Source organism: Pelodiscus sinensis, chromosome 3 (genome assembly GCF_052426305.1).
Source record: "Pelodiscus sinensis isolate ZL-2025 chromosome 3, ASM5242630v1, whole genome shotgun sequence".
Taxonomy (NCBI): Eukaryota; Metazoa; Chordata; order Testudines; family Trionychidae; genus Pelodiscus; species Pelodiscus sinensis.
The window spans coordinates 129,289,818-129,411,572 of NC_143054.1; the positions used below are offsets into that span (position 1 = coordinate 129,289,818).

At 43.4% G+C, this 121,755-nt stretch overlaps 2 protein-coding genes across 2 annotated transcripts; one reads left to right on the forward strand and one right to left on the reverse strand.

Moving 5' to 3' along the window:
• The first annotated feature begins 1,270 nt into the window (after positions 1–1,270).
• On the forward strand, positions 1,271–35,721 carry GPR137B (G protein-coupled receptor 137B). The gene is made up of 7 exons (XM_075924805.2): positions 1,271–1,760; positions 14,610–14,659; positions 21,360–21,582; positions 26,619–26,772; positions 29,642–29,766; positions 30,809–30,933; positions 34,950–35,721. The coding sequence occupies exons 1-7, from the start codon at positions 1,392–1,394 to the stop codon at positions 35,059–35,061; spliced, it is 1,158 nt and encodes a 385-aa protein (XP_075780920.1). The 5' UTR covers positions 1,271–1,391; the 3' UTR covers positions 35,062–35,721.
• A 15,930-nt stretch (positions 35,722–51,651) lies between these two features.
• On the reverse strand, positions 51,652–101,959 carry ERO1B (endoplasmic reticulum oxidoreductase 1 beta). The gene is made up of 16 exons (XM_075924806.2): positions 101,618–101,959; positions 96,554–96,673; positions 86,366–86,449; positions 81,574–81,615; positions 73,902–73,984; positions 71,389–71,462; positions 67,256–67,376; positions 67,117–67,163; positions 65,721–65,732; positions 62,996–63,022; positions 60,986–61,078; positions 60,549–60,795; positions 59,376–59,445; positions 56,741–56,827; positions 54,617–54,750; positions 51,652–53,924 (listed from the first exon to the last, which is right to left on the reverse strand). Exons 1-16 carry the CDS (start codon positions 101,717–101,719, stop codon positions 53,864–53,866), a joined length of 1,404 nt encoding a protein of 467 aa, XP_075780921.1. The 5' UTR covers positions 101,720–101,959; the 3' UTR covers positions 51,652–53,863.
• Between the last annotated feature and the right edge of the window lie 19,796 nt (positions 101,960–121,755).

Sequence of the window (121,755 nt, forward strand, 5' to 3'; positions counted from 1 at the left end):
CTCCTCTATTGCTTTCATTCTGAAAATCTGATAATAGCCATGAAGTAGGAGTATTCTGCTGAAAGCAGGTGCTCCCCCTGCTCACAGGAAATTTGGGAATCTTAACTGGAAACTATTCCGGTTTAGTAGGGGTGTTCTTTTCAAATCCATTTATTGAAGATTATAAAATAAAACAAATCCAGAAAGAATATTAATTCTCTACCAGCCTTAGCCAAAATGGTTTTATCCTAACTTTATTCATGACTTTGAGGTGTTAGAGAACTGTATCTCTTCACAGTGCAGATGTCAAAACCACTTAGCTTCACTTCCCAAACCTCATTACACTTGACAAACATTAACGATTTCAGAAATGCCCACAATAGAAAGTGTTATGTTATAAAGCTAATCCCAAGGGTGCATTTGCATGTTTACCCACAAGCATATCCAATCAATCATTGTCCAAGAGATGGCCAAGGCAGAAAATATTTGAGCAGGAAAATCCTGAAGTTACACTTATGTTTTAGCACATTTTGGCATTTAGTGTTTGTCTTTTGTTCCTGTTAAGAGACAGACACATTTAGGTAAAAAGTCTTATGCCAATTTTATGTAGAGTTGCCAATTTCAGGTTGGACATATTCCTGGAGCTTTCATCAAATGACATAATCTTTAAGAACAATATTTAATTCCTGGAGACTCCAAAACAATCCTGGAGGGTTGGCAATGCTAGGTCTTATATGTCCCCTGCTCCTGCCCCCCACCCTGAAATATCTGATATTTATCATTAATAGAAAAAGAGATAATATTAGATGGGTTGTCCGATCAGTTTGCTGTTCTAATTGTATGTTCCCTACCAAGCACTGCAGGATTCTGTAATAAAGATCCAGAGTCCAACAGTTTACCACAGAGTTTTGAATAAAAGTTCCTATAATTCTTTTTAGTTAAACAGAAGCAAATAAATTGTTTGTTAACTCCCCCCCTCCCCAACTCCTAAAACACAGAATCTGACCTGGATATTGCTAGTAAAAATCAATTAGTGACTTCCTACTTTAACACCCGTGTTACTGACTTCATTTTAAATCAAAATTAGCTTGTTTAGGAAAGGGTTTGGTTATAAACTGTTCAGGCTGGTGATGGGTCTTTTTATTTTCTGAACAATGAATAGGAGTTGTCCACAAACATCGGCAAAGAGCAGCCTTCAGAATAGTTCCATGTCAATTGCTGACACAGGCAGCTCTCATGAATCATTCTGAATTGTGATCATGTGCTACCAGCCTTCAGTGAGCTGCCAAAGAGGAAGTGCAGCTTGTTTTCTTTCTTTTTCTTGGTTCTTATGCTGCTTGTAGGAGGATGAAAGGAGGCAGGAGCAGAAGCAGCCAACCTTAATAAGGAACTCTGACAATTTCTGATCTCAAATGGAGGCTGCTGAGTGGGATTCACTGAAAAATGACACCCTGCCAGGGACCCTGACACCAGCTGTCCCTCCGTATGTAACGCTGGGCCTGACCATTGTATATACTGCTTTTTATTCCCTCCTCTTTGTGTTCATCTACATCCAACTTTGGCTGGTCCTCCACTACAGGCACAAGAGGTTCAGTTACCAAACTGTCTTTCTGTTTCTGTGCCTATTTTGGGCCTCACTTAGGACTGTGCTCTTTTCATTTTACTTCAAAGATTTTGTCACAGCCAACTCTCTCCGACCCTTCATCTTTTGGTTTCTCTACTGCTTCCCAGTTTGCCTCCAGTTTTTCACACTGACACTGATGAATCTTTACTTCACTCAGGTAAGGAATGGACATTTCTATGCCTTGGTTGGGTACCGACTACAGAATTGTAAAGCTTTACTTTTTAAAGGGTTGCAAGAGAAATGTGATTTCCTGATGTACTCAGGCAGGGGAAAAAAAGTACATGTAATGTACTTAATTTGGAACTTTGTGTTTTGGAAGGCAAATGACAAATGCTATAATGAAGCAGCCACACAGGGGAGAAGTAATAAATCTGTTGCCTGGGTAAAGGTAACATTTAACCTAGGTCTGAACAAATGTGTACTAGAAACCTTAGGGTTGTGTTTTACAGTGGCTGTCTAAAGTGCAGTTCTGCTCTTCTGCAAAATCTCCTGCCTCAGATGTTCATTAGGAAGCCTATCTCATGGCTTCACTGACCAAAAAAAAATGAGATTTTGTGGTTTACTTGCAGAAGGCTTTGCAAGGCCAGTATGAGTTATTGAGCTGGATTCTATTTCTCTTTGTGTACCAGTAATAGAATTGTTAACTAGATTCCTATTGCAGGCATAAATTATTAGTCTTATTTGTATTACAGTAGCACTGAGGGGGAGGGCCCTCTAATTGAGACTGGGGGGGGGGGTCCTAAAACTGAGATAAGAGCTCCACATGAGGTGCTGTACACACACACAATAAGAGTGTGCCTCAAAGAGCTTACAGTGTAAACAGATAAGACGGAATTGAGGAAAGACAGTATTATCCCTTTTTTACAAATGGAGAACTGATACAAAAAGTTTGCCTGAACAAGAAGCATGGGGGCAAGGCTGGGGTTAGAGCTTAGAGAGGAGTCCTAGTGCCTTAACCACAAAGCCAGCCTTCCTCTGAATCCTGCCCTTAGATTACCTGTATCTGCAGTGGGTCACCTTCCTGGCATAGCTGGACCTTATGGGTAATCTTCCTGCCAATTCAATCCTTGAATACGCCACTGAGACTACCTACTGAAGTGCTGGTTGTAATAAAGATTTAGTGATGTGGACTAGGACTATCTACTTAGGTCCTAAACTGGGACCGGACTGATTTCTTATACACACCTTCTAATTGGTTCCCTAGTATTGGTCTGCAAATTACAAATAATCTTACTAAAGACAAGAGCCTGACTTTTGAAACTGAGAGCCACCAAATAAGAACTGCCCTAACTGTGGTAAATGTGAAAGCAGACAGTGACAGTGATTCATGGATAATTGTGGAATCAATTGGGGGAGTGGTCCAGTTTCCAAGAAATAAGTGTCCAGCATCACACAAAAGCCATTGTCACTTTGAAATGGCATCCTCGGGCCAAATTCATACATGCATGCAACTCCCATTAAAGTCTTTTGAAAGGAGAATTTAGTAGGTTGGCCCCTGGCCAAGAAGCTAGGGATTAAGTGAGCACAGAGAATGCACTGGGGGCTTAGTAGCACAGGTAATTGTTTCCTTTTATCTCAGGGAAAATCCAGAAGAGTTTATATGTATGTACTCACATTTTCATTTTACTTGGATTATAACATTGCTGCTTAGTAGCCGTTGGAGCTGTATAATGAATATAGTCTAGTAGAAGCGGCGAGGAGTCCTGTGGCACCTTATAGACTAACTGAAGTGTTGCAGCATAAGCTTTCATGGGCAAAGACCCACTTCGTCAGATGCAACGGCTACCCCTCTGATAGTCTAGTAGTGCAGTTAAACCAGCATCCCAATCAGCCCAATCAGCACACAGCTGCAGTCCATGTGGCATCCTCAGGGCCATACAAGTAGGCTATGTCTAGACTGGCATGATTATCTGCAAATGCTTTTAACGGAAAGCACTTTTTGTGGAAAAGCGTCCATGCTAATCTAGACGCGGTTTTGCGCAAGAAAGCTCCAATCGCCATTTTCGCGATCGGGGCTTTTTTGCACAAAACAATACTGCGTTGTCTACACTGGCCCTCTTGCGCAAAAGCATTTGCGCAAGAGGGATTTTGCCCGAACGGGAGCAGCATAGTATTTCTGGAAGAACACTGACAATCTTACATGAGATCGTCAGTGTTCTTGTGGAAATTCAAGTGGTCAGTGTAGACAGCTGGCAAGTTTTTCCACAAAAGCAGCTGCTTTTGCGGAAAAACTTGCCAGTCTAGACGCAGCCGTAGAATATAGATAGATATTGTATAACCGGAGCCAACTTAATATATAAGACGCCTCATATGGATTCCACAGTGGTAAATTGATTGAGACCCACTACACTCTAGTGATTAAAGGAGGAAATGAAGTTAAGACTCATCAATTCCAGTCTTGACCCTGATTGTGCTGGGTCACCCCAAGTAAGTCACAACCTCTCTAAGCCTTACTTTGGCCCTCTTTAAAAAGATTGTAATACTGACATGGTGTTGTGAGGCTTTTACAATGAAATTTGCAAAGGCCTTTACAAATGATGACTGGAAGGTGCTACTCACAAGCACATGATTACTGTATTTATTGTTGTTTGCTTCCATGCTAGTTAATCCCATGGAAAGTCCCATCTGAAATCAGACTCCACCCTGCTAAAACAAGAAGTTAAGAAACACAAGCACAGCCAATGTGAGAATTAACGTAATACATGGAAAAAATGTATACATTTTTAGTTCACTTTTATTAGTTCACTTTTATTAGTTCCTTTCTTCCAACCAATTAGGAGATGGCTTGGTTTATAATTGAACATGTTCAGATTATCTTTTTTTTTTATGTGCACCTACATTTCCACAGAAGACAAGCAAGAACTAGTGTGAAAAAGAGTAGGGAGAAAGCATTTGTTTTTGATAATCATTTTAACCTCACAAACCTGTTCAGAGGCCACTTTCACCCTCTCCCCCCTTCAAAACCAGACTCATGCAGTGAGGCACAGCTGCAAAGTCAAGCTGGTTAACTGTTCTGAAGAAAAGAAAGTAACTAGCAGAAGCATATAGCAGAGGTAGTAAAGATGTGAAGCTGGCAAATGTTTTCCATTTAACGGTGGAGGTGGAAGGGAAAGGAGATCCTCAAATTCTCCTAGCTAAACAACAAAACTGGTTTAACTGGTAAATGCTCAAGGATAATTTGCAAAGTAAAAGCTGTCTGAACTTGATGGGGAGTTAGCCACTACTGCAGTCTTTTGGAATAAGAGAGATGGGGGCTATGTCTATACTGGCGGGTTCTTGCACAAGTACGGCCGTTCTTGTGCAAGCATCCGCAGAGTGTCCACACTGCCTGCCTGCTCTTGCGCAAGAAGATTTACAGTAGGACGTGGTAAGAGAGGGCTTCTTGCGCAAGAGCTACGCTCTTTTCTAACAGGTGTAAGCTCTCTTACACAGGAGCTCTTGTGCAAGAGGGTAGAGTGGACGCATGGCAGGGGTTTCTTGCGCAAGAAAGCCCTATGGCTAAAGTGGGCATCAGAGCTTTCTTGCACAGGAGAACGTCCACACTGCCATAAATGCTCTTGCGCAAAAGCACATCTCGCACATGGCAGTGTGGACGTGTTCTTGCACAAGAACTGTTGCGCAAGATGTTCTTGTGCAAGAAGCCGCCAGCGTAGACGTAGCCAAAGTGAGTAACATAATGCCTTTTATTGGAACAGCTTCTATTGGTCAGAGAGACAAGCTTTCAAGCTTACTCTGAGCTCCTCTTCAGGAATAAGCAAGGGCCCTTGCCTCAACTGTGCCTACAGCCGTCCTGACCACAGGATGATTCAGGGCTGTTGCCCAGGCTCATGCTTTGGATTTATGGACAGGAAGATCCCCCTATTAGCCTTGGGAACTCTAGCGTGGCCTCAGGGATTACAGGGGAACCTGGCATGGGGCAGCAGCAGGAGTCGGCCTCCCCTGCACTCATCACAGCGGCAGGATCCAGGGATATCTGACAACCTGCTCCGCTCCATCCTGCTGCCCATCTTTCAGCCTGCTGTGTTCTGCTTCACCACGGTGGTGGGAAGCGGTGCATCTTGACCCTGGCCTCAGCCTGCTCCCCTGAGCCCTGTATCACTTGTAGGAGGAGAAGGAGAAGGAGGTGGAGGAGGCGGCGTCGGCGGTGGCAACTGGGGCCAGGGCATCTGCTTCCCATCACCACAGTAAAGTGGAGTGCAGCAGGCCAAGAGAGGGCAGTGAGGGGGAGCAGGCTGCCAGGTAGTTCCAGATCCCACTGCTACAGTGACTGTAGGGGGCTGACCCATGCTGCTTCCAGTCCCCTTGGCAAGCGTGGGGAGAAGGTTTGGGGCAAGGGGGTGCAATGGAGGTGGGAGGGGGTGGATTGTGGCAGGAGGAGGCGGAGCATGGACAGGGCTGAGAGGAGGGTAGAATAGGGCAGGGCAGCAAAGAGGGATCATGGGGCAGGGCCTGCTGCAGGGGCATTGCCCTGAGCCCCACACCTCTAGGGATAGCCCTGGCTGTACGTAAGAGCTTGTCTGCTCTTACTGGGGAGATTGGCACTGTGGCCAAATGATTGATCATTTAGTTAGCATGTCTCTCGTTAATGCCACTACTCACCAGAATGAGAAGCGTAAGGGAAGTCAATGGGAGTTTCTCCTGTCGACTCCCCACAGTGGAGACCCCCTGGTAATGAGACCTAAGGTACGTCGACTCCAGCTACAGTATTCACTTACCTGAAGTTGCATAAAATAGGTCAACTTTGCCCCATAGTGTAGACCTGGCCTTAGCTGCAATGAGACGTAGTGGCACCAGCACAGCAAGAATTTCCCCAGTTTTGAGTGGCACCTGCAGAAATAAAAAAACCCATGGCTGTGTCTAGACCAGCATGATTTTCCGGAAATGCTTTTAACGGAAAAGTTTTCCGTTAAAAGCATTTTTGGAAGAGAGCGTCTAGATTGGCACGGACACGTTTCCGCAAAAGCACTTTTTGCGGAAAAGCGTCTGTGCCAATCTAAACGCGCTTTTCCGCAAAAAAGCCCCGATCGCCATTTTCGCGATTGGGGCTTTTTTGCGCAAAACAAATCTGAGCTGTTTACACTGGCCCTTTTGTGCAAAAGTTCGGCGCAAAAGGACTTTTGCCCGAACAGAAGCAGCACAGTATTTCCGCAAGAACACTGACAATCTTACATCAGTGCTTTTGCGGAAATTCAAGTGGCCAGTGTAGACAGCTGGCAAGTTTTTCTGGAAAAGTGGCTGATTTTCCAGAAAAACTGGCCAGTCTAAACACAGCCCATAGGAATTGTAATGCATGAGAAGAGGGTGTCAAACCTGTGGGACCAGTGAAAAAGCAATTACAGATAAACATGGCTTTGACTGATACTAAGGTTCTTTGGATTCAGTACTAGCTGCTGCTTTGGAGGAGATGGACCTTTACTGTGGGGCTTTTGATAATCTAAATGTGGCAGAGTAGTGAAGGATGCTAGAAAAAAGCATATGTCATAGTTAGTAACTATCACTTCTCCAAAACCAATTGCTGCAGGAAGTGTGCATGTTTTCACAAAGGGAGACAAACATCATTTATTAATCCTGCTTCTGTATCCATGCGTTAGTCACCTAAAGATAGGACATAATAGAACCCACTGCTTTGAGAGTAAAGTTCCTCTGCTTGGAAGCTATGAAATTACATGTCAGGTTAATGTAAGACCAAAACAAACAACAAGGATATTACTTGTGTAAAACAATAGCAGGATGCCTGCAAATAATTACACAATATGAGCTACAGCAACCCTCTGATACATCAGATAATATGTGGCAGAGTGCATGCCTGCCTACTAGGGGTGTCTGCAAAACCTGCATTTCTGCCTGCCTGACACCTGCCCCTCCCTGGACCCACAAGTTTATTTTAGCTGTTCAAAAACAACAACCATTGTGTAACTCAGCAACAGTTCTATTTCCTACTTTAAATGAAGTGAGAGGGAGGTTGGTCTGGAATTCAAGACCTTTTATTTGCAATCTCCCTGGTCAGGGTCCATTTCTCTTCTCCCTTTGCTTTACATTCATTATCACTGACAAGGTGGAACCAATACAAGTCTTGCTGTTTTGGAGGTAGTCACAAGAGCCTCAGCATTTACTCATTTAGATAGCACTTTAAATGTACCGGGTGCTTTCCAGGAGTAACGTTACATGCGGTAAAATGTAAGACAATATTCCTGATGTACAACTATACTAGAAACATTTATACCTGCACTGGTGCTAAGCTGCTGCCATAAATGGGGCTCAGGTGTTTTTACCGAGCAAATGTTAGTGACTTGATGGTAAACAGCCCTAGCCTATGGCATTGTACCCAGCAATGGCTGCTGTATTGCAAAAGCTGTGAGACAAGGCAGATAGGAGCGCGGGTTGCCAAGTGCTTTCAAGGTGTGAAGACAAACTTGCAGGGAACATGGAGGAGGAGGAGGAGGGAGGAGAGTGCAAACAGAACTGTCCCATCCATAGGAGGATTCAGGAGAGCCGCCCTAGGCCCCGTGCTTTGGGGGTCCCCTGTGGCAGCCACCTCAACTGTCTGATGGATGGGATCTGTGGGTCCAAGATAGCCTGGGGGATTACCTGCGGGGCTTGATGATGCAGGGCTTGGGGGAGTGGAACAGGCTGAGACCAGGCTGCTCCACTTCTAGCCACTACAGCGCAGCGGTCTGGGAGATGGGCGGGAGAACAGAGCAGGCTGCTGGGTTGCTCCAGCTCCCACCGCTGTGATGAGTGTGAGGTGGCTGACCCCTACTGCCACCCTACACAAGCTCCCTGTTAATTCCCCAGCACACATAGCTCGGGGGCTTCAGAGAAGGGTGTATTGGGCAAGGGAAGGGGCAGAGCAGGGGCAGGGCTTACAGGAAGGAGTGGGGACAGGGTGGAGGCAGAGCAAGGGCAAGAAGATGTAAGGCCTGGGGGGCGGTTTGCCCCTAGTTCAGCAGCTCCCCTCCCTCCCCCCCAAGTTGGCCCTGAGAGCAAAGATGGGCAAAAGACATGCTACTTCATAGGTCTCTGAAATGAGAACTGCATGCCTATGCAAAAGTCTTGCCCAAGGCCTATTTTGTACTTAAGTCCTGTTCCACTCCTTACTCTGAGGGTGAGTCTTGGATCCAGTTCAGTAAAAATGAGCTGGGTCACCTCAAAGCTGGGTCTATACTGTGCCTCTTGGCCATTGGTTTCAAATAACACGATGTTCAGTGTTAAAAATGGATAATTTCCCCACTGTAGTTAGGCTATAAGAATTAGATTCTTGGTTGCATCAGCTTGCAACCCAGAGAGTGGTCAGTGGCTATCACCACCTTTGCATTTCATACTTATGATTCTGGGACACTCCTGGTGCCAGAGAGGCCTGTGGTACAACTTAAACAGCTCTAGCTGGGGCTGTCTAAGGGTATGTCTAGACAGCACCCTTCTGTTGGAATAAGCTATGCAATTTGCGCTCCACAAATTGTGTAGCTTATTCCGAGTCTAGTTTGAAAAAGCTTATTTTGTGTGGACAGTGTCAAATTTCAAAATAAGGCACTATTCTGACAAATCCCTTAACCCTTGTGGAACGGGGGTTACAGGGATGCTGGAATAGCGCACTTGCCATTTCAGGAAATAGCAGGTGTGTTTAAAGACGCTGTGTTGCTATATCAGGATACTTCCAGTATCCCGAAATAGCACCATAGTCTAGACATACCCTAAGTTATGACAGGGGTAGTGTGGACAGTCAGAACCAAACCTGGGAAGTCTGGAGCTTAGTGCATAAGCCTGTACACAGCTTGAGCTATAAAACTGTCCGGTAAACTCTTTGGCTGCATCTAGACTGGCATGATTTTGTGCAAATACTTTTAACGGAAAAGTTTTTCCGTTAAAAGTATTTGCACAAGAGAGCATCTATACTGTCATGTTCCTTTGCGCAAAAAATTTGCTTTTGCGCAAAAGCATCCGTGCCAGTGTAGATGCTCTCTTGCGCAAGAAAGCTCCGATGGCCATTTTAGCCATTGGGCTTTCTTGCACAAGAAATTAACTTGTCTGTCTACACTGGCCCTTTTGCACAAGAATACTTGAGCAAGAGGGCTTATCCCTGAGTGGGAGCGTCGGAGTATTTGCGCAAGAATCACTGATTTTGTACAGTACAAAGTCAATGTTCTTGCACAAATACTCGCAGCCAGTCTAGACAGGCGGCAAGATTTTGCGCAAAAGCAAGCGCAAAATCTTGCCAGTCTAGATGCAGCCTTTTAGTTTTGTCTTTTGTTGATCAAGTGCAAGTATAGAGATAGCCTCTTCCTTTCAATGAAAAACTAAGGCTGTTGAATCTTTAAAAGCTAGTCTTTTCTTCAAACTTCTTATAGGGTCTTTGAGCTAAACAAGTGTTAAAAACAGAAAGATACAGCTCCATCGAGAAAATCTGTAAGGGCCAGATGCTGAAACTCTTTACCCATGCAGAAGAGTACCTTACTCTGCAACTAGATGCATTAATATCGATGCAGCTATTCATGGAGTAAGATACTGTCCAATGTGATTAAGCATGGCATAATCTGATTCTGTTTTTCTGCTTTGGTGACATGGTGGGAAGAATGCCTACTCCCTTACACTACACTTTTATTAGTAGCAATTTTTTTCTCTGCACTCGTGCAGAGAAATCTCTACACGCTTCCCAGGGTGCTACAGGTTATCCATTCCTTAACCAGAACTTCCTGGTCTGGCAGCATCCGTTGTCTGTCATGGACCATGGATGTTCCTGGACCACAGAGCCCAGAAACAGGGAGGTCTGGCGGCAGGGCAGAAGCGAGACAGGGGACACTGGTGACTCATCCGGGAGCGCAGTGTGTGGGGGGGAGGGAGAGGAAGATGGGCAGCATGGTGGGGAGTTCTGGCTCCAGCTGAGCTCCCTGGTCCCAGCGGCCGTGGAGCTCCGACTCCAGTGGCAGCCAGGGAGCTCTTGACCTGGCCCTGGCTGTGGAGCTCTGGCCCTGTTCTGGCTCCAGCGGCTGGGGAGCTCCGGCTCTGGCCCCAGCCACAGAACCAGGTGGCTGTGGAGCTCTGTTTCAGTTGCACAGCTCTGGCCATGGGCCTCCGGCACCAGCAGTAGTGGGGCCAGTGGCATCTAGAGAGCCCTGGGGGCGGTAGGGGAGCAGCATGGGAAGGCTAGAGCCCTAGCCCAGTGGCAGCATGGGCCATGAAGGGAAGGACATTCCCTGGTCTGGCAAATCCCCTCCTTCGGGACCAGTCAGGTCCCGGGGGTGCCAGACTAGCAAGGTCCAACCTGTACTAAAAATGCTAAATTCTTGGCTACAATTTGTTGTAATAATTGGGAGTACAAATTTACCCCCCATGTGTGAGCCTAACTGTGGGAAAGCAATTGAAAGTTCACGTCCCAATAACCTGGAACAATAAATGTTGCTGAGAAAAGGTAAAGACTAACTAAATTAGTCCAAATAGGCCAGCTGCTATTGCTCAAGGCCTGTGTTAAGATCACACCCGGTAAACAAGAGAAATATGCAATCGGAAATCAATGAACCAAAACTGGTGTGTTGGAAATTAGATCTAAGTGGAGCTAAAATTATGAGGGCTGGGCTCTTTCACCACTTAGGGATGCCACCCCTCCCAGATTGGCTGGGAGTCTACTGAAAGAGGCCTTGATCTCTAGGGGGCTATTGAAAGTTATCTAGACGATGTTAATACATCACTGAAAGTCTGGTTAGAAGCACCAAGGCTGAGGCAGGCTTCCAGCCTGCCCTGGCTCTGCACAGCTCCCAGGAGCGACTGGCACATCCCTCTGGCTCCTAGGTGCAAGAGTGGCCAGAGCATCTCTACAAGCTGCCCTCATTCTAGTGCTGATTCCACAACTCCCAGTGGCTGGGAACTGCGGCCGGGAACTGCGGCCGGGGGGCGGGGGCGGGACGGTATGGGATTGATACCTTCAGGCAGGGGAAGTGCACTCAGCCACCTGACTGCTGCTGAGCTGAGGCGACAAACATGCCAGTCACCTCCAGGGGCTGCCCAGCTGGTGCCTACACCCTTAACCCCCTAGAGCACCCCAAACCCCTGTTTTGAGCCCCCTCCCACTCCCAAAATGCCTCCTAGAGACCAAACCCCTTACCCCAACTTCCTGACTCAGCTCAGAGCCCTCTCCTGCAATGAGACTCCCACCCAGAGCCCATACCTCATATCCCCTCCTGCATCCCAACTCCTTGCCATAGCCCTGCACTTCCTCCCACACCCAAACTCTCTCCCAGATCCTGCACCTCCTCCTGCATCCCAACCCCTTGACACAGCTGGGAACCCCTCCTATACTCTGAACCCCACTGGGTCTATCTAAGAGCTATGTCCCCTCCCACACCCAAACCCCAGCCTGGTGAAAGTGAGTAAGGGTGGGACAGCGAGCGATGGAGGGAGGGGGGGAATAGAGTGAGCAGAGGGTGGGGCCTTAGAGAAGAAGCAAGGCCAGGATGTGGCTTCAGGGAAGAGGTGGGGCAAAGGTGTTTGATTGGCACCCCTACCATCACCCCCTCTAGGGGATTTTAAAAAGAAAAGTCATTCTGGCAAAAATTTACAGAAGAAGTCTCTTAAGAATCACTGCAGTGAAATCTACTATCATGGCTGCCACTTGCACCATCTCCTGAGACCCTGGGCTCTCCTGTAACATGGTTAGGCATTCGTCATCTGATCCCAAGAGATGTCCTGTGCAGTCCAGGCAAATAGATGCTTTGTCACTTCCACTGCCACCAGCTAATCCCACACTTCACTTGGATTAGGGATGTGAACGGGTGATGGTCACTGGGTAATGGTTAACTGTTATCCAGGAGTGGCCCACCATAGGCAGAGAGGCTTCCAGCAATGATCTCCAGCCTGATGTGTTTGCCAGTCTCTGAGTGGCTAACACAAGGACGTGCCATGCCTCTGCTTTCCCAGCTGTGCAGCTGCAAGTGAAAGTCTGACACCAGCGGCGGAAGCTGCATGGTTTAAAAACAAATCTTTGCTGCGCTTTCCTCTCCCCTCTTGCGTGTGCTTCTCTTTTTTTATCTTGTAGGAAATGGGCTCAGACTTTAAAGCAACAACAACCGCTTCAGTCAAGCTCAAGTAACTTTTTCTCTTTTCCTTCTCAAGGTAATAACTATTCTAGAGCCTGTCAAACAAGGGCTTGTTTTCCTTCTAAAGACTCTCTCCAGCTAAAAAAGCTTCAGGGGGTAGCCAAGTTAGTCTGTACAGACATGCTTTGTTAGTCTATAAAGTGCTACCAGACTATTTGTTGTTTTTCCAGCTAAAGAAAAAGGGAAACTGTTAAAATGAAATCCTATATAGCAAAGTTAAGTTGACTTAATTGATATCAACGATCACAAGTCTCTTTATTAACACTGGTTATGCATGTCCACACAGTGCTCCTTGTGTCAGTCAGTGCAGAGCATCTACAGACACTGCATCAACAGAGAGAGTGGATATCATTATGGGTAGCTCTCCCACGGTACTACTCACTACCTAGTGTCACTCTCTGCCACCTGAGAGCTCTGGGAACAGATTGTGGTACATCCAGGGGTTGTGCTTGCTTGCCATTCCAGGATGCAGTTCTTTCTGTCCCATCATTCTATAGACTTCCTACTTCGTTTTGCACCATTTTTCAGTTGCCCTTGCCAACTGTGCACCCGCTGTCTCTGCCTAACAGCACAGATCCTGAACTGCTGACCAATCTGGGGATGAGCTTTATGAACACAGTGTGGATGGTCCTGCCGTATTTCACAAGCTGCCAGAAAGCAACTCAGTGGTGCCGGCCCTGGTCTCTGCTATGGGAACAAATAATTTAAGATTGATGGTGGCGTTCACAGAGCAGTTTGCCATGGACTGTCAGTATTGGGCTAGGGAAACAAGCACTGAGTGGAGGGATGAGCCAGAATGGGCATTGTTTGATACCTCCTGTGTGCCAATTAGGATAACAAAACCAAGCACGGTTTCTGCACTGATGCTGTGTGTAGCTCTAACTACGTCACAAACAAATCTCTGCAGCTCATTGAGGTGGTTTTATCATATTGGCATAGCAGGTTATTACATTGGTAGGGGAGCATTTCAGCGTGTACTTCCTTGCCACTGTTTTGTTGGTGAAACCTGACTTTTGTCCACAAAACTGCGCAGTGTAGACAAAGCCTTATTTAATACTCAATATTTCAAATGCCTTAGCTGTTTTTTCCTTCTATTCTGTAACTTTAATAAAAGGATTAAATGATTATTGGTGTATCAAGGCATAAGCAGGCTGATCTGTGTATACCAAATGCTGAATCATGTTTAAAACCGTTTAATGCTGGATAGGTTCCAGGTCACATTAACACTTTTGATTATTGGGTTCATATATTTTATTGCAATGAATACAACAGATTTTACAGCAAGATAACTAATGCCTCCAAGTTCTCTCTCCATAAACACACCATTTCTTTTGGCAGTTAAGATAACTGAAGCAAGAACTGAATAAATTTCAGTAGCCTGGTTTGTATTTACACTGCTCTGGCAATGTAAAGGGGCCCTAAAGTGAATACAGATATTTTTATCCAATGGAAGGCCACGCTACATTGCCAGGGGAAAGGGCCATAATGTAAATGAGATTCAGGCCCAAGGTGTCATCAATGGCTGAGATGCACTAAAAAGTGGTACCAGTATAATTTTGTTGGTTGGGAGTATAGTCATTTATCATTATCAATGTAGTTAAACCAGTATATGTCCTATTGTGAATATAGTCATACCAGTATAAAAGTGTCTTACACTGATCTAGTTAGTTCAAATTCTTGAACTAGACTAAGTTATTCTGATATAACTGAATCTGTACAATGGTGGTTTGCCATTTGGTATAGTTTAAAGTGGCAATTTTTTTTAGTACAGATAATTCTGAAAATGCAAAAAATATGTTATGAATCCTGATAACCTGTGAGATGTATGATGGTGTTTCCCTGAAGATCATACTGTATTTGTTGATTTGTATTTCTTTTGTGAATGATGCCATTTCTCCCCCTCCCTCTTATTATTGCAGGTGATTTTCAAAGCTAAGTCAAAGTACTCTCCAGAACTACTTAAATACCGGTAAGAACTGTGCAAACATTTCATGTAGCAAATATTTTTAAATGGTTAATGATGCTTTTGATGCCCACTTCTGCCAGTAGTTTAGGAATGGGCCTAACTTTCCAACATTTAATATCTGATTTTTTTTAAAGTACTTAGGAAGTTTTAATACGTTTACAAATCCTTGCCATGTAAATATCAGAAACAAAGCAATCATTACAACCATTGGCTTTTGTTTATTCAAGAATAGAGTAATCAGATCTTTCTGTTTAACTGGCTTTCATTTTCATATTTATACAACTGGAGATTTGAAAGAATCACATTTGAGTAGAAAGCATTCAGAATGGCTACTCTCTGATCAGTGGCTATTCCCTGACTAGTTCACTTCGAAGCTTTTTATATCTGGTAAGTTCAGCTGAATGCTCATCAATAGTTAGGGGGAAAGAGCATTCAACAGTCTGGCAACAGTTGTGGGAGCAGGGAGAGGATTAAGTCAGATGTTTTAGTAGGAGAAGGAAGAACATTGAGAGGACAAGCAACCAGGGAGGATGGGTTCAATCTGGTGACTGAGTGGAGGGGGCAGATGGATGGGTTTCCAGCAATTTAGAGCAGCAAGGTGGTAAAGGCTGACTGATTATGTCAAGAGATATGGCTGGTGGTTGGTGGGCAGGAGGGGTGGTCATAGATTATAAAATGAAGGTGTATGTCAAAGAAGTTGAAAGAGAGCTTAATTGATTAATCTCCATTAAGGCAGAAGCCATAGGCCTCAATGAGGATTGCAGCCCACTGTTCTGACTTCTGTACAAGCAAAACAAGAGAGGCAGCCCCTGTCCTGAAGAGTTTAAAATGGCAATGCAGGCTGACTTGGCGGTACCTGGAACTAAAATCTCATAGATTGCAAAGCCAGAAGGGACGACTGGGATCATCTAGTCTGCCCTCCTGTATAACACAGACCATAGATGTCCCTGAATTAATTCCTCTTTAGACTAGAACTTGTTAGAATGGTACCAAATTTCAGAGCTAACTCTGTTGCTATATAGGTATTTCCCCATCATCTTGGTTACGTCTACATTGCAGGCTTCTTGCACAAAAGGTCTAGTACAAGAGCGTATTCACACTGCTATGTGTTTTTGCACTAGGGATGTGCTTTTGTGCAAGAGCATCCATGGCAGTGTGGACGCTCTCTTGCGCAAGAAAGCTCTGATGGCCATTTTAGCTATAGGGGTTTCTTGCACAAGAAACCCCTGTTGCCAGTCCACACTGCCTTCTTGCGCAAGAGCTCTTGTGCAAAAGGGCTTATTCCTCGTGGGGAGAGGAATAACTCTTGCACAAGAAGCCCTCTTTTCCAATGCTTTACTGTAAATTTACTTGTGCAAGAACGCGCGTGAAGTGTGTACACTCTACAAGATTTTTCCGCAAGAACACCCGTTCTTGCGCAAAAATCCTGGGCTGTGTCTAGACTGGCCAGTTTTTCTGGAAAATCAGCCGCTTTTCCAGAAAAACTTGCCAGCTGTCTACACTGGCCGCCTGAATTTCCGCAAGAACACTGACTTCCTACTGTAAGAAATCAGTGCTTCTTGCGGAAATACTATGCTGCTCCTGTTCAGGCAAAAGTCCATTTGCGCAAAACTTTTGTGCAAAAGGGCCAGTGTAGACAGCTCAGATTTGTTTTTCACAAAAAAGCCCCGATCGCAAAAATGGCGATCGGGGCTTTTTTGCGGAAAAGTGCGTCTAGATTGGCCGCGGATGGTTTTCTGAAAAAAGTGCTTTTGCGGAAACGTGTCCGTGCCAATCTAGACGCTCTGTTCCGAAAATGCTTTTAACAGAAAACTTTTCCGTTAAAAGCATTTCCGGAAAATCATGCCAGTCTAGACGTAACCCTGCCGTGTAGACGTAGCCCTTGTGTTTTAAACAAGAAGACAGTATTTTTGCAACTGCATAAACAAGGCAGCTGTGAGGGTAACTGTGTCCTCACAGCTTGTGTTGACATAAATCAAGAAATGATATGATTTCAAGATAGGAAAAAGATCAATAAAACTCACTTTCACAGAGCACACATATAAAGAAAACGTCCCCTCTGCTCTCCAATAGTATCAGACACTTGACAAAGGAGCTTATTGTTAAACCCATGCCAATCTATGCTTCTAATAAAGCTACCTAATGGTTCCTCTGGTTTGGGGCATTTGTTACAAACAGAACACTTAAGCCAAATTCACTTTTGAGTTCAGACTGTTACCAGCAGACTTCAGGCAATTTATAGTTTCTTGTGGAAAGCACATATGAAATTCGATAGTTTCACATGATTAAACCAGACAAAATTGGTGGTTTCAGTCAAAGTTTGCTATGAGTTTTTGGGTGCAAATGAACCCCAAAGCTCAAAGCAACACTCAAAGGACGTGCACAAATGGAAATAAAAATAACAGAAAACATTTGCATGGACCCTCCCCCAACAAAGCCACCAAATGTTACATAGCTCCAGTAATGTCCCATCCTCAAGATCAGGATTATGGACAATGGATTGATACTTAAGGACTACAAGTTAACAGGCTGGATCTTATAAATTCATAACATATGCATTGCAGGGTGGCTGGCCTTCTAAAGGGAGATAGGTCTCAGCTGTGATGGAGTTGATGTGCCTCCCCGGGGGAGAGAATGCATGTGAAGGGTGATTCTGTGACTAAACTAAACTGTGCCTTTGAGGCAGAAGAAAAGCTGAGGCTTTGGACAGCCAACAGGAGAGATTGTAGAGTGAAGCTACAGGGAAAGTGTGGTCCTGAGGAAGGAGTTGCTTGGAGCAGGGTAGAAAGAACCAGCTAGAAATTTAGTTTTTCCCTTTGGGGGAAAAGACAAAAGGGTAGCCTGGGCCTTGTGTCCTCCCCAGAGGACTAGGGAACGAAGAAGAGACAGTTCCTCCGGAAGGAGGGACTCTTCCCAGATTAAGGCTGGGTTTGAGGAGATTGTGTTGATTTTGTCACTGTTTTCTAAAAGCAGATACCAACAAGGGCTAGTTTTGGATTTATGAAAGCTTCTATGTGAGTTACTGAGAAATCAAGGGGGAAACTGAGGAAGGGCCCTGCAGCCATCATCCCTGGCCACAAGAGGGCCCATGAGAAGCAGCTGAGCTGTTACAGTACTGAAATCTTGCATCTGGAAATCCACAAGGGAAAAAGTCATGTTGTTTCTGGAATTTCTGGTTTATATTGCAGTCTACATAGATGATATGCCATGAAATTCAGAGCTTGGACTGGACCAGCATGGGTCAGTATAATATGGCAGCCCTCTTATTCATTGGCTTTTACTCACCAAAATTAAGGATCTAGCTGCTATGGTTGCTGAAATGCACTCAGTTCCTGTTTCTGAGGCTAACTGATGCAGCATGCCAGTCCACAGTTGCAGAGCCTGATACAGTACCTGTGAAAGGGGTAACCTGCCCCATTCATTTCAATAGTTGCTAATTTGCAGGCCCAGGGAGAATCCATTAATTGCTAGAACTGTTCAGCCTGCTGATGACTGAAATGCTTTGATTAGACTAAAGTTACTGGGCTCAGTACAGGGGTAATTGGGTGAAATGTAAAGATCCCTGGGGAGCAGGAGGTCAATCGAAATTATCAAAGAGTCCCTTCTGGACTTAAACGCCAAGAAATTATGTTATCCAATAACAATGCCACTTCTCAAATCATAAAAGAAAGGGGAGGGACGATCATTTTATAAAGGGCTGTACAAACTGTGAGTGACAGCTCATCTTATCTTCAGGATTGGATGGGTGTCGGGACAGTACCAATACTTTTGGCTGCCCCCAATCCAGTAGCCAAGTGCAGAAAGGCTAGCAGAGCTTGGAGCGTACCTCAGCCGCTCTGCCGGGGAGCCAGGTAAAAATGTCCAGCAGGGCATACAAACATCACTGCAGCACAAAAAGCCTCATACAGCACACAGGCATGGGAGTTTTCAGACCCAACTGAAAGGGAGCTAAGCCAAAGGAATATTCATGATCGCATTTGGAATGTCTGCACAATCTTTTGGGAATAGTATCTCGTGGGCAGAACTCAGAGCACTAGTCTCAAGGGAAATATTGTTCCTAATCTAAGATAGGAGAGCAAAGTACTTTGTGTTGGGGGTGAGGGAGTGTGTGTCATGCAGTAGGAAGTGGTAGGGGAAGAGAAGGAACAGGCATGCCCATCTCTTCAAAGCCTTTTGTGAGATGAATAAACTGTAAGCCATATAGCTGTAATCTCTGGAACAGAGAGCCTAATGCTTCAGACCAATTAATTTATGTGAAAAAGATAAAAGCTGCAGAACCAATGTGCCCCTGACATAATTTTGTGGGGCTACTCCAGAGCACTCTCCTTAGAAACATCTACAAGTTGGAAACCGATCTATAAATAGCATAAATGAAAATAGCCTATCCTTAAAGGTTCACAATGAGCACTATCTTTCTTTTGAGAAGTAATTTCCACTCCAGGCCACACAAAGACAGCATCGATGGAACTGTAACTGGAAACAATCCGATCGATTCATAAATATAAGTAGTGTCTTTAGGCTCTTTCAGTTCTCCCTAGTCTATATAAAAAGGCTCTCTGTGAAGCACCCTTTCTTTTCCAGTTACCAGCGCTGGCAAAATGGAGCAATAACTCATTTGGAAATGAGCTATCAGTGCTTTAGTTTTGTATCATGATCAGGGCTGCAGATTTGTCATGGTGGTTTTCTATGCAAAGTCACAGAGCAGGCAGGGTAAATTCAGCAAATGGTGCATGTTCAGGAGGAAGTGGTGGGTAAATTTGACAGGTATGAACTTTCAACTTCATTTCTTTCAATACAGGATATGTCACTTCTGCCCCCAGTGCCCTGCCAAAGGGTCACTGAACAGCCAGAGCAGCACCCTGGTCTCACAACCCCAATCCTGGCCTGGGGTGAAGGGAAGTTCCTGGTGTGGGGGGGTGTTGGAGAGCAATCCACATCCCACACTCACCTTGCAATAGCAACCACTGTCCCAAGAGGTGCAGCTTGGCTCTTGGTTCCTGCTTTGAGCATTGTGACTTGGCATGCGGGGCCACAGCCCTGCTCCAGTTTGGCCTACGGACTCCTTCCTCATGTCACAGGGTCAGGCAGCTGAGAGGCAGTGGCATAAGAATCCCATGCACCAGGTCATAATGCCAAGAGACAGTGAGTCGGGCAGGACAGGAAGAGCAAGCTTTGTGTGTTACTGCAGGCACTGACAAAGACACCTATGCAAAGTCACAGACAAACAGAAATATCATGGTACCTGTGACATTTCTAATACCATAGGGAACCTGCAGCCATGATTCATAAATTATGCACTATTAACTTTTTGGGGCAGTATTTTTCACTGCTTTGTAGGGGGGGGGGTAAAACTTTTATTTAAAGACTGAGTTTAGATTGCTCAAATGACAACCTAAGAGTATATCCCAACCCCACACCAAACCTCGAAGAAGATCCTGTGCAATGTTCCCTCTAATTTTTTTCCCATCCATATGTGGAATAAATTTTATTATGTGCACCAAGGCAGGTGTGGATGCGCACCACTAGGAGAAACACATGCTGCCAGCTGTGAATGGCTTTGGGGGCTCTGTTAATCAGCTGGGCAGCATTTGAATTTCTCCTGGGTGGCTGCCCAAGTGCTTGGCTTACAGGGAATACTGACCTTTTTGGCTGCAAACTTGACTTACTTGCTTTTTTGTTGTCTTAGGTTAGTAACTGTTCTGAGAAGCTGATAATGCTGAAATAAGTAACCAGTAACAACTGCAACACTTTTGATTATTTTTTTAATTATGAGACTAATTGGGATCTTGGCTCTGCTACTGCATAAGAGAATAAAGGAATGTAAGGAGCATCTTTATCCTTCTGCATGGACTTTGCATTGTAATATTGGTGTTGAGGAGGGGGAGAAAAGGGAGAGCAAAACACCCATTGCCAAGTTGCTACCCCCTCTCCTGATCAGATGGCTGAGAAGTGGTGCAGCTCTAAGTCACAGTTCAGGCTTGCTCTGCTCTTTGAGCAGTGAAGTTACGGGCTGCTGTTCACTTGAAGCAGATTGAAAGGTGCCTAGCCAGCCCCAAGGTTTCATACTTAGAATTCTGAATGTCCCCTCCAAGAAGCTGCATGTGATAAAAGTTATTTGGGGGAGGAGAAGAGGGATTGGATAGCCTGCTGCCTCATAGCCTTTAGACTTTAAAAAGGGCTTCTACCTCTGACGTAAAATATGACTTTAAAAATGGGTAATTAGTGGGTCTACTTATAGCACTGAGTGCATACAAGGCCCAGGCCTAGGCCTAAAGCACACACTTGGCCATTCCACCAACAGTGGCTTCCTCATGCATGCTGAGTCTGAATGGTCAGAGGGGTTCCTGTGATGTATGATGTACAGAGCCTAGCAAAGGAAAACACATCTGTTTAAAAGATATGTAAAGATCTGTGTAGATTACATTTGTTTTATACTTGCTTTATCCCTTACAAATAAGTAGACGGCTTGAATATCAGTTTATTCTGGATTTTTAAAAGCTGTGAAATCACTGGTAATCATCCTCCAGGCCACACAGAGCATTCTGAATCAGTTTGATAAGTTTGAAGTTTGGTAAGTGCTCTGTCTCAGCTGTGACAGCTTTGGCACAGGAACTGTATCTGCCCTTTGCTCTACGTGCAGCTTCAAGCACATTGCTGACACTTGCTAAACAGTAGTTCTAAAAGCCTGTTTTTCCCTCTCCAGGTTGCCTCTTTATCTGGTTTCTCTCTTCATCAGTCTCCTCTTCCTCTTGGTGAATTTAACCTGTGCAGTGTTGGGGAGAACAGAGAATTCAGAGAGGAAAGTCATTGTCTCTGTCCGGGTGGCAATTAATGACACATTATTTGTTCTGTGCGCCATCTCACTCTCCGTCTGTCTGTATAAGATTTCCAAGATGTCTTTAGCCAACATTTACTTGGAATCCAAGGTAAAGTACATTTTGGATATCATTTAAATCTCACTGAAGAATATTGTCAGCCAAAGGAGACAATTTAGTGGTATACAGCTCAGAGTTAAATTTCTTTGACTCTCTGCAACCAGAAAGCTATTAAACCCAAGAATTTCAACTCAGCCTTTCATCCTTCTAAAACATATCGATTGAATACCATGTAGTTTACCAATGTGCTTTCTGCTCTGCAGTGTTACTAAAGATGCCACAGCACTTTAAATAAAAGTAGGGGTTTGCAGAAGTTGTCATTAGCTAGACTTTATTACATGCCGCAGCTGTGTTTCAGTTGGCTGCTGCCCTTCACCCCAGACAGTTGCATTTCAGAGCTGCATGTAGTTGAAGAGCAGATTTGGGCTCCCTCAGCCTGTTAATTTACCAAAGTTTAAATCTTTAAGAAGGCAGGAATGGCCATAACAATAAATAGTAACACAAAGTAGGAACTGTCTTTCCTGAATGGTACATATCCTTCTGCCAGTGATAAGGCTGTATTTAAAAATACTTCATCTTTATAAAAATGGCTTAGTAGAAAAGGAGATACACTTTTAAGATCCTGCAGTAGGTATTCTTTAAAGATATAGTCTGTTATGCTGCTGCAAACAAATTTTGGCTATGCTAAATGGGCAGACTTACAGTGTAATGCTAGTGAAGCCAATACTGTACATATTTGGCATGAAGTCAAAATATGACATTCTGTAATGTTTATAAAAAGTGAAAGGGATTTACTTTCCCAAAGATCTCTTGACTTTTTGACTTGCACTAAGAGTTTAAGGCTGGAAGAAAGTGACTAGAGTTTAATATAAATATGCTAACATCTGCTTCATCATGAAGCAGCCAATACTGTAAATTTCAGTTACTATAAAGAAAATCTTGCAACAGAATTCTTGCCTGCTAGTTGGCCATCTAATTACTTTTCCTACTTAGTCAATCTGGATATAACATACAACTGAAAACCTATGACTGATTGGTAGATTTCAAACTGCAACTGTGCTTTTCAGGTTTTTCATTTGCTGCCCAAGTGGCATGGCCAGTGAATTTGTTTTGCTGTCAGGGAAGCTTGTCCATCTCATGCATCATTTAAGCATGAGTTTTTTGTAATAGAGAGTATAAGATGGGGTAAATCCCTTCACTCACTTACTCCTCCCACTGGAAATTCAGTCTCCTCATACGAAGAACAACACTGAAATTAAAGTTGAGGTGATGGAAACATATAACATGCACACTAAGGCTATGTCTACACTACAAGGTTTTTGCGCAAAAACTGGCAGCGTGTCCACACCTCAAGCACATTTTTGCGCCCAAAAAAAAACCCCCCCACAAAAAACCCCCAGTAAATTGACAGGACAAAGGACTTTTGCCGGTAGAGTTATTCCTCTCCCCACGCGGTCTTTAGAGAGTTGGCACCTTTCCATTTGACCCTCACATGTGCTAGCTCCCTCTGTTCAAACATCATCCCATACTAAAGAGAGTGAATGACTAGAGTCTTACCTCTTCACGGATCCTTAGGCCTCTCATGAGGGCATGTAAACCTCTTACAGCTGATAGGGATAAGTAAACTTTATGGTCTCTGAGAAAGGATTCTCCTTCCCTTACTCCCCCTGTGTATCTTCCTAGCACCTAGCTACTTATACTGGATACTGCTCTGAGGATTTGGCTGTAGTGAACAAAACATTTTTATCGTGCTTTTTTATTTTCTGAGCTAGAAGTGATTAAAGCTACAGCCTATTTAAATACACTAAACTGCATTAAGCCCTCCATTCTGGCAAAAAAAAAAAAATCAACGAAAAATGCCAGCTGCTTTCTTCTGTGCTGGGGTGCGTGCACTGTGGAGAACTGAGCTGTGATGTCTGAGTCAGCAGCTCCTATCAGCTTCCTCCTTCGTTTCCATAACAACATAGCTGAGTCTCCCACACAGAGGGAGAATAGAGAAGTGCGTAACAACTGTTTCCTCTTTATAGCATTTCCTGTCATTTGCTATGGTCTTACCACAGCTTTCACCACTACATACTGTATTTCTGGTTTCAATTCACTTTTAAATATCTGAGTGTCTAAACTCAGAACAAGTGTCATTGCAAATCAGGCCTGCCAATATATTATGCTCCTGTTCACAGGGGTACTTCTAGGAGTATTTGCAACATTGTTTTAATCAGATGGTCAGGCATGCAGCTCTACAAAGCTGTGCACTCACACCCAGGACATCAAACAGGCTGAGTAGCAGTAGCAATACGGAGTGTCGGATGAATCGATGCCGTTGGTCATTTTGCTGTGAAGGAAGTGCTAATAGTTTTTCATAAATGGTGATAAAATTCCCAATTGTAGGAACTTGGACCAGGCTTCTTGTGTTGGAAGAAATATGGCTTGTGAAGGGGGATGATCAATGATGGGATAACTGTATTCTGTCTCCAGGACAATTGTAAACTCTGCCATTGGCCAAGTTTATATATAGTATATTGAATTACCTCAGTTTAACCACATTATGAAATGGGGAAAAAAACAGCTAAAGCTTTCCTTTCTCTACTGATTCTTCCACCTCTCCCACTGCTCCCAGCTGCTCATGGTGTAGTTGCAGCAGAGAGGAAAATGAAAAGAGAACAGTGAGTCCAGTGACTGATATGAGATAAGCTTCTCCCCAAAAGAAAACAAACAAACAGCAATAACCAAGCAAGTCCACTGCTTAAAAAGACTCTACTGGTCAGAGTGCCAGGGGAAACTCTGACGCAGAGAGCACATTCAGACTGTCACTGTTCGGAACACAAATTCCACCAGTCTCACAGAAGGCAGAAAAAAGTCAGTACTACATTGACATGACATTTATAAAAGTGTATCATCAGCACAACCAGGCAATGGAATGGGACGTCTTGAGGGAAAGCACTCCCACAGAGTAGTAATTCTCTGTACTTTCTGAGCCTAGAGCCTTTTCTTACAGAGGAACAAACTGAAGCACTGAAAGGCTAAGTAACTTTCCCAACATCTTGCAGTTTATCAGTGGCTGAGCTGGGAATTGCTCCCAGCCCACCTGAGCTGTTGGTCCCTACGCTAACCACTGTACCATGCTGCATTCCTGTGCACAAAGAAAGCCTCCTTGTTCAGAGAGTCACAGTTATTTAGGGTCTCATGAAGTCATGCCCCTTCCATTTTGCTACAGCTGTATAGCTGAAGAGGCCCCTACAGAAATGTGGAGAATGAAATATTTCATGTGAAGGTTTGAAGCCCATTATAAGCTGGTGAAATGACATGATACATAAGTAATTGACTCTATTGTCCTATGCCTTTGATCCCACTGCTCACCTTTAGACTTTGTTACCCAGGCTAGAAATCTTGGAGTTATGCTTCTGAATGTGTGAACACTCCCGTTCCCCACACTATTGTAAAAAGGCCCATGATGAGGTGGACAGCTTCCAGCCCTGTCAGGCTCTGGACCCCATTTATATCACTACATGCCTCCACTGTGAGAGAGAGGGGGAGTCACATGAGATGGAAACAAGGTTTTTCCCTTCCCTAGAGAGGCTGAAAGCATTACGTCTGCTGATCCAGAGAGCTCAGGGCCTAACTTTGTTCTCTCTCATTTGGTTGTGTAAAAGGCTGCCCCTAGGCCATGCCCAAGAGTCCTGCTAGAGCATGGTAGGGCAAAAGGGCCTCCGCGGAACGAATCCAGCCTGCCAAGCGGGTGGTTCCGGCCCGCGGAGGCCCTGCTGCTCCCCTGCCCCCAGGCCAATCAGGGCCTTGGGGCGGGGGAGCGCAGGAAGCCTCTTCCAGCCCTGCCAGGAGCACATGGCACTTTGAAGCACTGCGTGCTGCTCGCAGGGTGGGGAGGGGGGAAGAGCAGAGGCGGCTTTGCGTGCTCCCCCGCCCCCAGTCCCTGATTGGCCTGGGGGTTGGGGCACATGCCAAGCCTCTTCCAGGGATGGATGCCTAGTGGGAAGGGGGGGCAAAGGGGCTCCCCCACCCCCAGACCAATCATGGTCTGGGAGTGGGGTAGCCCCTCTCCTTCCTGTTTAGGCCCTGCCCCTTCCAGGGTGGCCTGGGGCTTCTTCAAAAAATTTTAAAGTGGCCCCCAGGCAAAAATAATTCCCACCCCTGTGTTACAGCCTCTTCCCCTCCACCTATTCTCTTGTCTGTACATATGCCCGTCTCCAGGACAGAATTAACATTGATCCTTAGCTTAGTCCTGTCTGTGCCCAGGCCCTTATGAATTCTTAATCAGATCTTGTGTCAGTATCTGTGATGCCTATGGTTATAGTCTCTCTCACTCTCCACCCTCTGAATTTCTGAGTCTGCAGCATGCTGCAGTCAGGCTACTCTCAATTGTGTGTGTGGATCACACCATTCCCCTTCTTACTCGACCCATTTCCAAGTCCAGTTGAAGAGAGCTCTCCTGACTTCTGAAACTCTCCAGGGCCCCATTCCTATCTACATTCCCGGCCTCAAATGCACCTACTGTTGCACGCATTTATCCAATCCCTCAATCTTGGCTCACTGAGACACTTCTATTGATACTAAACTATAAATTGAGCAGCTCTGCAATGCGGGATGTGAATTTCTGTGTGCAATATATTTACCAATAATTATGACCAGATGTTTTGCACTTACTCAAGGAGGCTAATAAATGGGTAATCTATAGCTGTAAAATGTATAACATTGCATTATAGTCTCAGTTCGAGATCAGATATAGGAAGTTCTCAGTCTGGTGCAGTGTACTTGGAGGTTAATTTTTTGCAGGAGGATGGAAAGTGTCCAGTAGGTTTTATTCCCCACGTACAACTCTTTTGTTCTCATTTTAAGTACTTTAAGACCAGTACTTCCTGCAGTATTAGAGAGTCTTTGACTAGTAACTAATCATGCTGAGAGCTGGAACTGCCACTTCTTTCTGGGAAAAGATTCCCAGATTAAAACAAACAAACATTAAATTCTATCCAAGATTAATACACACTGAAGCAGAGATTACCAAGTCTGTGTAAAACAGTGTTTTTGCCATCATCAGACTTAAATACTAAAATATGTTTAACTCTCTTTTCTAGGGTTCATCTGTGTGTCAGGTGACAACTATTGGTGTGACTGTTATACTACTTTATACCTCAAGAGCCTGTTACAATTTATTCATCTTATCATTTTCCCAAACCAAGAAAGTAAATTCTTTTGATTATGATTGGTACAATGTATCAGATCAGGCAAGTATGAAGTTTACCGTGAACAAGGAAAACTGAGGTCCTGTATATTCAGAACCAGGGAGGCAGACAGAATTGCCAGGCCCTAGGGTTACCAGGTAGAGCCCACCAAAAAAACAGACACACTTGACCATGGGCGGGAGGGGAGAGGGACCAGCCGGAGCAGGGAAGGGGGGGGAGAATCAGAGCTGGTGGGGGGGGACGGACAACCGGGGGCTGCAGGGCTAGCTGGGAGGAAGGGAGATGGGAAGCAGAGCTGGAGGGGGCCACGGGGCTGGCCGGGAGGAAAAGGGGGGCGGCTGGGAGGAAGGGGGACCGGGAAGCAGAGCTGGGGAGGGTCGTGGGCTGCGCGGCTGGACGGTAGGAGGGGGGGCTGGAGGAAAGGGGGCAGGAAGCAGAGCTGGTGGCGGGGGTGCAGCCACTGGCTGCAGCCGGAGTCCAAGGGGCTGCGCCCCTGGCAGGCACTCCCTTGAGTTGCTAGTAGAAGCTGGGCCAGAGTCTCCCAGCTGAGAAGCGAGGCCGTGATTGGCGCTGGGAGCCTCTGGTCACGTGCAGAAGCCGAGGGGCGGGGGGAGTGGCTGGGAGTCCCAGCCCCTATCCCCTCCTCCCCCCGGCTTTTGCACGTGACCACAGGCTCCTAGCGCTAATCACGGCCCCGCCTCCCAATCACTCCCCTGCCTCCTCCAGGCTTCTGTCCGGTGCCCAGCCGGGAATTCAGAAAATACCGGACATTGCACATGTCTGGTATTTTCTGAATTTTTAACCGGACAGATGGTGCAAATACCGGACTGTCTGGTAGAAAACCAGACACCTGGCAACCCTACCAGGTCCCAGTGGGCAAGGTGGGGAGGGAGCAGGCTCCATGCTCCCGGAAGGGGCAGGGCCTCAGGGAGGAAGGGGTGGTGCAGCGGGGCGATGTCTCATCCAGGCCTCCTGCCCCAATTTAAAGGGCCCAGGGCTCTGGCCACTAACACAGCCACAGCAGCAGCAGTGGTGGCGGGGAGCCCCAGGTCCTTTTGAATTGCTGGGCCCTGCTCCCTCCCCCATCATCAGACCTGCTCAGAACTACTGTAATAAAACCTCGTTGATATTTTAAACTAAAAAAATGCACCAAGTTTGTTCTCCAAGAAGATGAATTTTTCAATAAATAAAATGGGTAGGGAAAAATAATCCAAGTTATAGAAGAGCAAGCAGTCACAAACCCAATAACATTAAAAAAAAAATCACACCTTACCTTCTGATTATTACACTCTATTTACATTTAGGTTTAAGGGCTAAAAAGGCAACTCCCCTCTATTAAAACTAGGTGTGGGGGGATTTGTTTTCTTCTTTCCTCATTACTGAAAGGGCTATACTGAATAATTTGAACCATATTTGGGTAGCAGAGAAATAGGTGATTCTATTTACAGTTTAATCACATGAGCAAAATCCTGGCTCCTCTGAAGTCAATGCCAAATTTCTCATTGACTTTAGTGGGGCCAACACCCCCCCTCAATAAAATACAAGTGTTTTTCTTGCTCTATCAATAAAAGTGAGAATAGCTGCGGGTTCCCTTCATGTAGTCCTAGTGTTAACGTACGATCAGTCACATTTTAATTAACCAAAATGATAGCTAAGATTGAACGGTAGGGTTTTCAAACAGTGGTTTATTCAATTCCTGTTGAATTTCAATGGGAGTTGAATGCCTCACTCCTTTAAGTTCTTTTGAAAATCCCAATCTTTGATCTCAGATGTTTATATCATTTAAAAGTAAACAGGCTAATGCTCAGGTCCCAATACACGCGAGTGCAATTATATAGGATGCGCCGTATCCTACCTACATTCCTGGTCCATGTGCTTCTCCAAATCTGCCATGAGGTTACATGAGACATGACAACCTATGATGATGCCCCTCTTACATCAACTCTTCTGCATACCGGGGTCTGAATCATGGCTGGCACAATTAAAGTCTCACAATTCAAATTGGCAAATGACTGATTTTTCATTTTGAATTTAGCAAAATCTGACTAGCAATGCTCGGTGCCTTCATTTTTGGGTGCTCAATGGCTAAATAACATTTTGGAGCCCGAGACTGAGTCTCCCAACCCTGGCCGACAGATTCAGGCTAACAGGGTGTGTGCTGAACTGAAAAGTTGTAATTTGTGTATTTCTTCACTCTTGAAATAGCTTAGAAAGCAAGATACAGGACTATGTAGCACTTTAAAGACTAACAAGATGGTTTATTAGATGATGAGCTTTCGTGGGCCAGACCCACTTCCTCAGATCAAATAGTGGAAGAAAATAGTCACAACCATATATACCAAAGGATACAATTAAAAAAAAATGTCAGTATAGTATGTTGATCTTAATGGATTGTTCACTTTCAGTCCTTTGGGTACGATGTCCATCTTCTTGCACTTGGATAGAAAGATGATGTCTGTCTGTATCTGTGCAAGTTTCTTCATATGGTTGATGGATTTCCATTCCAAACGGCTAAATGTAGTGCCTTGGATGTAGAATAGTGATAGAAATGTAGCCGTGTTAGTCTAGACTAACTATTCTACATGCAAGACACTACATTTAGCCGTTTGGAATGGAAATCCATCAACCATATGAAGAAACTTGCACAGATACAGACAGACATCATCTTTCTATCCAAGTGCAAGAAGATGGACAAAGTAAAATAGAATTTTATATCTTTCCAAAGGGATTTTTATTGTTAGGAACTTTGTATGGTTCCAGACAACTCTCTGTTTGTAATGCCTTTACACAGCTACTAGATGTGCCATCAGATTGCCTAATGCTTACATAAATTTACAAAGATTATTTTGTTTCTTAGACTTATTAAACTTACTTTCTCATTTCTGAACACGCTCCTCTGATGTTTCAACAGGCAGATCTGAAGTGTCAGTTGGGAGATGCTGGGTACATCGTATTTGGTGTGATCCTCTTTATTTGGGAGCTGCTGCCCACTTCTTTGGTTGTGTACTTCTTCCGTGTTCGAAACCCTACAAAAGACCTGGTAAATAAAATCTTTTCCAGCCACAACCTTCAGATAATCTGTAAAGCTCAATTTACTGTCCGTTTTTACTTCTCTACATTTTAACTTATTTTGAAACTGTTCTCAGTAAAAATAATATGCTTTTAATCATCCAGACAGGCCACTTGCCCCTACCTGGTTGTTACTGTAGAAAAACTTACAATTATTTTTAAAAAGTGTTTGATTGAAGCTTGTTGACTAGCAACGTGCTTTTATCATAACACTCAAACTTCAGGGACAATGACAAAGCCAAGATTTACAAGAATGTAACAGAAGTGGGGTGGATCGGGACACTGCTTTCTGCAGCTCCCTTTGGCTGGGAACAGTTACAGGCTGGGGACGAACTGGCTAAGCAGCAGTTTGGCAAAGGACCCGGGGATTACAATAGACGAGAAGCTGGATGAGAGTCAACAGTGTGCCCTTGTAGCCAAGAAGGCTAATGGCATTTTAGGGTCTCATGTCACCCTTTAATTGGGTATAGTTACACAGGAATAGATGTGTCAGTTGAGGGGCAGCTGATTGGAGAAGCTGTGCCAAAGATAGGAGAGTGAATTTCAGGACATTGGGAGGTTGAACCAGGACTGGTCATTTGTCCAAAGTTTCTGCAGCTCTCCAAACACTCTCCTGGGAATTCCTTGTTTTCCCAACCTTATTTTCCCATTGTGCACCCCTTCCTCTGCCTGCCAGTTCCAAACTGCTCTGTTATTGCGAGGGCTGGCTATGGTGAAGAGGAATTGATACTGAGCCTAGAGCAGACACACACAGGGCAGTAAGGCTGGCAGCATGAGCATCTCTACTCATTGGAAATAGAGGTTTGGTAGGTTTGATTGAAGGAATGGAGAAAGCAGAATGAAGTGAGAGATGGGGGGGAAAATACTTTAACAGACTTCTTTCATACCCATGGGCTGAGAGCTTTTGATGAGGATGTCTCTTCAGTGCTATGCTTTAAAAAATGAACAGGTGGCATCTCTGACATTCTGATACAAGTTGGTGAAATTTTCACTGATGGTTTCTCTCCCCATAGTCAAATCCAGGAATGGTACCAAGCCATGGATTCGGTCCAAGATCCTATTTCTTTGACAACCCTCGGAGATATGACAGTGATGATGATCTGGCCTGGAATATTTCACCACAAGGCATACAGGGCAGGTGAGGTATGGGTATAGTTATAGAAGGAAGAAATGCGCTGGGAACTGTAAAATGTTCTCCAAGAAAGGCTGGGTTATCCAGCACTTCCCCAATTCGAAAGCTCTTCAAAGTGGCATTTCTGATCTTCACTGAAAGCTCAGTTTATAGTCCAGTTTCTGAGGGGCCAGGCTCCAGGTGGTTCCTCAGAAGTGGCAACATGTCCCTGCTGCTTGTAGGCTGAGGAATGGCTAAGAACATCTATGCACTGGCCCTGCTCTGCCCTGAGGACTGGCTCTCCAGCTTCCATTGGCCAGGAATCACAGCCAATGGGAGCTGCGGGACAGCTACCTGCAGGCTGAGGTACCAAGTGGTGCCACCTCACTGTGCCTCTGCCTTAGAGCAGCAAGGATGTCACTGCTAGCAGGGAGCTGCCTCAGTTGAGTGCACCCCAAAACTTCTCTTGCCTCAAACGCCCATCTACACCCAAACTTCCTCCGTGTACTCGTACCCTCCATTTCTCCAACATGCCGATAAAGTTTTTAATGTATTTATTTTATCATGATTCTGTAATCAAATTCACATATGATACTTCGGGGTGGGGTAAAAAAACTCAGAGCTCAGTAGGGAGATGTGATAGGGAACAAACATGCATTTCTGTGTGAGTGTAAGGCTGGGGGACAACCACAACAGAATGATTTAATAGCTATAAAAGAAGGTGCTTGCCCTTTAAAAGGGCAGGACCAGGTCAGTCCTTTCAGTTTTAAGTTCAGCCCTTTCACAGACAAAAGTTCTCATAGTCCAGGTGCCATTAGGGCTCCAAACCTGAGGAGCAGACATGCTGGGAAAGGAAATGGTATAAAGGGAAATCCCTTTTGCATGAGCAGGGTATGGCTTCAGCATTTAGGGAGGCTGATCTGAGTGCTGGAAACGCCTCCAGCAGCTGGACTGCAGCCCCATTCCCTGTCCTGAGGCCTTCTCCTGCTCAGCCTCCTTTTTGGCTTGCTCTCCCAAACCTCCCTCTCCCCCCCACATCTGCTGCTTTCTGAGTCACTCCAGCCCCCCAAATCCCTCACTCCCTGCCAAGTCCCTTCTCTGTTCTATCGCTCCCCCCCTTACAACCTACTGCTTACCAGAAACACTCAGGACTAGGTGGGTGGGGAGTCCTGGCCACACCAGTTGGTATTGATTAGTGGCTGCCTAGCTTAGCTGCACCAGCCCATAGGCTATCACAGTGCCACTAACTGAGTGATTCAGCCCTGCAGCAGCTTGGATGGGAGAAATTGTCAGGGTAGGACCAGGAGTGAGGGGTTTGGGATGTAGGAGGGGGTACAAGCCTGGCACAGCACATTGGGGTACAGGTGAGGGTATGGGGTGCAGGCTCCAGAAGGGTGTTTGGATGCAGGAGGGGTTCCTGCTTAGGGCTGTGGTGCAGGAGGAGGCTTAGGGAGCAGGCTCTGCCCATGTGGTGCTTGCCTCAGGCAGTTCCCAGATGGCAGTGCAGATTTTCAGCAGCGCAGTCAGTGGTACTAATCAGAGCTGCCAGGGTCCTTTTCAACCAGATGTTTCAGTCGGCAACTGGACATCTGGCAACCCTAGACACACCAAGTGGCAAGCATCCTGGTGGAAGGGCAATGCAGAGATGGGAAGAGGCAGAACATGTATGGGCTCCTGGAGTAAAAGCAGGAAGGGATCTTCAGATGGAGTGCAGGTTGGGTCACTGCACTGATGCCCTTTTCCTAGTGTATGGAGAAACCTAAAGGGAGCAAGTGCTGCTTATGGGCATCTGACCTGAGGAGATCTGGAAAACTGAGGGGAAGACTCTTTAGCAAGGAGAGAAATGACCATGAGGCTTTATGAACTGAGTTGGTGAGATGAAGCTCCTAGATAAGCCCTATTTTGTATTTGTGAATGTATTAAATCAGGTGCAAGAGAGGGACTTTCCTATAAAACTTTAGTCAGGGCTGTCCCTAGGGGGTCACAGGGTCCAGAGCAAAACACCCTCATCCCAGTGCCCAGGTGCAGAGTCCCTCTGCCCTGTGACCCCACTCCACCCCTTCCCCAAACCCCACCCCTGCTTCACCCCCTCCTGCCCCATTGCACCCAATGCCCAAAGACCCCTCCCCAAGTGACAAGCCAGGGGATTATGGGGGGGAAGGCGTTTCAGCCCCCCCTCACCACAGCAGTGGGAGCCAGAGCAACCCAGCAGCCTACTCACCTCTACCCCATCACCCATTTCCTAGCCTGATGCACTTCGCTTTACTGGGGTGATGAGAAGCTGGGGTTGGGGCCACCGTGCTCCACTTTCTGCCACCAGGGTGAAACTGAGCACAGGTGCTCTGAGATGGCAAGAGAGTGGAGCAGGCTGCCAGGTGCCTCTGACTCCTGCCACTGCAATGAGTGTGAGGGGGTCTGATCTTTGCTGCTGCCCCACACCAAGCCCTGCAGGCAATCCCCCAGGGCTGACCTAGGTCCTGCGGATCCTTCCATAGAACAGTTGAGGTGCCCATCACAGGGGCTCCCAAAGTGTGGGGCCTGTGGCAGCTGCACCAAACCATCCTAGGGAAGGGCCGGCTCTGACTTCAGTCAGAACTAGATTTAGATCCAGGGAGTGTCCTTTCACACTGCTTGTGAAACACAGGAATTCTATACATTTGAGATCTACCACTAGTCAGCACCTTATTTTAAAAGATATTATCGGAGGAATAAGAACACCATGAAATACCCTTAAAAAGAAGGCTCCCAGTAACCTCTTCCCACCATCCAAAACCCAGTTCTTGTTTCTTGGCATAGAAAAACAAACTTGGTTGAATTGGGTGCAGCTTTCTCTTTAAGGTCAGGGGACTGGACTTGATGACCTCTCGAGATCCTGTCTAGTTCTAGTGTTCTATGATAGTTCAACAAAAACTTGCCTGTTGGCAGCTGCCACATTGAGTTGGTATCTTTGCATTTGGGGGAAGTCTACACAGCCTTCCGCAAACCATAGAGTGCTTGGAGATCACACCCATATTGCCACTGGTGGCAGAGTGGTCTGGGATCTCTGATTGCCCGGAGAACCAGGAGGAAAAAACTGATTCCAAAGGCTTGTTGGGGAATACCACCCAAAGAACATCTCAAGTGTTTGAAACTGCTTACAGACAGAACATATAGTATCCTAGCCAAGCTCACAGTCACTGACCATATTGTGTGTGGATACAAAATGGCTGTCTACACTGGCGCGATCTTACGCAAAAGTGGCCACTCTTGCGCAAAAACTTGCTGCCTGTCTACACTGGCCGCGTGTTCTTGCGCAAGTAAACTGATGTGCTAATGTATGAAATCAGGGCTTCTTGCACCAGAACTCTGATGCTCCCGCTCAGGAATAAGCCCTTTTGTGCAACTGTTCTTGCGCAAAAGGCCAGTGTAGACAGGCAACATGAATTTCTTGCGCAAGAAAGCCCGATGGTTAAAATGGCCATGACAGCTTTCTTGCGCAAGAGAGCACCCACACTAGCATGGATGCTCTTGCGCAAAAGCACATGCCAGTGTAGACGCTTTCTTGCACAACTACTTTAACACAAGAACTCTTGCACTAAAGAGCTTTTGCGCAAGATCACGCCAGTGTAGACGTAGCCAATATGTTTAGTTCTTACAATGCTACTAGCTGATTCCAAGGTGTTAGGAGACAGAAATTTAAGCAGGCTAGACATACTACTGTCCAATATCCTTGAATACCTCAAAACCTGGGGGAGGAGGGGAGGGTAAGTAAAGCCCTCCTGTGGTAAAATTCTTAAGTCATTAGTAAACTGGGCAGGAGTTCAACTGGTAGCCTAGAGGTGAAAGTCTCTAATTCAGGACTAATTCCTTGGGTCCACATTACTGCTGTACATGGATGCATACCTAAATAGCTGATTTAGATTTAAGCATAAAGTATCCTGTCTACTAACAGCTTCTTTAGAATGTATGTAAACTATATTTATGAAGTTATATTCTGTCCCATTTAAATAAATGAGGTGTACAGAGAATCACGGCATCATAAATTCTTGTATTTTGTTTTTTAGTTTCTCTCCAGAGTACTATGATTGGGGACATCAAAACAACAGTTTCATGGCTTACATAGGATCGCTGCAGCCAGAGTCAACAATGAACACAGAACGGCCAAGCCCTATATAGCTCCAATCAATGACAGTATTAAGACATTCTATATTCTGAAAAACATAAAAAACAAAAACATAAAAAATATTCTGAAAAACAAAGTTTAGCCATTTTCCTTCATTTGTTGGTTTTTAGGGGCACTGTTCTTGTGCAAGGAATAAGAGATCTTTGCCACAGGATTCTCGTAATTTGAGAAAAAGTCTAGATTAAATAATGGTTTAATGTCATGAAGCCACATTTTAATTACATTGTTTTAAAGACTTGGTATTTTAGACTGATCCTACATGTGCTTAATTTTATGCACTAAAATACATATATTGCAGAATAAGGGCCATAGTGGACATAATGTATTCACTGTATCTGTTATTTAAATCTCAGAAAGGTAGCTTTGTTAGTCTGTAACTTTAAAATCAATTAGTAGTCCTGTGGAACCTTAAAGACTAACAAATATATAGGATCATGAGCTTTTGTGGGTAAAACCCTCTTCATCAGATGAATTGTTCACGTTTTACCCATGAAAGCTCATGATCCTATACATTTGTTATTTGAGAGAGAGAGATTTACAGAAACTAAACAATGTTGTAACATACTGGAAATTCTTTGAGACTTTTAGTGTATATGACCAAGACTTTTTAAAATGCACATGTCACTTTATAAAATATACCATACCATTTATAATGTAATCTTCCCAGTTCCTTGTAATGTACGTTTCAATTTGTCTGAAGGTCTGCACGCGCCAGACAGCAATACAGATCAAGTTGAGCTCTTTGTTGGGTCTCCCCAGACTTTTGCCAAAGCAATCCCTCTATTTTCGGTTTCATCTCCACAGACGTTGGTGGATGGAGGACCCATAAAACAATTATTTTGGAGAAAGGCTGCATACTTTAAGACAATAATCTGGAATGCACAGTCTTCTGTCAACTTTCCAAACACATCATTTGCCATATTATGTAATGCACAGTGAAGAACAGTATTTGCTGCAATAACATAGCAACAATTTTCAAAAGTGCTGCCATGTAAAAGAACAGTTACTTACCTGTAACTGTTGTTCTTTGAGATGTGTTGCTTATGTCCATTTGAATCAGGTATGCGCACCGTATGTACCGCGTCTTCCGGAGCGTTTTCCCTAGCGGTACCCGTAGTGCCAGCAGGGTGCCCCTTGGAGTGGTGCCACCATGGCAGAACGTAAGTACCCCTGCCAGTGCTCCCCCACCTCAGTTCCTTCTTGCCGAATGCTCCGACGAAGGGGGGGGGGAAATCAAATGGACATGAGCAACACATCTTGAAGAACAACAGTTACAGGTAAGTAACCATTCTTTTCTTCTACAAGTGGTTGCTCATGTCCATTTGAATCAGGTGACTTCCAAGCCAACCCCACTTACGGAGAAGGGGTCGGAGCACCCAGAAAGAGAAGTCCACGAAAGCTGAACAACCCAAACATATTTATTCAAGTTACAGAACACAGAGAACTGTTGAATAAAAGTGCAATGTGGTATAGAGAAAAAAACTAACATTTACAACACAGAGTTGAGAACCGCAGAACCCAAACCTGCGTCCTCCCTGGACTACTGTGTCAGCAAAGTGCACTGCAAAGGTATGCACTGACAACCACGTGGCCGCCCTGCAGATTTCAGTAATTGGAACCTGCGCCCCAAAAGCTACAGCGGATGCCTGTGCCGTGGTGGAATGTGATGTAACCCGGGGCGGGACCTTCCCGGTCAGGACATAACACTCCCTGATACACCCTGCGACCCAATTGGACAACCTCTGGGTCAAGATAGGGAGCCCTTTCATTTTATCCAAGAAAGCAACAAAGAGTTGCGTGGGCTTACGAAAGGGTTTCGATCTAGCGACATAAAAGGCTAACGCTCACCTAGCATCTAGGGAGTGGAGCACTTGCTCCCTAGGAGAGGCATGGGGCTTTGGAAAGAAAACCAGGAGATAAATTTCTTGGGACAGATGGAACGGTGACACCACCTTGGGAAGAAAGGCTGGGTGAGGGCGGAGCCTCACATTATTTTCTGAGAACACTAGGTAGGGCCGGTTTACAGTTAGCGCCCTCAGCTCAGAGACCCTGCGAGCCGACGTAATGGCTACAATGAACACAACCTTCATAGAGAGGTGCTTCAAAGAGCATGTGGCCAGCGGCTTAAAGAGGGGTGACACAAGTCTAGACAACACAAGGTTAAGGTCCCATGTGGGGAGAGAGAGTCTAACGTAGGAGTACAACTTATCCAAACCCTTAAGGAACCTTTTGACCTCAGGGTCAGAGAATAGAAAGACTCCTGCCAATCCAACATGGAAGGCGGAGAGTGATGCCACATGGACTTTGATAGAAGAGGTAGAGAGGCCACTGGACCTGAGTTCACAAAGGTAGTCCAGAATGGACAGGACAGGTGCACAGGAGGGTGCACTCCTCTTCTGGATGCCCAAGATGAGAACCGCCTCCACTTGGCTGCGTAGGAGATGGTAGATTTCAGGATCCCGACCAAAGGAAGGAAAGAGAGTAGTATGATACACACCTTGAACTTCCAAAAAGCAGATTTTGACTCTCTCAGAGATCTGATGGGCAGAATCCCCTGGGATGCTAACATGAAGGGGAAAGGAGTCCAGGACAGCTGGCAGTATTTTAAAGAAGCCTTAATGAAGACATAGAAAGAAACCATCCCGACGTGTAGCAAGAGAGGCAAACATGGTAGGAGACTGGATTGGCTTACAGGGGAAATCCTTGGTGAACTTAAGCACAAAAAGGAAGCATAAAAAAAGTGGAAACTTGGACAAAAAACCAGGGAGGAGTTTAAATGTACAGCTCAGGAATGCCGGGGGATTATCAGGAAGGCGAAAGCGCAAATGGAATTGCGACTGGCTAAGCATGTGAATGATAACAAGAAAGGTTTCTACAGGCATGTTAACAAGAAGAAGGTGATCAGAGAGGGTGTGCAGCCCCTAATAGATAAAGGAGGTAACCTAGTGACAGATGATGTAGGGAAAGCTGAAGTACTCAATGCTTTCTTTGCCTCTGTATTCACGGACAAGGTCGGCTCCTGGACTTCTGAGCTAAGTGACACAAGATGGGATGAAGATGGACAGCCCGTGGTGGGTAAAGAACAGGTTAGGAACTATTTAGAAAAGCTAAACGTACACAAATCCATGGGTCCGGACTTAATGCATCCGAGGGTGCTGAGGGAGTTGGCAACTGTCATTGAGGAGCCTTTGGCTATTTTTGAAAAGTCGTGGAGATTGGGAGAAATCCCGGATGATTGGAAAAAGGCAAATGTAGTGCCCATCTTCAAAAAAGGGAAGAAGGACGATCCAAGGAACTATAGGCCGGTCAGTCTTACCTCGGTTCCTGGAAAAATCATGGAAGGGATCCTTAAGGAATCCATTTTGAGACACTTGGATAAGAGGAAAGTGATTAGGAATAGTCAGAATGGATTCACAAAGGGCAAGTCGTGCCTGACCAATCTGATTAGCTTCTATGATGAGGTAACTGGCTTGGTGGACATGGGAAAGTCAGTGGATGTTATATACCTTGACTTTAGCAAGGCTTTTGATACGGTCTCCCACAATATCCTTGCCAGCAAGTTAAGGGAATGTGGATTGGATAAATGGACGGTAAGATGGATAGAAAGATGACTAGAAGGCCGGGCCCAGCGGGTAGTGATCAATAGCTCGATGTCAGGATGGCGGTCAGTTTCTAGCGGAGTGCCCCAAGGTTCGGTTCTAGGACCAGTTTTGTTCAATATCTTTATTAATGACCTGGATGAGGGGATGGAGTGCACCCTCAGCAAGTTTGCGGATGACACTAAGCTAGGGGGAGAAGTAGATACGCTGGAGGGCAGAGATAGGGTCCAGAGTGACTTAGACAAATTGGAGGATTGGGCTGCAAGAAATCTGATGAGGTTCAACAAGGACAAATGTAGAGTCCTGCACTTGGGACGGAAGAATCCCAAGCATAGTTACAAGCTGGGGACCAACTAGTTAAGTAGTAGTTCTGCAGAAAACGACCTGGGGGTTACAGTGGATGAGAAGCTGGATATGAGTCAACAGTGCGCCCTTCTAGCCAAGAAGGCTAATGGCATATTAGGTTGCATTAAGAGGAGCATTGCCAGCAGATCCAGAGATGTCATTATTCCCCTTTATTCGGCGTTGGTAAGGACACATCTGGAGTATTGTGTCCAGTTCTGGGCCCCCCCCCCACTACAAAAAAGATGCGGACGCATTGGAGAGGATCCAGCGGAGGGCAACCAAAATGATTAGGGGGCTGGAGATTATGACTTATGAGGAGAGGCTGAGGGAGTTGGGTCTGTTTAGTCTGCAAAAGCGAAGAGTGAGGGGGGATTTGATAGCAGCCTTCAACTTCCTGAAGGGAGGTTCCAAAGAGGATGGAGAAAGACTGTTCTCAGTAGTGACAGATGGCAGAACAAGGAGCAATGGTCTCAAGTTGTGGTGGGAGAGGTCCAGGTTGGATATTAGGAAAAACTATTTCACTAGGAGGGTGGTGAAGCACTGGAATGGGTTATCTAGGGAAGTAGTGGAGTCTCCATCCCTAGAGGTGTTTAAGTCTCGGCTTGACAAAGCCCTGGCCGGGTTGATTTAGATGGGATTGGTCCTGCCTAGAGCAGGGGGCTGGACTTGATGACCTTCTGAGATCTCTTCCAGTTCTAGATTCTATGATAAGGGGATGGGTTGATGAGAGAATATGATCTTGGTAACTAATTGACCATTCATTTTCAGTGGGAAATATGTCAATGAAGGGATGATAGGAGTTACTATAGAGAATTTCTGGGTGTCTGGCTGGTGAGTCTTGCCCACATGCTCAGGGTTTAGCTGATCGCCATATTTAGGGTCGGGAAGGAATTTTTCTCCAGGGTAGATTGGCAGAGACCCTGGAGGTTTTTCGCCTTCCTCTGTAGCATGGGGCGCAGATCACAGCTGTAGGACTCTCTGCATCTTGGGACCTTCAAAGTATTTGAAGGCTTCAATATCGGAGATATAGGTGAGAGGATTATTCTAAGAGGGGTGGGTGAGATTCTGTGGCCTGCACTGTGCAGGGGGCCAGACTAGATGATCATAATGGTCCCTTCTGACCTTAAAGTCTATGAATGAATCTATGGATGAGTTATTTTCTACTGTGGATAAAACTGCAGAGGCCACCGTAGCATCCGAAGCCCACCTCCTACTTATGGCATAATAACACGCAAAAGTTACACTAGACACCCAGGTAGCCGCGCGACAGATGTCCGCAAGGGGAACTCCCCTTGCGAAAGCCGTGGAGGTTGCTACTGCTCGCGTAGAGTGAGCCCGAGGTAAAGAAGGAAGAGGTTTGTTCCGAATCGAATGGCAATTTGTAATACAAAGAGTAATCAGTTTGGCAATGCACTGAGTGGGAAGTGCCTTGCCCTTGGATATCTGTGCCGTTGATACAAACAGCCTGTCGGTGCACGGCCATTGGCGGGTTCTATCTATATAGAAAGAAAGTGCACGTCGGACATCGAGTGTGTGGAAAAGAGCGTCCTTACTTGAAGAGTGAGGCTTAGGGTAAAAAGCTGAGAGGACAATAGGCTCGTTAATGTGGAAGGGAGAGCAGACTTTGGGGATAAAGGCCAGGTGTAATTGTAGCCTTACCGTGTCTTTAGAAAAAAACCGTGAAAGGAGGGCTTGCCATTCAACACCCCCAGTTCACTCACCCTTCTCGCTGATGTAATTGCGAGTAGAAAGACCATTTTCATGGTTAGCATATGTAAGGAAACCGACGCTAAAGGCTCAAAGGGAGGGTACATAATGGTATCCAACACTAGGTCGAGATTCCAAGAAGGGGGAGGCGCCCTTCGTGGTGGGTATAAATTCATGAGCCCCTTTAAAAACCTCTTTGTAATTTGATGAGAGAAGAGCGAAAACCCTCTACTGGATGGTGGAAGGCACTAATAGCTGCTAAGTGCACCTTTAAAGATGATAGTGCAAGTCCCGAATTTCGTAGATGAAGGATGTAGTCAAAAACCTGATGCAGAGGAGATGAAAGAGGCTGTATGTTATTCTGAAGGTGCCACTTAGAAAATCTCTGCCATTTCGCAAGGTAAGTATTCCATGTAGATTCTTTCCTGCTATGTAGAAGTATCGCTTTGACCCGTTCAGAGCACAGGTTTTCGTCTCCTTTTAATCACTCAGGAGCCATGCCGTCAGATGTAACGCCTCAAGTCTGGGATGTAACAGCGAGCCTCGTTCCTGAGAAAGAAGATCTTGGTGGAGAGGAAGGGGATATGGTGGCTGTATCAACATTTTGTGTAAAAATGGATACCAGGCTTGTCTGGGCCAGGCTGGTGCTAGCAAAATGACAGTCGCCGCCTCTGCTCTGATTTTTTCCAGTGTTCTGGAGATGAGGGCCGTGGGGGGAAAGGCATACAGAAGTGCCTTCTTCCATCTGACCAGAAGCGCATTGCCGAGGGAGCCCTTGCCGAGCCCTGCTCTGGAGTAGTATAGGCGACACTTCTTGTTGTTGGTCGTTGCGAAGAGGTTTACTAGGGGCATACCCCATTTACGAAATATCGCATGAACTACATCTGCCCTTATTTCCCACTCGTGGTCCGTGGGAAAGCGTCTGCTGAGGGAATCCGCAATTACATTGGCGGTGCCAGGTGAGTATGATGCTATTATGGTTACGTTGTTCTGTATGCACCAATTCCAACACCGCACCGCCTCGGCGCATAGGGAGCGTGATTGTGCTCCTCCCTGCCTGTTCACATAATACATTGCTGCTACATTGTCCGTCAGTCTCCTTACTGTAAGACCTTTGATATGCGGGAGAAAATGTTTGCATAAATAGAAAATTGCCCGGAGCTCTAATCAATTGATGTGAAGGTGCCTCTCGTTGAGAGACCATTTGCCTTGGGTTCATTCGTTGCCCATGTGGGCACCCCAGCCGATGAGCGAGGCATCCGATGTTATCTGTACCGATGGTTGTTGTCGGTGGAATGGAACTCCCAACAAAAGATTTCGTGCTTTCGTCCACCAACGCAGAGATCTTTGAACATGTGAAGGTAGCCATACTGCCTTGTGAATGTTGTGCCTCACGGGAACATAAACCGTGGACAACCAGTGCTGGAGGTTTCTCAGATGAAGCCGCGCATGAGGAACTACAACGGTGGCAGCCGCCATGTGTCCCAGGAGACGGAGGTAATTGTGAACCGAGACACTCACATTCCCATTGAGTATGGTAACGAGATCTTTGATTGCCTGAAACCTTTCCTGTGGTAAGTATGCCCTTGCCATGCGAGAATCAAGGTTTGCCCCCTATAAACTTTATCGTTTGCGTCGGAGTAAGTGTTGACTTTTGCTTGTTCAGGAGAAGACCAAGGGATTCGAATGTTTGTTCGACCGTCGCCACCATCTGTGACGCCTCTTGCTCCATGGAACCTTTTATTAAGCAATCGTCCAGGTACGGGTATATTATCACCTGTAGCCGACGCAGATGAGCTGCTACGACAGCAAGGGTCTTCGAGAAAGCTCTGGGTGCTGAAGCGAGACCGAACGGCAGAATCCGATACTGAAAATGATTGTCGCTTATCACAAATCGTAGAAAACGTCTGTGAGCGGGATGTATTGCAATGTGAAAGTACGCGTTTTGTAAATCGAGAGCAGCGAACCAATCATTGTAATCGAGGGACGGGATTATTGAATTCAGGGTCACCATTTTGAAGCGCTGCCTGCGGAGATAATTTAGGTGGTGTAGATCGAGAATGGGTCCCCCCGTTTTCTTTTCCGTTAGGAAGTATCTCGAATAAAACCCTCTTCCCTTAAACTGATCTGGGACCCTCTCTATCGCTCCGATGGCAAGGAGACTATGAGCTTCCTGTCGCAGGAGATCTTCATGAGATGGGTCCTTGAAAAGGGACGGGGAAGGCAGGGTGGTGGGGGGGATGGAAGTGAAGGGAATGGTGAAGCCTACCTTTATGACTTCCAGTACCCATTTGTCCGATGTTATTTTGACCCATTGGTGATAGTAGGGTAGTAAGCGATGGTGGAAATTGGGATTTGTGTGTGCAACAACAATTGGCAGAGTTCGCTTGCCCTCGATAAAGAAGTCAAACTTGCTGTTTTGAGGCGGATGTGCCCGACACTCTAGGCGGTGGTGGACGCCTTCACTGAGGCCGCTGTCTAGGCCGGGACTGGTCAAACGGGCGATTTTGTTGTCTACGAGACTGGTCATTGTACCATCTTTGATACGGGAAGTAACGACGACAACGGAATGGTGGGACATACATTCCCACCGTATGGAGTGTTGTTCTTGAATCTTTGCCAGTATGAAGTACCTCGGTCTTTTCCGCAAACAATTTTACCCTGTCACACGGGAGGTCCTCAACCTTGCCGGCATCGCGTCCTTACATTGTGCACACCGTTTAAACCCCGGTGAGCCGGGCATGATATTAACAACTTAACTATATACAAGTAATCTAATAAACTAAGAACAATATGTATAAACTTTTTTTTTTTTGAAGAAAACTAACAATTGAACTGCTAACTAATTAAAGGTACTAGATTTTAAATCTCTGTAATTTTTTTTTTGTACGGCTTTTTCACTGAGGAGATAAACGGCGCTCCGCCAGCAACCACAGGCGGTTGAGAGGAACTGACGAGGGGGTGGGCCGGACCGCGAGATGTTGCAAAGGCGCGAACGCCGCACGCTGCTCTCAGGCATACGCGGTCCGGCCCAGCTATGGCTCTGGAAATCTCCGACTAGCAGCGCCGGGTCGGGACCCGACACCTTGAGTGGAGCACCCATGGGGACCACTCGAAGAAGAAACATTTCATAGCACCAGACATCTCTATTTTGTACTGTACATGGTGGCCTATAAATGGACCCCACCATTTCACCTGAAAGTAGTCTTTTCATACCACAGTCAATATGGCATCATGCATTGCCGTAGATTTTGTGAAGCAACATAGGGAAGCCCACTGTGTATCCGTTTACTAGAACAAGGAATATGATACCTACAGTAATCTTCAATAGAAAACTATGTATAAGCACAGGGATGAGATAAAACACTGAGCATATCTGGCAGATTTGAAAACTCCTTCACCAGCCATGTCTGCACAAAAGTCCAATGGATGAATTTGGTGTAAATTCTGTCTGAAGATGTAATGACATTTTTAAAATAAATGCATGAAGCTTCAAAGGGACTGAAATCAAAGATCACTGGAAACTTCAATCATGCTTGAGAAAATGGTTCTCTTGTATAAAGCATAGCGATGCACCACCAAGTTTATATCCTACTGTGAAGAAAGAAACTTTGCGAAGTAGTTTTTGAAGTACCTCAGATGGTCCTTTGCTAACAGGTCAAATTATTTCTAGTTTAAATATAAACACTTTATTATTTATATTTCCCATTCCTACATCTTAGCTATTTTAATCAAACCAATCTTGGTGATTTAATATTTAATAAACAAGCCCACTTTGGGGTATTGCTAGAGTGTCTCATAACTTAAAAGAGTCATCCTTTTACTTAATAAAAAAACAGAAGCCTTTTGATACATGTACTGGAAAATTCTTACATACTTAAAATTTTACATTACAAGACACATTCAGCCGAGATTTTATTTTAAATAAATAATAATAGGGTGTCCACAAGATCAACAACAGAACCTAGATGAAAGAGAATATAAATATACTTCAATTGCCATCTGAAGAAATAAAAAAAGAAACGTTAGCTAACTGAAAATAAAAGACACCCCGAAGGAATTATTTTAGTCATTTAAGTTTACTAATTTGTTTGCAGTAGTTAGTTGTACTACAAGTGAAGCTGCTTGTTATATAAAGACTTTGAAAAATTAGGGGGAAGGAAATGAAAATGTTCTTGGTTTACTAACAGTATTATCATCACATTAACATGTTATCCACTGACATTTAACAACAAGAAAGGACATTTGAACCAAGTTAATTTCACAGCAAAAAAAGTTTACAAAATTATTCTAGTCCCAAAGACAACTTTGCAACATGGTATAGTTGCTTACTGTTTAGGTATGAATGCTTTTATTCTGTGCTCATCTCAAGAGTAGTTACAAACAATTACCCAGCATTCACAATTTCAGACCTAAAGTAGGAATGCATTGTACAATAAAGAACTTAACATGGCTTGCTGTCAATACAGATTACTAGGCAGCACTGTAAGTCTGCTCACTACAAAAGAAACTGAATGAGCTCTATAAATAATTCACCTGTATATTCTAATACTGCCTCATCAGAAAGCTTAAGCATTGGCAATAAGCACCTTCAAATAAAAAAAAAAAAAAAACACAAAATCTGAAAACACATTAATTTTAATACAATATCCACCATAAAAGTAAATTATAATCTGACACTGCTACACACAACTTGAAACTAAAATGAAATGAGGTCAGATTAGCTTATAGCTAAAAGTGCTAAGCATGAACAAGCTAAAAAAAAAAAATCTAGAGATCACAGAATGCCAATAAAAATGGCGTTCTGGCATGCCTATATGGTGCAGCTTTTAGACTGGCCATCATCTTCCATTTTTTCCTCTTTGAATCACTCATTTCTTGTTGAAAGGTTCTTTACTTGCAATCCAGAACATACAGGTTCAGACACACACCTGAGCTGAAAAAAATATGGCAGTTGTTTGCTGCTTCACTCTCAGCCCACTGAAACATGGCCCAACATACGGTTAAATGCAATGCAAGTGCACACCCACATTCAGGTGCTTGCCTTAAATAACTTGTATTGAATGAACACTTTTACTGGCTAGTACTAGCTTAGTTTGCTGACTCATTGGTTTACCTGATCAGATTGCTGGTTCAACTTTTTACCTGACTGTCCTCTTCCTTTGCAGACAAGGTGGCATGCTTCCCCAAGTCTCAATACCTAAAACACATACTATACATACTACACCCTACATTACTGCTGAAGAACAGAACACTCAGAAAGCACTACTACTGTATATAGTTTATTAATGGTGCAGAAGTGCATACATGTATTACAAAAACGAACATGTTCAATTTCATATTCAGTACAGCCTTTCTAGAGTCTGGGAAGATTTTTAAAGTGCAATTCTTCTGGACTATGAACAAGCTAAAGTTACTTCAGAAATAAAGATACACAAAATATCTTTTCAAGATCTCTAGAATCCATTTGCTGAGCCAAACCAGTCAAGTTTGACTTAGAATTTAAAAAGTTACCTTGATTTTCTAGGGCATGCTTCTATTTCCTGCAGCTCCCTCCCGCTGAACTACATCAAAACGGAATCTTGACACAAGACTGAGCATGTCAGATGAAAAATTGCGTCAAACCTTTAATTTTTGGGTGTGTTACTACTTTGACAAAACACTTGAGAAGACATTGATCCTTCAAGGCAATGAATATTCTTCTTTCAGTAATTTCAATAAGTGTGGAAGTTTTTTAAAAAACCTGCCTTTTGAGGCCATATTTTGCAATCTAGCCAGTCATGATAACAACTTCAGAATATACACAACAGAAAGTTAACAGGTTTCTTCAATTAACTAGTAAGTTCAAAGACATCAGCAGGTATATGAAATATGCTGCACCCAGGGCAGAGCTCAGAGCATGTATGTCTTTCTCTAGAGTTGGTAGGTGCACAACTTTAGTATTTTCTTTTTCAATCACAGGCATATTAATCCATTTTGAGATATGCATTAATGTAGGCTCCTTCTCAGAAACCAGTATATAATACTGATATATCAGGACAGATTCAGAACAGCCTGGGAAATCTACTAATGGTGCTTAAACAAATGTATTTCAAGATTTACTGTAAAATCAATAGGAATTACCCCAATTTCATCAATCTATTGGCTATATACATTTGTAGCTGTACTGTAAACAGCTAACACAACCATGGTAAATTAACAAACTGAACAATATGAATCTCTAATCCCTGTGTATCGCCACAGAAGCAAATGAAGAGTAATATTAAAAGACTCAACTTTAATCACATTACCATTTATTTATTAAAAAGCCTCTAACCAGACACTTTTAGCAACCTGAACTGATCTATTTAAACTGAAAAAACAACAAATAGTCTGGTAGCGCTTTATAGACTAACAAAACATGTAGAGCTTTCGTGGGCACAGCCCACTTTTTCAGATGACCCAAGTGTTGGATGTCTAGGCCCAAAATAAATAGGGGAGACAGAAGGGGGGATGGGAAGGTGGAAGAAGGGAAAAACAAGAAAAGGCAGTGGGTAAAAAAAAAAATATATATCAAGGGAAAGCCAAGTCTAAAGACTAGATAGTCAAAGGGGGCAGATAAGAACCATTAATTAGCAAACAACAAAGAATCAGAAAACACTTAAGAATGATGAAATATCTAGATGGGATCATAAAATTCTTCAAAGACAAAGAACCATTGTCGCCCTCATTGTTCCATAGGTAGGTAATGACCTAACCATCCAGTATTTTTGTTTAATCCAGAGGTGTGAGAATTGAATTTGTGAATGTGCTGAAACTCCAGTCCTTTCCTGTGTATTTGGCTCCTGTAATTGGTTTGTAACAAACAGCCACTTGAAGATCTGTTAATGCATGCCCAGGGAGATTAAAGTGTGCCCCCACAGGCTTTTGTATGTTCCCTTTATGGATTTGTGTCCATTAATTCTTTCATGTAGAATAGTGATAGAAATGTAGCCGTGTTAGTCTGGTGTAGCTGAGACAAAATACAGGACTATGTAGCACTTTAAAGACTAACAAGATGGTTTATTAGATGATGAGCTTTTGTGGGCCAGACCCACTTCCTCAGATCAAATAGTGGGTCTGGCCCATGAAAGCTCATCATCTAATAAACCATCTTGTTAGTCTTTAAAGTGCTACATAGTCCTGTATTCTTTTATGTAGGGACTCTCCAGCCTGTCCAAAATATATAGAGGTGGGGCATCCAACACTCCGGTCATCTGAAGAAGTGGGCTGTGCCCACAAAAGCTTATTATACCATCTACATGTTTTGTTAGTCTATAAAGTGCTACCAGACTATTTGTTGTTTTTTCAGTTTACCTGTACAGACTACCTTGGGTACCCCCTAAAGCTTCTGGTCTATGTAGTTCAGTGTGTATCAGCATCCAGATTTGTGATATAAAATGCTCTGGGAAAACGCCTAAATGACAGGTTTTTTACTTTATTTACATATGATAATCATATATATAGTAGCCCAACGTCTGAGAGTCTGTAACGCTGAAATGCTGGCTGTTCCCTCTGGGCAGCCCGTGTTGCATGGGGAGTGCGGGGCCCAAATGGCCACTTGCTCCCCCGCGGCAGCCTGGCTTCTGCACTGCTCAGCCAGGCCACCGCGTGGGAGCAAGTGGCGCAAGTGACCGTTTGGGCTCCGCGCTCCTCATGCGGCATGAGGAGTGCGGAACCCAAATGGCCGTTTGGGCTCCACCGTCCTCCGAGTGAGAGGCAGGAGGGGGAGAAGAAGAGAAAGAGAGAGACAGAGAGAGAGGCAAGAGGCAGAGGAGAGCTTGGGGGGGGGGAGGGGAGGAGGAGGAGGAGGAGAGACTGGAGGCTCAGGAAGGAAGACCGACATGGAGGAGACACCTGAAAAATCCCATCTTATGACAGGCTAATTGGCTAGTTTCATAATAATAGCCCAATTTAGTGAATACAAAAATAAAAATCTCTCATGTTTAAAAAAAGTTCATGTCAAGAATACTCCAGGCAGGCATTGTTGCCAAATTACATCCTTGAATGACCTGCTATGTTAAAGGCAGGGGAAATTGGGGAAACTAGTTTTGTAGTGAGTCAACCAGTTAAGATCTCTATTCGAGCCCAGGGTAACAGTGTCAAATCTGCAAATGAATTCCAGCTCATGGCCACTCACTGAAGACTATAGAAACTATTCATGAAGCTTAATGGACTGAATTTGGCCGTAAGTACAGCTATGAACTCAGAGTTTGCATGCATCATATACCACAATACAGTTTAAGTAGTAACAAACAGTGGTGGTGTTAACATTTATAATTAAAACTCTGTATAATGTAATGCATTATTTGCTTTTGAGTAGGATTTCTTAAAAAAGAATGACAGCCTGCTCATTTTCTTCTAATAGTTTTGGGGATGGGATAAGAGATGAACGGATACTTTTAAGTTTTAAAATGAAATTTTTCAGTGTTAGAAATTGAGGGGGTTGTGGAAGGGAGAGATGATAAAAATATAATACACATCAAGTCTTAAAAGAAATGGTACTTTCAATTAAAAAAACCCATAAAGTTATACCCACAGAAGGAAGATGTGTGCTAGAGAAACAGTTATTTAATTTGCATTTTACATACTGATACAGATTAAAAAAAATAAAAAATGGGTGTGGCTCCAAGCAGCATTACTTGTGAATTGTGGACTTAATAAACATGTTACATATTTTGATAAAATTTAGATGCACTGCACATCCTGGGACTGCAAAGTGCTGAGGTTTAGGTGTTGTAGATATTTTTGCTTATTAACAGTCTACAGTACTTACAATGTATTAAAACCATTACTTAGAAAAAACACAACACAATAAAAGTCAGATGTAAGATAGACTTTCCACTTCCAACCATTAGAACACAATTCTAGAAAGCATAGTACAGTGTGGCATTTCATGCAGATACAGTAATGAATTTAACAAATATACTGACATGCAAATTATTTTGGTAAATGTTTTTCCCATTTCAGTCTGTTGTTTGTGTTTGTTTACAAAGTTCATATCTTCACCTCAGGCACTGGAATACCAAATTCAACCAGAGTGTCTAACTTTCAAAATGTACAGACAAAGCTTTTTACTGTCCCATTTAAATGGAAGAAAAAATTTAAGGTTTTTTTTTTCTTTACATGTTCTTACAATCTGTCTATCATCTACAATAGGGAACATATTTTTGTTTTGAAGCTAACGGCAGGCAAGACCAGTGTTGACAAGCCAGTCCTAATCAGCATTTACCTGCAATCTAAAATAGTTTACAATTCGTGAGTATCAATGCAACACTCATTTTTAGTCAAAAGCGAGTCTTAGTTGTTAAAATTTAAATGAATGTAGAAAGAACTATGTCATCTGATTCACATGGCAAAACTTCATAAGCAACACATTTAAAGAATGTACATCAAATATAGTTAAAAAGGTATGACAGAGGACAGTTGTTTCAACTAGTTTATATATAACTCTAATACAGAGACTCTCAAACTGTAATCCATGGACCACCAGTTGTCTGCAAGCTCCATTCTGGTGATCTGTTGATACTCCCTTTAAAGGTATGCACCTGGGCAGCCATACACAAGAGAATGAAGAATTGCCTACATAATTAGTGTCTCACTGATGCAGCTCTACTGATTTAGGTACCTGAACCCTGGACCTTGACATGTAAGGTGAGATGGTGGCATTGAGGAGGTTCAGTGGGGGGCACTGGGGTGAGAAAAGGGGTGGAGGGAATTTGGGACATTCAAGGCTGCAACAGCCACAGAAAAGAGGCAACTAGCTGCAGCTCCACAGCTGTGGAAGCTGGGGGAGAGATGGTCCTCCTTCCCAGTCAGAGCTCTGTGGCAGGGGAGAGATCCCTACTGATACTAAAATATGAATTGTGTGCTTGTATTTGTACAACAGAAAAGTGACATTAAGGTTTTTTTTTTTTTTATATGGCACTTTTATCCAAAGAACTTTACAATAGTTAGCTAACAGCACAAACAGCATTTGGAAAGATCATGAAGTGATCTGATGAGACCCTCAGCAATTTTCAAGTGATCCAGGAAAAAAAAAAGAAAAAAAAAAGAGAACCACCGTCTTATAAAAATTAAAATGTACTTGCTAGGTTATTGAGAAGGTGAATTCCATCTTCCAATGCCACAGAAATCTCTCAGGCAGAATTCTAAGGTTCATTTATCCTCTGTGTTACCCAGCCACATGTAGGAATAGAGGAAATAAACTCTGTTTTTTACAGCTCCCATAGCCTTATGTAGATTATGGCTATGGGTATGAGGGTAGATTAGCAGCAATAAGATCCCTTATCCCATCCCATACGAGCAAGTGGATGAAGTGGGTACAGAGCAACGGTGCCAATGTCCATAAACATTGGCCAAACTCTGGTGGAGGAAAAGAAGAGTACAGCCGCTCCTAGAGTTATGACCACCTTCACTTACGACCATCCACACTTACAACCAAAACAGTTGTAAATGCACATCCAAGTTATGAACAGCAATCCGCACTTACGAACAGCGCGGTCGCCATGTAACTCTATGGGATCCAAGTTACGAACACTTCGAATTATGGCCAAGTCTTTGGTCTGTAACTCGTTCGTAACTCGGGGAGCGGGCAGTAATTTATACCCCCAAAAGGGATTGAAGCACTTTCCTTTCCAAGCAAGGAAAAAACATGAGCTGAAAATGTAACAAGGTTTAACTCTTTTCAGGAGCTAATTTGCTATGCAGCTAATTTATGTTGATTTTAATATAACAAAAAAGATGCCTATTCATGGATAGGCCCTAGTAACACATCATTAACTCTGCAATTAAATCTCATGTGTGCACCACCCCTCACTTGAGCCTAAGGACTCAACTCTAGCCCTTAATGATTAATCCAAAAGCCAAGAGAATGACAAAAAGGTTAATAATGGCATGTGTCTCATTCAGCTATAGTAAGTCAGTAAAAATATATATTTTATTGCTTAGTGGCTGAGAACTAAAAATATTGGCGATTAGCGGGCAAGGAAACCCTACATTAACATTTTGAGGTTCTCATCAGTTTACTCTATTACTGCCACCATATGTCTATTGAGTTATACCATTTTTATGCAAGGATAAATAATAATGTAAAATGACTGAATATCAGCTTCAATGCTAATTCATTTATCAGAAACTAAAATGAGTTATTTAGTTTTCACTAGTTTGATTCCAAAGTAAAAATTAAGAGAAGGAGAACCTTTTTCCTTTTTAATCAAATGGAAGTGGTAGTAGTTTTGCTTATGGGCTAGGAGGCTTACAAGAAGAACACAGTACATATAGCACTTTCAATGTTTCCCCCTCTCTAAACTGTAAAAAGCAATATTATGCAATCTAACACACCTTAACATGACCAATAGTTATAATACTATAAGCTCCATAAACAATAAGACTGGGTAAGATTTGATAGAATGAGAAAGATTTAAGAGCACTTTTTATTTATTCCGTGAAGATTGTTTTAAGTTTAAAAGTAAAATATGGAATGGACATATCTATATATTGTTCCAGCATTACGCACATTCATACTGCACTCAGACAATCTCATTAAATATTACATTTACCACAGCTTAAGTATGCTGTACAAAAATACTATTTATATTTATCACTTCAGTTTTAAATGTAAACCACTGTTGGTTGCTATTGGTCAGTAGTACTTTCTGAAACCTGATGAAGGCAATTAACAATCAATTTACATAAGATGCATTATAATGTACCCGTTTCATTAAATACATTGAATATATTTTTGAAGAAGATATGGTTAGGGATTGCATAGATAAAATATTAAATGTCAACATGTTTTGCCTTAAAATATATTTTAAAAGTTTATCAAAACAAGCTGGGTTTTTTTTGCACTGAACTTTTCATATAGCTCAACAAACAATCCCCTTTAAATCCAATCCATGCTTTATCCATTCTTAAAGCATTTCTGCTGTCCCAAGAAAGAAAGAAGTGCGATTTTAACTTTTTGTAATGCTAAAAACACTTCCTGAAGTCTGATCCTGTGGATTCTATGGGAGGAGACGAAAATGTGAAGGCCTGAGGGCATGTTTGACCAAAGAAGGCAGTGCTTCATTAACAATCCCCTGTGGTAGACCAAGGTTGCAGAGTTAGGCCTTGTCTACACTTACTGCTGTGAGGATCGATCTCCTGTGGGTTGACTTAGTGAGTCTAGTAAAAACCCACTAAATCAACTGCTGTTCGTGCACCCATTGACTCCAGTACTTCACTGCAGCAAGAAAAGTAAGGGAAGTCAACGAGAGAGATTCTCCCATTGACCCCCTCCAGTGGGGATGCTGATGTAAGTTGAACTATGGTATGTCGACACCTATGGTATTTACATAGCTGGAGTTGTGTACTTTAGTTTGACATTGCCCGTTAGGGTACACCCGGCCTTAGGCTCTAGAGGAATCATTTTCATCCTTATTCTGTCGGTGAGAAGGCAGTTATGACAATGTGTGAGTGTGCATGTGAGTATCAAGAAAGTTTAAAAACAAGATAATGGTGAAAAACAGTTGGCATCAACGAGGTGCCAAGGACCTCAAAGCACAAAATAAAGCTTCCATTAATTAAGTTTCCATTGTTTACAGTTATTCCATATAGGAAATAAAGTGAAAACTGAAGAAAAACAAAAAATAAAAGAAGGGATTTTCTTCTATGTCAGTTAGAATCAAGCAGTGACTATTCCCTTTCCCTTACAATATTCTGATGGACAATATTTAAAAGGAAAAACACTTTTTTTGTTTGAAGCAGTGCAAGTTTGTTCACATCAGTATTGCAGTTAAGATACAGGGATAGTAATTTAATGTCAAACAATTATCCTTGAATCAAAGACAACAGTGAAATAAAGAAAATTTATATAAAATGGCAATGCAACTGAAGAATGACTGGAGACAAACTTGACAGACAGGAGATCAGCATAATTTACATGTTTAAAAACTATACATTTCATTCATAAATATCTTTAATTAATAACCAATCCTATTTTAAACATAAATATTCAAGTTGATATCTGAAATGTTAATTTTTGTTAAATCGATTTTCCACACAAGTCCTGTAAGGATTGATTTCTTTTTGCTTGATGCAGTCATTTAATGGTCATCACTACTTGGATGTGTAAAAACCGTCATTACCTAGTACGTTGTAATAAAAGTTTAAAATTCTGCAACTCTTTTATACTTGTGGAAAGCCTGTAAAACAAACACCCCCCCCCCCCAGTGTATTAGTATATGTTGAAAACAGCCAAGATAAATGGAAGAAAAAATTGCAGTGTTTGCTCAAGAGCAGTAACTAGAGATTTAAATAATTTGAAACTAACATTTCTCAAAAAATCTGCCTTATAAGACACTCAACTCTATTTAAGTGAGAGGTTAGAAGGATTTCAAAATAATTTCCTTACTTCATTATTTTATTTAAAAGATGATCAAATCTGCTAAAGCAAAGTTCCAGTGCAAAAGTGCATGGAAGGTATCACTTCTGCACTTGTGCCGCATTTTTCACGTGTGCACAAAGCGCATTGCTACTAAGAAAAAAGCTTCACTTATAGCATTCCTGGCTCAGAAAGAAAAAGGAAATATCAGAAATATCATGATAAAGCTTGAAGAGATTCAAAGCCGAAATTTCTCAACTTAATTTCTGATAACTAGGTACTTGGATATTTATCCAAATATGAACATTTTGAGACTTGTCATCGTCACTACCTCAAATAGTTAGCCACAAGGTGTTAGTGATACTTATACATTTACTTCTCTTCCTCCTCCACTTCCCCCCAAAAAAATGTCATCTCAAAAGTATCTATTTTTTCCCCCCAATTTTATTAACAATAAACCATAAAATCTGTAGTCTGTAGGTTAGGTACCCTTTTTGTTTGAAGGTAACTTACCTTCCAAATGCATTTACGAGAGCAACTATTTCTTGACGTGTGAGTTGAAAACCTTTTGATGGGCTATTCTCAGGAAGGTTCTGAATCTCTTTTTCAGAGAATAAAATCTTGAGAGCAGTTCCTAAACCTTGAGTCTAAAAGAAATTGCAGAATTATTTAACTATTAATAAAACGGTATCGTTTACCCTTGCAAAATTTCCAAGAGAAATGTACTTGTTCAGGCATAAATCTAGTCTACAGACAACACTCTACTTTCCTCTTTAATGCCTGAAAATGTTCCCACATGTATTAGTACACATCTAACAATGTGCATGCACTCCCCCAATTATATACCAAGTTCACCCTCTGTCTCTTATGCACACCCCCCAGGTTCAAATTTATGAATCTCTTCCCATCACCATCAAATTTTATATCTTACCTCTCCCTAGCCACTTCCTTCCAAATTCAAGGGTTCTTCTCTGCCACACCAAATCTACTATGATAAAGGGGCAGCTCTTCAGTGCTGCTAAAGCCACTTCAGCCCCTTTCCCCTAATGAGGCATCCTCATGACTGCCTCAAAAACCTCTCCCCCACCAAACAAGTTTTGCTCCACTGTCAGTATTATTAAGTTAGCCTTTGCAGGGAAAGGTTTCTGCTTTTACTTCTCTCTGTGGCTACGTCTACACTGGCCACAATTTCCAGAAAAGGGATGCAAATCAGGTGAGTCAGGATAGGGAAATCCGCGGGGGATTTAAATATCCCCCGCGGATTTAAATAAACATGTCCGCCGCTTTTTTCCCGACTTGGGGAAAAGCCGGAAAAAAAGCGTCTAGACTGGCACGATCCTCCAGAATAAAGCCCTTTTCCGGAGGATCTCTTATTCCTACTTCGAAGTAGGTATAAGAGATCCCCCGGAAAAGGGCTTTATTCTGGAGGATCGCGCCAGTCTAGATGCTTTTTTTCCGGCTTCCCAAGCTGGAAAAAAAGCGGCGGACATGTTTATTTAAATCTACGGGGGATATTTAAATCCCCCGCGGATTTCCCTATCCTGACTTACCTGATTTGTATCCCTTTTCCGGAAATTGTGGCCAGTGTAGACGTAGCCCTAGTGCCTAGAAAGTCACTACTAGAGATTCTGAAGAGTGCTAAAGTGCCCATTATCTTCTATTCCCCCCACTTAGATGGCCTGGGGAAGCATCCCCTTATAGCTGTCCCCTTCGGGATAGTAGGAATGTGTACCTGGCTTCAATTGGACTCTCATGAGGAGAAAAAGGGTAATAGAAGCACAGGAAAGCCAGTGAGGGGGAAGGGAGTCCTAACGAATTAGCAAAGGCCATTGAATTTGCTCTTCCACTTATTTTGCTGAAAGAGGCTGAATGGAGCTTTTATGTGCCTTGTGGTATGATGCCAGCTACTGCTCTGATAGTATTGGTTATTCTTAGTTCACATTTTAGAGACTCTAACACTCAGCACTAGTAATGTTAGATTCTTCTTTTAATTAAAATTAAATCTGCAGAAATCAAGACTCTGAAAGCGTTGCCAACTCCTGCAATTTTATTGAGAGTCTAGTAACATTTGGCTTATCTTTAAGCTGCAGTTTCTGAAGGCTAAAGAATACATGCTAACCTCAGCTTGCATTTAAAAAAAGGTTCTGACACTTATGGTTGCAGAGAGAAGTGTGAAATCATGAAGTGCGGAGGACACCCTAAAGAGGCAGAAAATAGAAAGCACAGACAGCAGTATTCTTAAGCCAATCTGATGATTTCTGAATGCATGTAGATAGCAATACTACATTTGTTATACATGCCAAGAAATCTTTCTATACCCTGTTTGCAAAAGGAGATTTTACAAGGTTAATTTACTACATATTAGACCACAGTCTGATGATGGTAATAAAAGTCATCACTCATGAAATTTTGCCTTTGAGGTTTCCTGAAAATTGTGTTTCATAACATTGGGCTCCTATACATCTTTATCAGCAAAATAACTATAGCAAATGCTAATAGTTTCTAGAACTTCTTTTGAACATGAACTATAGATTTGAATAATAGCACATGTATACAGAGAACTGAACAGTAACAGCCCATAAATTTCTACATTCCCAAAAAAGATATGCATACACAGGAAATCAAAATACAACCTACCTGCAGTTTGCCCCATAATCTACATTTATCGCATCCAACACAATCCATTATGCGGGATATATTTTTGAAATGCAATCTGAATTCTTCCTAATAAACACAAAAAAAGTTTCATGCTAAGTTAAGCTTTTAAAAGGAGTCTTGTATTTTATCAATTTAGCAAGAAGCAGGCTTCCTAATTTACTATTCTGGAAATCTAAAGAATTCTGGTTGATGTTATGAAGCAGTTATGAAATAAAATTGCATCATATAATGTCTCTACATGGATGGGGAGTTCCTTAATTGCTAACAAGAGCTATAGCATGTCTCTGCCAGATCAGAGATAATTGTAAATGATTTAACATTAATGTTTGCCTATCAGGAAGAAATACCTTGGGACAATGAGTTGGCTAAAGTTAAGAGAAGCGGCCTCCTCTAACTTCTCTGTAAGGAGTATAAAGTAGAAAATCCTCAGTAGCAGAAGGAAGAAACCAGATGTTGCTAAGGGACATAAGAAATTCACAAAGCAAGATATGAAGCTTTGAGCAAGAAAGAGGGGCATATTTTTGTAGCAAGGGTGACCTGTTTATCTGTGGGACAAGTAAATGTCAGGAAAAGCTAGGTTACCTAGAGCAGGAGATGGGCTATAAGACTCTGCAGAGGGACTGGGATTTGAGCAGAAAGCTCCTGGACACCTAGAGAACTTTAAACGCCAAAGAACACTCCAGACTGGGAAACTGAGGAAAGCCTATGTGTGTTTGCTTTCAATATCACATGCCCCTAATAATGTAAATTGTAAAACATGTGGCTGCAATTATGGGAAAGGGCAAGGTATGCAACGTGGGAACTGTGATCAGTAGTCTCAGGGGCAAGGCAGTTGGACAGCAAGGTCCCAGCAGAAGATCTGCAGCCTGAGTGTGTGCCTACAGATACCAACCGATCAGGTTCAAGCATCTGAAAAAGCACACAGGACTCAGTAAGGTGGGCTGCACACACAACATCCAGTTAAATATCCAGTTACAGAGAGGTCTACCATGTGTGTGTCAAGTATTATTACTGAGATGAGGAAATGGGGAAAACAAGATTAGGAATAACAACTCCAATTCACTAAATATATTTCATGTAAAGAATTACAAAACAGATGGTCAGCAGAAAATATGAATATGCAGCTAACTGTATGTCACAGTGTAAGTAGACAGCCTGTCAACTCACTTGAGACAAAATTAGTAGAGAACACAAATAGAATCCATATCTACCCAGCATTTTATCAAGTTAGTAGCTGCTGGGCCTAACTAATTTTCTGACTGCTCTAATAGCTTTGTACACATCCCCTGTTTAAAAAATCACCACAATATAACTGAAACAATCATATGATGAACATATGTTCACTAATTCAGTGATCCGCGTTTCTGCCTCAACTAACAATATGGTGTGGGTAAATCAAATCTGAACAAAAGGCCAAACAATACTTTAATGCAGTTAATTTACTAGTCAATGGAATTTCCACCGACTAGTTGATAGGCACTTCTGCATTCCTTCTTTGAAATGTACAGGAGCCCCTATTGGGGCTCCTGTACATTTCAAAGGAGGAATGTGGAACTCCGCGTGCAGCCAGGAGCCAGCAGGACTTCCTGCTGGCCCCAGGCTGCACACGGTATGCCAGCTTTGAAATGCACAAGAGCCCCCAGCGAGGACTGTTGTGCATTTCAAAGCAGAAGCATCTGCATGGCGTTTGGGGTCAGCAGGAGTCCCCCACTGACCCCGGGCTCCATGTTGCGCTGCCGGTTTGCAATGCCACGCGGAGCTGGGGTCAGCTTGAGACTCCCCAGCTGATCCCGGATTCCACAAAAATGCCGCAGGGAGCCTGGGGTCAGCTAGGGAGTTCCCAGCTGACTCTGGGCTCCACGTGGCACTGCCGCTTTACACTGAGGTGGCATTTCAAAGGGGCAGTGCGCCACATGGAGCCTGGGGTCAGCTCCATGCGGTGCTGCCCCTTTGAAATGCTGCCAAGATGTTTCAAACAGAGCCTGGGCTCGGGCGGCACTGCTTCTTTGAAGTAACCCCTCTCCCCCAACCTTTGCTGCCTCTATATAATAGAGGCAGCAAGGGGGGAAGGGAGGGAGAAATCGACTGGACTATTGACTAGTCCTTAACATCCTTAAGATTAATCAGCTGCCTCTAGGAATCAAAGTTTCCTATAATGAAAATCACACTTAAGTTTGTTCAGAACTGTATTATACCTTGATTAAAGACAAGATAATGCCTTATGGGAAATATCCTATTTAAAAAATTATACTGTTTCTATTACTAATACTGATTTCATATATTTATCTTGCCGCAGTATTTGTGTGTCAGAGCAATGCACTCCAGTAGAGATTTCAGTCTGCCAGGCTGAGGATACAAGAGCAAAGCAATATGTAGGCAGCATTAAAAATCATTTTTTGATTTGTCACAATCTTCTTTATTGCCAAGCAGATGAAATTAGATCAATTTGTTAGAGGTTTATCTAAGTAATGTTCTTTTACAAGGTCATCCTTTCTCTGCATCTACTCCAGTTACACTCCTGTGAAAGCTTATTACAAGTTTGGTTACATAAGTAAATAATATCCTGGATTTTAATAATTAAAAACGTACATTAAGGATGTGTTTATGACTTTACCTTTAAAGATTTGGCCCCTTTTTTATCTCCTGCAAACATTGACTTCTCATCAAAGTGCATTGGAAAGGATCTGCTCAAACAGAAAATTATAAAGAAAAATCAGCATACACTACAATTTATCATCTATCTTTACAGTATCACTCTACTATTTTATAATTACTCGGAAGTTTCTAGTTCATTTAAGATATGATACAAGAGCCTGTGCAGCTGGTGCTGATTAATGCAAATGCATACTATGAACATAGTAAATCACAAAGCCCCCCCCCCATCAAAATCTTTTTCCATATGTGAAGTGTGCATTAATCCGTATTAATATATAGCCTAAAATATCTTAGGCTACATCTACTCTACAGCCTGGATCAACACTCAGAGACTGATTCACTGACGATCAATTTAGTGGGTTTAGTTAAGAGAAGCCCAATTAACCAGAGATCACTTTTCCATTTACCCTGTTACTCTACCCTAGACAAGAAGAGTAAGGGAAGTAGATGGGAGAGTTTCTCTCCCCAACCCCCCCGCAGTGCAGATTCCGTGCTAACTCAAATTAAGGTACAGTGACTCCAGTTACATTATTCATGTAGCTGGAGTTGCATAGCTTAAGTTGACTTTCTGTTGTAATGTAGACGCAACCTAGATTTAGGTAATGAATAGCAATGTGAGCTTTTCCAATGCAAAGCAAAATGAAAGAGAAGGCTGAGTCACATAACAGAAGTGTAAAGGAGGTGACTTGCAGCAATGAAAATATGGGTTAGGTGGTTAGGGAAATCCCAAGTAGCAGTCAGAGTAGGAGAGGAAATTGAGAAACAGGGGATAACCTACTTGTGAAAACTGGGTTAAGCAGCAGGCTCTTTGCTAATGATTAGATGCTACATTTTTCTAATTTTCAACATAATTATGTATATTTTATATTCAACACCAACAAATCTATTTTGAACAACACATGGAAAAATGAGGGTCGGATTTTTAAAATGTTTCTTACTGGCTCTAACAAGAAACCTTTTCTCCTCCTTTTGTTTTTAAGCCCCTCCTTTTTTCCAATTCACCCTTCCAACTCATTTCCTCATTAATTTGTCCATCATTTTCTTTATCTGGCTTCCCCAAACCTATTAACCCAAAAGTCACTTCTTTTCCTGGAAGATTCCTGAAATACTAATGTAAAATCTCATGTCTCACTTTGTATCTCTGAAGATGTCTAGTAAGAGGGTTTTAGAGTCAGCATCCTCTTGGACATTTCCAGTGTAAAGGTCTACAACTGAACGCTCAAAGTACGGTGCAACTTTTGACAAAGCACGCAGCTCAATCAAATATAAGAAATATAAATTCTTTAGCCTTCTTGGTCCTTCTCCTTTTGTTTCAAGAGGGTCAAAGCGATGAATAAATTCCTTGACATTATGTCCCCAACGAGGCTTCCCCCAGGTTTCTAAGCAAAGAAGGGAAAGATGAATTTTCATTATAGCCAAACACACAGACTGCACAAATACACAAACTGTGTTTCCAACATACACACATCTGATAGGCTTCACACACCCCTCCACACACAAACAAATATTTCCAATGACCATTTAAGATGACAAATATTTTCAGAGTTCTTACATAAAAATATAAATTACCTTCAAGAAGATAATTTGCACACAGATGTAAATTGATGCTAACATGAAGTCCAGAAATGAGCTTATAGAATACTCTTTTCTCCAGACAAAGACCTGGTTAGAAATGATTATTAGAAACAGTATTAATATTAAAAATAATGTTCAGCAAAAATGTGATGAACAATGCAAATCTTGCATCTTTTAGCGTTAAGACTTAGAATTAATGAAAATGCCACATATTTAGTGTCATTTAAAAAATGCTTATTGTTTTCAGTCAGAATAGTTAAAATCTCAAAACTACCATCACAGTCAGGTCCTCTCCCTGGCTCTTTCTCCATAACAAACACACTTGTTCATTAGTGTAAGGCTTTTGTCAGCACCCAGAAAGGAGCATTTAAGTATTTGGTAAAAAAGTCCGGAGCAAAATTCCCATGCAAAAACAAAACAAAACGTGTCATGTTTATATAGTTGGGTGAAACAGATTGGAAATTATCTATTTAGGCCTCAACAGCTACAGAGACAATTATAGTGGTGACCATCCAGAAAGTTAAAACAAAAAAAATTAACCTAATGGTCACTGATATCCGCAATTGATATTTTATGCACAAATTTAGAAGAAACATTTGAATCTGCTTTTTGGTCTCAGGCACAAAAGCACAAAAATGGCAAGAGTAAAACAAATACGTTGAGAAAACTAGCCAAAATAAATGCAACTTAGTAGTGGAAGACTCAAGGCTACTTTTTAACTATAATAACGTAAAAATAAAGTTACGTAAGAAAAACTAAGAAAAAAAGGGCAGAAAAACAAGATTAAAAGCAGTTTCCTGGTACAATAAGGAGAACAATTTTATCACAAAAAAGGTGATGATCCAGGCATATGTCCAAACACCGTAGGGCATGATCACTGACACCACGTATGAGGTGGTTTAATTGAAAAGCTCTATAGTTACTCAGTGAGCTGAAGACCCAAAAGATGATGTTTAGTTCAAATATTAGAAAATTGAAACAAAATACTGAAGATATTTGAGGGACCAAAATCAAATTAAAGAGGGAAAAATGGTGAAGTATAAGTATTCACTGGGAAGCAAATCAGAAAATTTTTTTGAGGAATAATCTGAAGATGACAGTAGTGGTTGCATGACACACAAGAAAATACAGGACAACACAGTAATAGATGGCTGTAAGAAAAGGACATAGAATCACTTACAGAAGAAGGGGGCTAGAAGAAAATATGCTAAAGTCAAATTAACTAAAAAACATGTTTTCTGAGGTCAATAAGCAGAGTTTTCCCCAGCTTAGAGAAAGCAAACTGCTATGTATGCTATCTCTGAATGTTCTGGAAGAAGGGGTCACGGAATCTTAACTCTGTAGTTCTGCTTTTCATGAGGAATAACGCTATTCTAGAACTTGTAAGTCTGAAATAACGTTAGCGTGAATGCCGTTTGAACTAATTTGAACTAACTGGCCTCTGGGAGGGCTCATACAGCTCCCCAGAGTGCTTCCTGGCGCTTCGAGTCAGAGGTAATGTGTCCACGTTAACAGAGCCTGCCTCTGACTACTTTTGATTCTTCCCCATACTGAGGACACTGAACTTCATATTTGTAAAACTAGGTGCCCAGAAGTCGAACTTAGTAAATTCAAAATAATTGCATAGTGTAGACATGGCCTTCGACACTAACAAAAATATGTATATAATATCATGAGCTTCTGTGAGCAAAACCCACTTTGTCAGATGATGAGTTGGAGAGGGTTTTGCTCCCAAAATGATACTACTTGTATTTTTGTTAGTCTGCAAGGTGCCACAGGACTTCTTGCTGTTTTTAAAGTTACAGATAAACACAACCACCCCTTTGAGTCTGATTCATTAGGAAACAGTTACAGACTTTGAGGTGAAGACATACACACACTCCAGGCACCAACCAAATACGATTGACAGTGAGTAGAGGTAAGAAATTGGGAAATAATACTGGTTTGTTTTTTTTCTAATGCAACTAACATTAATTTTAGGCATCATACCAACTTTTCTTTTACCTTCTAGCCATGTGTAGAAAGATTCTCCTGAAAATAAACAAACATACAGTAAACCCATCAGTGTTCATCTGTAAAAATTAACATATTTCATGTGTAAGACGTGCACTGTATATTCTGAGGTCAGGAGCTTCAGGAAGAGCATGCTTTGGAGCAATACCATCAAAATTAAGTTGAGTTAACTAATTCCCTTCTTCCTGCAAGAAAGGGAATTATTCTAATTGTCAGAAACAAAACTGAAGAATAAAGGTAAAACTGTACTAATATATTGGGGAATCCATTTGTGGACAGTACCAAAGAAAGAAATAAAATCCACATGAGACAGTTTTCCAATAACACTTCTAAGGTACAAGTTCATTCCTAACTCTGGGTAGCAACTGATTGATTCATGTCCTGAAGCTTAAGAATTGAGATTTTCTAATTTTTAGTTTAGCTAGCATAAAGATGATATTTTTAGTTCTATAAACATGAGATCTGTATGACTTTGGAGTAGTTTCCCCCCCCCCCCCATCCCCCTCAGTGGTTTATAGCAGAGCTTTTTCAGAGTTTAATTATACATTGTATAAAACAGTATCACAGTTTTAATTTTGTTGCCTTCTAATTTAGTTGATTGTTACCTGGCTCTTGTATTAGGAAAAAAACAGGCCTGAATGACCTACACAACACCATTCATAAAGCTGGTCAGAACTGTTCATATATGTTCAAAAGGCATTTTTATTTATAGAACTTGCACTAAAACGGACTTTCTGAACTATATGAAAATTGTGGAAAGTTTTCATATCTTAAAATAATTCTATTTTCCCTATCAAATTGAAAAAAAAAAATCACCTCCCAGATCCCCCCTTCATTTTTCACTCAATTTGCCAATGATGTAAAAGCAAAACAGAAGTGGGGGACCCAAAAATGAAATCTCAAAAATTGTATCTAACATGTGTTTCATTTCATTAGTGAAAAATTAAGATTTCTCCAAAATGTTTTAAGGAAGAATCTTATTTTTGAGCAGCCCACACCACTTATTATTTCACACACAACAACTCCACTTGTTTCCTTTGCAAACTAATTTTCCTAATGTTTTTACTCTTTGCTAATATGAAAGTCTCCTAGTGTCTTTAATAGTTTTCCACTTATTTTCTCTGGGTCATTGCTATTTCTACTTCAGGTTGAGCCTCAGGTGTTCCAGGACCAGAGGGGCCTGGCGGAGAGCTAGTGGGGACCCTGCGAAGTAGCTGAAGCCCAGTAGTGGGGCTGTCCTCTGGTGGCAAAACCGGAAGCCCAGCAGCAAGGCTGCAGCCTGGAGGCAATACTACCCAGCGGGGTCGGGAGACACCGGGGCTGCCTGGTGGTGGGGCCAGGAACCCGGTAGTGGGGTTGCCCTGTCGCAGCACAACCAGAAGCCTGGCAGACCTGCTGCTGCCTAACGGTGCATCTGCCCAATGGGACTGGGAAGCAGTGGGGCTGAGAGCTGACTGCAGGGCTGCCTAGTGACAGGGCCAGGAGTAGCGCTGCCACCTGGCTGAAGTGAGGTGGGCAATGGTGGTAGGAGGGCAGAAATGACCTCTCCTGGTCTGGCAAAATCCCTCATCCGGGACTTGTCAGTTCCTGAGGGTGCCAGACCAGGAAGGTCCAACCTGTCTATAAGGGTATGTCTACACTACGCCGCTAGTTCGAACTAGCGGGGTAATGTATGCATACCGAACTTGCTAATGAAGCCCGGGATTTGAATTTCCCGGGCTTCATTAGCATAAAGCCGGCGCCGCCATTTTTAAAAGCCGGCTAGTGCGAACCCCGTGCCGCGCGGCTACACGCGGCACGGGCTAAATAGTTCGAACTACGTAGCCATTCCGAACTATCTGTACTCCTCGTAGTTCGAACTATCTAGCCTGTGCCGCGTGTAGCCGCGCGGCACGGGGTTCACACTAGCCGGCTTTTAAAAATGGCGGCGCCGGCTTTATGCTAATGAAGCCCGGGAAATTCAAATCCCGGGCTTCATTAGCAAGTTCGGTATGCATACATTACCCCGCTAGTTCGAACTAGCGGCGTAGTGTAGACATCACCCCATTTCAAAAATTAGGGTGATCAAAATTCACCACAGTCTTCAAGTTAAGAGTGTAACCACTGATTTATACACTAGCATATTTTCAACATTTTCAAACCCTTTCTTGACAGTTGAAAATTTTGATTATACTGTGCAGATGTTCATAGAGCTGTCCACAAGGACCCGTAGATCTTTTTAGAAATCAGCTATCAAAGCATTTCTTATCATACACTGGAAAAAAGAGGGGGACAAAAATACCCTCACCTATAAAGAAGCTGTCCAGGTTAAAAAAAAAAAGCTTTTATTTTCCTCTAATAAAATAAAAATATTACATCTGCTATCAACGGAAAAGAGGAGATACTCCAAGCACTATGCAATTCAGCCCCAAAAGATTTTCATTGAATGCTTTGTAATCTTTCCTTTTCTCACCTTCAATCTTCTTGCTAGTCATTTATTCCAGCAGCAAATCAATAAATATTTATATGGGGAAAAGACAGATGAATAAGCTATATAATGAGGGCAACTATCTTGCCTCTTTTTAGCCTCACTGGTTGAATGAGTCAAAATTATTTCTTCTTTAGAATGGTGAGGCAGTTTATGCAACAAGTAAATAATCACAGCTACCAAAGTAACATCCACTATAACTCCTACTATATATTTAATTATTATTGAGAATGTATTAATCAGTCTTACCTTCGTCCTCCCCTGGAAAAAAAGAAAAGAAAAAAATTGTATATAAAAAAATCTAGGAACATTAGAAAAAAAATTCTTCCACCCTATATGGAAAATGACATATATCCTGATACACAGATATTAAAGATGCAATAAATGCTTCTTTGGTTCATGTCAGGAAACTTACAAATAGCTTTTGTTTGAGCTACAGCCTATGTGCTTGGAGAAATTACAGGATGAGCTCCTATGGCCTGTGTCATGTAGAAGGTCTGAGTAAATGTGTAAATGGCCCTTTCTTGACCTTATAATCATTTAAGTGTACATGTTACATTATAAAACATGCTTAACATTTTAAATATAATTAGCATAGTACATCATTCAAATATACTTACAGCTGCCAATTGTTAATAACATCACTGTACTATGAGGACGACAGCTATGTTTTTAATTAAGACAAATTAAAACACACAGAAGGAAGTACTAGCAGGAGTAACAGACTCCTCCTGCATTGATGCAGATAAGATATAGGGCTATACTATGTTATTTTTTAAACTGATTACAATAGTGACATTTAAAAACAAAGTCTGGTTACAATTTCGTCCATGGTCCTCATTTACAGCAAAATGAGTCTTCCTTCATTTCCAGCATCCAAAGTCTGTTTTTGAATGTTTCATTGTTCTGGGAACTAAGGCAACTGTCAGTAGGGAAACTGAAGACTTCAATTTGGATTCATTGAGAAAATAAACACTAACTTATTTTCATTTGGAATTTTTAAAACCTAAATTCTGTTAGCAGAAAATGTGCCTACTTAACACTGCTTTTTAAACTTCCATCTTTAAGATACATCTTTCCCATGAAGCTTATGGAGCCCACTTTGCACAGTAGTGAAATGAACGTACGGTCACGAAAGCTCAGTTTATGACAAACTTGACTATGAAACAAAAGTTGTTACTGTGCATTGTGTTCGCCAATAAACATATTGAAGTGACAAAATTAGATGTACCAGGAAAAAAACTCAAATACAAGATCTGACTTATTAGGATACTGGGGTAAGGTTCTAACTCCCACCCATTTTCATATGTGCTTTTGACTCTCGTCTTATAACATTTACAGATGTGCTTTAAATTTGCACAGAAGTAGTCCTGTTGACTTTAATGAGATTATTGACATGTATAATATTAAGCATGTATGCAATTTAACATGATCAGAGTACTATTTTTTTAAACTAATTACGTTTTTGATACTGTAGGGACAATTTTTGTATTTCATGATCTAGTTTTTATCACTTTATATGGCACTAAGTGAACAACTGATGATACAACAGCATAGGACAGTATTTATGTCATCTGGACTGGAAACTTTACCAAGTTTGCCTTTGAAAGCATTTTAATAAGTACAAAGTAGTTAAGAGACTCACCCCTGCTGGGTGCCAATGGATTTAAAGGACGATAGACAGATCGAGGCCTGAAAAAAAGTTAAAAAATAAATGATTTTTGTATTTTGAAGAAATGCTACTGTTCAAAGTATAAACTGTATTTTCCTCCCTCCCCAGTTACTTGAAGCAGTTTTCTTCATAGATGCTGTTCCACACTCTCCATGCAGATGGTCCTTTGTATCCAGTGTAACGTTCTGGATTCAGCAGCAAATCCACATACTGTGCATCTGGAGATCGTTCATCTAAACAGGAAACCCTTTGTTACATATCCTAACCGATCACTTTAAAAGGACTTGAATTTCACAAAAATAAGTTATACAGAACTAAATTAAAGTGAGATCTGACATAAATACTTATCCTCCAATGTGATTTTAAACACTAGTATAGATATCCTGTATATATTATTCAGTACTATACACTTTAAAGATCTGCTTCACTCTATACAGATTCTTGTACTGCTCTCATTACTGTAGCAGCTGAGTACCTTTAAGTAGGGCACTATACAGGCAGTCCCCGGGTTACGTACAAGATAGGGACTGTAGGTTTGTTCTTAAGTTGATTTTGTATGTAAGTCGGAACTGGTACATATTGTAGGGGAAACTCTAGCCAAACATATTTTTTTTAGTTTTGGATAGCATAGGGAAAGGTTAACTCCCCTCTAATGTTTGTTTTGCTGTCTGTTCCCCTGTTCAGAAGATTTCACATCTATTTCTGTCCCTGTGACAAACTCAGGACTAAAGGAGTAACTCATCAAATACCAAACAGCTCTGCACCATGCTTTGAGCTAATAGCTTTATTTCCACACACCACCCAGGGTTCTAGGAGGAGGGTCCTTTTTTTGCTAACACAATGAGGCCAGCACTTTGTTTGTTTTGGTGGAGTCTTTGTTTGCCCAGGGAGCCCAGCATGTATAGGGGGAGGAGGGGCGGAGAGGCTGCTTTTGTCTGCTGTTCGGCAGCCTGTTGCTCAGGGGAGGGGACAGCCTGTTGCTGGCGGGGGGGAGGGGGGAGGCGTGCAGGATGCGAGGCGGGGGGGGGGGGGCAGCGGGAGTGGGGAGGCACTTTTCCTCTGCCCGGCAGCTCTGCGGGATCCCTGTCCCTGTGGCCAGCTGCTGCAGGCAGAGGCCAGTTGGAGCCGGCCGAAGAGGAGGAGGAGGTGGATTCTAGGACCCAGGTGAGCGAGCCCCGGGGACGCTGCTGCGCTCTGGGAGCCCGGCATGTATAGAGGGGAGGAGGGGCAGAGAGGCTGCTTTTGTCTGTTCCGCAGCCTGTTGCTCAGGGGAGGGGGCAGCCTGTTGCTGGCAGGGGGGTGGAGGGGCAGCGGGCGTGGGGAGGCACTTTTCCTCTGCCCGGCAGCTCTGCGGGACCCCAGTCGGAGCCGGCCCGAGGAGGAGGAGGATCCTAGGACCCAGGTGAGCGAGCCCCGGGAATGCTGCTGCGCATGTGCGGGAGTTGCCTCACCCCGTTCGTATCTAGGGATCCGACGTAAGTCGGATCCACGTAAGTCGGGGACTGCCTGTACAACAAGACTAACATGTAGCATGAGTGGTACTCTTGTATTGTTTTTAAGAGAAGACTTGTGTATGCAAGTATAGTGTTTTATCTTTTTAAACATCATGCGTGCTTCTATGTATTTACAGTGGAGAAGGTGGTGAGGTGAGGTCAGTGGTAGTCCTTTGCTCCTGTGGGAGTTTGCGTCACAGATTGTGACTATTGTAAATATTAGCTCGAATCCTGAAAACACGTATGCTCTAGCTTAAAAGTTAAGCATGCAAATGGTCCCACTGACTTCAATAGGACTACTCAGATGCTTATAGATTAGCACATCAACTTGTTTTCAGGATTAGGGTTCTATGTTAACAAATAACACTAAATGATAAAAACAAGACTGTCCAATGTTCAACTTCTTCTAAAAATCTGTGGTTAATTTTATAAAGTTATGATTGCTTTTATAAGTTGTAGTTATCACATTTTATTAATTAGCTAAAATAAATTTGTAAGATTTATTTTCAGATGCTTTAGTCAAAAATTTCAATGCTGCTAACTAGAAATATATTTTACAGTGCATTAAAGAATGTTCTTTTACTTAAGCCAGAAAAAGCTATAAATCACAACAGAGCATTTTAATCGCTCTCCTTTTCTCAACTTATATTATTTAAGTTCAACATGAATTCAAAAGGACTGCATTGAAATAGATTTTTCAGTGGTTTTTTTTAAATCAACTGTGAAAGATAACTTGGGAGTAGTATTTCAGTTTTTAAAATAAGTAAAAACTGGAAACAATGACAAATAAAATAAATCTGATTTGAAATGTCAAAAACTGCAACCTAATGTCAAGACTGTGTCCCTTAATCTATGACAAAAGTATGCCAGAGAAGCACCTGTGCACTTACTTTTGTAATACTGAATGATGAGCAACCATAGTAGAAAGTAAAAGTTACTAGCAATGAAAAAAGAATGCCATCAGAACAACAGTTAAGAGTCACTCAAGAAGGGGTCAAAAGGCTTGGGAAGGTGAACAGGCAAGGTGCATGCAGTAGGCAGAAACGATGAAAGGAGGAAGAAAAGTTTATGCAGACTATGAGTTCTAGAACTACAATCTCCTTTCCATAAAAATCCACACAAGCCAGAAAATGTTTTATGTGCTCTATAGTTTTATCTGTATCATTCTTAAATAAGTTAACTAAAATAAGCTACAATAATCATAACTACTACAGCATTTAGCAGAAACAACAGCCATGTTCTCAGATGAAGATAAATGTAAAAACCAGACCAATTTTTACTTATCAAAAGGAAAAGAGAATAACTTCAATCCAGGGACAAGGAAAAAAAGCCAGGCTGTGAAGAAACAAGTTCTTTCCATGCTCAATTTCTGAAGGTTAGCCAAGGGAATTAATTATACTCTTAGTCGTTTATTGACACAACAAAAGACAAGAAACCGAAAAATGAACAACTAGCCTCAGATCAGCTGGCTTGTAGGGCCCATGGTGCAAGGCTAAAAACAGGAGCATAAATATTTGGGTCTAACTCAGAGACTCTCTCTGTTCGCCAGGTTTCAAAGCCCAGGATCTAGCACAAGCCCAAATATCTACACTTCTATTCTTAGCCATATAGAATGAGCACTGGGGCACAAGTCAGTTTACACTAGGCTCTAACACTTCCAGGAAGTTTGTTTTTGCTTGTTTTGCTGTTTAGACATAGGTTCAAGCAATCAGGTTTATGCTTGCCCCAGTGTGGAAGGAGGATTTTGGCATCTTCAACAGTTAGTTATGCACAGTTTCATTTGCATGTCCATAAAACACACACCAGATGTCAGTACTAATTGAAAACTAGCTCCCTATGGCCCTAGATTTTGTTTTTTTCCTCTCTTATGAGCTTTCCTTCTACACGAGATGGTATTAGACTTTTATTCAGCATGCTAGCTGGAGTCACTTGCTGTTGGTCGGGGCAGGCGGTGGAGTCCTACCAGGGGTGCCCCGTGTGAGCGGTGGGAGCGAGCACAGGACCTAGTATGAGCAGAGCAGCCTAGCTCGCACCTGGGGCTGCAGGTGCAGTGGGGGGCAACAACCCCACCGCCCATCCCGAAACTTTTGCCCCACTACCTGCCGCACCAGGAGCTGCGCCGGGGGCTCCCCTCTCCTGTGGGCCACAGTGAGCAGGTGCTGGGCTCCCCGTCACACGACCAGTAAGCTGCGCCACATCCCAGGCTGCTCCCAGCACCGCCGCCACCTCCCTATTGGGCTCGCCCCCCTGCGCCTGTAACCACCCCCTAGCGGCAGCCGTGAGCTCCAGCCCGCCGCTCGGCAACCCTCAGCCGCCAGAAGGGAGGGGCAGGACCAGGGCCAAATGACATCACGGGAGGGAGGGAGGAAGGGGCTCCCCCACCCCAGACGTGCCTGTGAAGTGGAACAGCCTGGTAGAGGCGAGTGAGGCAGCTGCCGCTCGGAGCACTGCCCTGCCCTGCCCCTCAAGCCTCTGCCACTGGCCTTAGTGATTGTCCCCACCACTTCTCCGGGGAAGCCACTTCTCCCCACACTGCCAAAAGTACCTTAAAACCTTCTCCTGGAGGAAAAGTTATCCCATGCAAAGTCTGGATGCAGTAGCGCTTATAGTGCCCAAGTTATTAGCACACAAACATTCTCCTTTATATATTAATCAATCATTAAGTCATCGGTAAAACACCTTTAAACTTATTTACTGACAGAGTAAAGCAAACATGTTTTAAAAAGTTATTCACTTCCATATTTATTTTTACCATCAAGTTCACAAAAATGGTCCTGTGAATCATCATATCTTGCCCAGTCAATGAAAGCCTCTTTACTTTGGTTACTGAGAAAGAGAGAAAATAAATACAGTTAATTGAATTTGACCTGTAAAAACATTTTTATTTTTTAAATTTATCCATGAAGCATGTCAAAAATAAGCAGTCAAATCTACATAAATTAATTTTGAATACAGAGAATTGATGGTAGGCCAAATCTCTGATTTTAAATTTAAAATGATTACATCCAAAACACTGGAACATATCAATGAGTTATTGCCTGTTAGATATGTGTTAATTTATCCCAAGGGAAAGAACACAAATGATTGTGTTCAAACTTACAACACCCTTTTCATGCCAAGCTGGAGCATAAATCTAATCTGTGCTAGCTTCCCACACACTAAGTGCCATGCGGCCATACTTCTGTGCACTAAATGTTTCCCTAGTACACTTTAGTCTACTGTGCATTGAAATAGGTGTAGGTTAAAGCAAACTAAGGAACTTTCAGTATGTGTGTGTGTGTTGGGGGGAGGGGGGGAGCGCAGTAGACACAAGCTTGCCAAGAACTATGTGTTTGAATAGACAAGCCTTTATATACTGTAGAAGAAACCCTGCGTTGGTAAAAGGTGAATGTAGGTCTTTGATCTCCTCTGCCCCATCTCTAACAACAGATTCTACAGTACAATAGGAGACAAGCCAATGATCTTTATTCTTCTTATAGGAGGATCCTCTTTGGGTTCTCCCCCCCCCTCCCCCGCCCCAAGAAATTAATCATCACACTTCCCTAACTCTTCCTCTCCAATGACCTTTTTAGTATTTGTAATAAACTCAAATCTTTGGGTCTTGAGCTTTAGCAAACAATGGTAAGCCGTTTATTTACTACAGCATTTCAAAACCAAACCCCAAATAAACTACCTCTGACAGCAACCATGTGGTATCTTGGGAAGTAATGAACAAATTCCTTCAATCACCCACTCTTTTTGGCCAAGTTAACCCAAACTCAGTTTCACAAACCTAGAGCCCAGTTCAACAAGATCCATGGATCACTCTACCCCTGCCCTCCCTGCACTTTTGGAGACAGCAGGAAGAACCTGAATGTGTATCACGTGGAGAGAAGATCTATTCCTAGGAGCCCCCCCATTCTCAAGGCATAGAACAGAAATCCTGGGCCCCTGGACCAGATGTGGAGGGCTGGCTGAGGGCTGCCAGAAGGGGCAGTATGGGGGCCTAGCCTCCCCCATCCAGCCCCTCAGCACTGCCCAGCCTGCTCCGCCCAGAATTCCTGTGGCAATTTAAAGGACCTGGGTAATTGCCTCTTTTGCCCCGTCGGTAGCCCTGGGTGCCTAACACTGCTGCTGTCCCAGTGTGGTGTCACCACATGGGTGCAGAGCTGGACCATGGGTGACAGCTGACACACACAAACTGTCACCACTATCGTGATTTAACAGCAGTTGGGAGCCCCATACAGCCCAGGGCTTCCCCACTACTGCTACCACAATTTAAACTGCCGCAATTTAAAAGCAGCAGGAAACTACACCCAACCACTGCCATCACTACTGCAGCTGAAGTGGCACCCAGGAGCTCCAGGCCTTTTTAAGTTGCTCAGACACCTTGGCAATTGTCCCATTTGCCCTCCCCTGTTGGAAGCCATGCCCCTCTAGTCAACTTCCTGTATTTTTCAAGCAGGCAACCTCATTTTGATTAAATTCAGCCAAACAGACAGAATATAGGAGCCATTAAATGGTGTACTACTGGTTTTGCATGGGAGGCCAATACCTTCTGGCCTCCCCATAACTGCTCTTTAATTATCTTCCTGTTCTCTCCCCAACTAAATGTTCATTCTCCATGTTCCCAAGAAGCATACTAATCTCTGCATACATGCCAGCTGCCCACTCTCTCAACTCCATGAGATTTAGAAAGCATTTCACATTCTCTTTAACTTTGTTTTTCTTGGGGGGAAAAAAAGTCAGACAGTCCAGTTTGGCTCTTTCTTCTTCAGAGAGGCAGAGACAGACAGAGAGGGGCTGATATTTTTTTTTAAATAAAAGCTGCAACTTAAGAATCTTACTAGTCTTCTGATTTACTATAGCTTACACTGAACTTCCCGATACCAACATTCTTAAGATGTTGTTCTTAAGAAGAAACGTAAACATTTTATAAGTCAGATTTAACTAGCCAAAACTGGGCCCCGAAAGTAGTAGGTCTCTGCTAGGAAAAGACTCTAAAGTGTTTCTTATCCTTCTATCTCTTTTGGGAGGATGGGTATTACAAAATATCAAAACATTATATTCTGAAACTGTTTACGCACTCAGTTTTTAAGTGGGCTCTAACTTAAGAACCTCTTACCCAAATCATTTTGAGCACCATAGAAAAGTATTTTCTTATTTCAAATCAAATCTATTTCTGTTTTATTTCAATTGGTTTGCAAGGATGCAGCTGATCAGGGAGTAGTGGTTAGACAAGGGACCAAAGTTTTGTTGATAGTATTTACTCTAAGCATGGCTTACCTTAGAGTACTGTTAATTGCTCCCAGTTTGTTAGCTTGTTCACAGTCTTCTAATTCTTTGGTGTTGTTTATTCTTTTTGAGTACTGTAAGAAAGGTTGCATTTAATACACCAATATTAATGGGAGATGTCTTTTACCCCTTTTCTTAGAGAAGTGAGAGTTGTGCAGTAAATACAAATCAGCTGATGCGGAAAATGCAATGGAATCTTCTCCAGAATCAAAGTTAGACCCCCTTTTCAGTGGATTATTCCATCAATTAACCCTGAAAGCAAAATTTACTCTTACTTCCTACTGGTGTAGGGTAGAGCTATATCTGTCAGATTAGAGGGTATCAGCAGCTGAGGAATAGCAATGAGTATGGCACCTTTCACAAACATTGGGTTATTTAAAAAAAAAAAAAAAAACCCACACAGACAGTCTGATCAGTGGAAGCTGTTGTTGTTCTAGTTGCCTTTTTTTTTCCCATTTGAGGCTGGGAAGTAATTTTTCCTTTCACTATCAAATTGGCAGGAGCAAAGTGGTTTTTTTTGCCTTCCCCACAGCAGGCTATGGATCCTTCAGTATAGGCAAAGTCAAAATGTTGCAACTTTCGGAAGTAAGTGTGGCACGTGTCCAGTGCAAACACTGTTAAAAAAGGATTGTTGCCTCAAAGAGAAACTGGAGGTGAATTTAAAGGAAGACATTCTCTAAAGTGCAGAGAAAGGGGCTGTGGCTCCTACTGACACAGCAAGATGACAACACCCTTTCCCCCGCTCCCCACCACAATTCCCCTTGATCCTCATAAGCGTGTTCCAGACGCCCAGTATCAGGGTAAGACTACGTTAAGAAGGGCAGACAGCAGCCTTCCCAAATCAGAAGAAACACTGAAGGAAGACAACCAGCTTGTCAAAACTGACAAGCATTCACAGACACTTTAAGCCACATCCTCCACAACTTGTCTTTCTTCCTGCTTTGCTAGAATATTGGAAGCTGGTTAGCAGTGCTTTGAGCTCATTTTAAACTCAGTGCAGTAATTGTTATTTTCCACTTTTTGCTTTACCATGCCCTTTGCCTTCTTACCCACCCTATGACAAATCCATGAACTGATGTTATGAACTATTATTCAGGTGGGGGTCTCAGAGTATGCCTCCACTGCAACTAGGTACTCATGCCTGCTGACTAGAGCTCACGAGGTTTCACTGCAGAATACACTTCTAGGATCGTAGTGGTGTTTGAGCTCTGGGACCCTCCCATCTCACAGATCAGGCTCCAGCCCGAGCCCAGAAACATACACTGTAATGAAACAGACCCACAGCCTCAGCTTTGAGAGTTTGCATGGTCCAGCTGCAGGTTTTTCCATTGGAGTGTAGGCATATCCAAAATCATCATGCAAATAATGCTGTCAAACCACGTAAAGAATCCACTATGTTTGGTGTCATTAAAGGCTTTCTGTGGAAGGTGTATCAAAATACTGTATCATTATGCAATATGTGATGTCAGCGTCCAGAACTAGAAGCTAAAAATAGAATCAAGTTAAAGAGGTTTTGATCAGGTCTTTAAGAGAAATCAGCCCAAGGAAGAAATGGTTAGATAAGCAGTTATAGAAATGTTACAGTTAATTTCTGAGCTCATTTTGTGGTCAAAATGTCTCCTAAACTTCCTTTCCTATTTTCTGTATATTTATTTTAAAAAAAAGTTTTTTGTTCCATCTGCAGCCCACGCACCAACACAGCAGCCATCCTAATCTACAAAAAATAATGTTGCTTAACAATGCCTGAGTGCTCTCAGGCAACAGAAGGAAAAGAGATTTGCACACAGTCAGCATGATATCCATATTTTTAGTGCATACATATTTATAAAATATGTAAATTGTTTTTCACAATGAATGTTACACGAATAAAAACATTACAAACTAGCATTTATTTTTTATTTCTGCAATTTGAAATCATTTTATAAATAAAACTTTACAGAATGCAATAATAACTAACAAACAGCAAGTTTACACAGCATAAATTATAAAGCATTTAGAATACTAGGTTATAATAGAAAATGATGGACTTTTACTTCAGATCAGCATTGTATAATGATATTCATGCAAGTGGTTTGATTTGGTGTTCTGAGACCACTGCCTATCGTGCTGGCCGAAACTCTCATTGTTTTCTTGTACTCCCTCATCTATTGTCCCAACTGAAGTCCTTTGGGGGCAGAAAAAGTCTCTCTTCTGTGTTTATACAGCACCCAACACAGGGTTCCTGTTTGATAACATCTCAGAGCCCTAATTGTGGCCAGGGTTCCCAAACTATGTACTATACATAGGTGTTGTGCTCAAGCAAAGGGGCAGCATGAAAATATACTAAGACTGAGAAAAGAAAGATATAGCAGCAAGGACAACAATCAAGGTAAGTATAAGAGGGATCAGAGCAGAGAGGTGGGCAGTGGAGAGATTACGGAAAGCCCTAACGGGGAGGGGAAAAGGATCTTTAATATAATGCAGAAGAAGTACAAACCAGTGAAAAGGAGAAATGAGTAGTTTGAGTGAGATGGTGATGAGACCATCCAGGCAGTTACTGGAATTCAGAGTCTGAGATCAGACAATGTACAGCTTTCTTAAGAAGTAGATTTTGGAGAACTGGAAAGGATAAATTAAGAAGAGGCGAGCAGTGGGCTCATGACCTTACAAATAATTAGAGACTTGTTTAAGCTCACAAAACTCACTGTTGTGGTTAGTTTTCATCGCAAAAAAGATTAAATGCATAAAAATACTGTGACAAAAATCCCTTGACAAAGAGCCCCCTGTTCTTTGCAACATCTCACCTTAGACTTAATCTCACTAAACCAAATGCCTTCCACATTATTCTAATGGAAAAATGGTCTGTAAGACATCTACACATAAGCACAGGAAACCAAGTGCTACTCATGTGGGTCCATTGAGCACATGAAAAGCGATTGTTCTCAATAAGGGAAATTCAAATACAAGCCCCCTATCAGCCCAGATTAATGAAGCTACTGTAGACTCATGACCCAACAGAGATCTCTGAGGGAACCCTAATTAATTAATTATGTAAGGTCTAAAGCATTGGTGGTGGATATAGGCAAATGGCAAAGTATGTCTAGATTGGAAGGACACTTGCACACAGATTTCTCTCGCTAGAAAAGAGCAGTATAGAAGCTGACATGTGTCCAGGGAAAACATAGAACTCTGTACATTTAATTTCAGATTTTCCCAATGCAAACTTAGCTCAAGGAGAGCTGGAGTCAGAAGTTTTATGTGTTGGTCTATTGGACAGCATTTCAGAGAATCTCTCAACTGGTAAAAGTGATAGAAATGTAGCTGTGTTAGTCTGGTGTAGCTGAAACAAAATACAGGACTATGTAGCACTTTAAAGTCTAACAAGATGGTTTATTAGATGATGAGCTTTCATGGGCCAGACCCACTTCCTCAGATCAAATAGTGGAAGAAAATAGTCACAACCATATATACCAAAGAACACAATTAAAAAAAATGAATACATTTGAAAAGGACAAATCACATTTCAGAACAGAAGCGGAATGCGGGGGCGGGGGGAGGTAAATGTCTGTGAGCTAATGGTATTAGAGGTGATAATTGGGGAAGCTATCTTCGTAATGGGTAAGATAGTTAGCGTCTTTGTTGAGACCGAGGCACGCGTAGAGTGTCGAATTTTAGCATGAATGACAGTTCAGAAGATTCCCTTTCAAGTGCAGATTTAAAAGGCTTCTGCAGCAGGATGCAGGTAATTAAGTCATTGAGACAGTGTCCTTTCTGGTTGAAATGGCAAGAAACTGTTTTTTCTTTGTGATCTGTTTTGTGGGCATTGATCCTTTGGCGAAGTGTCTGAGACGTTTGTCCAATATACAAAGCAGACGGACAAAACAGATATTAGACAGGGTCACAAAGAAAAAACAGTTTCTTGCCATTTCAACCAGAAAGGACACTGTCTCAATGACTTAATTACCTGCATCCTGCTGCAGAAGCCTTTTAAATCTGCACTTGAAAGGGAATCCTCTGCACCGTCATACATGCTAAAATTCAACACTCCACGCGTGCGTCGGTCTCAACAAAGACGCTAACTATCTTACCCATTACAAAGATCATCTAATAAACCATCTTGTTAGTCTTTAAAGTGCTATATAGTCCTGTATTTTGTTTCAACTGGTAATGATATCTTGTCTCCAGTAGCTGAAACAAAATACAGGACAATGTAGCACTTTAAAGACTAACAAGATGGTTTATTAAATGATGAGCTTTCGTGGGCCAGACCCACTTCCTCAGATCAAATAGTGGAAGAAAATAGTCACAACCATATATACCAAAGGATACAATTAAAAAAAAATGAATACATTTGAAAAGGACAAATCACATTTCAGAACAGAAGGCGGATGCGGGCGGGAAGGAAGGTAGATGTCTGTGAGCTAATGGTATTAGAGGTGATAATTGGGGAAGCTCTCTTTGTAATGGGTAAGGTAGTTGGGGTCTTTGTTCAGCCCCCCCCCCGCAGAGAGTGTCGAATTTTAGCATGAATTACAGTTGAAAATTAACAGATTTAACTCACAGGCTATGTGAGTCTTTCAACACAGGAATGTAAATGAAGGACTTTGGAATTGCTAATGAAGTGCTGATTTACAAATTTCACACTTCATTTGCATAATGAATTCGATTATGGGGGGGGGGGGGGAGGGATAGCTCAGTGATTTGAGCATTGGCCTGCTAAACCCAGAGTTGTGAGTTCACTCCTTGAGGGGGCCATTTAGGGATCTGGGGAAAATCTGTCAGGGATGGTATTTGGTCCTGCCATGAGGGTAGGAGACTGGACTTGATGATCTCAAGGTCCCTTCCAGTTCTATGAGATGTATAGGTATAATCGCTTTTTCAAGAGAATTTTTTGGGAAAAAAAAAAACAGTCTAGATGTGGAAAAACATCCTCTCTCGAAAGAACCTGTAAGTCTAATTTTTTCAGGCATAAGGGTCCTTTCAAAAAAGGGTTCCCCCCCCCCCCGCCCCGAAAGAACTGCGTCTAGACCACTTTTTTTCCCCAAAAAAATCCTCTCGAAAAAGTGATCAGAATCCATTATGCAAACAAGGCGTGAAATTTTTAAATCAGCACTTCATTTGCAATTTTAAAGTCCTTCATTTGCATTCCTCTGTCGAAGGAGAAATGTAGTCTAGACGTAGCCACAGTAAGCAAAAGCTGGACTAGTTGCTTCTCCCCTACCCTGCCTTGCTGCAAAGAGGGAGAGGAGCAGGCGCCGGAGCAGGGGGGAAGCCTCCTTAAAAGCTAGTTCCCCCAGCACCATCTCTACAGTGGCAGGGGAGACAGGAGTATAGCAGCGACTGGCCACGAGCCAGGAATCAGCGGATTCGTGGCTCACGCCCAGTATCAGATGAGGAGTCTCTGCTTTTTAAAATGTATTAAGAGCCTGCCAGCTGTTACATTTCAAAAGCAGAAGCGCAGCGGAGAGACGCGGCGTGAGCCAGAACAGCTGATTCCCAGCTCACGCCGGGCCCCCCCACTACATTCTAACACTTTTACATTTAAGGCTTGCGCCAGGTCCCCTTGCTGTGCTTCAGCCTTTTAAAGGCATTAAGAGCCTACTTTACTGAAGTGGCCTTGTAAATCGGCCCAGGGAAGAGCAAAACCCCCAGCAGCCAGTCTCTGGGGTACCACCACACACGCACCCCCCAAGCCCTGCCTGCCATGCGGTGGGGTAGGGAGCCAGCGAGCACTAAGTTGCAGGTTCCTGCCGCCCCTTGGAGCGCATGTGGTTGGGTGCCACACCCAACTCCCCCAGGAAGGCAGAGTCCAGCTCCAAGCGCGCTAGTGGGCTCACTGGGGAGCAGGCCCCACATTCCCACAGCCATTGTCCGAAAGGAGGCATATTACCCCCTGCCTGTCCTAGCTCGCTTGCTCCTTTGGAGCTCTCAGCAAACCCCTCAGGGTTGGGATTAGAATGAGGGGCAATTTCCCTTTGCACCACAGTGCTGGTTAAAGGCACTTTGCGGGTCTGGGGGCACTCTGGGCGCAGTGCTGCAAAGCGAGCAGTGCTGAAAAAGCAGAAGCAACCATTTGGGCACAAAGTGTCCTAGTAAAGGTAGGTGCCTGGTGGGGGAATGCAGGTTTTTCCTAGGGTGGGAGCGAGCTTGGGTTCACTGCTCTCTGGACTGCAGCTGCTTCCGTGGGGCAGGCAACTAAATAGCTTCCTGGGATCACTGGGAGGCAGCAACCTATGTGGCTGCTGGGCCTTCGCTTGGCTTTGTGCATCACTTAAAATCTCATACTCAAGTCGCACGAGCTACAGCGAGAGAGAGAGAGAGAGAGAGAGAGAGAGAGAGAGAGAGAGAGAGAGCGCGCGCACGAGCGCACATGTGTGTGAATAAAAATCATTTTACCAATCACTGTTTCCACTCAAATTTTTCATTAACCTCTCTTATGCACTCTCATTGCATGACTATTTTGAACTCCTTTATATTTTAAAAAATTGCAGTCCACATTTTCAAAAATTCACCCTCTCCCCCAGAAATTCCTGCATATGGGCCTGTACTTGGGATACTTCTCAGGCTACCCAGGACTGCAAGTCACCCCATTACTCCTCCAGGGTACCCTCAGAACTACCACCATATGAAGAGCATAAAATTGTTTAGATTGTTTCTTGTATTTGAAAGTTACAGGTACAAGTACATAAGGAGCTTATGCAACCAAAATAGCAAGAGTCCATTGCTGCTGTCTAAGGGTATGTCTAGACTACATGCCTCTGTCGCCAGAGGCATGTAGATTAGGCTACCAGACATAGTAAAATGAAGCGGCCATTTAAATAATCACCGCTTCATTTAAATTTACATGGCTGCCGCGCTGAGCCGACAAACAGCTGATCAGGAAAAAGACAAGAGGTGCCAGCATCTGGGACTTTGGTGAGACCTCTTAAAATGTCTCAAGTGTTGTGTATATGGAGCTACTAGTTCTTCTCTAGCTAAAGTAGGATTTTTAAAGCAAGAAAAGAGTGTGGCTTCATCAAGCTGAAAGTTACTCATTTTCAAAATAAAACCATGTGGAGAGAAGGGAGACAGCTCAGTATTTACACAGTCAGAATAGGTGGCACACATCATTTAAGTCAAATCATTCTGGCTCCTTTACCTGAAATTCTGTTGATTAGATTCTTCCATTATGTTCATCATTGTGGGCTGTGTGTAGCCGTAACATACTGGAACCCCTGCCATACTGTATATCTGGGGACCAATAAGGCAGCTCACAATAGAGCGCCGCAGAACTGAGGAAGGACAAGGAGCGTATTTACAAGAACTATGATTCCCACAGATGGTCCTACAACATTCCGTAACAGAGCCACCATTCCAACTTGCCTTTTACTAGATGTAACACAAAGTCTGTTGAGACTCAATGCTGTCAACACGGAATGTTGGATTAAAACTTGTGGCAAATCTGTAATACCGAAGAAAAATACACATGCATAATATTTTATTTACCCACAATTTTCACACAAAGTACAGAAAAGACAAAAGGATTTTAATAAGCAAAACAGACACAAGATGACATTACAAAATAAAGCTTATCACTGATCTCAGGAAGAAAGTGTGCAATAAAAACTATACAAAGTATTTATAACTTTGGGTTTAATTTATTTAAATAGAAAAACAGCTTGGAAAATAAAGTGACATTACTTACTTTATTAGAACTTCCAGCTTTAATGCCAACTGGTACTTTACTCTAAAAATAAAAAAACAAAATAACACTTTTTGCACTGTCACAAGTGATCATGCCACAATGCCTGTAAGATTCATAGTTAACCAAACTATTAACTGTTTTCTGCAAGTTGACACCTTTAATTCCTGGAATAGCTCCCTGTTTTCTAAATTTATGGCAGAGGTTGAAGCTCTCTAGTCCGGAATGATTTTAGTTAGTCAGATGTCCATTTATGGGTGTGGCCAAGTTTCCCACAGTCCCATAAAGTTTGTTTACAGCCACCAATCTTGTCTCTCTGTTCTGTGCTGTTATTTAGCTCTAATTGACCCCTAAATATATTTTAAGAGCCCAGTAAAGCAGGGGAAGTGTTGGTAAAGGTGCTAGAAAATACTCACTTCCAATGTATGGGCCAACTGTTTGGTTCAGTACCAGTCAGGTTCAGAAGATGCCAGATTAGAGAAGCTCACCCTGTATTGCAACACAAGCTAAACGCAGTTGGCACCTTCTAAGTTGAACGATTATTTCTATGAATTATTTTATACTTATTTTTGCCTGGCAGAATAACGAGCAATACCTAATACTTCGGATGTCCATCATTCCATTTTACTGTTAACAGATACTATTATTTAAAAGTATTTCAGTTGTATTATCCTGGTCAAAAAATGGAAATAACTAAGTTTATTACTGACAATTTCTTTTACCAATTTAAGATTACACTAGCAAACATTAAACATTAGAAACCAGACATACATATTTACACATCAATTTGTCTAATAAATGTTCATCCCTATACTACAGTTCGAGAAAGACAACAGAAGTTTGAAGGAAATATTTGTCCCCAACAAATATGAACACAAACCTTAATTATATCTGCCAAATATGATTTTTTTATTGCAAGTCTGGAGAAGATTATCTTTCAACTGTCAAACTATGACCTTCAACTCAATAGCAAGGGTGGAATTCAAGTTTATTGTGTATACATTCCAAAAGAATAAGTTACACAGTAAAACTCCAATTGTCCAGCATCCAGTGGTCCAGCACCAACTGGAACCCGGAAGCGTTTCGGCCAGCCGGACAGTTGGAGCTGCTGTGAGCCCCATGGGCGCTCGCAGCTGGGAAAGGGAAAGGGAAGGGGAGAAGAGGGGAAGGGGACTATACCCCTGAGACGGGTCTGCTGGAACCCGCACTTTGTCCAGCCAGGGAGTGCGGGGAACAGCAGGGCAAGGGGCAAACCCTCCGCCATTTTGCAGGAAGGTGGTAGAGCACCACGCAGCCACCAGAGACAGGCCAGCTGGGGAAACACAGCCACAGGCCTGCAAGTGGCAGCGGAGCAGAGCCAAGTCCCCGAACCTGCCCCGTTTGGGCTGCACTCAGCCCTGCGCCACCGCTGAGAGTTTCCGGGAGGGGAGCGGGCTCCCCACCCCCCAAACTGTTTAGTTATCGCCGAGAAGGGGGGTGAGGGGCGGCGCTGCAGGACCAACCCGGCAGCATCCCCGCTGCTCTGCTCTGCCACTTCCCCAAGTCCACTGCTGTCACTGACGAGCAGCGGACTTGGGGAACCGGCAGAGCAGAGCAGCTGGGGTGCTGCGGGATTGGTCCTGCAGCGCCGCCCCTCACCTCCCTGCAATAACTACTGCAGTCTAGAGGGTGGGGAGCCCGCTCCCCTCCTGGAAACTCTCGGCGGCGGTACAGGGCTGAGCGCATCCAGAACGGGGCAAGTTCGGGGACTTAGCTCTCTCCCGCTCTCCTCTGCTGCTGCTTGCAGGCCCGCAGCTTGGTTTCCGCAGCTGGCCTGTCGCCGGTGGCTGCGCGGGGCTTCCCCCGCCATCATGCAAAACAGCAGAGGGTTCGCCCCTTGCCGCACCGTTCTCTGCTCACCCCCCGGACACAGTGCAGGTCCCAGCGGACCCATCACAGCCCCCCGCCGGAGTACCCCCGATACTCCGGCATATCCGATAATCTGGCACCACCGAGGTCCCAAAGGTGCCGGATTATCGGAAGTCTACTGTACATACATACTGCATACTTGTCTTCAACACCCAATAGGGTGATGGGCTGAAAAATATCAATTACTATTGATTTTACACTCAGGTGTTCCATGACGTTTCATTAATCGATGTTTGCAGATTGCTTTGGTATCTGGATGAAAGAATGCTAACTATTCTGATCATCAAATTGAGGAATAATTGACCCAGATTTTCAAAAGGAGCCCCACAGAAAACGGCCAGATTTTCAAAAGGTGCTTAGGACCCAAAAGCTGCTCCCATGAGTATGGAGGCTTTTCATGACACTTGCTTGGTGTGAGAAGGACAGAATGGCCTTAAGATTAGAAACACAGGAAAAAGCAAAAGCATAATAAGAGTTCTGATTTAATGTAGTAGGAGCTCTGCAGTTTAAATGTAGTAGGAGCTGGGTGTGCAGTCAGCTTAGCTCCTACTACATTTAAACTGCAGAACCACAGTGGGGATAGGTTCCGGACCAGCACGAGTCACAACAGAGCTGGGACCACTGCAGTTCTGCATTTAAAATGCTTCATAGCAACAGCCCCTGTTCATGGGGGGTCCCAGCTCCCTGTTGGGACCGCCCCTCCCCCACAGACAGGGGCTGCTGGCGTAGCAACTTCGTGTCTCTCCTCCAGCCCCAATTCTGCCTCTTAGAGGCAGCAGCATGGGGGAGGAGGGGAGGCAGTACCAAGGAGATGGTGCTGGGGTGGAAATGGCTTTTAAGGTGGCTCCCCTCAGCATTGGCTCCTGTTTCCCCCCTTTCCTTGCTGCCTCTCATGCAAAGGCAATGGGAAGGGGAAATAGTTGAGTACTCAACTACTCACTTACATCTCTACTCCTGTGGCATCTTAAGGTAGGTCTAAACTACATCCCTTTGTTGAAAAAGATGTAAATTAGGCAAATCGAAAGTGAAAATGAAGTGGGGGATTTAAATATCCCGTGCTTCATTTGCATAATCACATCACAGCGGTCTTTTGAAAAAGGGTATTTCGAAAGTGAAACTGCCATCTAGAGGTTCTCCCCCACAGCAGTTTCACTTTCAAAATACCCTTTTTCGAAAGACTGCTGTGATGCAATTATGCAAATGAAGCACGGGATATTTAAATCCCTGCTTCATTTGCACTTTCGATTTGCCTAATTTACATCCCTTTTTCGACAGAGGGATGCAGTTTAGACATCCCTTAGAGACTAACAATATATATAAGTGTTTTCGGTTAATCTCTAAGGGTATGTCTACTCTACCACTCTAGTTCTAACTAGGGTGGTTAATGTAGTCATTCGAAGATGCAAATGAGGCCCGGGATTTAAATATCCTGGGCTGCATTTGCATCTTGCCGGGCGCCGCCATTTTTAAATCCCCGTTGTAGATAGCCTAATTCAAACTAACAGGGATTTAAAAATGGTGGCGCCCGGCAAGATGCAAATGAAGCCCGGGATATTTAAATCCCGGGCTTCATTTGCAACTTCGAATGACTACATTAACCACCCTAGTTCGAACTAGGGTGGTAGTGTAGACATACCCTAAGGCAGGGTTGAGCAATCATTTTTGGCCGGGGGCCACTTCAAAAATTTCTGAACTGGCCCTGGGCTGCCCTGAATGCTTTTCCCCACTCCCAAACCATAACTGGATCCGGCCTGCAGAGGCCCTTTTGCCCACCCCTTCTCTAAAGTGCTATGGGACTACTCATTTTTTAAGACATATACTAACACAGCTGCCCTTCTGAGATATTTTAACATTAAACTTGGCCATGTTTCACGTACGTTCAATTGTCTATACTCTTTTCTTCTGGTTAAATCTATAGTTTCATATATGAAACTGCTTATCATATAAAGTCTATACCATAAGTTAAGCAACAAAGCCTAGTTAAAAATCTCACAGAAGTTAGATATATAGATTTATTTATTTCACATCACCATCTGGTAAGTACCAAGCATAGTTCACAATTAAGGGTGAGACAGTACAGCTCACTGGGAGCCAGGAGACCTGGATTTTTTTCCTGGCTGAACAAACTCCTCACTATGACCTAGGTCAAGCCACTTAAATTTTGTCACCCTCAGTTTCCCTATGTATAAAATGGGGATGTTTGCTCTCCCATATACAATCCTGGTGATCTCTGGATGATTAGCAGAAAACAAGTTGTAATAAAAAAAAATGCAAGTATAAAACCTACACTGCAGCAGCTGAGCCAGTTTTGTACAAGAACAGATATAAGGTACTGCATCAATAACTTAAAAAGAATTATGCATTCCACTCCATATACTACTGCTCAACTATCTTATACCAATATTTACACATCAATGTAATGCTTTACGCTGTCATCTGTTAGAAAAGGAAAAAATGCACAACTATTAGAAGTTTAAAACAAAAACTGAAGCATTTTAAAAAGATATACAGCCTGATCACACTTCCTCATGAACATTTTTATCAACTATTGTTAAGTAAAACCAAAAGATTACTAGAATGTAAAACTGTTTAACTTACACATCTGGATAGTGCTTTAAGTAATCATTTTCCCTTTTCACTAATGATGTTGGTCATGAAATAAGACTACTATGAAGGGAAATAATGACTTTAAATGAGAAGAATTAACTGAACTATGCATGTTCAAGGTTTGGAAATTGAAAAGTTTGGCATTTGCAGTAGTTCTGAAGTATAAAATCTTTAAAAAAAAAAATCTGCATGGGAGATAAAAAGCGATTAATTTACACCAGGAGATAAACCATAGAAGAAGTGAGAGAATAAGGATTTCTTGTTTTACTTTGATCCATACCTCAGGACAAGGTTCTACATGACAATCTCTGATAGAACAGTGGCCATCATCAGCCCAGAATGGACATGGTCTCTTAAGATTGACCTAAAAATAAAAAGACAGGAAGAGAAGTATGTTATTAGCCAACTGATTTAGAGCTACTTGAAGATCTAGAAAAAAAAACTCTTCATTCTTCAGCAAGAAGACTGTGCTGGTGTGAAGAACAAGGACTCTAATGATTAGACAGTCTAAACTTTTTAAAATTGTTAACAAGAAATGAATACTGAAAGTGGGAGGATTGATTAAGAGATAACCAATGAACTCTTTCACAAAGATTGCCCCTTCAGCCTAATTTATAATACCCAAGATCACACAAATGAATTTTGTCCATGTACTTAAAAAGATTTTGTAGCAATAACTGACCTTCTAAAACTTATGACTGAGTTTTGATTTTGGGTTGTTTTTGCATTCAGAACACAAATATCTTTAAAAAACAAGCAAGTTCTTACCTGTAAATAGTACTTGATTTTAATCCACTTAAGTTTGCATTTCTTTATTAAGGCCAATATATCAGGTATATGATAAAACCAGTCAGAAACTATTACAAGTTTAAACAAAGCATGTCAGCATAATTTCAGAATTCAAACTGAGAAACAGCTGTTTCACTGATTCATTGTGAAATAGTCAACAAAAATAGCAGAATACTAATGCTTTCTTAACCAAAGAGCTCATGTACTTACTTTATTTGGAAATTTAGAAAGACTTACCAAAGCACAGCATAATACTTGGTTACACTTAAAATAAAAGCACATGAAATTTATGCTAGTGTAAGCAGTAGTAGTGAAGTAGTGTCAACTGATGAATGGTGTACATGAATGGCATTTTCTGACAGATTGCTATTTGCTATGAAATCGGGTATTCCACTACACAGGGATATTTCTATTTAACCAATAAGCCTGGGCTTATTGGTTAATCTATCGACTACACACATCCCCCCCTTGCTGCCTCTATCAGAGGCAGCAAGAGGAAGTGAGGTGGGAGCGGGAAGCCAGCTTTTAAGCCAGCTCCTTGTGTGTATGGACTCATGCAAGCCACTCGCCACTGCCTCTCTATCGGGAGGTGGCGGCGGCAGGAACCAATATATGTGCCAGCTCTGCGGAGCCACGCCCCCCCCCCCACTTGCTGCCTCCCACAGACAGCCATGGGGGGGACAGGCAGGAGCCAGTGTGAGGCGGGAGCTGCCTGCGCCCTCCTTCAATGCTGCCTCTATCATAGGCAACAGTGTGGGGAAGGGAGCAGCCTCTGTCCGCTATGGAGCAGCCTCTGTCCGCAGCAGGCCCAGGCTCACCATTGCACTGTCTGCAGGGAGCTCTGTATCAGAGGCAGCAGCGCAGGGTGGCAGGGGGCCCCCAACCCCAGAGATGATCAAACAGTCATGTAGCCAATAATTTGATGCAGTTACACGACTATTCAATTAATCACTAACATCTCTAGTATGAAATATTACAATGATAAAAATGCTCAAGAGATTCAGAACTGTTCAACTCTGATATTATACTTTTTAACAATGCAAGTTAAAACAAAAAAACCCATTTTCTTGCCTTTGATTGAGCCAAAAAAAACACACTGATGAGCAGTGAAACTATGCCCCTGCCCTCTGTTTACCTCACTAAGTCTTTTGTCTTCAATCCCCAGACCTTATTTGTGATTAGAAATTTAGCAGTTTAATTATACCAGTATAATTATACCAGTAAATTTTCCCATTTAGACAAGCCCCCTGAAAATTAGACCTTTGAAATCAAACACTATTTCCAATTGAAAAATAAATCAGTATATTCTCAAGCCTTTGTACATGATTGTCAAAATACCTGAAGCTTAAAAAATGGCAGATTTCTGAGGAAAAAAAACAAACAAACAGTGATCATTTAACTCTTTTATGTCTTTGATACATATACTTTAAGACCTCATCATTTTGCTCTTCTTTTTAATGTGGTTTGTACAAATGTTCCCTCAGTGAATATATACTACTCAAAGGCACCCAGTGGATTGGCGTACTGTATTTAGATCCAGTGCTATCCAACTTTAACATCTTGTTAAGCAATAGTGAAGTACCACTTTGAAACTGATAAGAGGAAGGGACTTAATCATGCTGTCAAATACACAGGCTCCAAACGTTATAAAAACTCAGCTACTTTTCTGGAATGCAGCAAAACTAATCCAATAATGCAAGACAGTATTACCTCCTAATAAAATTCAATACTAAACTTAAGCTAAAACCCTGAGAAGCATATTTGATGTCAGAATTATTTTTAAGTAATTTAACATTTATATGCAGACTCTGAAGACTTCCAACAGGAAATGAAACCCAAGTATGTTCTTTTCATAAAACAAAAGCTCCATCACTGCCTATTTCTTAAATATCTATCAAAGCACTCCAAACTCTAATCCTACAAAAAACCTTGAAATTAGAAAATTTAGAACAAAAACATCTTAACTACGCACAAGAATAAAAAGAGTTTTTTTACATGTTTTGGAAAACATGCCACAAAGGAAAAGAGGGAAGAGGACAGAAGCTCTGATTTATATCATGCAGTGGTGATAAGGAACTGGAGATGCTAATGGCCCCTATCACCCAGGTGAAACTACAAGGCAATGCAGGGACACATGCAGACTGTCAAACAGTATATTATTTTCATAAACTCCAGCTTTGGACACACAGTGCATGCACATTACTCTCAATGGAATGTAACTAAGTATCCAAAGACAGTTAAGTAAGTTGTCCATTGTCACACAGGAAGTTTGCATAGAAGCAAGGAACTGATCCTGGATTTCCCAAGTCCTCGAGTAGACTATGAGTACAGAGAACACAGGTACCACAAGTCAACCACTCCTTAATAGCATTAGAAACCTTTGATAATTATTGTTTTAGATAGCTGATTAAACACCATTTAACATCCCTAATTGACTAGTTGATAAGGTGGGGGAACTTCAGATCAGCAGCGGGGTCAGCTCCCAGCTTGGGAGCGAACCCTGCTGCGGCTCTGCCTTTTAAACATATTAAGAGCCAACAAGTTCTTAATACATTTAAAAGGCTGAAGCTCAGCTGAGGGGGAGGGGGGGGGAGGGGAGAGACTTGGCGCAAGCCAGGAATCAGCTGTCCCAGCTTGCATCTAGTCACTCCTGCTTGTGCTGTGCTGACGGCTCTTAATACATTTAAAAGGCTAAAGCACAGTTGGGGGGAGAAACCAAGCATGAGCCAAGACAGCTGATTCTTGGCACACACCCAGTCCCCGACTACACCTCTGCTTCTCCTGTGGAGATGGTGCTGGGGGAAACCAGCTTTTAAGCTAGCTCCTCCCAGCACTGGCTCCTGCTCCCTGCCCCTTGCTGACTCTAATAGTGGAGGGGAGAGGGGGGAGGAAGTGGGGAGGTGGAGAAGGAGGAGCGAATAGTCAAGACACTAGTTGATTATCCAATAAGCATATGCTTATGTCAGGGATGATCCCTCTCTGGCATTAGTTGATTAAACGCAATTTAACATCCCCAGCAGAAAGGCAAATACAGTGTTTCAATTCACGTTCTTAATAAAGCAAACTGCATTTCTTACTGAAAGAAAAAAAAATTTTGATCCTCATTATAGACTGAGGAATAAGATATCCCTTACTTATGAATACAGATTGGACCTCTCTGGTCTGGCATCCCGACTGGTCCCAGACAAGGGGATTTGCTGGACCAGGGGAGGTCCCTCCCCTAATGGCCCATGCTAAACAGATTTAAAAGAGAAAAACAAATTTCATCCATTTGGTTGTATACTATACCTCCACTTAACCAAAACTCTATTAACCTACCTCTGAATTACCTGACTATGTTCCTTGTTCCCCAGCATGAAATTCATGCTACCAAGGTCATGGGAAGAGATTTGGGTACTAAGGAGGTTAGGCTAATAAAGCAGATAGCTCTGGCCAGAGAGGAAGTGGAAGAGGAGGAGGATAACCATAATGACAATACGGAGTCTACCTTGCTGCCAAATAGCTCCTGCATTAGCATATGGAGTCCTTTACAACCCTACTGTCACAGAATTGAGGAGCACAAAAGAGACCCCAGGCTTGGATTGCAAGGCATCGTCACTGTCCTCCTTGTCTGTGGGGGAGACCACCTCACTACTGAATGACTTCTGTCATTTTGATTATAGGAACTTCTGATTATATGAATAAAATCCATGTCCTCCCTGCATATCAGATAATCGTGTATACACTGTATTCCTTGAATACACTCTGGAGTGTTAAACTTATGTCTAGTAGATCAGTAATTCATTCCTCAGTGAAAAAAAAAAAAAAGACAGGTAGTGCACAGAATACAATTTAATTTTATTTTCAATAACTCATTTGGGCTAATAAATATAAAAGAGCAATTACAACTATATTTTTAGTCATGTGAACTGTAACTGACAGATGTATTTAGGCAGAACCCTTAAAACAACTAACAGAAGTTACCAGGCATTTTCCCATTCTCAGTACTCCCTTCCTTTTTAAAAACTCCATCCCTGAAGAGCAATGCAAAAAAAAAAAAAAAAAAGCTTCAGAACTTGAGAATCTAGTTAACTCTGTGGTGTCTTCTTTTGCTAAGCATATTGAGATCAAAGTAGAAGAGCAGAATACAGTGCAAAATCCCCACTACAAAAAAAAAAAAAAAAAAAAAAAAAAAAAAAGACAAGAATACAGAAAGGTGTGTTTAGAGAGGTTTTCTATTCTGGATTTCCACAAAAAGGATCCTGTTACAAAAATCTCTTTAGAATACTGGAACAATAACTCTCAGGAATATGCAGGTGTCAAATAATTGACCAGGACATCTCCCACGTATAGTTGGATACTGTAGATAAAAGACTGCTAAAGAACCTTAAACTACAGACTATTTCATAAAAAACAGACTAGTATAGAGATAGTCCACATTCCAAAGAGAGACAAAAAGCATTAGAAACTATTATGTTTAATATGTTTGCAGAAGGGACACCTGAAAATACATGTATTATACAATCACACAAATTAACAAAACACTACATGGGGGAGAAATAGCCAGAAAGTATTTATCAAGAAGTCTCGTGGTCATCCTTGTAGCCTCTAGCATTACAATCAGATCGACTGATGTTATCCCTAGAGAACATTACTGGACATCCTGTCACAATTCTAGCATAAAAGATATAGTTGACTACTCAGGTATCTATCAAGTTACTAACATGTAAGTAATGGCCTGGACTTCTACATTCCTTAATTGGCTTTGTATCCTCTTTAAATAAATCAAAATGTTCCAGTACAAAAGTTGCTTATACCCTTCCACCGAAAAGTTTCCTTGCAAAACAGTCATGTTCTCAGCCAAATGTTTTCAGGGAACGTCAGAAGCACTTACACTATATTTTATTTTATTTTCTAAGGACTTGTTTTCAATGCATTGTCAACTATAGCCACAAACGAGTTTTACTCACTAACCTCCCTATTACTCAACTTGAAGAGATTTTTCTGCATAAGTATTTCTTTACATTCCAACTAGCTAGCCTGTTATTGGCTATGGATTGAAGGTCAAGTGTTTGGTGATGCTGAAGATAGAAATACAGTGGGGATGAAGCAGCTGCTACATCATTCTGAACACAGGATGTTAAAGTGCAGATTATCAGCTAAATCAAGTAGTTGATGGAATTTCCATTGACTACTCTATTAGTGTATGTCTACACTTACACCCTCTTTCAAGAGAGGGATGCAAAATGAAGACATTTGAAATTACAAATGAAGCCAGGATTTAAATATCCCACGCTTCATTTGTATAACCACGTTATGGCACTATTTCGAAATAAAACACGCTGTGTAGACACATTATTTTGAGAGAAAATCCTTCTCTCGAAATAAACTTCATTTTATGAGGAATAAGGGTTAACAGTTATTTTGAGAGAAGGGTTCTCTCTCAAAATAATGTGTCTACACAGTGTGTTTTATTTTGAAATAGCGCTATTTTGAAATAGCACCATAATGCAATTATACAAATCAAGCACGGGATATTTAAATCCCGGCTTCATTTGCCATTTCGAATGTCGTGATTTGCATCCCTCTCATGAAAGAGGGTACAAGTATAGATATACCTTTAGCTGACAAGGGGAGGCTCACTACCCCTGCTGCGGCTCTGTAGTTTAAATGTAATAGGAGCCCCGGCTATTACAACATTTAAACTGCAGAGCTACAGCAAGGGAATCTTCTGGGGCCGGTACAAACTGGAACTAAGCAGTCCTAGCTCACCCCAACTGTGGGACCACTGAGACTTTGCCTCCCTCTCCCTTGCACTGCACAGACAGTGCTGGAGGTGGGATGGGGAGCGGGGAGAACCGGCTTTTAAGCCAGCTCCCCCCAGCACCAGCTACTGCTTCCCCCTCCCCCCTTGCTGTCTCTGACACAGAGGAAGCAAGGGGGGGGGGGGGAGTGAGTAGGTCAACAATACCCTTACATCCCTATGCTGGACTGCTAATCAAATCACTGAATAGCTGGAGTGTTTTGCACTGTGGTCATTCTAGTGCTATAGCTCAAGTGAGGGTAAAGAGAAAGAACTCAAATGGAGTAACTCAGCCTAACTGTTGCAATGAAGAGAGGCCATGTGTTTTCAGAGTGGCAGTGCTGTAGCGCATTTTTTTTTTTAGAAGGCTGAATGCTTGTATATCTTGTTGAACTGCACAGAGAAGTGTAAATACAAGTGCACACTCACTGGCTCATGTAGACTCTGAAGATGTCCATAAGGGAATTTTTAGTGCATGCCAGTAGGGACCTCCCAGGCAAGTCAGTGTGCAACACACTAGTACACACCTCTTTGGTGCAAGCTAACATAAAACGTAGATAGGCCCTCAATGTAAGATCCTGGCTTCAATGTTTATATGAGACACAGCAGTACATGCAAAGTGGGTTTTATCCACCAAAGCTCATACCCAAACAAATCTTAGTCTTCAAGGTGCTACAGGATGCCTCATTATATTAGACAGTTACTTTTGGCTATTTTAGATTTGTTTGTTCCATTTCTATTAGACCAACCAAAGGCACCATAATAAATTACAATACGCTCAAGCAGTTAGTCCCATTTTCACCACCTAAATTGTGCATAACTAGCTCCTCTGGAGCATGGCAATTAGAACTGCCTATACCTGGGCTTAGACAATTATGGATTTTAAACCCTTACTCCCAATTCAGTAATTGCATTAATGAATACAGGAGAAAATGTTTGGAACAGAAACTCATGTACCTTACTTTTATGATGAGAGATTTAACCAGTGTACAAAATTACCCATTACCGTAATAATGAACTATTGTAAATATATTACTAATTCTAAACACACCTCCACGAAATAAAAAAAAAAGTTGACTACATCTGCTATGATAATAATAGGGCACTCAAATTTGCCCCTCAGTACAAAAAAAAAACAAAAAACCAACAACCACCAAGGTACAGTAGACTTCGGATAATCCGGCACCTTTGGGGTCCAGGTGGTGCCGGATTATCAGAAATGCCGGACTATCAGGAGGTACTCTGGCAGGGGTGGGTCTCGTCGCAGGGGAACAGCGCCGCAAGGGCCAAACCCTCCGCCATTTTAGAAGAAGGCAAAGCCTGCGACCTGCGGAAGCAGAGAGGAGGCGAGAGGCAGGCAGCCGCTTCAAGAAGTTCTAGTCAATTACACTGCCGCCGCTGGATCAACAGGCTCTTAATCTACCTTTCCCCTCTACTGCCTGGGGCTAGGGATAGGGGGTTGGCGGGTGGGCGGGGGTGCTGAACCCTCCCTCCTATTGCAGGGAGGCAAAGCCTGCAAGCGGAGGAAGGGGAAAGGCGGTGAGAGGCAGGCAGCTGCATTCAGGAAGCTCTAGTCAGTTACACTTACTCCGGCTGGATCCACAGCCGAAAGGCTCTCGATCTACCTTTCCTCTCTACTGCCTGGAGGAGGGGGGGCAAAGGAAGGTAGGGATCAGTGGGGGAGGGGGTGTGCCAAATCCTCCCTCCTGCTGCAGGGAGGCAAAGCCTGCAAGCAGCAGAACCAGACAGGGAGGGAGAGGCAGGCAGCTGTTTCAAGAAGTTCTAATCAATTACACTGCCCCGGCAACAGGCTCTCAATCTACCTTTCCTCTCTACTGCCTAAGGGGGAGGGGGACGGAGGGAACCGGTAGATCCGCAGGTGACAGGCTGCTGTTGAAACTCACAAGAGATCATCTCCCCTCCCTTGTGAGTTTCAGCAGCAGCCTGTCACCTACGGATCTACCCGTTCCCCCTTAGGCAGTAGAGAGGAAAGGTAGATTGCGAGCCTGTTGCCGGGGCAGTGTAATTGATTAGAACTTCTTGAAACAGCTGCCTGCCTCTCCCTCCCTCTCTTGTTCTGCCACTTGCAGGCTTTGCCTCCCTGAAAGAGGAGGGAGGGTTCAGCTCACCCCCGCTGAACCCTACCCTCTCCTGGCCCCCCTCTGGGCAGTAGAGAGGAAAGGTAGACTGAGAGCCTATCGGCTGTGAATCCAGCTGGAGTAAGTGTAACTGACTAGAACTTCCTGAATGCAGCTGCCTGCTTCTCGCCGCCTCTTCCCTTCCGCCGCTCGCAGGCTTTGCCTCCCTGCAACAGGAGGGAGGGTTCAGCACCCCCCCGCCCGCCAACCCCTACCCCAGGCAGTAGAGAGGAAAGGTAGACTGAGAGCCTGTCGGCTGTGGATCCAACCCGGGGCAGTGTAATTGACTAGAAATTCCTCAAGCAGCTGCCTGCCTCTTGCTCCCTCTCCACTACCCTGCAACATGGCGGAGAGTTTGGCGCCCCTGCTGCTGACCTCCGTCCCCTTCCCTTCCTCTCCCCTTCCCCTCCCCCTCCCCCTCCCCAGAGGCAATAGACAGAGCAAAGATAAATTGCAAGTCTGTCGCCTGCAGATCCAGCCGCAGTTAGTGTAATTGACTAACAACTTGAAGCAGCTGCTGGAGCACATCCGGGTTATAGTTGGTGCCGGACCATCAGACGTACCGGACCACTGGATGCCGGACCACTGGAGTTTTACTGTATTAACTTTTTCTACAACCAATACATGGAAGATATTTAATAAAACAGGTCAAGCTCATGCTCTAAAATCTTGTACTTTTGATCATCATCGAATACAAGCGTAATTATGGAAACAAAATGTCCACGATAGAATAAATAATTAATTTCTCACTATTTGAAAATTGAGATTCCTATCTCTTTTTAAAAGGAATAAAACCAAAGAGGTTATCAGTTATCTAGATGGCATTGAGTAAAGAAGGTAATAATATGATGAAGATTGAGACCTGATGACTTGCCAAGAAACAAGCGCTGTCAACTATTGGAAAGTAAGTACAGGAAGTCCCCGGGTTACATGCAAGATAGGGACTGTAGGTTTGTTCTTAAGTTGAATTTGTACGTAAGTCGGAACTGGCGTCCAGATTCAGCCGCTGCTGAAACTGACTAGCGGCTGACTACAGGAAGCCAGAGGCAGAGTTTCTCTGCCCCGGGCTTCCTGGAATCAGCCGCTGATCAGTTTCAGCAGCAGCTGACTTGGGGACACCTGGGGTAGAGCAGCTGGGGTGCAGCCGGGTAGGTCCCCTCTGGGTGGTCCCGCCGCCCGCGCCCTCCGTGGCTTTGCTCCGCGTCTCCCTGGTCTGCTGGGGGGAAGGGCCCCCCAGCAGACCAGGGAGATGCGGAGCAGCTTTTCTCGCCCCGTAGGACGCGGGCGGTGGGACCGCGGTGCGTCTGGGCGGTCCCCGCCGCCCGCGTCCTCCGGGGCGAGAAAAGCCCCATTCGTAAGTACGGATCTGATGTAAATCGAATCCGCGTAACCCGGGGACTGCCTGTATGTCATTTCAGTTTTTACACATAGGTATTCAAAAATATTTAACTGTAAAAAAATCATTTGTCCATTGGACTTCATTTTTAGTGATTTACTCCTGTATTCAGCCATGTATATACCACAGACAACATTAGTTTATGGCACATACCACAGGTGGCATATACCATAGGTAACATTAGTATAATTTTCAATCAAACAACTAAACACTATTAAGGGATAAAAGGGAATTTTGGGCTGCTAAGAAAGAAATTCATCAAATTTCAGAAAAAAGAAAATCAGGACAATGCTAGTCCATAGATCAAATACTCTGTAGGTTTTCATTGGATAGCTATGTCCAAAAGTGCCATTCTTACTATACCTTGTAATATCTGAAGTAGTCCCGTTCTTGCAGTTTCTGTATTTTAGGGAAGATCTTGTAAGTGTTGAAGTTATCAATGCTTTCTATATCACACAAGCAGTCATCCAACACTCCAGTGAGCTACAAGAAACAAAATATATTATATTGCTTTATTAAACAAGATTAAAGGTAGTAAAAATATTTGTTAAACAAAAATTAGAGGATTTTTCTTAAGAAAGGTGAAAAGAAGTTACGATAAGCATACATAATTATAATACAGTTAACTATTTAAATTTATTACGAGTTGGTTAAACACTTGCTGAAACCAATTAATTTAACAGCTACTCTTAATTTGTGCAAGCAGCTAATTTGTGATGCAATACTATTCTAATGTAGCAACTATGGACATATGGCAGCCTGAAAGGTCTACATTTCCCAAACCAGGAGGATACACTATGATAGGACAATTTTCTGAGATGCTTAGTATGGGCACAGGAATTGTTTACGAACCTGTGAGACTGAGCCACTCATGTACATAAAAATATTGCATTATCTTGTAAACTAGAATACTTCACTTTGGCTACATCTACTCTACAGGCTTTTTGCACAAGAATTACCATTCTTGCACAAAAACTTGCAGAGCGTCTACACTGCACGCGCATTCTTGCACAAGTAAATTTACAGTAAAGCATCAGAAAAGAGGGCTTCTTGCACAAGAGTTATTTATTCCTCTCCCCACGAGGAATAAGCCTTCTTGTGCAAGAAGGCAGTGTGGACAGGCAACAGAGGTTTCTTGTGCAAGGAACTCCTATGACTAAAATGGCCATCAGAGCTTTCTTGCTCAAGAGAGCGCCCACACTGCCATGGACGCTCTTGCGCAAAAGCACATGGCAGCGTGGACGCGCTCTTGCACAAGAATTTGTGTGCAGAAACTCTTGCGCAAAACAGTTCTTGTGCAAGAAGTCTGCAGTGTAGACATTGAGTTTAAACATGGGTGGTGGTGGGTGAACCTAGGGCTAGGAGAGGCAAGCCCTCAGCCCCAGCTCTGCCACCCAAGACACGGCCCATGCCTCTTGTCAAGTCAAACCTGAGAAGAATAACTTACTTAGGCTCCTTAAAACAAAACAGCTTCAATGTCTGAACAAACAGGAAAGAAATGGCTTTGTTTGAGTCCATATAGTGATTAAGATCGCTCATGGTCCATATACAGGACCACCAAGAGCTCCAGCAAAACGACAAAAATCAGACTTTCTAATCCTAATATTGTGAAAAAGAAAAAAAGCCCCAAATAAAATACCCCTTTCAAAGACTAGCTTCTCTTGAAAAACATATTCTTTCTTTGCAGATCACTAAGCGTAAGATATGTGAAATAATTTTTTCACCTTTATATTAACTCTTTACTGTGACACAAACCTTCATTTCATGCAGACATTATCTTTTACTGAAAAGAGTTATAAAATACAAAACCTAAATATTTTTTATTATGAACTTTCTTCAACAGACTTAAGGATGTGCCTAACTGGAATGTTTTTACTGAAATGGGTCCAGAGTAACAATTCTCTGAGCAATCCATTTCTGGACTCAAGGAAGGGGGGGGAGGGAGGGAAAGGAGGCATTTCATTTGGACTTCCCCCATGAATACTTCTGAAAGTTTTTAATTTGTACTTCAGGCATTACATAATTGAACAGGGAGCTTTAAAAAAAGCTCAAGTTACCTATTGCAGTGCAAGATGTAGACGTGATAACTCAAGACAAAAACCTAGCCCCCAAAAAAGGGGGGGCTACTGCCCTTTTATTAAAAACAAACTAAAAAATGGCAAGTTATTGAAAACTGCGTCTTTGACAGGTTAGCTTTCCAGCACCTGATGATGAAAACAGGATTCACAGAAGTTTGTACCATAACTTTCAGGTAGTACGTTAGAGAATCAAACTACATTTACCATATATTCCGGCGTACAAAACGACCTCTGAAGTTAAAAAAACATCCCCCAAAAATCGGGGGTCGTCTTGTACGCCGGATGCCCCGCCGCCGGAACCCCTCCGCGGCTTTGAAAGCCTCAGGGGGAAGCCGGCGGGGGGGCATCCCAGGCGCGCATGGGCTGCCCCCCCGCCGCAGCCCCTCCGCGGCTTTGAAAGCCTCGGGGGAAGCCGGCGGCGGGGCATCCCAGGCGCGCATGGGCTGCCCCCCCGCCGGAGCCCCTCCGCGGCTTTGAAAGCCTCGGGGGAAGCCGGCGGCGGGGCATCCCAGGCGCACATGGGCTGCCCCCCTCCGGAGTCCCTCCTTACTATGCTGTCAGGAAAAGAATTACATTTTAAAAGGTCCTACGTTAAAACATTATTGGAATAAGTACTATTTAAAGCCTATTACTTTTCATTATTTGTGTTGGATTTTTTTTCCTCCCACTGACCCCTGACAATCAAAATAGACTGTTTAGTTCACTTGATAGGTATAGAGCCAAATGTGGCCCTGGTATAAGTTATCATACCTCCAGTGGTTTTAATGGAGTTGCATCAATTTATGCCACAGACAAATTTGGCTCATAGCATTTTTCTGCTTCTCATGTAGTACTTTTACTTTCGGTACTGTAACTAATTTCTGCTTTTGGAGGAAAGGACTTGGACTCAATAGGAATGTAACAGTTTAATGAAAACATGTATAGTGCTAACAGATTCATAAAACTGTTTTAAAAAGTCTATTTATAAAAATTACACCTACAATAACTCATTAAATATTCTACTTGCTACCCTGGAAAGTATGGTTTCAGGTTTTTTTTAATATATAAAACTAATGAGAAACATGAGACGCTTCTAGATAATGTAACAAAGCACTTAAATTATTAATGTTGATATTTATTTTGCAATTGTAACTGTTACATTCATGTGTGTTATAGGAAGTGGCAAACAGACCAGTAAAATATAACCACAACATGTATAATTCTCATCACTGTCTAACTACAAGGCTCAAACTGAAAAACACTAATTGCTACTTTTAATTTTATTTGTATAATATGGATAAAAGTGACTAACTCACAATCTTTTGTCTCCATAAAGTGTATTCAGTTAAAACGATTGCTGCATATATAACATCCCGTGTAGCCCATAATCTGTTAATTCTCTAACTTGTTTTCCAGTAAGTAAATTTGTTATTAAAAATTTTAAACATTATTTAAATTCCAAGTCATATGCATTTAAAATATGGAATTTGCAGAAAAATTTATTTCTACGTTTGTTATGTTGTATTCTATTCAGAGTTTGTATGTTTTACATGAACGTAGTAACATTTTTAGCACCTTTACAATCTTAAAAAGGTATGTTATCAGGTGGCTGTATTTTAATTGCTTAAACATGCATCATCATTAGAAAGCCAACTGGGATGCCTTGTTTTGCTCCTTGCAAAATGAGAGAAAGAAAAATAGTCGGCACAACATTTTAAAGAACTAGGGTACAACAGATATCTAGAATTTGAACCACGGCTATATATAAGCCTTTGTTTTAAAATAAATTAATATCCCTCACAGTTTATGGATAAAACACAATGAAACCTGCATTCATATTTATCATGCCAGCATTAAGGGCTCACCAGAAAAAAAGTTAGCATCTCCCCCACATAAGTGATTTAAAGGCAATTGAATTTGGATATGGATGGATCACATAATATATCCCACGACATGTCCAACAATTTTCACAGATTCATGGAGTTTAAGGCCAAAAGAAGTCATCAGATCATGTGCTCTGACCTCCTATATATCAGATACCATTAAATTTCACCCAGTATTGAGCCTACTAACTCATGTTTGACCAGAACCAACTTTCAAAAAGGAATCCGCTGTTAATTATAGTTTGAGTGTACCAGTAACAAAATTCACCACTTCTCCAAGGAGCTTGTTCCAATTGTCAATCACTCTCACTTAAAAACATGCACCTTACTTCCTAACTGAATTTGCCTGGCTGGAGTACTTTGCTTCTCTTAAATAAAAGGTAATCTTACTTGTTGACAGTCCCTTGGATGGTCACTTACTCTGAAACCTGCCTTAGGGTATGAAAAGCTTAAAAGTGTAAATATATATTTAAAAGTACTAAGAGACAACAAGAATCTACTTGCTCTATATGGATGTTAAGGATTCCCTATGTTTCCCCTAGCCTCTTTGGCCAAAGCTTCACCTGCCTCTCCCCAGTCCCCCACCCTCCATCACAGCTGCTATATTAGATATATGTGTTTCATTCTGATGAATAAAAATAAGAGATTCTCCACTTAAGTTGCATCATATTTTTGGAATTTGAAGCTCTCTGTTTCTCAAGACACTTAAAAAGAAAAAGTAAGCATTACCTTCACCAGCACAAGTTCTTTGGTGATGTTGGACATACAGCAGTCAGCTCAGTAACAGAGTGGGGAATAGAACCCATGTCTCCTAACTCCCAGGTCCTTAAGTATCACCAACAGACCACATTACCTCCCATTAACTGTCCTCTTGAAGTCAAGAGTTTTGCATAAAAATGAATGGCATGATACAAGCCATATTTTGTGAAGCACCCTGGGATTATTAAGGGTGAAATTTGCAGTAGATATACAAAGCACTGCTTCCTGAATGAAGCAACCCCTCTACTTAATGCCTGCAACTTTGCAGAAAGTATGATTATATCCTGAAACAGAGAACTTCTCTGAGCATTCATATTTTCATACCGCTTCCCCCGCTCCCCCCCCCCCCGGCACGTTTACAAGTCAGCGACATTAACCAGCTGCTCAATTACTGTGCGCAGATGCGACCAAAAGAGCGTCTCAATCCAACTTCCCCTGCGAGCAAAAGGCAGCGAGTGGAAAGGAACAGGAGCAGGTAGCGCGTGGCCCCGCAAGCTGCCGAATATCTGCAGCAAGCCCCCTCTTTGGGCCAGCGGGAGCGGGCTGCAGCGCCCAACAGAGAGACAACGCTGCCCGCACGTGAGCCGGTAGCCCGGCTGCAGAGTGGCCGAGGGAGGAGCGCCCGCGGCCCGCCGGAGCCCCCGTCCTCCTCCGAGGCAGCCCCTCCTCTCCCCCCCCCCCCACCCCACACCGGGAGCCGCCGTCCCCTCTCGGGGCCCGCCTCTCACCTGGGCCTCCACGGGAGTCCAGATGCCGCCCAGCAGCAGGAGCCGCACCGCCAGCCCCGTCCCCGCCGCTGTTCTCCGGGCGGCTCCGCGGCCGCTGCTCATGCTGCTCCGACCTGGCCCCGCCACCCTAGGGGGGGGCGCGCCCCGCTCCGCCGCGCGGCCCCGGAAGAGGGATGGACGCGGAGGGGGGGGGGTCGCAGGGACCAACTGACACTCTCCGCGCTGCTGCTGCCGGGCACCTGTCAGGCGAAGGCTCCGCCACGCTCGCCTCAGCCGCGCTCCCGTACGCGCCGGCCCGGTCCTGCCGCCTCGCACAACCGCCTTCTGCCGCGCAAAGCACTCTGGGAAGTCGAGTCCAATCGGCCGCTCTTTCTAACCCGCTTCGGGGTCTGGGACTACAGGAGGCGGGGCCCTGGGCAGTGGCCAATCAGAGACAACCACGCGCACCTTCAAAACAAGAGGAGGTGACAGTTCACGGGGAGTCAGAAAGGGGCGGAGCTAAGGTTGCCTGCAGCCTTCTGCTCCGCTCTCCCCCCTCCCGTCTTCTGTGCGCATGAGGCTAGGGGGCGTCCGAGCGGGTTTTCCGTGACGTAGACTCTGCACAGTTGGCCGGTGTAGTTCGCGTCCCTGTGTTCTGCTCTGAGTGCTCGGATCGTAGGGGCAAGCGCTTCAGTGGCTGTTTCCCTTGTGCTCAGTTTCCCTGCTTGGCTGTGGGGAGTTCCTTCTATGCAGACGTACTGGAAAATATTATTTTAAAAAATTAGAAAATGTGTTGGTAAAATAAAAATAGCCCTCTTTTGACAATTGTAGGAAACCACCATGGTGATGGCAACACCATCTAGTGCTGAGACCATGGCATGGGTGTGAAGAGGACCTCTGACTTCTTAGAAAGTGATTTGTTAAGTGAGCTGGGGCACTTCACTCTACTCTGTCTCTGCCTTTTGGAATATGAAAGACAACATGTAGTCCCGTGGCACCTTAGGATATGTCTACACAGCAGCATTATTTCAGAGTAACTGACATTATTCTAAAATAACATAGTGCATGTCTACACTACAAGCCTTTATTTCAAAATAACGTGGCGCTGGAGAACTTCTTATTCTGACTCATGGTAACCCTCATTTCACAAGGAGTAAGGGAAGTTGAAGGAAGAGCGCTCTTCTTTCAACTACACACATATATAGATAGATAAATAGATGATAATTTTTTGTTAGTCTCTAAGAGCAAAAGTCAAAATAAGCTATGCCGCTTGAGCTTCGTCAATTGCATAGCTTAAGTTGCAATAGCTTAATTCGGCTTTTGGCTCTGTGTACACTGCAGGAAGTTAAAGGAAAAACACTCTTCCTTCGACTTCTCTTATTCCTTGTGAAATGAGGGTTACAGGAGTCAGGGTAAGACATCCTCTGGCTCACCATTATTTCAAAATAATGGCTTGCTGTGTAGTCACGCTATTTGTTATTCTGGAATAACATCAGTTATTCCGAAATAATGAGAATGTGTTGACACAGCCTAAGGTGCCACAGGACTACTAATTGTTTTTAAGGTTACAGACTAACACTGCTACCCCTCTGAGACTTCTGCAACATGGTCATACAATACAACCTCTATTATACAAGTTGTAATGATTGGAAATTGCTTGTTATCAAAAATGAATCAGGTTCCCTCATGCCTACTAATTATACTGAAATTCTGTCAAGAACCCAGATTTATTCAGTATCCCCTCCCTGCAATATTATTAACAGAACACAGCCTCAGTTACCTACTTTTATAAATGTGAGTCTCAAATAATATTTGCTAAAGTCCATTGAGAGCCTTGGAGATAAGAAGCTATAGAACATAAGAACATAACATAAGAACATAAGAACGGCCATACTGGGTAAGACCAAAGGTCCAACTAGCCCAGTATCCTGTCTACCGACAGTGGCCAGCACCAGGTACCCCAGAGAGGGTTGACCGAAGACAATGATCAAGCGATTTGTCTCCTGCCATCCCTCTCCAGCCTCTGACAAACAGAGGCCAAGGACACCATTTTATCCCCTGGCTAATAGCCTTTTATGGACCTAACCTCCGTGAATTTATCCAGCTTCCCTTTAAACTCTATTATTGTCCTAGCCTTCACCGCCTCCTCTGGCAAGGAGTTCCACAGGTTGACAACACGCTGTGTGAAGAAGAACTTCCTTTTCTTAGTTTTAAACCTGCTACCCATTAATTTCATTTGGTGTCCTCTAGATCTTCTATTATGGGAACTAATAAATAACTTTTCTTTATCCGCCCTCTCCACACCACTCATGATTTTATAGACCTCTATCATATCCCCCCTCAGTCTCCTCTTTTCTAAACTGAAAAGTCCCAGTCTCTTTAGCCTCTCCTCATATGGGACCCGTTCCAAACCCCTAATCATTTTAGTTGCCCTTTTCTGAACCCTTTCCAAGGCCAAAATATCTTTTTTGAGGTGAGGAGACCACATCTGTACACAGTATTCAAGATGTGGGCGTACCATAGTTTTATACAGGGGCAGTAAGATGTTCTGGGTCTTATTTTCTATCCCTTTCCTAATAATTCCTAGCATCCTATTTGCCTTTTTGACCGCCGCTGCACACTGTGTGGAAGTTTTCAGAGAACTGTCCACGATAACTCCAAGATCTCTTTCCTGATTTGTCGTAGCCAAATTAGCCCCCATCATACTGTACGTATAGTTGGGGTTATTTTTCCCGATGTGCATTACTTTACACTTATCCACATTAAATTTCATTTGCCATTTTGTTGCCCAATCACTCAGTTTGGTGAGATCTTCTTGGAGTCCCTCACAGTCTGCTTCTGTCTTGACTATCCTAAACAATTTGGTATCATCTGCAAACTTTACTACGTCACTGCTTACCCCTTTCTCCAGATCATTTATGAATAAGTTGAAAAGGATTGGTCCCAGGACTGACCCTTGGGGTACACCACTAGTTACCCCTCTCCAATCTGAAACTTTACCATTTATTCCTACCCTTTGTTTCCTGTCTTTTAGCCAGTTCTCAATCCAAGAAAGGACCTTCCCTCTTATCCCATAGCCATGTAATTTACACAAGAGCCTTTGGTGAGGGACCTTGTCAAAGGCTTTCTGAAAATCCAAGCATACTATATCTACTGGATCCCCCTTGTCCGCATGTTTATTAACCCCTTCAAAGAACTCTAATAGATTAGTAAGACAGGATTTCCCTTTACAGAAACCATGTTGACTTTTGTCCAACAAATTATGTTCTTCTACATGCTTCACAATTTTATTCTTTACTATTGTTTTGACTAATTTGCCCGGTACTGAAGTTAGACTTACTGGTCTGTAATTGCCAGGATCGCTTCTAGAGCCCTTTTTAAATATTGGTGTCACGTTGGCTACCTTCCAGTCATTAGGTACGGAAGCCGATTTAAAGGATAGGTTACAAACCACAGAAAATAGCTCAGCAATTTCCCATTTAAGTTCTTTTAGAATCCTTGGATGAATGCCATCCGGTCCCGGAGATTTGTTAACATTAAGTTTTTCTATTTGTTCCAAAACCTCCTCTAATGACACTTCAATCCGGGACAGTTCCTCAGATTCAGCACCCACAAAGGACGGTGCAGATTCAGGAATCTCCCCAACATCCTCAGCCGTGAAGACTGAAGCAAAGAAATCATTTAGTTTCTCCGCAATGGCTTTATCGTCCTTGATTGCTCCTTTTATAGCTCGATCATTTAGGGGACCCACAGGCTTTTTAGCAGGCTTCCTGCTTCTAATGTACTTAAAAACATTTTGTTATTTCTTTTTGAGTTTTTGGCTAGCTGTTCCTCAAAATCTTTTTTTGCTTTTCTTATTACATGTTTATGCTTGATTTGACAGTGTTTATGTTCCTTTCTATTTATCTCACTATAATTGGACTTCCACTTCTTAAAAGATACCTTTTTGTCCCTCACTGCTTCTTTTACATGGTGGTTAAGACACGGTGACTCTTTTTTAGGTCTCTTGCTATGTTTTTTAATTTGGGGTATACATCTAAGTTGGGCCTCTATTATGGTGTCTTTAAAAAGTTTCCATGCAGCTTTCAGGGATCTGGCTCTAGTCACTGTGCCTTTTATTTTCTGTTTAACAAACCTCCTCATTTTTGTGTAATTCTCCTTTTTGAAATTAAATGCCAGGGTGCTGGACTGCTGAGGTGTTCTTCCCACCACAGGAAACAGAAAGTTATTTAAAGATTAACTCTGTTTGTCTTTACCACCACTGTTAAATACTCAAAACTATGTGTTAAAGTTATGTTGAAAGATTTTATATAGTTAAAATTCATTCATTAAAAGCTTTTTTTCTTTCACATTAAACTTTCCTTTACCTTTATTTTCTCATCACAGTTTCTTTCACCTGAGGCATTTCTATAGATGTCAGCATGATCTCTCCCTTGTAACTAAAGGAAATGTAGGAACATGCTTCCGCCCTCAGGATTTCTTTATAGCCTGACTCTCTTGTAAAGAAGCTTTCACACAGGTCCATGTATTACAACCAACTGAAATTGAAGCTCCTTTCCTGTCTCATTGTTCTTCAGAGGTCCACCAATCTTGGGAACTGCAATAAGAACATTATTTCTGCTGTTATTCTCTTCTTATTCAAATGCCCAGAAGTTGGCTCAGGACAACCATTCATCCCAGACAATTAAGTGTATGTCTGTAATTCATTGCCAATGTTTGCAAGAGCTCATCTTTTTAGTGTTCAAAAAGGAGGGCTGCACAGACTTCAAGAGCAATGCTTACTTCACAGATATGCTGGGCTCTGGTGGCTAAAGAATCCCTCTCCCATATTCATAAAAAAATGAGTTTTTATTCCTTAGAAGTTCTTTACAGAATGGTTGCATTTTGTAAAACTCTGCGAATGGCTCCTTAGTTATATATGAGGTCCAGTGTGCTGTTTCACATAAGGCCTAAATTATGTGCACAGGTGCTAAAATTATGATTCAGTTTTCAATCCCACTCCCAAATTTCCCCAAATCTCACAGAATATCCCTTATAAGGATGATCTAAAGCCCTTTAAAATCAGTGCAAATCTTTCAGATGTTTTCAGTGGACTTTTGATCAGGCAAATATTATTTATTTTCATATTAATTCAAATTTGTTTTATATTGCCCTCTCCCCCCAAAATATGCCAGTGTACCACAGATTTTGGTGTTGTACATACAACTACATTGCTGAAGTTATCCTAAGATAATATTTTGACAGATAAGTAGGCGGCATTTGAGAATGTCATACCAGTGACTACGTAGGAGGCAGGGCTTTTAAGGGGATTTTTGTACAAGAGAGGGGATGCAGTTGCTCTTCTCTTCCTCTTTTAGGTAGTTTCAGTGGAGACCATGAATTCCAGGAACAGAGGGTTCAATAATATATTTCCCACCTAAGGAAACCTTAATAGCAAGTTCTAATCTCATCCCACTCCAGAATCTGTCTACACTTCCTATAGCAGAGAACCAGTACATTTACTGACTGTTTTATCTAGGATTAATGGTAAAGCGGTTAATGGTGACAATTACATTGCCATCCTTAAACTTGAATGTCAACATTCCACTGTACTTAATAAAGGCTGTTTACACTTCATACAGGCTGACTGTAAAATGACCACTTCATCAGTTTACACTGAGATAACATTATGAGTGTTTTCTTCACAAATGTAAAGGATTTATTTTTTTTACTTAAATGAAGACAGGAGAACTATTATGACCAACTGAAAAACTCACAATGATGCAATCATTTGAAGTGCCAAATAATTGCCTTATAGATGGAGGTCTGTTTATTTAATAGAAACTAGAGACAAAGTACCTACTGAGTCACTGTTGCTCATTTGGTTGTTAGGCCAGATTATTCTACTATATATATAGACAACTCTATTCACCTTTAACTCAGATTGGACTTAATTCTACCCACACAACAAATCAATGGAAATGTTGCTTTTGATTTCATAAGAACATAAAAACGACCATACTGGGTCAGACCAAGCATCCATCTAGCCCAATATCCTGTTTGTTGACAATGGCCAGTGTTAGCTATTTCAGAGGGAATGAACAGAACAGGGCAATTGTTGAGTGACTCATCCCCCACTGTCCAGTTCCAGCTTTTGTCAGTCAGAGATTTAGGGGTACCCCAAGCAATGGGTTGTATCATGACCATCTCAGCTAATAGCCATTGATGGACTTATCCTCTAAGAACTTATCTAATTCATTTTTAACTCACTTGTACTTTTGGCCTTCACAACATCCTCTGGCAATGAGTTCCACAAATTGACTGTTCGTTGTGTCAAAAAGTACTTGCTTTTGTCTGTTTTAAACCTGCAGACTGTTAATTTCATTTGTGATCCATGGTTCTTGCGTTATGTGAAGGGGTAAAATAACACTGCCATATTCACTTCCTCTACACTATTCATGATTTTATAGACTTCTATCATATCCGCCCCCTGTTTCTTGTCTCTTTTCCAAGCTGAACCATTCTAGTCTTTTATATCTTTCCTCACAGAGAAGTTGTTCCATACCTCTACTCATTTTTATTGCCATTCTCTGTACTTTTTTGTAATTCTAATATATTAGGAAGCAATGCCCCATACTCACTATGCTCGCCAACCCCCCTGTCTTTGGGGATAAGCAAGCTTGTCTCGCCTCCTGGTAGCCAGGGGGCTGCACCAGCCCCAGCCTTTTGCCCTGCCTCCCCACCCCAGCCACTGAGGAGGAGAGGGTACAGGCTGCGCTAGACCCAGCCACAGGGTAGGGGAGAGCCGGGGATGTGCCAGACCCAGCCACTGGGGAGGGTAGAGCCAGGCAGGCCGCACCAGACTCGGCCTCTCACCCCTCCATCCCCCTCCCCAGCCTCTCAGCCCTCCCAATTTCTACCCCAGCTTCAGCCAACCCTGGCCTTCCCCATGTCTCCCCCTCCTCCTCCCTCTCCCCAGCCTCTCTCAGCTCCCCCCCCCTTCTCACACCAGTCTTGCTGCCCCTCCCACCTCTCTCCCTGGCCTCTCTTCCAAGCCCCGGCCTCTAGCCCCCCACACCTTCCTATCCAGTTGAAGACAGCCCTCACCTCTCTTCTGGCCCCCCATCCTCCTCTACTGCCTCCCCCTGGCCTGTCGTCCTCCCCACTTCCCGGTCACAGCCAGCCCATGCCTCCTCTCTGCCCCCCCCCATCGCTCTCCCCAGCCTCTCAGATCCCCCATTCCCTCCTCTCCTCAGGCACAACCAGCCCCAGCCTGCCCCCCTGGACTGCCTTCTGGCTGCAGAAGGAAAGCCGAGGCTGAGGTGGAGGTGGCAGGGACAGCAGGACGACGACGTGTCTGGAGAAGCCTTGAGGTTTTCTCCTCTCCCCACTCCCCCGCAGGAAGCTGGCACATTAATCTTGGCGGGGGAAAGTTTCCAGGCTGGAGTTCCTACTGTTGCTAACATTGGTTCAACCACACCCAATGGTGGGAAATATTTGAAAAATAGCCTTTGTGTAGCCAGGGCCTGTGGTTTATAGGTTTAATGAAATGACCTTACAGGAAACAGAGCTGTATTGCAAAATACAAATCAGTCTTTGTGGCAAATGTATAAGGCTGGTAATGTACATTAAACCTGGTTCTTTCATGGAAGAGTGCAGCAACATTATAATATCTTGCCTAGAGCTCTTACTGAGAAGAGACAGAGAGTCTCATCTTCTGCCTTAACGGTATATAGCGTGTCCAACTAGGTTGATAGGGATAATTTAGTGGTATATCTATTTTTTGAATGTGTAAAGTGTGCTGCTAGGCACAAGAACATAGATATAAAATTTTAAATTATATCATAATATTAGTCTAAAAATGGAAATAATTTTGGCAAGTTCCATCTTTTTCTTACCATCAGCAAGCATGAAAGGCTCTGAGTGTGACAGAACCAGTACAATTCTACAATGCTAGTGAATGGGTCAATAAACGAGAAACCTACACAGGGAATCTGCATCACTCTGAACCTGCTGGTGATAGCAATGCTCCCTGTTTTTGTGCATAGTTACAACTGGGTGGGAAGCAGTGTGGTGCGGCCCATGAAGTTTTACATACAAACCTTTCTTTGCAGTAAAGCAGAAGAGAGGTAAAGCTGCCACTGAAGCTACTGCCACACTGATGCTTTTGGAGTAGTGGCTTCATTGAGCCTGTGTGACCAGCTTTTCATTTTCCAACATATTTCCCTTGCACACAGCTCATATATTCTGACTGTGCACAGGATGCAACATTGGCATTCAGTATCTGGTTTAGAGTTTGTCACATACTATTTGTTTTAATTTAGGAAGACGTTACTGTACAGCTGAAAAAGATAACCAGCTTCACAATTCAATGTAGTATGTCACAGCTGCTTTGCCAAGGTTGTAAAGTGGATTTTCAGAATCTCACACATACGGACTTGAGAGTCTTCTGCCCTTGAACTTTTTTTCCTATTTGAGGTTCTCATTTCTAAAGTTAGCAAAGTAAACTAGCAGAATCAATATGTTACTGATTCCTCTTGCAAACTAGCAGACGTCAATGGTGGGAACATGGAGGCTGTTGAGTAAGAGCAGATATTGTGATAATATCCTGCTCTCCCCACTGGTACCTGTCTCTTTAAAACCACAGCATTTACTAAGGACTCAAGAAAAATCACACTAGAAGTCCACTTTTCAAAAGACAGAAATAGTAAAAGGAAAAAGAAATGTAAATTCATTCAAACAAAGAGGGACTTGTGTGGAAAGGTTCTTAAGCTGAATATGGAAAAACAAGGGGTTAGATTCAATACAAGAAGGGGGAAAAACCACATATATGAAAATCACAGAACTAGATCTTTAAAGCAAGTATGGAAAACAGGAGACAATAAAAATGGAGTGAAGAAAAAGAGGCAAAGAATAATAGTGTACAGAGAGGGAATAAGGGAAGAAGAAAGATCCATGTTGAAATGAGAAGGGTGTTGAAAAATTAATCAGAATTGAAGAGATGTACAGTTGAATTCTATGCTCTTACATTCTGCATGTGTGTTATATTGAATGCTGACAGGCATCACTATGTGGTGCATAACTGCTGTCCTTGGCCCTAATATTAGGGAGAACAGAGCTAGAACAGCTGTGGAAATCTTACTATAATTTCCTTTAGAAGTGTTCATTATTGAAAGGATAGAATTTAGAAGTGCTAATATGGGAATATTGGATTAATGCTGAGTTATATCTCAGCATGCAATAAATTCAACATTTTTGAACGTAGACATCTAAATCCATAATTAAAATGGCCCACTAAGTACCCACAAATGATGTCAATAGGAGCTGCAGGTGGTCAGGCTCTCTGACAATCAGGCCACCTCTATATAGGTGTCTAAGGCTCTGATCCTGTTTTCCATTATAAAACTTAAATCGATTTCAGTGGTGCAGGATCAGGCCCAAAGTATGTATCTAGGAGCCTAAGTTTTGATTTTGATTTCATTTTGGTATTTTCAGAAACCCGAGGAGATTCAGAAGGAGCTGAATCTAGCTATAAGTGTTCTGCCGTCTCTATAGCCAGCATACCTCTTCCCTTGAACATTAGCTTTCACATCACTGTGCTATATAACCATTGAAAGGAGTTTCTGTCATGGTTGTTAGAAGGAACGTATTTCGCATAGGTACATATTTGCAAAAGGGAAGGAGGGTGTATAGCCAAACGACTCTGTCCACAGCAGAACCAAAGGAAGAGGAAAATTCAGAATGTAACACAGTTCTCCTTAATTTTTTTGCTTTATGAGAGAGATGTGCATATTAAGAGAGTTTCCCACCTCATTCCAACCTTAATGAGTTTAGAGAACCTCAGGGAACTAAACCCCTTTCCCTAAAAGACAGAAGCTGTCTTGTAGGGATGGCTGGTGCTTTGATGAGTCCTTCTATGTTTGCTAAGGACCTAGAAGAAGACAGTAACATGATGCATTCTCTCCCAACCTGATTTCTGAATGGAAATCTGGGGGCAAAGAACAGTACCTCCCTTTTACAACTCTCTGACATCCTGCCTGTGAAGGGACATCCATACAGGAAAAGGAACTGGGACAATGCTATATAGATTACATTCCTAGCCCATGCAGAAAATGGGAAATCTATTCTGAGAGCTACATAAAACGATATAACTGCATGTAATGGTTTTTATTTGTCTCCATTTCTAAAACTGAGTATGTTGTAGCATTCCTAGAAAACGTATAATAATATACTGTGAACATGTGAGCACTCAGTAAAAAAAAAGTAACCTTTCTGGTAATTATATGTACTCAAAAACATTTTGTACCTTTTCATAGAACAGGTCTAGCAACATGCAAAGGCTGCCAACATTTGAAAGTTATAGAGGACACTTGGGAGAAAAACAGGAACATAACTTTTAACCCTCTGGAAATCCATAAAATCTCAAGGTATGTCTAGAGTGCTGTTCTATTTCGGGAGACTGGAAGTATCCCAAAATAGCAATGCCGCGTCTTTAAGGCTATGTCTAGACTGCAAGCCTCTTTCGAAAGAGGCTCTTTTGAAAGTATCTTTCGAAAGAGCCTCTTTCGAAAGAGCGCGTCTAGACTACAATATGCGGATCAGAATATCGATCCGCTTTTTCGAAAAAGAGCGTCCTGACTGCTGGACGCTCTTTCGAAATGAAAAGCCACCCGGAACCACTTCTGCCAGGGCATGGGGGCAGCATTTCCTTCCGGGTGCTGCTGCCTGCCTGCCCTTTGCAGAGACGTGGCGTGGTTAAAGGGACACTTCTGAATACCCGTTGCTCTGCTTCTGCAGCTGCCTTTGCTGTCCCTCTAGGAGGTAAGCAAGGCATTGCAGTGCTGGTTTGAAGTGCTCAGCTTCCTGGGACACCCCAGCAGGTTTTTTGTTTGGAGGTTTTTCTGTTTTAGACCCATTTTTTTGGCATGGAGCCAGAACTGCCCCTGGGCAGGCAATGGCCCCACGCCATCATACTGCAAGTGTTGCTGCATCTGCATGACACAGTCATGAGGCTATTCCCCATCTGGACCCAGACCAGAGGTACGAAGGGATCGTCCGTCAAGCAGCCACACTGCCCTTGCCTCCAAACTTCTTTGTGGACAGGCGTGTTTGGAGGCTTGACACCAGCTCTGACTGGTGGGACCGGCTCGTGATGGAGCTCTGGGATGACCAAGAGTGGCTACGCAACTTCCGGATGCGAAAGACCACTTTCCAGGAGCTGTGTACCTGGCTCGCCCCTGCTCTGCAACGGCAAGACACCCACCTGCGGCCCGCTATCCCCCTGGAAAAGAGGGTCGCCATTGCCCTCTGGAAGCTGGCAACCCCCGACAGCTACCACTCCGTGGGACACCAATTTGGAGTGGGCAGGTCTACCGTTGGATCCATCCTGATGGAGGTAAGTCATTGTCTGGGGACAGTCACAGTTTGGGGTGGGGGGAAGGGAGACTGTCAGGAAGGGCAAAGTGGAGTGTGAGTGGGAGGGAGCTCCTCCACTCACCCTGAATTGTTGGGGGGGGGGGTTCTGAGGAGGGGATTCCCGGGGTGTTTGAGAGGGAAGGTGGGTGGTGGGTTCTCCTCCTAAGAGATAAGGCACCCCTTCTAACATTTTGTTGTCTGTCTCGTTCTGCAGGTGGTGAGGGCCATCAATTCGGAGCTGCTCAACAGGCTCATCTGTCTACCAGATCTGGACAGTGTCATGGCCGGCTTTGCTGCCCTTGGCTTCCCGAATTGTGGAGGAGCGCTCGATGGGACACACATTCCAATCCGTGCACCGCCCCATCGAGCAGCCCAATTCATTAACAGAAAGGGCTACTTTTCTATGGTCCTTCAGGCCCTGGTCGACCATCGTGGCCAGTTTTCTGACATTTGTGTTGGGTGGTCAGGGCGGGCACATGATGCCCGCATCTTCAGGAACTCGTACCTCTACCGGAGGCTTCAGGCAGGAACATTTTTCCCGCATCACGACTTTGCAGTTGGGGATGTGCACATGCCGGTGTGCATAGTGGCTGATGCGGCCTACCCCCTGATGCCGTGGCTGATGAAGCCCTACACCGGCCACCTGGATGCGAGCAAGGAGCAGTTTAATGCTCTCCTTAACCGGGCTCGCAACCAGGTGGAATGTGCGTTCGGACGTTTAAAAGGCAGATTCCGGTGCTTGCTCACACGCCTAGACATGGGGGAGAGCAACATCCCTGAGGTGGTGGCTGCGTGTTGCGTTCTCCATAACCTGGTGGAGAGGAAAGGGGAGGCCTTCCTACCAGGGTGGGGTAGAGGTGCTGATGGCCAGGAGAGGCACTTTGCCCAGCCCCGGACAGCTGCCATCCGCCAGGCTCACCGGTCTGCTGTTTGCATACGCGAGGCCCTACGGGAGCAATTCTCAAGTGGAGGCAACTGACTCTACTGAGGGGCTTCTGCCTGGGGACTGGGCCCTGGCCCAAAAGAAGCTTCCCTCCACAACCCATCTCCTGACCCTGTTTGGAGAAATCATTAACACCAGAGTTTGTCTCAAAATAATAAGTTCTGTTTTATTTTTTTAAATATCACTCAAAAAATAGTATAACTGTTGCAAACATAAAAAAGCTTTTGTTCATTTTTGATGTAGAAAAAACTATGTACAATAAACATTTTGTTGAACACTTTCTTTGTCATTTAACTGGGGTGATGGGGGTGCTTGAAACCTGGAGGGGGGAAGGGGACTTGAAACCTGGAGGGGGGAAGGGGATCAGGTTGCATGGTGCTTGCCTGATCTCAGTCTCCTGCCTGGGCCTCATGTTCGGGGTCCACCATGGCCACGGGATCGGGTGGTGCACCTGTCGGTTGGCTGGATAGGGTGCTCTTGGGACGGGGAGGCCTGGGGGAGAGGAGGGCCAGGGGGAGAGAGGGGCTGGGGAACTGGGGGGGCTGGGGGAGAGGGAGGTCCAAGGGGGGAAAGGGATGTTGTTGTGGAAGGGGGGTTTGGTGGGGCGGGGTCATGGGGTGCTGGAGGAGCAGGACCAGGCACAGGAGCAGGCAAGCCGCAGACCTCCCTGAGAATGGCAGTCAGGGACGTGCGCTGCTGGACCAGCTCCTCCATCAGCCGGTCACGCCACAGATCCTCTGCCTCCGCCCTCTCTCGCAGGATGGAGTTGAGCTCCTGCACGGCCTCCACATGCTGCCTCAGGATGTCTGCATACACACGCCTGTGTCTGCGGCTCCCATGTCCCCGAGATGGAGATGGAGGTGGGGCTGGGGTGCTGTGGCTCCCTTGCACGGCTGGTCCGGCTGAGGAGGAAAAGAAGAAGACACAATCAGTCCTAAAAAACTGGACTCTGTAGCACTTAAAATACTAACAGGATGGTTTATTAGGGGATGAGCTTTCGTGGGTCAGACCCACTTCCTCAGATCAGAGTAACACGGCTACATTTCTATCACAATCAGTCATGTGTGCAACAGCTGTCCAAAAGGGCATGTCCTCTCCTTGAGACAGGGGAATCAGACATTCTGAAGGTAACACTGTGTGTGACCTGGGCATCAGCCTGAGCATGACAGGTTTCCCTTGTGCATCACCCACTGTGCACCCACCTACCTCCCCCCCCGGGTGTTACACAACCTCACTGCACTCACCTGCTGCTTCATCTCCTGCGCCAGATGACACCTGGGAGGCCTCTGGGGCCCGGGTGACTGGCTCCAGGGTGAGGGTCGCCGTCTCCTCACTGTCCTCCTCTGGCACCATGTCCCCGTCTCCTGAGTGCTCTGGGTCCTGCTCTGGCATGTCCACCACAGGGTCTGCCAAGCCTGACTGGACGAAACACTGTGGTGTGCGTGCTTCACCACCACCACCCAGGATCTGGTCCAGCTCACTGTAGTAAGGGCAGTAGTAGGGGGCTGCACCAGAATGGGAGCTCTCCTCCCTGGCCTTGACATATCCTTGGCGCAGCTCTTTAACTTCGGAGCGCACCTGGTCCTGGGTGCGAGGGCAGTGTCCCTTCTGGGCCAGGGCCTCTGCCATGCGGCCATAAATGTCCGCATTTCGCCGCCTGCTTTTGAGGGCTTGTAAGGCCTCCTCCTCTCCCCAGAGCTTGAGAAGGGTCTTGATCTCTGGCCCAGACCATGATAGTGCCCGGCGTTTGGAGCCCCTGGCTGGGTCCCCAGAAGGCTCTCTGGAAGGGCCAGGAGGGTCTTGGGGTTGGGACATGCTGCACCTAAGTAGCCGTGTGCTCTGGCTCCTTTGCTGCAACAAGTGGCTGTGAGGGTGCCTGTCCCTTTAAGAAATGGCTGCAGACAGGAACCAGAGACATGCAACCCATGCCCCAGATTGTCCACCAGGGCTTCTTCCTGGAGGCCAGTATTTTCGAAAAAATGGCCTCCCTACGTCCACACTCACTTATTTTCGACGGATCTCCGTCGAAAAAGGCGTTCTTCCTCGTGCAATGAGGTTTACCGCCGTCCAAAGAAAAGCCGCGTTCTTTCGATTTAATTTCGAAAGAACGCGGCTGCAGTCTAGATGCAGGTGAAGTTTTTTTGAAAAAAGGCTACTTTTTTCGAAAAAACCCCTGAGTCTGGACACAGCCTAAATGTGCCCGCTATTTCCCAAAATATCGGGCATGCTATTCTGGGGTCCTTGTAACCTTCATTCCACAAGGGTTAAGGGATTTGTCAGAATAGTGCCTTATTTTGAAATTTGGTGCTGTCTACACAGCGTCAAATTTCAAAATAAGCTATTTTGATCTGCGCTCGGAATAAGCTACACAATTGGCGTAGCACAAATTGTGTAGCTTATTCTGACAGAAGGGTGCTGTCTAGACACACCCTAAGTGCAATGTGATGGAGAGTGGAGAAATGGCAACTATTTTGCAAAACAAGGAATAACCTCTCTCAGGGTATGTCTATACAGCAAAGTTATTTCAAAATAACAGTCGTTATTTCGAAATAACTTTCCTAGTGTCTACACAGCCAAACCGCTATTTCGAAATAAATTCAAAATAGCGGAGCACTTATTTCGAATTTGGTAAACCTCATTCTACGAGGAATAATGCCAAATTCAAAATAGCTATTTCAAAATAAGTGCTGTGTGGACACTTATTTCAAAATAGGGGGCCTCCAGCCTTCCCAGAGTGCCCTGGTGGCCACTCTAGCCTCAACCAAGAACACTTCTCTCCCTCCCCTCTCCCCGGAGCCCTTAAAGGGGTAGACTCTGGCCTCAGTGCCTGTGCCAGCTCCAAGCCTGCCAGTCCAGAGCCAGCAATCACTGCGCTTGACCCAGTGGCCCCAAAACATGAGCCAGCAAGCCACTGGCAGCCAGCCCTCCACCGCTCTCCAGGAGCAGTCTGCCAGCTCCCAGGAGCCTGCCAGGGCCTGGAGAAGGTGGGCACCTTCCTGGTCCAGGATGGAGATCACAGACCTTATTCAGGTTTGGGGGGGATGCCCCCAATGTCCATGATCTCCACACTAGACAGAGGAATGCAGCCATCTATGGCAGGATAGCTGCCAGCCTGGCCACCAAAGGCCACAAGCAAACCCAGGAGCAGGTTTGCATGACAATCAAGTTGGTCCAGTGAGACCCCCAACCCTGAGCCCTGAGCTTCCCCTCCCCCTTCTTCCCCTTACTTCCCCCTTCCAGCTCCCTCCTCCCAGGTTTCCCTCTCCCCTCTCTTCTCCGCTGTCCTGCCTCCTTTCCCCAGTCTCACCAGAGTTTCGTTACCTTCCCCTCAGTTTTGTTAAATAAAGAGAGTTTGTGTTCATGAAAATACATGTCTTTTATTTGACATCAGGAAGGGGGGTTAGGGAGGAGTAAGTGGAAAGACATGAGGGAGGAATGAGGCACAAGTCCCCAGTGGGGCAGACCAGGGAGGCTCTTAGTGCTCCTCAGGGTGGAAGTTCTCCCGTAGGGCCTCCTGGATACTGACATCCCCCCAATGGACCTCCTGGATGGCAGCCTGCAGCAAGTGTAGCCAGGCTCACAGCAACACGTCCAAGAGAAGCACCAGAGTACACAGGGGCAGTTCTGGCTCCATGTTGCAGAATGCTGTGGTGTCCTGAGTGAACGCAACCAGAGCATGCAGAGACAAAATGCTTTGCTGTCCCTCATCAAGGTAGACACGTAAGCACGGAAACCTGAGAACTGGCTGTCCGGGGGGGGGGGGGGGCATCTCTTTAAGCACAGACCTCAGATAGCCTCCGGCAGCAGCCCCACACAGTAAGTCCTGACCTGGTGCCCTGATGGAACTGGTTTCGGCCAGCCTTCAATGCAATTCAGAGTCCACTCAGTGTGGACGCACTATTTCGAAATAGCAAAATGCTATTTCGAAATGCATTTTGTGTGTAGACGCATTATTTTGAAATATCTTATTTCAAAATAACTATTTCAAAATAAGATATTTCGAAATAACACTATAGTGTAGACATACCCTCAATAAGGATAGTTAGAATATGGGTAGCAATGAGAACACCAAACTAGTGTTTATAAAATTGATTTCTTACTAGTTTAATCTTGTCAGCCAGGGTTAGTAATATAAATCAGTCCCACAGTGATGCCTATTATGTCAATCTCCTCCTTTAATACGAGGTACTGGCAAATGACAACGTTAACCGGGGAGACAGTTTTATATTCGGAAAGAGAGGACAATCAGCATGAAGAAGGAGTAGCCATCATTTTGAGAAAAGGAATTGAAAAGTGTCTGATAGAATGGAAACCTGTCAACAGCAGATTGATGAAAGTGAGAATGAAGGGGAAGTATGTAAATATGACCATCATCCAATGCTATAGCCCAACCAACGACAGTGATGATGAAGTGAAAGATCTCTTTTAGGAGCAGCTAGAGGTAGAAGTCAAGTCATCACCTCGACATGATGTGATGATTATCATGGGTGATTTAAATGCAAAAGTTGGGAGCGACAACACCAATAACAAGCGTGCAATGGGAATACATGGATGCTGGATAAAGAATGAGAATGGAGAAAGGCTGGTTGAGTTCTGTGACACCAACAACTTGGTTGTTGGAGGTACTTTGTTCCCACACCGTGACATCCATAAATTGACATGGTATTCGCCCAATGATAGAGACAAAAACCAGATAGATCATCTGCTCATTAATGGAATGTGGAGGAGATCATTGCTGGATGTGAGAGTGAAACGTGGGGCTGATGCTGGAAGTGACCATCAATTGGTAATTGCAATAGTGAGACTTAAACTCCGGAAGGCACAGAACAAACCTCATATACAACCAAGATTTGATATCCAAAAATTACAGGACCCACGCATAAAATACAGCTTTGTCACACAAGTAAAAAATAGATTTCAAGTGCTGCAGGATTTAGTTACAGAAAGTAATGTTGGTAACATCAATACAGTCTATAATAATATAAAGACTGCATACCATCAGAGTGCTGAAGAATGCTTGGGCTATAAGGAGAAGAGAAAATCTAAGCAATGGATCCAACCAGACACTTGGAAAGTTATAGAGGAGAGACATAAATTGAAGAGTCAGATGATTAGCACTCGATCAGCAAGAGTACAAGAACGTTATAAACAACAGTATAATGAGGCCAATAAGATAGTTAAGAGAATGGTACGTGCTGATCACCGTGCTTTTGTCGACGACCTCGCAAAAGAGGCAGAAAGTGCTGCGGCTCGAGGAGAACAAGGACAACTGTATAGAATTACTAAGCAAGTGTGTGGTAAGTACCATTCTATAGTCAGCCCACCTATTAAGGATAAGCAAGGAAAATTGCTCACAACACAAGCGGAACAAGACACACGCTGGGCTGAACACTTCAAAGAAATACTTAACAGACAATCATCGGAAGAAGGTGTTAATATATGTGGAAGGGAGACAGATTTAGATATTAACATCGATCTACCTACCAAAGAAGAAATTATATCAGCAATCAAGAAACTGAAGAACAACAAAACCCCAGGAAAGGACAACTTGAATGCAGAACTTTTCAAAATAGACCCAGAGACAGCAGCTGGAATACTGGAACCACTTTTCAGAACAGTTTGGACAGAAGCCTGCGTACCGGAGGATTGGACTAAAGGGGTGATTATCAAGATTCCAAAGAAGGGCACACTCAGCGATTGTAACAACTGGCACGGAATTACCCTTCTGTCAATACCCAGCAAGATCCTCACTAAAATCATCATAGGTAGAATATAAACAGCAGTTAATGAAACGCTGAGGAAGGAACAGGCAGGTTTTAGAAAAGGTAGGCATTGTATAGAACAGATCTTTGCTCAGCGTAACATCATAGAACAGAGTGCAGAATGGCAACGACAACTTCACGTGAACTTTGTAGACTTTGAAAAGGCTTTCGATAGTGTAGACAGAGACAGATTATGGCAGATTTTGAGGGCCTATGGAATACCGTATCATATGGTGAAGCTCATTAGGAGCTTCTACAAAAATTATAGCTGTTGTGTTGGAGGAAGCGATATATGGTTTGAAGTCAAGACCGGAGTTCGTCAAGGTTGCGTAATGTCGCCACTGCTCTTCAATCTTGTTATTGACTGGGTGATGCGACGTACGATTGAGGAGGGGCATACCAGCATTAGATGGACGTTTTTTTCTACACTTGAAGATCTGGATTTTGCCAATGACTTGGCACTTCTCTCTCACACTCATCGGCATATGCAAGATAAAACAGATAAATTAAATAAGTATAGTTCACAAGTTGGCCTTAAGATAAACCAGAAGAAGTCAGAAGTCATGACTCTGAACACTATAATACAAACCCCCATCAAGATCAATAACAACGATCTTCCTTTTACTGATAGATTTGTATATTTGGGTAGTATCATCACCCCAGATGGTGGAAGTAAGCAAGACATTCAGAATAGACTGAGTAAAGCACAAAATGCTTTTATCAGTATGAATAACATCTGGAAATCCTCAAAGTATAGCGTGCGCACCAAGCTGAAACTATACAACAGCTGTGTTCTCCCAGTGCTTCTCTATGGAGCAGAATGTTGGCGCATGATACAACGAGACCTTACTAAATTGTCTACATTCCATACCAAGAATCTTAGAAGAATAATGAGGATAGTTTGGCCAAATAAAATTTCCAACGAAGACCTATTGTCTCAGTGTAAACAAGAAGACATGGCCACTATAATTATGAAAAGACGCTGGCGATGGATAGGTCATGTGTTACGAAGAGAAGACGGATCAATTACGAAAATTGCTCTCCACTGAAAACCAGATAGGAAGAGAAAGAGAGGAAGACCAAAACAACCTGGCGCCAAACGGTAGAACAAGAATTAAAAGACCATCATCACACTTGGGGAACAATAGGTGCTTTGGCCTGCGACCGACAGAAGTGGAAGGACTTTGTTGCTGCCCTATGCACCATTGGCATAACAGGCAGTAAGTAAGTAAGTAACTCTTATTAATCAGACTCCTAGCATTTGTGTAGAAGCACTTTAAAAATTTGCCACTGCTTACTTGTCTGCCCTTCCCTAATGCATAGGATTCCTTTATATGTGGTTGTTTGTCTGCTCTGGCCCATGGTTTGTCCTCTCCCCTCCTTTGTTTCTGACTACAGCTTAGAGAATCGTTATCAATGGATTCTCCTCTAAGAGAAGTCTCCATCCAATTTACGTGCATCTCCGCACCAATCGGCTTTTCCCCATCTCTTAGTTTAAAAACTGCTCTACGGCCTTTTTAATGTTTAGTGCCAGCAGTCTGGTTCCACCCTGGTTTAGGTGGAGCCCATCCTTACTGTATAGGCTCCCCCTCTCCCAAAAGTGTCCCCAGTTCCTAATAAAACCAAACCCCTCTTCCCTACATCATCATCTCATCCACGCATTGAGACTCTGAAGCTCTGCCTGCCTACCTGGCCCTGCGCGTGGAACTGGAAGCATTTCCGAGAATGCCACCATAGAGGTCCTGGATTTCAGTCTCTTTCCTAGCAACCTAAATTTGGCCTCCAGGACATCTCTCCTACCCTTCCCTACGTCATTGGTACCTACATGTACCATGACCACCGGCTCCTTCCCAGCACTACACATAAGTCTATCTAGATGCCTCGAGAGATCCGCAACCTTCGCACCAGGCAGGCAAGTGACCATATGGTTCTCCCAGTCATCACAAACCCAAGTATCTATGTTTCTAACGATCGAATCACCCACTACTAACACCTGCCTCTTCCTACCAACTGGCATTCCCTCCCCCTGAGAGGTAACCTCAGTGCGAGAGAATACCGCA

Coding starts and splice junctions, on each gene's coding strand:
- ERO1B (XM_075924806.2), bottom strand. CDS start 101,719: ATGAGCAGCGGCCGCGGAGCCGCCCGGAGAACAGCGGCGGGGACGGGG. Junction 86,450..96,553: donor ACTACTTCAGATATTACAAG/GTATAGTAAGAA, acceptor TTTTATTTTTAG/GTCAATCTTAAGAGACCATG. Junction 73,985..81,573: donor AAGCTGGAAGTTCTAATAAA/GTAAGTAATGTC, acceptor CCTTTCTTACAG/TACTCAAAAAGAATAAACAA.
- GPR137B (XM_075924805.2), top strand. CDS start 1,392: ATGGAGGCTGCTGAGTGGGATTCACTGAAAAATGACACCCTGCCAGGG. Junction 1,761..14,609: donor TGAATCTTTACTTCACTCAG/GTAAGGAATGGA, acceptor TTATTATTGCAG/GTGATTTTCAAAGCTAAGTC. Junction 21,583..26,618: donor ACATTTACTTGGAATCCAAG/GTAAAGTACATT, acceptor TCTCTTTTCTAG/GGTTCATCTGTGTGTCAGGT.